The 144,179-nt window shown below is 42.2% G+C and overlaps 1 protein-coding gene and 1 non-coding gene across 2 annotated transcripts; both read left to right on the top strand.

Moving 5' to 3' along the window:
* The first annotated feature begins 70,028 nt into the window (after positions 1-70,028).
* LOC126092773 (odorant receptor Or2-like) lies at positions 70,029-122,766 on the top strand. The gene is made up of 5 exons (XM_049908500.1): positions 70,029-70,504; positions 84,108-84,207; positions 98,782-98,886; positions 107,886-108,047; positions 122,514-122,766. Exons 1-5 carry the CDS (start codon positions 70,029-70,031, stop codon positions 122,568-122,570), a joined length of 900 nt encoding a protein of 299 aa, XP_049764457.1. The 3' UTR covers positions 122,571-122,766.
* Trnat-ugu (transfer RNA threonine (anticodon UGU)) lies at positions 76,861-76,935 on the top strand. Its single transcript has one exon. It is a non-coding gene; the product is annotated as a tRNA-Thr (tRNA).
* Positions 122,767-144,179: the final 21,413 nt, after the last annotated feature.

The raw sequence follows: 144,179 nt of genomic DNA, 5'->3' as shown, positions 1-144,179 counted from the left end.
TCAATGCAACTCTACAGTAATGCTAATTTAGATTAAGAAACCAAATTTACATATGTTCGAAAACCTTTTCAAAAAGCAGTTTACTGATTTCCAGCGTTAAACATTTTCTTACAAGAACAACAAGGTTAACTTATATCAAGGAGCCAAATTCGAGTTCCAAAGCATTTCAAAGACAGTTTACTCACTTCAGGGGATTGAATCTTCCTAAAGCAAGTCTTATGGTCCAGACTGTATACCAATTAGGGTCCTTTCGGAGTATGCTGATGCATTATCTCCATACTTAACAATCATTTACAACCGTTCGCTCGACGAAAGATCCGTACCCAAAGACTGAAAAATTGCACAGGCAACACCAATATTCAAGAAAGGTAGTAGGAATAATCCACTAAATTACTGGCCCATATCGTTAACGTCGATATGCAGCATGATTTTAGAATATATATTGTGTTCATTCAAACATTATGAATTACCTCAAAGGAAACGGTCTATTGACACATGGGTTTAGAAAACATCGTTCCCGTGAAACACAACTAGCATGAAGTGCTGAGTGCTATTGACACGGGATTTCAGATCCACTCCGTATTACTGGACTTCCGGAAGGCTTTTGACACTTTACCACCCAAGCGGCTCGTAGTGAAATTGCGTGCTTATGGAATACCGTCTCAGTTATGTGACTGAATTTGCGATTTCCTGTCATAGATGTCACAGTTCAAAGTAACTGACGGAAAGTAATCGAGCAAAATAAAAGTGATTTCAGGCGTTCCCCAAGGTAGTGGTATAGGCCCTTTGCTGTTCCTTATCTACACTCCTGGAAATTGAAATAAGAACACCGTGAATTCATTGTCCCAGGAAGGGGAAACTTTATTGACACATTCCTGGGGTCAGATACATCACATGATCACACTGACAGAACCACAGGCACATAGACACAGGCAACAGAGCATGCACAATGTCGGCACTAGTACAGTGTATATCCACCTTTCGCAGCAATGCAGGCTGCTATTCTCCCATGGAGACGATCGTAGAGATGCTGGATGTAGTCCTGTGGAACGGCTTGCCATGCCATTTCCACCTGGCGCCTCAGTTGGACCAGCGTTCGTGCTGGACGTGCAGACCGCGTGAGACGACGCTTCATCCAGTCCCAAACATGCTCAATGGGGGACAGATCCGGAGATCTTGCTGGCCAGGATAGTTGACTTACACCTTCTAGAGCACGTTGGGTGGCACGGGATACATGCGGACGTGCATTGTCCTGTTGGAACAGCAAGTTCCCTTGCCGGTCTAGGAATGGTAGAACGATGGGTTCGATGACGGTTTGGATGTACCGTGCACTATTCAGTGTCCCCTCGACGATCACCAGTAGTGTACGGCCAGTGTAGGAGATCGCTCCCCACACCATGATGCCGGGTGTTGGCCCTGTGTGCCTCGGTCGTATGCAGTCCTGATTGTGGCGCTCACCTGCACGGCGCCAAACACGCATACGACCTTCATTGGCAACAAGGCAGAAGCGACTCTCATCGCTGAAGACGACACGTCTCCATTCGTCCCTCCATTCACGCCTGTCGCGACACCACTGGAGGCGGGCTGCACGATGTTGGGGCGTGAGCGGAAGACGGCCTAACGGTGTGCGGGACCGTAGCCCAGCTTCATGGAGACGGTTGCGAATGGTCCTCGCCGATACCCCAGGAGCAACAGTGTCCCTAATTTGCTGGGAAGTGGCGGTGCGGTCCCCTACGGCACTGCGTAGGATCCTACGGTCTTGGCGTGCATCCGTGCGTCGCTGCGGTCCGGTCACAGGTCGACGGGCACGTGCACCTTCCGCCGACCACTGGTGACAACATCGATGTACTGTGGAGACCTCACGCCCCACGTGTTGAGCAATTCGGCGGTACGTCCACCCGGCCTCCCGCATGCCCACTATACGCCCTCGCTCAAAGTCCGTCAACTGCACATACGGTTCACGTCCACGCTGTCGCGGCATGCTACCAGTGTTAAAGACTGCGATGGAGCTCCGTATGCCACGGCAAACTGGCTGACACTGACGGCGGCGGTGCACAAATTCTGCGCAGCTAGCGCCATTCGACGGCCAACACCGCGGTTCCTGGTGTGTCCGCTGTGCCGTGCGTGTGATCATTGCTTGTACAGCCCTCTCGCAGTGTCCGGAGCAAGTATGGTGGGTCTGACACACCGGTGTCAATGTGTTCTTTTTTCCACTTCCAGGAGTGTATATAAACGATTTGGGAAACAATATGAGCAGCCGTCTTCGGTTGCTTCCAGTTGACGCTGTCGTTTATCGGGTAATAAAGTCATCAGAAGATCAAAATAATCTGCAAAACAATTTAGTAAAAATATCGGAATGGTGCGAAAAGTGGCAATTGACCCTAAGTAACGAAAAGTGTGAGGTCATCCACATGAGTGCTAAAAGGAACTCGTTAAACTTCGGTTACATGATAAATCAGTCTAATCTAAAAGGCGTAAATTCTACTAATTGCCTAGGTATTACAGTTACGAACAACTTAAAATGGAAAGAACACACGGAAAATGTTGTGGGGAAGGCTAACCAAAGACTACGTTTTATTGGCAGGACACTTAGAAAATGTAACAGACCTACGAAGGAGACTGCATAGACTACGCTTGTCCGTCCCCTTTTAGAATACTGCTGCGCTGTGTGGGATATTTACCAGGTACGACTGACGGACCACATCGAAAAAGTTCAAAGAAAAGCAGCACGTTTTGTATTATCTCGAAATATGGGAGAGAGTGTCACAGAAATGATACAGGATTTGGGCTGGAAATCATTAAAAGAAAGGCGTTTTTCGTTACGACGGAATCTTCTCATGAAATTCCAGTCACCAACATTCTCCTCCGAATGCGAAAGTATTTAGTTGACACCGACCTACGTAGGGCGGAACGATCACCACGATAAAATAAGGGAAATCAGAGCTCGTATGGAAAGATATGGGTGTTCATTCTTTCCGCGCGCTATACGAGATTGCAATAATAGAGAATTGTGAAGGTGGTTCGATGAATCCTCTGCCAGGCACTTAAATGTGATTTGCAGAGTATCCATGTAGATGTAGATGTAGATGTATGAAATAGTGCAACGTTTGGAAACAAAACACAAAATTATGTACAATGTTTCCAAAATTTCAAGCAAACAAATTTACTCAAAGACTTTCCTCAGACCACAATAAACTTTGAGGAAAGGAAATGTGTGAGATCAGGGTGCAAACACACATTCGGCACATTACCCTCTGAGGTAGACTCCGGGCGCTCAATCTGCAACGCCAAGGCTCAACTACAGATTAGATTAGATTAGATTAGATTGGTACTTGTTCCATAGGTCATGAATACGACACTTGGTAATGATGTGGAACGTGTCAGGGCATACGTAAAACTTCTCTTGAAGAAAGCAGGTATAAAAGAATAGTTTATTGGCCCATGTTAAGTAACAATGCACTCAAGGCTTAAGCAGAAGAGAAATTAAACAGCATGAAGATACAAACGTTAATCTACAAAAAATTTCATATTAAAATTAATCAAGTATGTCAAACAACCAAACAATGCAAGATCTCTTATCAGAATGCAACGCGTGTACTACAGGTTACCTCAACTGTAAACAAATGCTCAGCTAGAGAATTTGAGTTAAACACTCCAGCAAGTACCAAGCACTTCAGTATCTCTGCAGGATTAGTCAGGCAACTATTAACTAAAAATTGATGGGAATTAAAAGTCACTAACTCTTCTGGACAATGGTTGTAGCTACTACCGAGGGAAGGTCCCTTCTTGCTGAACAAAAGTTGAACAGTTAAAATAAATAACACATGCACGTTGCAACATCCTTTAAAGGAATTAAACACTAATAACATTGTAAGACTTAACCTAAAATGGTCTCCCTGCGGTATTTGCCTTTCTTGTTTAGGAGGAAGTAGCCATAATGATTCAGTGGTTTACCTACAACGGAGAGGGTTGAGCATATGTGATGAAAGTTCAGAAACGGGCATTACTAAAGCAGGGATGCTAAACGAGCAACGGAGAGTTGAGCACCAAGCGGGCACTAATCACGAAACTGGTGCCTCAGACGCAAGAATTTTGGAAATTTGTGGCAAGATCCTATAAGACCAAACTGCTGAGGTCATCGGTCCCTAAGCTTACACACTATTTAATCTAACTTACGCTAAGGACAACAAACATACTCATCTCCGAGGGAGGACTCAAACCTCCGACGGGGTTCGTTGTGCGAACCGTGAAAAGGCGCCCCAGACACCTCAGCTACCCCGTGCGGCTCCCACACAAGAGACACCGACCAGAAAAAGCGTCACAGAATTGTCAAAGAAAGCTCGCCATGAAAACAAGTAGTGCAGATCTCAAGTTCCATCTTCGACCAAACATGGCAAGCAAATTCGCGCAAATGACCATTCAGACTACTCATCAAAAGGCTGGCACGCCGTAATCACTGCCGCAGAGCTCTAAGCCAGCAGTGCCCACACACAGGGCCCGCCGCCGTAACATGCGCACAACTGGCAAACTGATCACGCCAGTCTAAAAACAAGTACACCCGGCCTCTGCGTCGTCTCCAAGATGTCCCACCAGGCACCGCTCGACTCTCCCCTCCACCGTCCCTTCGCCGTAGAGCGAAGATTCTTACAAGCTTATAAATAACGCAGTTGTCGTGAAAACTATTAAGAACGTAAAAGACTCCAGAAAATTCACTTTGTTACCTGCAGGAGGGGCGTAATGAAACGGATTGTGAGGCTATATTTTAAATGGCCCACAATCTTTAATGAAGAATTCGTAGCTCTGGATGTGCCTAACGTTAGGTAGATTTCATGAAACCTATTTATGTTGGTATGTATATATTACACCTATCTAAACTCCACATGTACCATATCCACGTGTTCCTAACAGCTTACTCCGCAGTTCCAAAGTACCTTTATGTGGATATGGGAAGCATCACCTACTGAGTGACGGGTTGGGCTCCATCAGAAGTAATACTGTGACACAACAATGCATTCAACACATCTGAACATACTTCTGATAATTCTTATGGCAAAATACCAGGTAACAATAGTGTCAGCCACTTGATGATGGGTGATGCAAAGGGATCACTGACGGCGTAGTTTTTTACGTCTCCAGTCAAAAATAAATGCACTACATAGAGACACAGGTGCTACCCTTAGAAAGGCTAAGGGTGTTAGGCATGCGGCCTCACTGTTCTCAAGGCTGAAGACTACCTGAAGTACTTCCACAGCAGTGTTCGCAGTATTCCATCTCCTCCTCCACATATGGTGTACATAGTCAATATTCAGTGATAAAGACGCAAGATATTTACCACATCACAACTGAGAATTAGTCTGTTATAATGTGATAACAAGCGTGTCAAATGTGCTGTCAGAATCAGAATCATACTGTAAGCACCCTACTGAGTTATACAGTGTATGTGTGGATCTAAGTATCGCATAATTAGCTCAAATGCATGTTTGTATGCAGAAGAGCGTGATACACTTATTGCAGTGTGTATATGTACATATATCGGTGTGTGTATGTGAGAGTGCATGTGCCTCCAATTGCACTGCGTGGATGGGCATCAGTTTTCTAGTGTTCAGTGTGTGTGAGTTATATTGGTTTTGCATACCATGAGCAGCAGTGGGTATTGTGAATGGTGTTAGAGATGTCTCACACGGGAACTGTAAACATTACATATCAACTTTAATTAAAGTGCATTCACTGTAAACTGTATACCAAAAGGAATGTACAACTCAGTTAGCTGTTTCACAGTCTGTAAACTGTGCTACAACAATTTAAGCTGTTAGTAAGTGGTTGAACCTAGAAAACGTAAAAATCTATGAGACATATTATGTATTTACATATTTTATGTTACATTATTTTTGTCAATATTTCACATATAAGTTCTGTACCTCATTTGTTCCATGCATGAACTAGTCCATCTCATGTTGACACAAATTTTATCTTGAATTTTTCCTACACAAGGACACAGATTTTTCTACAGATATATCATCTGAAATGTTAAATTTACTTTGATGAAAATAAAAACAATTGAACAAATAAATGCACTTTCATTTTGCCCTGTTTTTTTATACAGTTGTTTACAGTGTCCATTTGAAAGGGGTATTCAATAAGTAATGCAACAGTCTTTTCTGAACGGAACCCATAATTCATCATCTGTTATGATGTTCGAAAAAAAAAATTGTCACTATCAGCTTCATAACACGCAAGCAATTCCGCGCTGATGGTCGTTCATTGGTTGTTGGTCTTCTGTTAGGCGGCGAGTAGCCTAGCATGCACACACCTCTGGTACACCAGCTGGTGTATGGATACGTCACCGCTACCCACAGACAACTCATGTTCTGCTGTGGTCCGTCGATCACCTAGAATGAGGGCGTCCACATGTTAAACTATTGCAGGATTCTTAGCTCTGTGAAACCGCCGGCAAGTGGCAGGCCAGATGAATTTGAATGACTTTCTGTGATGATGACAGATGCCTCAGCTAGAGACAGACCATGCTTTTGTTCACTGCCAACTTTCTGTAGACATTCTGCAAGTGCCTATGAATATCTGCGATGCTCTGCCAAGGGAAACTCAATGATAGCACACGACTTGGAACCAATCCCCATTACAGACGCCATTTTGAAACTTAAGTATAGCGCCGCCTCCAATCGGAACTTCAGGAAACTATATGGGCTGAAGCATGAATATTTTACGAAGTCGCGCAACAAGTTTCAGACTTTTTTCACGTGAAATTGGCAAAGTGTTGCATTGCTTATTGATTGCCCCTCGTACTTCTGGATTGCACACATCGTTTACTGCAATGAGAGGCACATCTACACTTCATAAAAAGTGTCAAGTATTACATCGAAGAGATGCATTTACATTTATTTAAAAACATTGTTTTGCAGTAGGTAGGTAAATCGGCACTGCACATGTTACTTTTACAAGACAGGGGCATTTGAACCTCTTTACAAGTGTTGTTGGGTTGAAATATGACCACTAAGCTCTGACCACACATAATACCAGATAGTATGATGGAGCAGTGGCTCAGAGGTCCAAGTCGACGTGGTGCTGGGACTGCATAATGGTGATGGGCCAGTGGTGCCACCTTCGCGACCTGTGCAACTGGAGATCGTGGAACAGTGGACTCCCTCCAATGTGGTATCTTTTAAGATAATGATACAAATATTCCTATTAAGTCGCAGCACAGGTGGCAGTTGTTTAAGTATACCGCAAGTGAACTTAAATTTAGGTTGATAGTTGTCTGAACTGAGATGCAGAAGGCCTGTTGTTTAAACCTGAACACAGCACTATTTTCAAATTTAAGGCAAGTGAACTGTAAAGTCAGGTAACAATGATAGTTTTCAACTTTCCCATCATTTAAACATAAGTCTGGATTCTATAATTAGGAAATTGACCCAGCAGTCGTGGAGGCTGCACCAGTACGTGGAAGTTCTCCACCTCAGATTCTGATATCACAGGGATGTGACATTAGCACCAGGCATGCATTCTTAGTTTCTAGCGTCATACAGCTGTCCCAGTATTCCATAGTCCCCCATCTTGAATCACCATTTAGAATTTTTTGAGTTGTACACCCATTGGACTGATCGATGCGGGGCTTGTAATCGATTTCATGTACATTGATTTCAGGCATTATTCACTGACGCTGCTATTGGCAGCGCGAATCGATTGTAACTTGTCACTAATTATCTCTGGCAAAGCGAGTCCTAAGGTAAATCTTGAGCAGCGTTGGTGGGGAGTTAGCAAGAGACAGCGGACTAGTGGGCATCAGTCGGCTGTTAGCTCTGGTTATACCAAGACTTGGTGTAACTGGTGAAGTTGGAGTTACGACACTGAACTGAGTACGGTGTCCTTCTGTCTGTGCCCGCTGTTTTGTTTCGGATTGATATACCATGCTGATTGCGACTGGGTGCTGGGAGCCACACTGGATATTTCCAGGATTATCAAATATCTGTGACATCGGTCGCTTATGGTGAGTATATCTCACATGATGATACGCCAAACTTGCACTTAGTGGCTTGGTGAAATTTTTGTTTGTGCGAAATTATTTGTGCTAATTCTATGTTACTTCAGTTTATTTATATTTATGATCAGCCGAATATTTGGGTGTATTTGTAATTCTGCCTATAGTGGGGATTCCTGTGTACCACTGAGAGCTTCATTGCAGTGTATTTGTGTTGGTTGTATGCAGTGTGATAGACTAAATTCAATGGTTAATCTTAACTTAGATTTTCCCACTGATGTGGCTGTCGGCTTTCTTGTGCCCTAGGATACTGGGAAAGTGTTGAATTGTGATCTTATGTGCTTTAAGCATTTTGCATTTAATCTTTTATTTTACATTTTGTTTGCCTAGCGGAAATTTTCTGTACTTAATATATGTGTTAAAATTGTGTTGTAGGTTTCCATGTCTAAATACAATGGAAGGAAGGTTTGCTTGTGAGATCTGATTATTAAGTACCGACTTGTAGAGGTAAGCTTGTCATTTTCCTTACATGACTATTTGGTTCATGCAAGGTTCCCTGCTATGCGCTTAGGCTAAATTACTGTCAAATATTATTCTAGGGGAATTTGTTAAGTTTACCTGTGTCAAATTTTATTCACCTAATTCGTTTAAGTGACGTTATCTTCGCCACTACTACACATTCTTGATATTTTGTTGACTTGGTTAAAGAGAAATTTAGAAATCTGGTTAAATATTAACAGCCCTTATGCTGACCATTTTTCAAGATGATGGCCATTAATATTTCTTTACCTAGTTTGTCTGACCTACGTTCCCCTTAAATGGTGTTTGTTAACAGCCCCACTTAGCTTTGTAAGCTGCACGTCCGGTTTGCAGTGGCTGACGACCGCGGGGGCTTGTTGCTGTCACGCATCGCGTTGGTGTTCATTGTCCGTCTTTGAAGCATATCCGCAGTTGCGTTGGAATGCTGGTTTGCACTGCCTACTAATAAATGTTAAGTTTAATGGCGGTTAAATTACTCAATGTTCTGATGTATGGAACCTTCTTTAAAGTTTTATGTAAAGTTGTACATCTCCTTTGGAATATGCACGTATTGCCCGTGTTATGAATTTCTAGTAGCTAAGTTGTTTCTATACTTGGTTAAGCACAAGTACTGTCTTGATTATTATGTTACGCAAAATTTCCAAATAATTTAACTATAAATGATTGTGTGAACCGAAATTTGGCCTGTACTTGACCCATTCCTGGACAATCTTAATCTGTTTTGTTGTTTGGTACTTGATAAAATTTTCAGTAGATTTTGTGCTGACTTTAGTAGTGTTTGACCTCCTGTGTATGAAGGGGCCATTTCATTAATGAAAATTGAACTACAAATATTTAAACTATCAAAATTATATAACACATGACGGATGTGTGTACAGGAGTATTATAAAGTGTTTGCTTCGTTAGCGCAAGTACTTCAGTGTGATGCAAAAACAACTTCCTTGTCAAGCACTGAAGGAGAGGCTCTACGCATCACGGACACGCTTGGTATTAACATATCAAGAATGTGTGATTGTCGTTCGCACACCTCATTTATTGAAACGGACGTTGAAAATCCGTTATTTCTTTCACAACCTTTCACCATCAAAAAGCATACAGTGATTACCTGCAATTGACTTGTAGCAGACGAATATCGCTTCACACAGTGGAATGGCCTCTGCCTAATTGCAGTCGAGTGTGGCGGCACATAAAGCCATTCCTTTCTCTAAATCTTCGACTTGCCTTATCCTCGGGAATCTTGATGTGTTTTTACTCGGTACTAAAGAAACCTTAGTAGCATGATGAGACATGAGTTTAGTTTTCTTTATTGATATATGAAGGTAATATTTCCTTTTTCTCAGTTGATATAGTCTGTACATTGCCTTTTGTGGATCATCTTCAGTTTGAACAAAAGTTTTTACTTTTTCTTCATAGAATAGAGTATTAAGATATTTATTTCTATTAATCTATGTATCTAGATTTACTTCCTGTCTGCGATTCTCAATATAATTAATCATATTCACGTTAAACAAGATTGGTGAGGTTATATGAATGCGTGGTGCCTCCTTTTTCAGACCCATCGTGAAGAACAGACATCACGCATTCATATAATCGTCTCAATGGGCAATGGATCCACAACCGTCAGTGTGGGTGTACAGTTACGTTCGACGTTCAGAGGGAATATAAATTTAGCGAGTATGGAGGATATGGACAGAGACGGCAGACTAGGTAAGAGCATGGGTCAGACTTGGTGTGTGCCGAGATAGTCCCCGCGTCTGCGATGAACACTGCGTCTGGTGGCCCAGTGGTTAACGCAACCACCTGATAAGCAGAAGGTCTCAGATTCCAGTTCTAGTCCAGCACGCATTTTCTCCAGTCGCTGCTAATTCCGCGTAAAGTCACGATCCAACTGATATCGTTAGATCCTTCCTTTATCTCTGCTCCAACCTCAATTTACATAATGAGATCGGTGAGATGTACAGCGTTGTTTAAGTCTCTTATGACAGTATTTTTTTCACATTTACTATGTCCGCCACCAGTAACTGAGTGGTCAGTGCGACACAATGTCAATCCTAAGGGCCCGGTTTCGATTCCCGGCTGGGTCGGAGATTTTCTCTTCTCAGGTACTGGGTGTTGTGTTGTCCTCATCATCATCATTTCATCCCCATCGACACGCAAGTCACCGAAGTGGCGTCAAATCGAAAGACTTGCACCAGGCGAACAGTCTACCCGAGGGGAGGCCCTAGTCACATGACATTCACCATTGCTAAACTTTATTATTGTTTTTATGTCCCTGTATCAGTTTTTTATGGTTTCAGTAAGAAGTATGGGATACTCGGCTTTCGTCATTATGTCCCATAACATTTTTCTGTTCAGTGGCAAAAGGAATATCGGAGCACGTAAAAGCTACATGTGTCTCTAAATTGACTTCTCGTCACTTCTCTAAAATTTTTGTATGATAATTATACTATCACTGATAATTCACATTTCTGGAATCCGTTGAGTTTTAGTAAGAGAACCTGCATTTACGAGGGTTGGAACTTAAATAGTGACAACTATTTGATCACAACCGATACAAAAGAGTTACATGTTTGCACCTGTTACTGTCCTTCAAAGTAGTCACTAGCGTTGTGTAGAACCCGTTGCCAGCAATGTAGAAAGCGTAGTATACCGTTAACAGAGCCTCTTCTGTTGATGAAGAGGTCTACTGCCTATCGAATCTCTGGAAGAGTTCTGAAGCGAATCCCACGAAGTAGTTCCTCCATCTTCGGAATCAAATCAAAGTCACAAGGACTTAAGTCCGGGGATTATGATGGATGGTACAGTATGCCCCAGTCCCATCGACCGAACAGAGCAGCCACAGCTTGCGCTCTATGCGCCCGCACGCTGTCGTACAAAATGATGGGTGAGTTGCGCAGAAAGTGTCGCAGCTTCTTTCGCAAAGCTGGTCGCAGGTGATGCTCCAGAGCCCCGGTATGGTGAAAGTTAGGGTGATTCTCGTGTATGACTGTGATGGTGTTATTTTAACGCATTACGTTCCTCCACCGCAGACCGTCAGTGCACAGTATAACCGTTGGCTTTTGGAGCATCACCTGCGACCAACTTTGCGAAAGAAGCGGCGACACTTCCTTCGCAAACCACCCATCATTTTGCACGACAATGCGTGGGCTAATACAGCGCAAGCTATGGCTGCTCAGTTCGGCCGTTGGGACTGGGAAGTACTGTACTATCCTCACTACTATCCGGACTTAAGTCCTTGTGACTTTGATTTGATTCCGAAGATGAAGGAACCACTGCGTGGCATTCGTTTCAGAACTGTTCCAGATATTCGACAGGCAGTAGACCGTTCCATTCGCACCATCAACAGAACAAGCTTTGTTAACGGTATACCAAGCCTTCCACATCGCTACACAACGCTGGTGACTACTTTGGACAGTAACAGGGTCAAACATGTAACACTTTTGTATAGTTTCTGAATAAATAGATGCCTCTATTTCAGTTCCAACCGCCGTAATTATTAATTATTTTTGCAAAAATTTTGTAGTCTGAATTTAAGAGGCTCTATAACTTTCACAGGTGTGTCTTTGACACTAAATAAAATAGGTTTCTCTTCTTAACCGTTCCTAGAGTTTGATAGCTTTCTCAAGTGCCAGTATTCATTACATAAGTAAAATAATCTACTAGTACAGAAGACACTAGCATAGTAAACAAATTCCATATTAATACAGTCTGGTCCACATGCTTTCTTATTTTTCATATTTTTTAACACTATCTGCAGATTTTCTCTTATGATAGAATTCACAGCACTATTGCTTTATGTGATCTCACTTTCCATCAGTTTTCAGTATCCTGTTTGCCGTAGCTATTTATACATTTTTTCCACTGGTCTTCCCTAACTCTATATAGTTCTGCACTATCTCTCACTGGTCTTTTTAAGTGTTTCATTAGTTTATTGGCTAAAGTTTCTCTTTCATGTATATTCAGTTCTGCGTGAGTTATAAAATGATCGCATGCCTCTTGGTGTGACAGCAGTTACTTGTTTGGAATAGCTTCGCTTTTGCTTACCCTACTCTTCAGTTTTTGTTGTTATATTCTGCAGAGTTTTTTGTGTGCTTCATTCTATCTTCAGCGGTCTTTGCGATATTTTCATTCCGAACTGACGCTCGTTTCGTTTTCCTTTTCCCCAGGGGAACTGACAGTAGCTCAGACACTGAAGTTGACGCATCGAGATAATCAGGACAAATGACTGCATTACCATCCGAGATGACGTTATGTCCAGCTTAATTGGAACCATTTCTGAAGCCTCCGGTTTAGCCTGGTCATGCAGTCTGCACTTCTGATTGCGACGTAATGATAGTCTTACAAGATACAGGATAACTTGACTGTCGAACCGTGATGTGTTTTTCTGCTGCAGAGAGAAGACCTCGCTTCTAAAACCCCAGCTAGGAGCTGTACTTGGACTAAGCTGCCCCTGCTTTTTGGTCGCCGCTGTGACTGAAGTCTGGTCCCGGCGGAGGTTCGAGTCCTCCTGCGGGCATGGGTGTGTGTGTTTGTCCTTAAGATAATTTTGGTTAAGTAGTGTGTAAGCTTAGGGACTGATGACCTTAGCAGTTAAGTCCCATAAGATTTCACACACATATCAACATTTTTGTGACTGAAGAAGATACGAGTGAGCCTCAGCCATCCCCTGCTGAAGGGCTATACTGGGCATCATTAAACTACCACCTACAGTCTGTTGGGGGAGACAATCGAGTAACGTTTCCGTGTTTTTACGCAGTACCATCTCCGTGGTCATAGAATGTATTGCTGATTCAGATCCTGGGCTTCTGCCTTCCCGACATCCACCATCTGTGAAATGCTGTCGGCACTCACTTAACTGCTTTTTCCTCTTTGAGAGCGCTGGAGGAGGCCACTCTAGCCGCCAGTGAGCTATGGCAGGCTTGCACCTCCAGGCTTCTTCCCGTCCAACCGCACGAAATAATTGCCGTGTTCGGACCCTCAAAATGGGTACAGGTGACAAGGTTGTCGTTTCTGCATTCTTTGATACACTCGAGAGCGCGTGTCAGCACGTCTACCGTCAAAATGGAGAAGAAAATGTTTACTGAAAAACCACCGATAATATATGTGATTCCAGGCAACACTGTTTCACTGTACTTCATGGTGTACGACAGCCATCCACACCAGCTCCTGAACGCCACCTCCTGCACTCTAGCGTCACACCTCACCTGCTCAGCTTACAGGCCCATTAAAAAATCATGACCCACATGGTGACTGCTACAAATGGTGTGCAGAAATAGGCCTTACGACCAAGCCAACACAGCTACACCTGGCGTCAGAAGTGGCTGCCTATGCTGCAATTGGGGAAGACGTGGTCCCGACAATGTACTTTTACAACTGGCTATCAGGAGCTTCTCTCATGGTGCAGGCAGCATTTTGCACAATGTGGAGCAGTGAGTGAAACGCATTTAGTTTGCTTGTAACTGCATTGTGTAATTCATTGACCATAGTGAATGTGGAACGTTTACTGTAACCTGAAGGAATCTCTTTTACAACATGTGAACCACGTGACTGATCTGCGTTCGGAGACAACTGTCGTGAATCCTATTTAACACCTGTCAGATATGCATTTTACCATCTTTCTGGCTTTGATAGACATATATGTCACTTGTCAACATTGGAGTCATTTGTCATGAGATTGTAATGAGTGTAAGTGAACTATGATACTCTGTGAAAACTAGAGTAACTTATTGTGTATTGTCTACATTTTAGTGTTAACCTAGTGGTATTTATTTTTTATTGTACATTTCTTTATTGTTTCGGCATTAGTGTAATATGCACGATTCCGTTAGAAACATGCACCGCTAGTATGGGTCATTTCAATGCTGGTACGATACAGCAGACTGGTAGCTTACAAGCAACATTTGAACAGGCAGTAATGGAACTAGAACAATACAAGAATGAGGCAGAGGCACTGCTTATCGCGGAACAACAAATACTAGAATAAAGAAGCCCCCTGACTTTTGCTCAGATATCACGATTACCACACATTTGGAAGTGACACATGTAGGGATTAGGAAGTGTGGTGACTGCAAAAGTGTTTGCTTCAGTCATAAATTGTCACAGGTGTAGGCATGAGGGCCACATTCACCACCACTGTTGTCACCTGAGAATGCTGTGAGTTCGGGAGAGTTGTTCACGAAGCACAGATGTGCAGGAGTAAGAAAGGGGAGAATGGATATCAACAAAATCATTCATTAAACATAAATGGGGTTATATGCCATTGGAAAATTTTCCCAATAAAGTGTAGTACTTCCGAAGTGGGTGCAGAGATGGGATGCTATTTTTGGAGTGTCATTGGTTCCAAGGAGCCTAGGATTTTGCTAAATACATGGCCACATATATTGCTTATTGGGCTAGTTTCTCTTCAGCTGTGTAACACTGCCACAAGTGATGCTATGTTGGAAGTTGTACTGATCACAAAGGTGTTGTCTGCAATGGATACACATATGCTAAAGATGAGTTCCCAATGTAATCTACTGTCTCTATGGGTCTCTGTGGTTACAGACTTACCTCAGGAGATGTTTTGGGTGTTTGAGTCACTTGGAGTTAATGAACATTTGTATACAATGCACTGTTTTGTATGCAGAAACCTAGTCTGCATAACTAATGTTGATGCTGAATATATGGTTCCAGTTAGGCTGGGCGATTTTGGTATGGATTATTCGAGTCTATCGAAGTCTTAATGATCACCACATTGCGTATTCTGGATGAGGAAGATATAGATATGTCATGTATTGACCGCAGTCAGAAGCATACTGTCTATTGATTCTACCTTACTAGACAATGTCTGTCATCTGCAGGATGGTCAAGGAAATGCTACTGTTACAATTTAAGATTTTCTTAGTGCGCATTGTTCACTATCCATGATCCCAGTTACTCAGCACTGACTACTGATAAGGAAGAATACTCACATTATAGTAAACTGTATTGTATACCAATGCAGTTGTAACACTCTTTGAAATGTTTACCAACCACCAACTGTTAGAAGGCATCATAAAATCCAGTGATAGTCCCTGGTGGCACCTATGATCCAGGTACCAGAAAAATTTAAAGATGACAACAAGAAATATCGCTTTTGTTAAGACTATAGATACTTCTGTGCTTGAATCACCACTGAAGCCTATGGGTTGCCTGCTATTGTGGACGCGATAACTTAAGGCAGATGAAAATTCTTCTCCACAATCAGTTTGAAGAGTAATTACCAGCAGTTAGACGTAGTGCCAGATGACAGAGCTGAAATAGCTTTTATGGACATATGGTATTTTCAGTATTACAGGATGACATTCGTGCTTAAAAATGCACCAGCTCATTCAAAAAATTGCTAAATGGGGTTTTTGTCACCTTAAAGCTAGAAAATGAATAGTATGTTTCTGTGATATCATAGTTTTTGGAAGGTGTGAATGGATATATAACATGAATGGAGGAATAAATGCATAGACTATGGGCAGCTGAGCATCTTACACTAAGTATTGAAAAGTTTAATTTGGCACAGGCTGAAGTCAACTACTTGGCCCATTTATTAGTAAAGAAGGTGTATGAACTGATATCCATTTGGTGTCTGCAGTTTCTCAATTTTTAACCCCTCACACACTGAAACAGTTACTATATTTTCTTCGCCTAATGTATATTCATCAGAAACTTAGAACAAATTTCTTAACCCTTAAATCATTTTCTGAAAAAGAGTGTTAAATCTGAATAGTCGCTGGAAAGAGAGTGTGTATTTCTTGGCTTTAACAAAGACTTTGTCCTTTCCTTTGAAGCTGGCTATAGAGCTCATGGTTGCATTCTCAGAGCCTAGATGGTAAACAGCATCCTGTAGCGAGCACACCTCAAAAGCTTAGCAGGGCACGATAGTTAACAATACCAAGGAGAAGGAAATATTGGCAGTGATCTATGGGGTCAATTACTAATGATGTTACTTGTCTGGAAAGAAATTCGAAGTTGTAAGAAACCGTGCTTCACTGAAATAGCTATTGAGTTTAGAAGATCCCTCTAGCAAGTTGACATGGTGGGCTCTTAAAGCTGAGTAAGTTTCATTACCAAGTCGTTCATAAATCTCAGAACAAATAAATATGGATACTTTAATCTACAAGCACTTGGGAAAAGCGTAAGTTACAAGCAGAGAGCACAGGCAAATGACAACCTGTCAGGAATTCTGGTCGCAGGTACAGTTCATAAAGCATGAGAGCTTAGTGTAGAAGTCTAAAACATGCGGACCACGTGTAATGGTTCCATTGTTGCTTAGGAATGAAGTGATGCAACTGGTATGTGATAATCCATTGTCAGATCATGATGGCTGAAGAGCGACAGAAGGGCAGCCAAAAAAATTTAGTGACAGACAAGAAAACGTGTTTTGAGCAGTACATAAGAAACTGTGTACTGTGCATGCAATAGGCTGATCTTAGCCACAAAATGTTGCTCTTCAAAAGCTGCTGGTGGCGTCAAAACCTTTTCAAATTACAGAGCTTGATGTCTTGGGTGTGTTTAACAGAACCCTAACTGGTAATAAGTATATATTAATGATATTGATTATATTTCATTGTTTACACCTAAGACAGCAGTTCATGACTAGCAGGCCACTACAGTCGTCTTAATATTAATGAATAGGTGGATTTTTAACACTCAAGTGGGTATGTCTATGTATTAGGTACACCAACCATAAATACCATTGACTATCACTGTTCCATTGGTGTTTTTTAATAGTGTGTTGACACCTATTCCTTAATTATTGCTTCAGCCAATGCAGTCATAGGTTGTGTTGTCATATGTTCAAATGAGCTGCAGTATGTAATACACTCCTGGAAATGGAAAAAAGAACACATTGACACCGGTGTGTTACATCCACCATACTTGCTCCGGACACTGCGAGAGGGCTGTACAAGCAATGATCACATGCACGGCACAGCGGACACACCAGGAACCGCGGTGTTGGCCGTCGAATGGCACTAGCTGCGCAGCATTTGTGCACCGCCGCTGTCAGTGTCAGCCAGTTTGCTGTGGCATACGGAGCTCCATCGCAGTCTTTAACACTGGTAGCATGCCGCGACAGCGTGGACGTGAACCGTATGTGCAGTTGACAGTCTTTGAGCGAGGGCATATAGTGGGCATGGGGGAGGCCGGGTGAACGTACCGCCGAATTGCTCAACACGTGGGGCGTGAGGTCTCCACAGTACATCGATGTTGTCGCCAGTGGTCGGCGGAAGGTGCACGTGCCCGTCGACCTGGGACCGGACAGCAGCGACACACGGATGCACGCCAAGACCGTAGGATCCTACGCAGTGCCGTAGGGGACCGCACCGCCACTTCCCAGCAAATTAGGGACACTGTTGCTCCTGGGGTATCGGCGAGGACCATTCGCAACCGTCACCATGAAGCTGGGCTACGGTCCCGCACACCGTTAGGCCGTCTTCCGCTCACGCCCCAACATCGTGCAGCCCGCCTCCAGTGGTGTCGCGACAGGCGTGAATGGAGGGACGAATGGAGACGTGTCGTCTTCAGCGATGACAGTCGCTTCTGCCTTGGTGCCAATGATGGTCGTATGCGTGTTTGGCGCCGTGCAGGTGAGCGCCACAATCAGGACTGCATACGACCGAGGCACACAGGGCCAACACCCGGCATCATGGTGTGGGGAGCGATCTCCCACACTGGCCGTACACCACTGGTGATCGTCGAGGGGACACTGAGTAGTGCACGGTACATCCAAACTGTCATCGAACCCATCGTTCTACCATTCCTAGACCGGCAAGGGAACTTGCTGTTCCAACAGGACAATGCACGTCCGCATGTATCCCGTGCTACCCAACGTGCTCTAGAAGGTGTAAGTCAACTACCCTGGCCAGCAAGATCTCCGGATGTGTGGATGTGTCCCCCATTGAGCATGTTTGGGACTGGATGAAGCGTCGTCTCACGCGGTCTGCACGTCCAGCACGAACGCTGGTCCAACTGAGGCGCCAGGTGGAAATGGCATGGCAAGCCGTTCCACAGGACTACATCCAGCATCTCTACGATCGTCTCCATGGGAGAATAGCAGCCTGCATTGCTGCGAAAGGTGGATATACACTGTACTAGTGGCGACATTGTGCATGCTCTGTTGGCTGTGTCTATGTGCCTGTGGTTCTGTCAGTGTGATCATGTGATGTATCTGACCCCAGGAATGTGTCAATAAAGTATCCCCTTCCTGGGACAATGAATTCACGGTGTTCTTATTTCAATTTCCAGGAGTGTATAAAACAAACAGCAAGCTAGATGAGAAAAAAAATTATGGTCCTTACCACAAAATTACTCAGTTTGCGAGTTAGCAGCACAATCCCGCAATGCTCCATGCCCCAAATGGGTCATTTACTGTGGGGTAACATGGCAACAGAATGACATAATAAAAACTTATTTTATAATCGTTTAGTTAAACTATGCCTTAGCTCATAGGATTTACGTTGATTTCATCGTTGTTTAAGTAAACTAAGATTAAACTGCGATTATGCTCATACATAATTACCTTGGTAACATAAAGACAGCTGTCCTTTATATATGTACAAAGTACATCATGTATTGGCTCATGGTATGGAGGTTAAGTCTGGTGTACCACAAACTATAGTGACCGATCAAGGTACAAGCTACACTCCTGGAAATGGAAAAAAGAACACATTGACACCGGTGTGTCAGACCCACCATACTTGCTCCGGACACTGCGAGAGGGCTGTACAAGCAATGATCACACGCACGGCACAGCAGACACACCAGGAACCGCGGTGTTGGCCGTCGAATGGCGCTAGCTGCGCAGCATTTGTGCACCGCCGCCGTCAGTGTCAGCCAGTTTGCCGTGGCATACGGAGCTCCATCGCAGTCTTTAACACTGGTAGCATGCCGCGACAGCGTGGACGTGAACCGTATGTGCAGTTGACGGACTTTGAGCGAGGGCGTATAGTGGGCATGCGGGAGGCCGGGTGGACGTACCGCCGAATTGCTCAACACGTGGGGCTTGAGGTCTCCACAGTACATCGATATTGTCGCCAGTGGTCGGCGGAAGGTGCACGTGCCCGTCGACCTGGGACCGGACCGCAGCGACACACGGATGCACGCCAAGACCGTAGGATCCTACGCAGTGCCGTAGGGGACCGCACCGCCACTTCCCAGCAAATTAGGGACACTGTTGCTCCTGGGGTATCGGCGAGGACCATTCGCAACCGTCACCATGAAGCTGGGCTACGGTCCCGCACACCGTTAGGCCGTCTTCCGCTCACGCCCCAACATCGTGCAGCCCGCCTCCAGTGGTGTCGCGACAGGCGTGAATGGAGGGACGAATGGAGACGTGTCGTCTTCAGCGATGAGAGTCGCTTCTGCCTTGGTGCCAATGATGGTCGTATGCGTGTTTGGCGCCGTGCAGGTGAGCGCCACAATCAGGACTGCATACGACCGAGGCACACAGGGCCAACACCCGGCATCATGGTGTGGGGAGCGATCTCCTACACTGGCCGTACACCACTGGTGATCGTCGAGGGGACACTGAGTAGTGCACGGTACATCCAAACTGTCATCGAACCCATCGTTCTACCATTCCTAGACCGGCAAGGGAACTTGCTGTTCCAACAGGACAATGCACGTCCGCATGTATCCCGTGCTACCCAACGTGCTCTAGAAGGTGTAAGTCAACTACCCTGGCCAGCAAGATCTCCGGATGTGTGGATGTGTCCCCCATTGAGCATGTTTGGGACTGGATGAAGCGTCGTCTCACGCGGTCTGCACGTCCAGCACGAACGCTGGTCCAACTGAGGCGCCAGGTGGAAATGGCATGGCAAGCCGTTCCACAGGACTACATCCAGCATCTCTACGATCGTCTCCATGGGAGAATAGCAGCCTGCATTGCTGCGAAAGGTGGATATACACTGTACTAGTGGCGACATTGTGCATGCTCTGTTGGCTGTGTCTATGTGCCTGTGGTTCTGTCAGTGTGATCATGTGATGTATCTGACCCCAGGAATGTGTCAATAAAGTATCCCCTTCCTGGGACAATGAATTCACGGTGTTCTTATTTCAATTTCCAGGAGTGTATAAAACAAACAGCAAGCTAGATGAGAAAAAAAATTATGGTCCTTACCACAAAATTACTCAGTTTGCGAGTTAGCAGCACAATCCCGCAATGCTCCATGCCCCAAATGGGTCATTTACTGTGGGGTAACATGGCAACAGAATGACGTAATAAAAACTTATTTTATAATCGTTTAGTTAAACTATGCCTTAGCTCATAGGATTTACGTTGATTTCATCGTTGTTTAAGTAAACTAAGATTAAACTGCGATTATGCTCATACATAATTACCTTGGTAACATAAAGACAGCTGTCCTTTATATATGTACAAAGTACATCATGTATTGGCTCATGGTATGGAGGTTAAGTCTGGTGTACCACAAACTATAGTGACCGATCAAGGTAGAAGCTACACTCCTGGAAATGGAAAAAAGAACACATTGACACCGGTGTGTCAGACCCACCATACTTGCTCCGGACACTGCGAGAGGGCTGTACAAGCAATGATCACACGCACGGCACAGCGGACACACCAGGAACCGCGGTGTTGGCCGTCGAATGGCGCTAGCTGCGCAGCATTTGTGCACCGCCGCCGTCAGTGTCAGCCAGTTTGCCGTGGCATACGGAGCTCCATCGCAGTCTTTAACACTGGTAGCATGCCGCGACAACGTGGACGTGAACCGTATGTGCAGTTGACGGACATTGAGCGAGGGCGTATAGTGGGCATGCGGGAGGCCGGGTGGACGTACCGCCGAATTGCTCAACACGTGGGGCGTGAGGTCTCCACAGTACATCGATGTTGTCGCCAGTGGTCGGCGGAAGGTGCACTTGCCCGTCGGCCTGGGAACGGACCGCAGCGACGCACGGATGCACGCCAAGACCGTAGGATCCTACGCAGTGCCGTAGGGGACCGCACCGCCACTTCCCAGCAAATTAGGGACACTGTTGCTCCTGGGGTATCGGCGAGGACCATTCGCAACCGTCTCCACGAAGCTAGATCTCGACTGCCTTAGAGGGTAAAACCTAGATTTAAATGGGACCAAGTGACGTAATTAAGTCTAGTGATATATTATCATGGATTGCAAAGTTTAATCAATGTAATCTGCAGTTTTCTTAGGTACACCAAAGTAAAACCCAGAAGGGATGCACATAAGACCGGCATCTGGGGCATGCAAAGACAGCAATGTTGCAGAAAACAGGGCGCTGCTCCTGATACATTTCCACACTGTTCGAACTATAATTAACGAACACAAACAATATGGTACAATAGGACCTAATGTGTCATTCTGGCAACCATACACTATGGAGCCATAACATGTAACCTCCAAGATCAGCCACTCCATGACACCATAGCTAGCATGGACAGAAAATGCGAAGACAGTGGGAACTGATACTAACTGAGACACAGTAGTTGGGACAAGTCTGCTAACACATCCCCAGATGTGAGGGCAAATCAGCATACTGCCAGCACCACTGATGATATGTCCAGACTGAGTAATACCATTTCTAATGCCTTAGTCTCAGTGTCTGGTCATCCCATCTACAACACTGATACTGATGGAATGAAAATCTCGCTAGTTAGAAGCTAATTTGACTAGCCAATCGAGAGGTGCTGCTGCTGCCGGCAGAAGACTTCGCCTCAGAGACCAGATCCAACCTGCTTTAGTGGACTTAGTCACTGCAATCTTCAGTGCTGCCTGGTCGTTGCCTTGACTGAGGAAGATGTGGGCGAGCCGGGTTCTTCCCTGGTGAAAGCCCACACCAAGTGACTGTAGCCTACCACCTGCAAGCTGTTGGGCGAGACACCTGAGTACCGCCTTCCTGGCTAGCTGCCGGTAGTACCATATCCCTGGCAATACACTACGTCGCTAATTGAGTTCCAGGCTTCTACCATATCGGTATGTGCCGTCCGTTATGCGTTGTCTGCACTCGCCTAGGCGCACATCCCTGTCCAAGCCACCTGTACCACATTGCTGCTAGACCCTACCAGCACAGTTGTTGCAGCTGGCAAGGCTGTAGTGTCAACATTTCTTGTCGCATTTGAGTGTGCAAATCAGCACACCTAGTAATAAACTGGAAAAAAATTCTGTGCTGTAAAATCAGGGAAAATAAGTAAGATTCCCGGTAGTAGTGTTTCAAAAAAATGGTTCAAATTGTTCTGAGCACCATGGGACTTACCTTCTGACGTCACCAGCCCCTAGAACTTAGAACTACTTAAACCTAACTAACCTAAGGACATCACACACATCCATGCACGAGGCAGGATTGGAACCTGCGACCGTAGCGGTCTCGCGGTTCCAGACTGCAGCGCCTAGAGCCGCTCGGCCTCTCCGGCCGGCAAAAGTGATTCACTGAAGCCTCTGTGTGTATGACGACCATCCACGTCACCTTCTGAGCTCGGCCTCCTGCATTGTACTGGTAGTGTCCACTGGTAGCATCATCACCATCTCACTTGCTCAGCTTCTACATCCATTAAAAATCCTGACCCTAGAGGTGATTACTACAGTACTGATAGTTTTCCGTCTCTTTAGAGTTCCACACCTCTTCTTCCTCTTGACAATAAGTCGGTCTAAATTGTCTCTGACGTGAAGCTCCTTAGTAAATTAAAACTGTGTGCGGGACCGATACTCTAACAGAAGGCCATTATCTTTCACTGGCAAGTGTTGTTCAACTGAGCTAATCAAGCACGACTCACGCCACATTAATGGCGCTGGTACCTTATCTCCTAACTACCTACCTCCCACCTCCCTAACTTACAGTATTTAACAATCACTTTCTGAGCATTGCTTGTGAATTAAATAAAAACCTAGTTTCTACAGGGAATCAAATAACTCTCTTGAAAAATGCATTTCCAAGGCTGATGTCTGAAATACTTTTCTGTGATATTTAGTCAATAATTAAATCACTGAAAACTAAGGACTCTCGTGGATATGGTGGAGTACCTAGCGGACTATTACAGTTCTGTGTTTCAGATGTTAGCTCTGTACTTAGCCATATAAAAATTTTAGACCTACTTCTATACCATCAATGTTTGCAAAAGTTACTGGAAATGCTGTGTAGGTAGGGATAACTGATCATTTCATTTCACATAATTTTCTGTCAAATGTACAGTTCGGCATTAGAAGCGGTTTTACTACTCAAAATACTATATTCTGTTTTCTCTCTGAGGTACTGGATGGATTAAACAAAATGTGTCGAATGCTAGGTGATTTAACTAAGTCGTCTGATTGTGTTGATCACAAAATGTTGCCCCAGAAGATAGACCACTATGGAATACGGGGAGAGGTTCACAGTTGGTTTACCTCTTACTTTAATAACAGACAGCAAAAGGTCATAGTTCAGTGTTGAGAATGGCTATGATGTGGGTCTGAGTGGGACACAGTTAAATGGATGGTGCCCCAGTGATCAATGCTGGGCCTCTGCTGTCCCTTATTTACATAAATGATATGCCGTCTAGTATTAGAGGTGATTCTAAAATATTTCTTTTTGCGAAAGACGCTAGCTTGGTAGTAAAGGTTGTTGTGTGCAAGGCTGTCACAGTTGCATATAGTGCAGTTGAAGACATAAGTTCACGGCTTGTAGAAAATAAACTAACGCTAAATCACAGTAAGACTCGGTTTTTGCCGTTTCTGTCCGCAGCTCGTGACCTTGCGGTAGCGTTCTCGCGTCCTGCACACGGGGTCCCGGGTTCGATTCCCGCCGGGGTCAGGGATTTACTCTACCTCGTGATGACTGGGTGCTGTGTGTTCTTCATCATCATTTCATCACTGACGCGCAAAGTCGCCGAAGTGGCATCAACTAAAAAGTACTTGCAATACGGCGGCCGAACTTCCCCGCATGGGGCCTCCCAGCCAACAATAGCATAGATCATTTTTTTTTTCTTTTTTTTTTTACAGTTTCTTATACACAATTCAACAAAACTCGATCTTTTAATTTCACAGTATGGGCATATGATTAGTGAAGCTGAACAGTTCAGTTTTCTAGGTGTTCAGATGGATAGTAAACTGTCATGGACAGCCCACCTTCAGGATATTGTTCAAAGACTTAATGCTGCCAGTTTCATTATTCGAACGGTATCTAAAGTAAGTGATAGTTCGACACGAAAAGTAGTATACTTTGCTTATTCTCATTCCCTTATGACGTACCGCATTATATTATGGGGTAATTCTTCCCATTCTCAAAGGATGTTTTTGGCTCAGAAACGGGCAGTTCGGACAATAAGTGGTGTAAGTTCGCAAAACCTCTTGTCGAGCCCCGCTCAGTGGTCTGGGTACTTTGACATTGCCCTCTCAGTAAATATCTTTACTGCCATTTTTGGTTAACATCAGCTTGTTTCATAGAGTTAGCAGCTCTCACTCAGTTAATACCAGTCAGAAATGCAATCTGCATTAGGATCGCACTTCCTTAACTCTTGTGCGGAAAGGCGTGCAGTATACTGCTGCAACCACTGTCAATAGGCTGCCACAAGAATTATAAAATCTTAGCAGTAATCCACGGGCTTTCAAATCGAATCTCAAGAGTTTCCTCATGGGTCACTTCTTTTCTTTCAAGGAGTCCCTTAAAATGTAAGTTGATTCTATGTCACACTGTTGACAGCATTATTACTTTTGTGTTGTAACTTTACATACTGACACATTTCGTGACACTGAAGATTTGCTCCTGTTTGGTCCTATGGAACTAGACGTGTAAAATAAAATAAAAAGTGATTCAGCCGATCTACTGAAGAGACTTCCTACACTACACTTGTCCGTTCTTTACCAGAGTATTCCTGCATGGAATCGGATACTTATGGGGTGAAGATCTGTTAGACGGCGCTCCGTTTGGCCATTAGGGACAGAGCAAGGGGGACATAAAAAGCAGATTACATCTGGGAAAAAGTCAAGAGAAGTATACTAGTATCAAACTGAGCCGTGGCTGGCTCGTGTTACGCTTTGCATTAAGCCTTGGTTGCTATTCTGTGATTAGTGTCCCGTAGTTATCGCGAGTTTGCTGTTATTCTATCTCTCCGCGAGTCGCAGCAGCAGCAGCAGCGTATATCGATATTCGCACCCTTGTACTATCTTTGGCCTCGTGCTTATAGTTTCCGGCTGTGCCGTGTGCGGGCAGTTGGTCGGTTGGCGTGGAGCAGCGAGGAAGTCACGGTGGTGCGTATCTGGCCGGGGCCGCTGGCCACATCCACGCGCGGTCGGAGTGTGAGGCGCTGTTCACATTGCTACGAGGTCCGTGGCTCACCGATCCCAGACACGAAACTTGAGTCTTTACTTCATCTACCAGCCAGCCTCAACTGTTCGCATTGCGTCGTTTGAATTTCGTTGTGGACTGTTGGGAGATTCCCACGAGCAACAACGTGTGTGTTGGCGAATTTCTAGCCGCCCTCCTGTGTAGTTTAACTTAACTTGATTATTTTGAATTGAAATGTACCAGCGGAATATTCTGCCTTGTGGCCGTTAACGTTCCGGTTACCTGTCCTAGCCGTTGAAGTAAATTCAGACAGTTTATTTTCCTCGTCGTGTTGTGGCTGTCCAGCACATCATGTACGTTGACAGCTGAATGTGTAATTTGTTATGGGCGCCGATACCTTCTGCGTTGTTCCATTGACTTCCCTGCTGCGTGCTGGTCAGGTGGAGTGGAAGTTATCCTGTTACTTGGTCCATTGACTGTCTGTCGGTTGGGTTGTCGTTGGATTGAGAATTTGTTGGGCCGACTGCCTGTCTCACCTAAGCAAGCGTTAGAGTTAGAATTCCAAGCCTACCCTTGGAAACTACTGAGCGCCGTTTGTGTGCTGCCTTTTGTTATTTGCCCTTGTTATTTTTTTATGTATGGCTTCCAACTGGTTTGAAATTAAAGTTGTTTGCCCTTAAGACGAGTGACTGTTTGGGCCTTCAGTCTAATTTAGAGAAATGTTTTAAGAGGAGGCCTTCTGCCTTTTAAAATTCAAATTCTTGTGTTTGAGTCTTGAGTGATTGGACTTCAGCCGGTTTTTAATTAAAGTTGTTTTGCTCTTGAGGCGTCAGATTGAATGGCGCATTTAGCCAGGAATTAGGTTCTAAAATTAATGTTTGGCTTGCTCTGTTTGTAATATTTTCATTACTCTTGTAATGTTTCTCAAATGAATAAAGTAGTATGTTCCAGTGCAACTGACAGCCACTCATTTTGGCCCCTTTCCACAAATTAAACTATCTGTCCTCTCCTGTGGGTATAGCAGGGGCTCTCACAAACATATACCTTAATGTCAGGAAGAAATTTATGGGTATGTACCTTTGGGACGTAGTACAGTAGTGAAACATGGGCTGTGGTAAAGTCGAAAGGGAAGAGAATCGAAGCAGTGATTCGCATTAATGATGAAAATGAGGTAGACTGGTAATGTTAGGAATGAGGAGGTTGTGCACAGAATTGGCAAGGTAAGGAATATAGGGAAAACACTGACAAGAAGAAAGGGCAGGAGGACAGATCACCTGTTAAAACATCATGGAGTAACTCCCACGGCGCTAGAGGTAGGGGAAGACAGAGATAGGAATACATCCACCAGACTGTAGAGGATGTAGTGTGGAAGCGTTACTCTGACGTGAAGTACGAGGCACGAGAGACGAATTTGTGGCTGGCCGCACCAAAACAGTTAGCAGACTGACGAGTAAAAGAAAAAAAAGTGAAAAGAATGAATATAAACGTGTTAGGGGTGATATGATCTGGGGCGAAGACCAGTTTTTGTGGAGGCCAGAGAGGCGTGTCGAGGGTGCAGGTTCTTGGCAACTCATGAAAACGACATGAAAAGTTTAAGTATTCTTTTTGTGCTGCTACATTTGTGGCGCGGTGCCTATGCCACATTCAGCGTACAATGTGAATTGTTGGTGGTGCACTGCAGCGTCTAGCGGGTGGCCGGAAAAGCTGGTAGTATCATCTGAGGCCAGGAATTCTGATGACAGGAGCCTGAGCAGCAAGGCTTGCTCCAGTTATCACTAACAAGACGTGGCAGATTCCAGACATGGGACCTGATGCTGTGAATGATGGCGTCCGGCGACAGGACATCCACACCAGCGCAGAAGCGAGAGCTGCAGTACTGACCCAGTCACAATCTGTAGCCCTCCAGGGCTGTGGGGAACCTGGAGGTGGCTCACATGTACAATTGATCCGTGGCTACCTCAGCACTTTCAATGCGTCTCTGAGACTTCCACACGTATTTGAGAATTTTTCAGCTATAGTTGGAGTCTTACTCTGGAAGAGATTTGGCAAATTCCCCAAGAATCTGGATGAGAAGCCTGGAGGTACCACGTAACCAAACGTGGTTCAAAAACGCCACTTGCTGATAACATTGGAAACACTGGAACACCACCTATACACTAAGAGAACAAAAGTCTGAGATAGAGATATACACAGATATAGGTGGCGGTAGTATCGTGTACACAAGGCTCTAAAAGAGCAGTGCATTGACGGAACTGTCATTGAACTCACGTGACGCATGTGAAAAGGTTTCCAACGCGGTTATGGCCGCACTAAGGGAATTAACAGACTCTGAACATAGAATAGTAGGTGGAGATAGAGGCATGGGATATTCCATTTCGAAAATTGTTAGGGAATTCAGTATTCCGCGATCCACAGAGTCATGAATGTGTCGAAAATACAGAGTTCAAAACAGTAACCGGCGGACGCCATTGGTCTCCGTCGTTAAGTGAATTAACGGCAGAGACCAATGGTGTTTGAGAACAGTTGTCACTCCGCAAAGACAAGCCACACTACGTGAAATATCCGCAGAAATCGATGTGGGACGTAGGACAGTGCAGCGAACTTTGGCACTGCACGGTCTCAGTTGCCTTGCCACAGTTCGCGCGGTTCCCCACCTCCCCCCTCCCGTCCCGTCGATGGTTCGGGTATGGGTGGGTGTGTTGTCCTTAGTGCAAGTCAGTTTAAGTTAGATTAAATAGTGTGCAAGCCTAGGGATCGATGACCTCAGCACTTCCGTCCCATAGGAACTTACCACCACCGCCATACTGAAATATGGCGTTAATGGGCTACGTTAGCAGAAGATCGACGCGAGTATCTTTGCTGACATCACGACATCGTGACCGTGTGACTATATGGAGTGGACCCTAGACGATGGGAGAACCGTGACCTGGTCAGATGAGTCAGATTTCAGTTGGTAACAGCTGATGGTTGGGTTCAAGTGTGGTGCAGACCCCATGAAGCCTCGAATCCAGGTTGTCAACTACGCACTGTGCAAGCTTGTGATGGCTCCAAAGTGAAGTAGGCTGTGTTTGCATGGAATGGACTGAGTCCTCTGATCCACCTGAAGCGATCAATGAGTGGAAATGTTTATGTTCGGCTACCTTGGAGACTATTCGCAGCCATTCATGGACTTCATGTTCCCTGACGACGATGGAATTTTTATGGATGATTAGGTATCATGTCAGAACATTCAACACAGTTCAAGTGAAACAACTGGTTACACAGGTCGCCCGAAATGGCTCCCAACGAACATTTATGGGACGTAATTGAGAAGTCAGTTCGTGCACAAAATCCTGCACCGGCGTCACTTTCACAATTATGTAAGGCTATAGAGGTAGCATCGCCAAATATTTCTGCAGTTTACTTCCAAAATAACTTGAGTCCATGCCATGTCAAGATGTAGCACTACGCTGGGCAAAAGGAGGAGCGACAGGATATCAAGACGAATGCCATGACTTTTGTCAACTCTGCGCATTCTACAGATATAGACCTTCACAGTTTTCAGATATAAAACTTCGAGGGGCTGCAGAGAGTGTCTTGAAGAACTAATCGAGGATATGAACCCACGTCAGGAAATGTCATCGAATGACTCGCCAGAGCGACGAAAACATAAGTGCCGTCGCCTGCCACTTGGCCTCCCCTTTGGTAGCAAATGTGACTTCGTATGCTGACGGACCACGGGCTGGAACGTGTCCCAGTGTCGTTTATTATTGAATGATCGCCACTCATTGTCACGATCAATAGTGTTCTCCGTTGAGGATCATAGCATTCAGTAGCGACCACTAAAAAAATTCTACTGGCCACTAATATTTCCAATGTTTTTCGGTAAACAGGAAGAAAATAAACTCAGAAAACAAACCTGTGTCGGAAACCGTCATTCACCAAAGAGTAGAGCTTCCAATTCAGAAAACAGAAGGTTTTTCTAAGCAGCAGCAAACCCCGTTTCTCCACTGCGAACTTGGCAATCAGTCACGATCACTGAATAACAGACAAGTATACTAGTAGGTACTTTTGTTAATACATCCGGACTGAGAACCTGTATTCGATACTTGAAACTATTTAGTTCCATCACCACTACGACTGCGGATGTGTGTGCGTATGACAACAACTGTTACCGTTTTACATCCGAAGGAGTCTGCCACAGTCGGTGACGAAATACTTTGTTGTATTATAGTATATCGACCACAGCGTCTTAGTTCAGAAATTGTAACTGATGTCATGACCGGCAGTATATGCCTCCATTGTATGATGTGAGAATGTATTTCACTTTTCACATACCACCATCATAATTACAATTTCACTACATGAAACGTTTGACAGCACGAACACTCGACCAGTCGAGTTAGGTTTAACCTTATCCAAACGCAACTGATTCTTTGATGGCTTACAGCAATACGTAGTGTTTATTGTCACTTGAATGCGTAACTATTATTAGCTACCTTACCTCTATAGCCATCCTCTACCGATCCACCCTATGTTCAATTTCCCTGCTGATATAGCTTTCTCAAACCGTCCTGTAAGCCGGCCGTGGTGGCCGAGCGGTTCTACGCGCTTCAGTTGGGAACCACGCGGCTGCTGCGGTCGCAGGTTCGAATCGTGCCTCGGGCATGGATGTGTCTGATGTCCTTAGGTTATAGGTTTAAGTAGTTCTAAGTCTATGGGACTGATGACCTCAGGTGTTAAGTCCCATAGTGCTTAGAGCCATTTGAACCGTCCTGTAATTTGTGACTGACTTGAGAGAGATTCGCCGACTCTTCTGTCAACAGCGCTGTACTGCGCCCCGAGCAGCATGGAGCCGCTTGCGTCCGCGGCGTCGGCAGCCGAAGACGCAACTAACCTGGACTACTTGCTGTGGATTCTGCACTGGTCTGCTACGTTGCGGCACCCACGGACCCGCGCTTGGTCCGCTCGCATCTTCTACCTGAGATATGTTGTCTGTGTGATGATCTTAGTTTATTCGTGTTCTGTACACGTGGTGCTGATTTGGCAAATGGGCTTCGAGGACTTCGATTACCTCACCCTCGCACTGTGCATTTTAGACTCATATATAACATGGATCTCCCGTCTGGGACACATCGCCAAGCACGAGCGCGATTTTCACAGGCTTGCTCGACAGGTTAGTTCTGAGAATCAGTTTGCTGGTATATCTTAAATTTATCAACAAAGTTTTCAGTGACTGAGGTTAAGGCTATTTTGAAGACAAAGGAGATATTAAGCTGATCCTCGACATATCAGTGTATGCGAATGATATTCAGCAAGCTAGAAGACCCCTTTAATTCCAGTAAATATCATATAAACATGTTCCAGAGCCATGCATTACTACATATGGTGTGATTTTGTCATCACACTGCATTATTGTTATTGGAAGTTTTATAAAAGCTTTTCTGCATTTCTTATTCTCCAGTTCTGGCTAATACGTGGTACCAAAATTTTCTGTGTAGAGAGCTTGTTAAGCGCTACATCTTTAGTTTGAGTCTCAACGTGATCTTGTTTTAGCCCTTAGTTTAACTGTGCATCTCAGATACGAATGTGTATGCAAAATTCCTATTTGGGCTTCTCTTTCTCTCTCTTTTTTCTTTTTAGCCATCAGCCTTCAGTTTTTATCCATTCCAGCTCTCTCTAGTAGCATCGAGGTTATTCCCTGCCATTCTCTCCCTTCTTCTTCTCAGTATTTTCATATGCTCCTTTCCTCGCCGACCCTGCGGAGAACATGCTCATCCCTTACGTTAGCAGTCCACGTAATTTTCAACAATTGTCTGGAGCAAATACTAGGATTCACTTCTCTTTCGGTCTCACTGCCATAAACTGCTGTGCTCCAAACGTACATTCCCAGGAATTTCTCTTTCAAATTAAGGCCTGTGTTTCATACTAGTAGCCTCTTCACCAGGAAGGCCCTTTTCGCCAGTGCTAGCCTGATTCTTATGTTCTTTTTGCTCTGTCAATCACGGGTTATTTTGTACCTAAGAAGCAGAATTTCTTAACTTCGTCTACTCCGTGATCCCAAATTCTGATGTTAAGTTTCTGTTCTGCTACTTTTCATTAGTCTCATCTTTCTTCGAATTACTGTCTGTCCATGTTGCGTATTCGTTAGACTGTTTATTCCATTCAACACATCTTGTAATTATTCCTCGCTGCCACTGAGGACTGCAATGTTATCAGCGAATCTTATCATTGATATTATTTCAACTTGAATTTTAATAGCACTGTTGAACGTTTCTTTTATTTCCCTCATTGTCCCATTGATGTATAAAATGAAAATTATGTGTGAAAGACGACACCCGTGCCTTACACACTTTCTTCTCTGTTTTCCAGTCCTATTGCTACCTCTCGGTTGTTGTATATCTTATATACTACCCGTCTTTCCCTAAAGCAAAACCCTAATTTTTGAATATCTTGCACCATATTACATTGTCGAACTCTGTCTACAGGTCGACAGGTCCTACTAATGTGCCTTCATTTTTCTTCTGTCTAGCTTCCATCATCAACCACAATGTCATAACTGCCACTCTGTTGCTTTTACCTTTCGTAAAGCCAAATTGACTATCGTCTAACATATCCTCAATTTTCTTCTTCATCCTTCTGTATAATACTCTTGTCGGCCACTCCCCCAATGACTAGAAATTCCAATGGAATGTTTTTTTATCCCTTCTGCCTTATTTGCTCTTAAAACGTTCACAGCTCTTTCAAATTCCGATTCTAATACTGGATCCACTACCTCTTCGACTATTGTCGACTGCTGTTTCTTCTTGTATCATGTTTTCAGACAAGTATTCCCCCTCACAGAGACCTTCAGTATTATTGTTCTACATATCCACTCCCACGTCTAAATTTTACAGTGGAATTCCATTTCACATTTGTCTCTTAATGTTATCACCCTCTCTTTTAATTTCACCGAACTTTGTTTTGACTTTTGTAAATGCTGAGTCAGTCATTCCCACAATCCTTTCTTGTTAGATTTCTTCACATTTTTCAAGCAGCCATTTGCGCTTAGTTTCCATGCACTTCCTGCATATTTCGTTCCTGATGACTGGTAGTTCTGTGTTCCTGACTTTCGCTTAACATTTTTATACTTACTCCTGTTGTCAATCAGCTGAAGTATTTTTTATGTTATCCATAGAGTCTTCACAGTTATCTTTCTTGTACCTATGGTTTTCTTTCCAGCTTCAGTGATTGCCATTCCTCTTCAACTGAATTGCCTCCTGAGCTATCCATTACCGCAGTAGCTACAGCCCCAGAGAACATCACGAGTGTCGCTCCTCAGTACTTCTGTATCCCACTTCTTTACGCATTTATGCTTTCTGACTAGTCTCTTAAACTTCAGCCCAATCTTCACTAAATTGTGATCCGAGTCCATATCTCCTCATGGGTAGGCCATGCAGTTCAGTGTCAGACTTCGGGTTGTCAGCCTTACCATAATGTAATCTAACTGAAAGCTCCTCGCATCTCCCGGCCGTTTCCTAGTATAATTCCACACCTTGTACCTATAGAACAGAGTATTCGATGCCACTAGCTGAAATTAATTTAGTAGCGGAACTCAATCTTTCTCTTTCCTCATTCCTACTACCAAGCCCATTTTCTTCTGTAACCATTTCTTCTTCTCTCTCTCTCCTACAACTGCTTTCCAGTCTCCCAGGGCTATTAGTTTTTCATCTCCCTTTACGTACTGAATTCCCCCTTCAATATCCTTATATACTTTCTCCATCTCTTCATATTTCGGTTGCGACATCGGCATGTATACATGAACTATCGTTGTTGGATTTCGTTTGCTGTGGTTTCTGGTAAGAACAACGTTATCACTGTACTGTTCGCAGAAACTCACTCTCCGTCCTACCTTCCTATTCATAACGAATTCTATCCTGCTGTACAACTTTCTACGATATCTACTACTAGGTTTACTAAGGCATCACCATGAGCATTGCCCTATACTCGTCTGATCTGAAATCCTTTTCTTCTCATCCATTTACTTTAATGACCTCCCCTATAGCTAGATTGTGCCTCTGCACTTCCCTTTGTAGATTTTCTACCTTCCCTAGGATCTTAAACCTTCTTTTCATGGTCACCTCGCTCTTGGAAGCTCCCTCCCGGAGATCCAAATGGGGGCTTGATCGGAAACTTTTGCCAATGTAGAGATCTTGATGATAATTTTTTTTTTGTAGTTACAGGCCACATACCCTATGAATAAAAATTATCTGTTCTTAATGCAGTGGTTTACACTGCCTGCCGCATTGTCGTGACGTTGATCATTAATGATTATTCCGCTTTTTGTAAGTGTTTTCCCACCCCAAGGGCAATAGAGTGTGCCGAATCTGTGTCCACTCCTCCGCCCTCTTTGACAAGGCCCTTGATAGATCTAGGGTGACTTCTTACGTCTTAAGTTACCGGCCACCATGGATGGTGATTATGGTGATTTTTATACAAACTTTAATGAGAGGCACAGCTCGAAACTGAGATCCGGATGTTTTGAGTATTAGTCAGGAACGCTATCCCTACAATACAGGTTGTTGGTATCCGTTTATTATTATAATATTTAGGTTTTATCTAGGGCAACTGGATGCCTTATGCACAGTCGCGTTCTCCGTTGTAAGACGTTTAACCGCCTTCAAAACAGACCCATGTATTATTTTAAAAGCGAAATAGAAATGCTTCATTTCGCCTTTATCAGTGTAGGTCAATCTCACTTCTATCAGCACTCTAGTACATAGCACATCAGTTAAGTGAACGTATACTAGGAGAACTATTTGATTATGTTTGGTGACAAATTGCATTGTTATTAAGGCACTTTGGACACAAAACTGACACAATTGTTTATATCACTAAAGGCTCTTCCATGAGAAAGCCCCATAAGGGGTCATGTCCGTTCTTATCGTTTCACATGATTATGACCAGAGATATTCTGGTAATCTTTGCTGAAGATGTTTCAGATACTGGATTTAATAGTTACTCTGTTACTGGACGGTATGTTTTCCTTAAAAAGTTGTAAATTGAGTTAATACCTTATAGCTACGTATGTTAGCAGGAACTGGATATTCCCAGTATTGTATTTAACCATCTTCAAAACTATTTTATATTATATTGTAAATGTGTTACTCTTTAGTATTTATGATGGCAAAGGACGATCTAATTAGAACTACATTGAATTGAAATAAAAATTGTAAAAGAACTGTGTCACCGGACGATACGTCTGACTACCCCGGCCCCGCCATTTTGGTTGGAAATGTGGTCCACGCGGGGCTTCGAAGACACCAGAAAAATACGTTACTTACAGTGTATACTGTTGTGTTTTATGTAATGTGAAATTTGAATTCACTGTTATTCGATTTTTCTCTTTTGTTACGTACTCTATCGTATTCCAGTGATAATATTTCGTCATGTTTATGTAATAATACGAATTCATGATTTATGTATGCATATATGTAATCAGCTTCTAGGCGCTTCAGTCTGGAACCGCGCGGCTGCTGCGTCGCAGGTTCGAATCCTGCCTCGGGCATGGATGTGTGTGATGTCCTTAGGTTTAAGTAGTTCTAAGTCTAGGGGACTAATGACAACCGCTGTTAAGTCCCATAGTGCCCAGAGCCATTTGAACCATTTGTAATCAGCAAACAGAATGTTTTACACAATATACTTAGTTGTTATTGACAAGTGGTTTGCATATAAATATTACTTTCGGAATATGTCATAGAATATACGTACTGCTGCTTCTAATTCGGATTATCTCTGTTAATAGAACAAGAAACTGTGCCATCAAAAAGCACACAAAGAAGCATATTTTAAAATCTGTATCCCCTGACCAAAGAAAACATAACATCAGAATGAAAGAACTAAATGGAAAAACAAAACGGCAAAATTTATACGAGAGAACAAAAGTAAGAAAGACCTTAAACAGGTCAAATGATAGGAAACGTACAGAATTCACTGTCATAAGATACTGGGAAAGATTTCAGATAAAATCAGACTTGCATTCCAGAAAAGCAGGCTAAAAGTAGGTTTCAGAGTTACAGAACATCTTGCTGTCAGAAATTTGTGGTAACATAGAACAGGCCAGAAAATTTTCAAGTGTTTATATGTTAAAATGTAAAAAGCTTGAAAGAATTTACATACGACGTACTGGACGAAATTTCCGGTAATACTTCAAGAACATCTGAACATAACAAGCGCGAACCTATCTCAGTTTAGTGCACACTGAAAACCACACAGCCAGTAACGTTACACAACGGCTATTAGTTCTACATATTGCCGAAAACAGCAGTTTACTAAATATTATAGAAGAATTAGAGATTTTCAGATATATAACAGATCATCCAGATATTATTTTAAACGAACAGACATAATTAACAAAAGTACAGTGAAAACATCGTTAGTGTGTTTTAAAGACAACACTTTTTTTCTTCTACTAGTAGAGATAATATAAATTAGATGTAGCATTACATAAATTATTTGCTGCAGACCGAAAGTAATTTTTGCATTTATAGCAAATGCCAATGACAACTGCATATACTTCGTAAAAAATTCCTTACACTAATTACATAATACACGTACATGTAAAACCTGTAATGTTATTATTACACGAACATTACCGAAATATTTACTGGGATACACTGGAGATCACCATATATAAGGCAGACGAATAACAAAGAAAGTGGAAAATGACATACGCATAAAATGCTACGAGATCCACTCTCAAAAACTTATTACAAGAACTATGCAAATTTTGTGAAATACATATACCTTTGATGACGTGCAGCACCCGAAAGTAGTACGTTGAAATAAATTACTCTAATAAAGCAACTTTTGTCAAACAGTTTTTAGAAATATTACATATCTACCATTCCAACCTAGTACTTGCAAATATCGAAAACACTGGATACTCTGTTATGGCTCAGAAATAGTTTGAATCACAAATTTCAGGTAACCGACAGTATATACTGAAGGAGACGAAGAACGTGATACCCTCGCCCTTCTATCTCTTTCTTATTTTTACATCTCTTTCAAAGTTTTGTTTTTTAGTTTGTGTAATCTAACTTGGATATGGATATCTGTATGCCCTAGATTCTTACCCTTGAACGCCGCTTGTCAGAGCTTACTCGGTGTATTCACATTCCCTCAGACACATATATGTACTTTCAGCTAAGTGACTGGCCTCTTCTTCCCAGTTACCCCGAAACCCGCTACAAATCCTACCACTGCAGTTAATCTGAAACCCGAAAGTTTGTTGCCCCCTCTACCCTTTGTAACCCTGGCCTATTAGTGCACCTATATCTTATCCATAAGCTTTTCTCAATTTACGTATTTTAGTGAATTTAAATGACTGAGGGACTTACATCAAAATCGAAAGCCGATGGGAGCCCAGTAAAATAAAATGAAAAACGATTAATACACGTAACCTTTACGTGTATTAATATAATCACTGACAGATCAACATTACAAATATAATTCAGGGCCTATTTGACTGGTGATAGGCACGACTTAAGAAAGTCCATCCGACATGAAAAAGGAAATGAGGATGTAGAAAGTGACGGCAAATAAAGAACTGTATGCAGGGGTACGACTAAAAGCCTGAAAAGGTAGTTGAAAATAGGCTCACAAGCATCGAGAAGACAAAGGAAGAACAGTTTGAGTGAAACAGCATGCAAATCATTGGCACGATGCCTGACTAATCCTTCTGACGAAAAGCATGCCACTCGCACCTCACCACTCTCTAACTGATTGCTATCACTGAGATTACACCTCAGCCGCTGAGCATTCGAAGCAGTTCTTGACACCTCCATTCATCCCTCTCTCTCTCTATCTCTCTCCCTCCCTCCCTCCCATAGATCCATCTTCTAGAGGTCCTTGTCATCAGTTTTATTCTGCCGTACTCTTCACTCCAGGGTATTAAATTTACTGAATTCCCCGCCATAAAACTTACGTCACTGGTGGCTCAGCTTGCAATCTCGCCAAATGAACTATCGGATCTGTTTTACCACACCTTCCAGTCTTCCTGCAGTGTCAAAAAATATGTTTGAAAAGTGCCTGGGCAGTGGCTGCCACTGGACACATGAACTCCCTCATCGCTTTCCCAAAGGCTTTTTATTGTGGCACACCTGGCATTGGCTGGCTACTCTGTACTGGAAAGTATGTCGGATTTTCCATTGAAAACCACAAAGAACCACATAAAGCATTCTTTAGTTCTCTATAAGGCTGCTGTGCAAGAGCAAGCCTGTAAGTCTTCGTTCAAGTACACCCAAGTGTTGCGAGTTTGGTGGTGAACCTCTGCTGTCAGTCATTCTTCACGTAGAACAAATCTTTCAAACTGTCTGGATTTCGGAAATGCCTTAGTATTTCCAAGTGTTGCTTAAGTGGATACCTTTTGTCCTGAGAGTTTTCAGTGAATCGGTACAATACGTTCTTTGTCCTACCCAATGCCATATTTAATGGGCTCCACGTTTCAGCCCCAGTCACCAACATCTTCCTGTCGTACTTCCAATCCCTCGATTTTCTAAACGGGAATTCCACACAATCTTTCCTGAAAGCATAGCTCTTTGGCCCGCTTCTTCAGATGTTTGGTATCGAATTCTGTTATCTATTCTCCTTTGGTGTCCTCTGTGTTACTGACCAGAAGATGAGGCCATCTGGTGGCGTTGTAGCACTGTACCCAGACACCTTGCTTGCAGATGTGTCACTGCTGCGAAGTCGTACACTTTTGCAGCAGTCACTGGCTTATCAACTAAACCTCTCCTGGAGATAACGTATTACGGCTATTCCATGACAGTTGAAAAATTGGATGATAGGTGCAAATCGAATTTGAGAGCTCTATTTAGCACCCTCAGTAAGCAGACAATATGAATATTGGCTGCACTTCCCAGACAAGAACTACGTACTCCAAAATTGGGTGCAGGAACAGCTTCTTCAGAACAGCTCCAAGCTACTGAGGCAGTGTGAAAATGGATATAGCTGGCACAATTCTTCTTCTGACACGAAATTATACGACCACCAAGAGTGATGCCCAGTTACTTGTTCGTGCTTGCCTTTTGTCCTAAATGTCTCTTTGACTCATGTCCACAGGAAGAGGGCGTCTAACAAGAGTGAGAGATTAGTTCTTTCTTTCAGTGAGGCCAACTCCTATTTCGCCACTCATGAGCCAGATTCTCGGATGTAGTCCAGGGCCTGTTGTTCACAAGTTGCACACTCTCTTATTAGCGTATAGAATGAGCTTCACGAGTAGAGAAAAAGTACGACCGTTGCAAACAAAGTGTTCAGCTGAAGACCAAGTGCTGAACCTTGCAGGAGTCCCACAACGATCCGGTTCTCTGAGAACAGTCGACCCTGATATTTAACGCTTCGTCTTCCAAACAGGCTTTCAGGAGCTGCGCGGGAATCCTGTGCACAAAGATTTTATTCAAAAGACCCTTATGCCACACTGAGTCAAATGCATGCGATACATCCATGAACTCATCCTGCAATATTTATAAGTATTCGCTCCCACCGTTTCTTTGACTAACCTCTGAACATAATGGATATCAAGACATTTTCTTTGAATCTAAACTACCCCATAATGATCAGTTGATCTCGATTCTATGTGTCGAAATAGGCATCTTTAGTACATGAAAATCTTGACAGCTTACATGGGAGCGAAGATCGTTACCTGGCGTTACCAGTTTCAGCACACTTGCACGCTGTCAGAAAGATTTTAATATTGAAAGCAGCTTTACTTTTTGACATTCTTTGACATGTCTTGTAGCACTAGGTTCATTCTGCAGTACCAGCAATATAGTAACTGCTTAGTAACATGCTGGATGTGGCCACTCCACAGTTTTCCCTGATCTCTGCCAAGCTCAAGGTCAAGGTCACCCGTCGCCCTAAAATTTCCGTGGCTCCACATCGCTACCCTGCTTTCATAGGCCATTTGGATGAGGTGTTAATAGTGAGAGATTCAAAGGGGTGTTGTCCCGTTGTTTGGCGATATGTGACCAGCCTGCTGGGTAGCCTGATTTATAACCATTCTGTTGCCATCACAATGATCTAAAACATCATTGCAACCACCATCAGAAGTTTTGTGACTTTTTCCTTGGACGCAAGACTACTGGAAGTAGAATTTACAAAACCTCTAATATTACATTTACGAAAAAATTTTAAGAAATGAATCTTGTGAAAAATTTCAGAAATCTTGACATTAAATCCAAATCGTAATACATAAGGTTAGTAAGATCAACAATATCACATTTAACAATACTTACCAAATTTAAGCTTTAGGAACCTACAGAGAGAGAAACCACTTTAGGATTATCCATTTCATTTAGTAAAGATCCATTTAGTAAAACTGACCATGTAAACAACGTGCGTGCACAAGCTATCTTGTAACATATAAATTACTAGTTACCGTGTTTAGAAAAAATTACAGCACCAAAGGATAGGTGTAAAAATTTGAAAAAAGCAAACTGTGTGCTGAAATCACTTTAAGTACTGTTTAAGTGAGATAACAGCAGTTACCGCTGTGAAACCCAAGAAAGAATCTTCTACACCGCCAATTTTATAGTAAGAAATACACAGTAAAATGCCTTGAATGAGACGAACAGTTCACCAAAACCGCTTTATAGTTGACCATGGATAAGCAGTATGTCGTGTAACGGAATAGCCTTTTCACATAAAAACTACAAAGATTGGGACTGGAATTGAATGCTCATCATAATTCCCAGGAAGTACGAACATAAGTCAACAACCGTCCGATCAGTGGCTGCAACGGATTTAGTATATCCACCAATCATCTTAGTTTTCAGTCCTTTGGAACTGGCTGAGAGGAAACGCTACGCAGCACCACAGTGAACACAGGCTTCCACATAATGATTCAGATCCAGGATCCATTAGAGGGATAATTTACAATATCTCTACAAGAAAATCAATTGCGCTTCATTTTAACCATTACTGCATGCATTCAGGAAGTAACAGGACAATTAAAAAGTGTCTACAAGACCACCTAAATACATTTACACTGTGGTCCGCTTCACTTACTGTACTTAGCAATTACACTCCAAAACCAAAGACAGAGCAGTAGGGGCATTAATATAACACATCACACCTTTTAAGAGTCCTCAGATGTGCTTCAAATAGTCCCAATTATTTTTAGATATACTTATTGAGGTAAGTAAAAGGAATGTTTGGTGTTGTTGAATGTAGGACATTACTGCATAAAAACATAGAGCATTAGGAAGGTTCATGCAACACACCCATCCTTTTAAAGGCCCCAGAGATATGTTTCAAAGAAATGTATACACCTTATGCTTGGTGTTTTTATTTAGACACTGCTTATTTCAAGAAACCAGTATTCCTACAGTGCACAGAATACTTTGTGTAGTACTGCAGAGGTCACCAGGCCATTTTCAAAACCGCTGCTATGTCCATCTCGTTACGAAGGAAACAGCCGCTCATGCATGCTAATCAGCCTGCGGTTGGCAGGCGAATGCCATCCATACAATGGTGCTCACATCACATCACGCTCCCTGCACACTATATCTCCAGCAGTTCCTCACCCTCTCTGTTGTGTAACTTATGTGGACGCCTCACTGGCTGCCGTCACTACCACCATCAGCCTGAGACAGCTGCCCTTGTTAATGGAGATGAGGTGCATTACCAAAAAGCAGTTCTGTTGTAGCCCACACATCTCCAGCTCAGGACCTACAGGAACCATCACTTAGTGACGTTCCCAAGCACTACAGCTGCATTCCCCATGTAATAAGTGATGTGTGAAATTCTCCTCGGTAGCTGACCTTATTTGTAACAAATACCCCATGTTTCAGAAATATTTCAGTAGCTTACATTACACTGAAATTACAGCAAAGCACATCTCAGTAAGCTAAAATGTTATATAGTATTATGTAAATAAGTCTGAAATCGATTACCAATGTGAATAATTGAAATATGCAACTGAATTTCTGCATTCCATCACTTCTTCCTTGACTGAGAGATCTGAGTTAGCTCCAACATATGGACCCTACAATGGCTGATTTAAACTTGGTAACCCTTCCCACCAATGTATCTGCTGTCGATAATTATTACTGGTAGACAGGAAATGGTATAAAGAGAGATTGTATATGTGTGTAAATCCACCTGTTTGCATAGCTTTCAAAGCAGTGTCTCTGATCAGTAACTGTTATTTGACCAATTGTAAATCAAAATGTGTCTGTGTTAGAACAACTAAAGACTATTCATCACTGAGTAATAAAATATTTATTGCACAAAAGCGTGTAATCAGAATAATAGCTGGAGTCACCCCAAGATCATCCTGCAGATATTTATTTAAGGATCTAGGGATATTCACAGTAGCTTCTCAGTGTATATACTCTCTTATGAAATTTGTTATTAACAACCAAACCCAATTCAAAAGTAATAGCAGTGTGCATAACTACAATACTAGGAGAAAGGATGTTCTTCACTATTCAAGATTAAATCTAACTTTGGCACAGAAAGTTAACTGACTAGTTAACTTAACGCTGTGTGTGGCCTGTTGACATGTGGGAGATCAGGCAGGTATGTGTGACCTTGTTGTGATGATGACAGACGCCTCGCCCAACGACTCACTGTGTTATTGTTCACTGCAAAGTCTGTATAGACTTTCTGAAGAGCCTGTAAACATCTACGATGCCCTGGTTTCCCAACGCTGTCAGTAGTTCTAATGGAATGTTGTCTACTCACGGGGCCTTGTTTCGAATTAGATCTTTCAGTGCTTTGAAAACTCTTCGCGCAGTATCGTATCTCCCATTTCATCTTCATCTACATCCTCTTCCATTTCCATAATATTGCCCTGAAGAACATCGCCCCTGTATAGACCCTCTAAATACTCCTTCCACCTTTCTGCTTTCCCTTCTTTGCTTAGAACTGGGTTTCCATCTGAGCTGTTGATATTCATGCAAGTGGTTCTCTTTTCTCAAAAGGTCTCTTTAATTTTCCTGTAGGCAGTATCTATCTTACCCCTCGTGAGATAAGCCTCTACATCCTTAAATTTGTCCTCTAGCCATCACTGTTTAGCCATTTTAGACTTCCTGTCGATCTCATTTTTGAGATGTTTGTATTCCTTTTTGCGTGCTTCACTTACTGCATTTTTGTATTCTCTCCTTTCATCAATTAAATTCAGTATCTCTTATGTTACCCAAGGATTTCTACTAGCCCTCGTATTTTTACCTACTTGATCCTCTGCTGCCTTCACTATTTCATTCCTCAAAGCTACCCATTCTTCTTGTACTGTATTTCTTTCCCCCATTCCTGTCAACTGTTCCCTTATGCTCTTCCTGAAACTCTGTACAACCTCTGGTTCTTTCAGTTTATCCAGGTCCCATCTCCTTAAATTCCCACCTTTTTGCAGTTTCTTCAGTTTTAATCTACAGTTCATAACCAACAGATTGTGGTCAGAGTACACACCTGCCTCTGGAAATGTCTTACAATTTGAAATTTGGTTCCTAAATCTCTGTCTTACCATTATATAATCTATCTGAAACCTTTTAGTATCTCTAGGGTTATTCCATGTATACAACCTTCTTTCATGATTCTTGAACCAAGTGTTAGCTATGATTAAGTTATGCTCTGTGCAACATTCTGCCAGACGGATTCCCGTTTCATTTCTTAGCCCCTATCCATATCCACCTACTACGTTTCCTTCTCTTCCTTTTCCTACTGTCGAATTCTAGTCAACCATGACTATTACATTTTCGTCTCCCTTCACTACCTGAATAATTTCTTTTATCTCATCATCCATTTCATCAGTTTCATCATCTGCAGAGCTAGTTGGCATATAAACTTGTACTACTGTAGTAGGCGTGGGCGTCGTGTCTATCTCGGCCACAATAATGCGTTCACTATGCTGTTTGTAGTAGCTTACCCGAACTCCTATTTTTTATTCATTATTAACCCTACTCCTGCATTACCTCTATTTGATTTTGTATTTATTACCCTGTATTCACCTGACCAAAAGTCTGATTCCTCCTGCCACCGAACATCACTAATTGCCACTATATCTAACTTTAACCTATCCATTTCCCTTTTTAAATTTTCTAATCTACTTGTGCGATTAAGGGATCTGACATTTCACGCTCCCATCCGTAGAACGCCAGTTTTCTTTCTCTTGATAACTACGTCCTTTTGAGTAGTGCCCACCCAGAGATCCGAATGGGGGACTATTTTACCTCCGGAATATTATACCCAAGAGGATGTCATCATTATTTAACCATGCAGTAAAGCTGCATGCCCTCAGGAAAAATTATGGCTGTAGTTTCCCCTTGCTTTCAGTCGTTTGCAGTACCACAACAGCAAGGCCATTTTGGTTAGTGTTACAGGGCCAGATCAGTCAACCATCCAGACTGTTGTCCCTGCAACTTCTAACATTCCGCATGGTGTCTGTTTGTTCTATATCGTGTCTCCCTACCACTTTCGCGCAACGATGCTTGGAGCGTGTTTTTTAGGGAATTGACTAGTTTGAACCTGGGAACTGTTGGTGGTAAGGAGACGCCAGACCACACACGACATGTAGAGTTCAGAAGAGTTCAGTGAGACTAGCGATGATATAACCAAATACTTAATGATTTCAGCGTCAGCTCCACTGCACTCCCTGTAAAAGAATCTTAATACTAACTAAATTTAGAGGAAGGGGTTCAAGGCTTTCCTATTTTTAGTTAGCTGGTAAAATAACGTAGAAACAGCAGTTAAGTTTTCCATTGGAAATTTTATTCTACTCACAAAACATTGTTTATAAATTGCACTATTGATAAAAGGAAATGTTTTAATACAGGATGATAAAAACCAACTGTGTTCATCAAAAATGTGAACGAATATTCCCTGAGTGGGTTTCCAAGTTCTACAATAGATCGAAGGATGACCTATGCCATATCACATCTACAATCTAGGTTTAAATTAAGTTTCACAAGAGAGAAAACTATCAAAAAGGTCTACAGTGACCCTCAATTATCTTTAATTACTTATCTAACTTGTCGTAAATTACAGTGGCTGATGTGGCTTCTCAATAACTATATAACAGAAAAATCATCACGTTTTAGATTTTTACTTCAAGTGTCAAATGTGAACACCATGAGCTTTAATTGACGATCGACACTAGTATTACGCAAAAAGCGGGTGTAACAGATGAGAGTTCTGCAGTTCTGAGTGAAGCTTTATGCGCTGTTATGCGGCATCGCGTGCGTTCATTACCTTGTCGGTAATGACATGGGCTGGGGGTGGTCCTGACGTAACAGAGATGCAAAAAAGTGTCACGCTAAAACTTGCAGCTGGGGTGGCCCTTTTAGTGTCATCGTAAGATCTGTACTGTTCTTCTGGAGGGCTCTAGCTTTTAACATGGGCTGGGGGTGGTCCTAGCGGTTAGCTGGCGACGTTCCTTGACGTAGGGCCTTCTAGCTTAACACGTTTCTGCACTCGGTTTCTGTTCTTGTTTCTCCCCTCAGAACTGCGACCGTCTCACGGTGGGAAGGTATGACATGCATTTAGGCATTCTTGTGTTAGTCTGTGGTATTCCATTTGCTCACTCATTACTCATATTACTTTGGTTGATTAATGTCATGATTTATTCAGAGCTATGTGACATACTACTAGATTTGCTTATCATGTCAGGGTTTTCAGGGAAGGTGTTGGATTTTCCTGACACCTTACATATAACCACGCTTCGAATTAAATATTTGTACTGAAGTTAGGCCATGATTGAATCGTTGTCTAAGCCAGTCAAAAATTATTCTGCTATCTAAATTTTGTTGCCTACTGTTCAGCCACATCATTCTGTTCTATGCTAGTTTGTATTACTAATTTATAATAATAAATGAAAAGCACCAGTTTGCTTTTGTTCTACAATATTATTTTTATTGCTAACCGGTTTTCGGCTTACAAGGCCATCTTCAGGCATTTACTAAATGCCGAAAACTGGTTAGCAATAAAAATAATATTGTAGAACAAAAGGAAACTGGTGCTTTTCATTTATTATTATAATGTTGTTCTACCAAGAACCGACGGAATATACTGTTAATATTACTAATTTATATTTTTATATTCTTCCACATTATTATCAAAAATATGTTTATATTGACAAGGGAAGAATATTTTTATTCTATTATAATTATTATTTTTTAATTATTTTCTTTCTTTATTTAATGGTGAATTTTTTTTAAGAAGCTTGTTATCGAAAGGGAGGAGTCTTTGACATCGATTTGCTTAGAAATATTGTTTTTATAAACGTAGTAATTAAGTAAAATCTATTCCTAACACATTTTCTAAATATCATGTACAGGTAAAATGATTTTGTTTCTAGACACTCATTTCAACATTGTTACACTAACAAATAAGAATTATTTCCAAGAATTGCTTTGACAAAGAAATATACATACACAAGTATTGAGATATTATCCTAACAAATGGTACAAATGTTAAAAAAAGGGAAAACATTCAACAAGATAATTTTTTATTCTTTGTTTTTATAAGGAGAAAATAAGTAAAATATAATTATTCTTTTATTTTTATGAGGAGAAAATAAGTGGCATATAGTTTTAGTGTTGATTATGCCTTACTTTTGTTCTTTATATACTGTCCATTTCAGAACTAATGACTTATTTTTATCGATAGTCTATTTTTTACTTAAGTCTATAGTCAATGACTGTTATTTTGTAGTTTATTAGCTTTCTGGTGTGCTTAACTTATTCAGTTTTTTACACATTTCTTTTGCACAAATCCTACATCACATAATTTGATTTCACACATTCACACAATCCTATGAATGTTTAAGGATGAGGTTGGCGAATATTTTTTGCATGAAGGTGATGGACTTGAGCGAGATGGATGTGGGCAAGTATTTGATGTACAGCTTCGTTCGTCGTTCCTTGTTGGCTTTGCAAGTGTGTGTTGCTGTTGTGGAGGTCCCATAATGGAATGGAACTGTGAGTGCAGAATCTCGTGGTTTACTGGCTTTGTATGCGTGAAAGTCATCGTTATGTGTCGCTGAAAGCGGTCGTTTCTCGTTGTAATACTTTGCAGACAACTAGTTTACAATAGGATAGGGATTTGGGAAGGTATGTCGTCTATTCTTCACCCATCTTCTTTCTTGGTCTCAATCTTGCGAATCTTCAAATTCTGTTCTTCCTGCTTTTTCTCTGCTTCTTACTTGCTTCTTGGTTCTACTCTGGGCAGGATATGGAAATGTTTATTGATAACTAGTCGCTTTGAAGTCCCCTCTTAGTAACAGTTTGATAAATTTTTTGGGCATGTCATTTTTACTTTGTGGAAGTTTTCTTCACTTTCGTGCATCAGCATGCTGTTTAATAGCAGTAGTGTGACTTTTACACATTTTTTTTTGCCAGTGGTGGCTTGCCCAAGCGATCTTCCCGTCAGGCCGTTTTTTGCTCCCTCTGCTGAGTCTGGGCGTTAGGAGATCCTTCTGGCGTTCAGTGTCCTGTCATGTCCCTGCAGGGTTCCGCCACTGTGTGGTTCCGTGTTCTGTCCCAGCAGGGTTCCACCATCCTGTGGTTCAGCTTGGCAGCAGATTTATTTACTGCCCACTTTGGCTACAAGGGCCTTCTATTGGTCTCATTGTCCTTTCCCTTCTCTCAACACTTCTGCCTTGTAGGAACCGTGTCTTGCTAATTACGTCCTTTCCTTTCTTGATACTTCTCGCATTGCAACTTGTGGGTCGTTGCATCTCGTCCTTGCTGGAGATTTTACAATGGTTCTTACAAAAAGTTTTACTTATAATCATCTAACATATGTCTAGTACCTACATTGTTTTATGCCTTCTTGAAAGCTTTACAAATTTCCGCGCCCTTTCCGTGTTACGATTCTAAGATATTTTGAGTCTTAACGTTTACAAGAATCCTCAAATTCGTTTTTTATATTTGTGTAGTGTCATGGTGTATAGCATTTTAGTATTTCATGCTGTTAGACTATCTACACTGTATCCCTTCACCTTCATCTATCGTACTATTATTGTTATTTTTGTTTTTTTTTATTGAAATGACTTCCTTTTTTCCACCTTCCTCTCTCTTCATTCTTCTTTCGCCTGAAGATCTTATCTGCAACATAATCTTGTAATATTGTGCTGATTATTTACCAGTAATAAAATTAATCTTCAAACGTTTTGATATGGCTCACATGGTGAAGTCCTAAGGTTTTGCCTGTTTTTGGGTTCATTAGTTCCACAGCATTATCATGAGCAATTCGGCTAATTATGACAGGTTCTTTGTATGCAGCGTAAAACTTATGTATTTTGTGTTTCTGTTTGCTGGAGAGGTGGTGTGTTTTTACAAATACTTTCTGGCCTACTGAGAATGTTCTTTTAATTGCTGTTCTATCTCCTCTTTCTTTTCTTTTAATGGCTGCCTTTCTGATGTTGGAGAGTGCTGTTGCTATGACTTGTTTGTGCTGTCTACGTGGTACAATAGGAAATCTAACTTTTTCTCTGGTTATGTTTGGGGGTTCAATATTTTTAAGTACAGTAACTGGAGGTAGTAGTGTAATGCTATGTGGCATTTCATTTATTACTTCTTCGAAATCTTTAAGGTATTTATCCCAAGTGTTGTGTCTTTTGCCTGCATACAATCGGCATAAAGTGCCTATGTCCTTCATAGATCGTTCTGCTGGATTTACGCTAGGTTTGTACTTAGATATGTAGATGGGTTTTATTTTGTGTTGTTTTAACGTGTTCTGTCATTGCACTGATTTATATTGTGGGCCATTATCCGAAATTATTCGTTCCACTCGACCTACTTGTCTGAGAAAATCTTGTCTAAATGCTTTACTTATAGTAAGACCTGTTGCCCATTTTAATGGTGTCAAGGTAACATATTTAGAAGTAAGTTACAAAACGACAAATATGAAAATATATCCATTTTTTGTGCGTGGGAGGGGCCCCAACAAATCTGTTGCAGCTATTTGTTTTAATCTTTAGAGATTATTGGAAACATAGGTGGTTTGGTTTGGAAAGTGACGTGTTTAGCCCTCATACATTTTTTGCATTTGACTAATACTGTTCTAATTCGTCTTTCCATATTAGGAAAATGGCTTGTTTGTTTTATGTTTAAAAAGCATTTCTTTGGTCCAAAGTGGCCATTACTTAAATGTGTATACCATATGTACTTATTAATTAGTTCATCTGGGATATAAATTAACCATTCATTCGTTGCAACATTTCGTCTAAAAAATAAAACATTGTTTTTTACGAGATAGTGCTGTCAAATGTCTGGAAAATCCTTACTTCTCCACTTGTGTTTGATTCCTAGTATTTTGGGATCCTTGTCCTGTTCATAGCCTATGTTTTTCAATGCTGTCGTAATGTAGTTTTCGAAAGGTACTTGTTTCATATAGTACATTGTAAACTGGTCTTCTGCTGCTTCCAAACCTATGTTATTGGATGCACCCTGTGGACATCGTGATAAAGCATCTGCTAATACATTCGCTGGTCCTGGTATGGGTGTAATAGTGAAGTCAAATTCTTGTAGTATTAACATCCATCTGGCTAACCTCCCATGAGTTAGTTTGGCAGATAACAGAAATTCTAATGCTTTGTGGTCAGTGTACACTTTTGTTTTTCTTCCGAACAGGAAGTATCGAAAACGTTGGAAGCCCCATACATATACATCTACATTTATACTCCGCAAGCCACCCAACGGTGTGTGGCGGAGGGCATTTTACGTGCCACTGTCATTACCTCCCTTTACTGTTCCAATCGCGTATGGTTCGCGGGAAGAACGACTGTCTGAAAGCCTCCGTGCGCGCTCGAATCTCTCTAATTTTACATTCGTGATCTCCTCGGGAGGTATAAGTAGGGGGAAGCAATACATTCGATACCTCATCCAGAAACTCACCCTCTCGAAACCTGGCGAGCAAGCTACACCGCGATGCAGAGCACCTCTCTTGCAGAGTCTGCCACTTGAGTATGCTAAACATCTCCGTAACGCTATCACGGTTACCAAATAAACCTGTGACGAAACGCGCCGCTCTTCTTTGGATCTTCTCTATCTCCTCCGTCAACCCGATCTGGTACAGATCCCACACTGATAAGCAATACTCAAGTATAGGTCGAACGAGTGTTTTGTAAGCCACCTCCTTTGTTGATGGACTACATTTTCTAAGGACTCACCCAATGAATCTCAACCTGGTACCCGCCTTACCAACAATTAATTTTATGTGATCATTCCACTTCAAATCGTTCCGCACGCATACTCCCAGATATTTTACAGAAGTAACTGCTACCAGTGTTTGTTCCACTATCATATAATCATACATTAAGGATCATTCTTTCTATGTATTCGCAATACATTACATTTATTTATGTTAAGGGGAGCCGGAGGTGCCTATGCTGCCCATGTTAAAATCACTAAGTTTGAGGAACATTTATGAATAAACTACCAAATAGAAAAATTTGAATTTTTCTTTACATATAGAATGGTTTAGTATTGCAGTTATGACAGAGGGATTTTGGAGTATCTTTTCTAGTTTCCTTCCAATTATTTTTTTATCAATGACCCAAATTTTTTTTTACAAATAATTGCTTTATAATTAAACTGAAATGAAACTACTGAACATATTGCCAAATGGCTGTGTTACAATGTAAGTTTGACCACTAGGAGTGCTGTATAAAAATTTCATCTCTCAAGCTTGAGTGGATTTTGAGAAAATGTTCCTTATATTCGAAAAATTCTAATTTACAGGAAATGGCTATCAAAGTTTCTCAATACATTCCTGCACTATAGGATGGATTATCAGGGTCTTCTTCTTCATCCTCCAAAAGCTTCCTCTTCTGTCTTCTTTTCTGGCCTGTTGTTCCATCATACTTCATATGCCTTTCTCTTCTTTCTGCTCCTCTTATCCTTTCTCTGTCAATATTTCTTAGTGCTCGTACAGTGTTCACCCCAGCTGTAAATCCTAATGCCTTCAGAACTTCACACTTCACACTGTTCCCTTGGTTGTAGGTTGCTATTGCATCATAAATGCCAAAGTGCAGTGTTTTTATGCTTACAAACACCCTTTTAGGAATCACTTTCCAAATCAAATTGTTTACGCTCTCATTAGGATTCTGCGTCTTTCCTTGTAGACATTTGTGTAACAATTCTGACTTTGCTAAGTCATGAAAAATTGGTTTTGTTGCATTTATCACAGGTGCTGGCAAACCATGTTTGTGATCATAGTCCTTTTTTGCATTATATTTGCACCAGGAATCTTTTGAGCACAGGCTGTGTTGAGGGTATTCATTGGAAGAGGCAGTACGAAGGAACAATGCCCACACTGCTTTTCGCATGTCACTAACATTACTAGTATTTTGCCTTATAGCATACCCATAGTATCTCTGTAGACGTTCAATCACCTCATCAGTAAGCCTGCCTCTCCCTCCTATTGTCTTTCCATCACTGAGCTTACTTAAACCCAAAGTTTGTTTGAGCCTTCGAAACCGTGCACCCATACGCTTTTGCACATGCCCAATGCATTCCAACTTTTCAACTACAAATTCATTTCCATATTGTTTCAGTTCCTCTATAGTCTTGAAACCTTTGGAGTCACTATCCCCAAGGTAGTATTTGCTAGAATATGTCACAGGGCCGGCCATGTGTTGCTTAGCAGAAGAACGCACTGTTTCAGTAATTGTAGTATCGCAACTTGGTATTAGTGTTAATTTTCTTTTCCCTACGTTCTTCCTCTTCTTATATACACGGTTACTAAAACGTGGCATCGTAACCAGAACAACGCTTTACACAAGAAGTATAATACTACCAACAGCAGGCGCAACACTGAACTAATTCGAAACGGCAAACAGCAAAGAGACAATGTTCCGCGCTCTTAGCAGCTTCATTTGTCACAGAAAACAATGTATCCAACCTTTGCCCACTCGCTGTATGCGTAACATAAGGCGCTGTATGCGTAACTGGCCGAGAAAATCCCAAGCAGTTCGCCAGGAAGTCACGAGAGGGTGTTAGATGCATTCAGCGGCCGCCCATTTCCTCTGCAGGTGTGGGGGAAAATGGGAATAACTCCACTTCTAAGGCGAGTAGAACAGTAATTCAAAGTTTACATTAAAGAGGAATGTTCCAATTAACTTTCGGTAGCAAAAACAAAATCGTAATTTTTTGGATTTGACCACCTCTGGCTCCCCTTAAGGGTCAGTTGCCACTCCCTGCACCAAGTGCCTATCCGCTGAAGATCTTCCTGCATTGCGCTACAATTTTCTAATGCTGCAACTTCTCTGTATACTACAGCATCATCCGCGAAAAGCCGCATGGAACTTCCGACACTATCTACTAGGTCATTTATATATATTGTTAAAAGCAATGGTCCCATAACACTACCCTGTGGCACGCCAGAGGTTACCTTAACGTCTGTAGACGTCTCTCCATTGATAACAACATGCTGTGTTCTGTTTGCTAAAAACTCTTCAATCCAGCCACACAGCTGGTCTGATATTCCGTAGGCTCTTACTTTGTTTATCAGGCGACAGTGCGGAACTGTATCGAATGCCTTCCGGAAGTCAAGGAAAATAGCATCTACCTGGGAGCCTGTATCTAATATTTTCTGGGTCTCATGAACAAATAAAGCGAGTTGGGTCTCACACAATCGCTGTTTCCGGAATACATGTTGATTTCTACACAGTAGATTCTGGGTTTCCAAAAACGACATGACACGCGAGCAAAAAACATGTAATAAAATTCTACAACAGATCGACGTCAGAGATACAGGTCTATAGTTTTGCGCATCTGCTCGACGACCCTTCTTGAAGACTGGGACTACCTGTGCTCTTTTCCAATCATTTGGAACCTTCCGTTCCTCTAGAGACTTGCGGTACACGGCTGTTAGAAGGGGGGCAAGTTCTTTTGCGTACTGTGTGTAGAATCGAATTGGTATCCCATTAGGTCCAGTGGACTTTCCTCTGTTGACTGATTCCAGTTGCTTTTCTATTCCGTGGACATTTATTTCGATGTCAGCCATTTTTTCGTTTGTGCGAGGATTTAGAGAAGGAACTGCCGTGCGGTCTTCCTCTGTGAAAGAGCTTTGGAAAAAGGTGTTTAGTATTTCAGCTTTACGCGTGTCATCCTCTTTTTCAATGCCATCATCATCCCGGAGTGTCTGGATATGCTGTTTCGAGCCACTTACTGATCTAACGTAAGACCAGAACTTCCTAGGATTTTCTGTCAAGTCGGTACATAGAATTTTACTTTCGAAATCACTGAACGCTTCACGCATAGCCCCCCTTACGCTAACTTTGACATCGTTTAGCTTCTGTTTGTCTGAGAGGTTTTGGCTGCGTTTAAACTTGGAGTGAAGCTCTCTTTGCTTTCGCAGTAGTTTCCTAAATTTGTTGTTGAACCACGGTGGGTTTTTGGCGTCCCTTACAGTTTTACTCGGCACGTACCTGTCTAAAACGCATTTTACGATGGCCTTGAACTTTTTCCATAAACACTCAACATTATCAGTGTCGGAACAGAAATTTTCGTTTTGACCTGTTAGGTAGTCTGAAATCTGCCTTCTATTACTCTTGCTAAACAGATAAACCTTCCTCCCTTTTTTTATATTCCTGTTAACTTCCATATTCAGGGATGCTGCAACGGCCTTATGATCACTGATTCCCTGTTCTACACTTACAGAGTCGAAAAGGTCGGGTCTGTTTGTTATCAGTAGGTCCAAGATGTTATCTCCACGAGTCGGTTCTCTGTTTAATTGCTCGAGGTAATTTTCGGATGGTGCACTCAGCATAATGTCACTCGATGCTCTGTCCCTACCACCCGTACTAAACATTTGAGTATCCCAGTCTATATCTGGTAAATTGAAATCCTCACCTAAGACTATAACATACTGAGAAAATTTATGTGAAATGTATTCCAAATTATCTCTGTTGTTCTGCCACTAATGCTGCTGAGTCGGGAGGTCGGTAAAAGGAGCCAACTATTAACCTAGCTCGGTTGTTGAGTGTAACCTCCACCCATAATAATTCACAGGAACTATCCACTTCTACCTCACTACAGGATAAACTACTACTAACAGCGACAAACACGCCACCACCGGTTGCATGCAATCTATCTTTCTAAACACCGTCTGTGCCTTTGTAAAAATTTGAGCAGATTTTATCTCTGGCTTCAGCCAGCTTTCTGTACCTATAACGATTTCAGATTCGGTGCTTTCTATCAGCGCTTGAAGTTCCGGTACTTTACCAACGCAGCTTCGACAGTTTACAATTACAATACCGATTGCTGCTTGGTCCCCGCATGTCCTGACTTTGCCCCGCACCTGTTGAGGCTGTTGCCCTTTCTGTACTTGCCCGAGGCCATCTAACCTAAAAAACCGCCCAGTCCACGCCACACAACCGCTGCTACCCGCGTAGCCGCTTGCTGCGTGTAGCCAATGCTTCCAGCTCTGTGACTGAATAGTTTTTCTCGCTTTTTGGGAGTACCCGACTGGCAAATGCAATTGTTGTTCTATATGATCTTAGCCCTGCCTGTTCGTATTCTTGGAATAAAACAACTCCTAAACCTGTTTTCGCGCTATCAGTGGCCATACAAAATTTTGTGTTAGATCAGGATGTGCTAAAATCGGTGCTGTTGTTAGTGCGTTTTTCACTTTTAAAAATTCTTCATTGGCTTGTTGATCGCATACCCATGGCGTGTTTTTTCCAGTCAATGCACATAGGCGTGGTGTTGCGAGAGAGTCGATCCAAATAAATTTTTTATAGAATCCGGTGAGACCTAGAACTCCTTTGAGAGTTTTCTTATTATATGGAGTACAGAATTCTTTGATTGTCGTTAGTTTTTCTGGGTCGGGCATTACCCCTTTCTCGGAAATTATGTGTCCTAGAAATTTGACCTCTCGCCTTCCAAATTTGGATTTTGTTATCTTTACTGTGACCCCATGCTCTTTCACGATATGTAAAAACTTATTTAATGTGTCGTTGTGATGTTCCCAAGAGGGTTCTGCTATAATCACATCATCAACATAACAAGTAATTTTTTCTAAAATTTAAGGACTGAGTGTAGTATTAAATCCCCTAATAAACGCTACTGATGATATGTTTAAACCAAATGGCAATCGTTTAAACTGGTAACATCTACCGAATACGATAAATGCTGTAAATTTTCTACATTCTGGGGCCAATTCTATTTGCCAGAAACTACTCCGTAAATCAATTGATGAAAATATCTTAGCACCGTGGAAGTTTTGTATCAATTCCTCTAATTTTTCTGGGCGATCTGTCTCAGTGATTATGATTGTGTTGATCTGTCTGGAATCAAGCCCATCTCGTTTTTGTACAATATGGAGCGGGCTGTTATATGTGGAGGTAGCTGGTTCAATAATATCGTCATCTAACATTTTAGATATCTCCTGGAATACTTTATTCCTGTAGCTTAATGGGATTGTATAGGGTGGCACTCTAAATAGTTTGTGCTGTTTTACTTCACACTTCTACTGAAAGTGTTTAATACTGCCAGTCTTAGGTAAAAATACTTCTGCTTTATCTCGTAAAATACCCTCTAATTCTCTTTTACTGTGTTCCGAAATACCTTGAACTTATTGCAATTTTTCGTCGATTTCTTTATGGACTTCTAACATGAGTTGAGGCGATTCCCCCTTTTGTGCATACCATTCTAATTCTTCATCCTCTTTATCTCGCGTCATTCTGAATTGTTTGTTTATAACTGGTATTTCTTCTAATTTTAGCTTTTGCTCAAAGAGAAGTGTGACATTCCCGAATGTTACGCTACCTTTCCCCGTATCTATTATCGCTCGTCTCTCATTTAAAAAATCTGCACTTATAATCAAATACATAGTTAGTTTAGGTTTAATCACGAAGTTGGCTTCGATCTTTTGACCTTGACACGAAAGAGTTAACCTTGTTTGTCTCGTAACTTCCGCAGCATTGTTTCTAATAGGACATCTTACTTTAATCTTACATGTTTTCAGAACTGGCAATGCCTCATTGGCATTACACTGCATGAATAAATTTTCTGAGATCGCAGTCAGTTCACTTCCGCTATCAATTACAATATTGACTGGGATATGCTTTACCATGGCCTTCACAATTGGTTGAATTTGAAAGGGTTGGTTCTGTTCTTCTTTTTCTTGCATCAAAAAATCCTCCACTGAATCATACATGAGTCTTTTTAGGAATTTCCTGTGTGAATTCGAACTGTTTGTGGGATAAGCTTCGACTGCTACTTCTCACTGTTTTATTTCCTCTTCTCTATTTCTTCCTTCATTTACGCTTTCTTCAACATCCTCTACTTTTTCCTCATCCTCGTCTATCTTCTCCTTCTTCGTCGCTACTTCCACATAATCGCATCAAAATGCTGTAATTATCGCTTCATAACTTCCTTCATTATATACGTTGGGTTGTGTGCCCACTCGTAACTTATTTTCAACTATTGTCGACTGCGCATTATCCTCATTGAATTTGCTTTCCCTGGTTTCCATCTCAAATAGCTCTGCAATACTCATTACTTCGTCCTTTCCTCCTACATTCGTTGTGCATGCCTCTGATAATTCATCTTCCTCGTCAGTATTCTCCCAATTAATTTCGTCCCAACACGATATTGTTATTTTCTTGTCTTCGTTTTCATCTGGTCCCTGCGGATTTGTATCTTCCTTCTTCTCTTCTCGTGATAAGATTTTTACTTCTCTGTTCAAGGTGCTGCAATTATCCTGGGTCGGTGCGTCATTCCCTTTGACATGGGCGCTTAGCTGTCAATTCGAACGTTTTTCGGGGCTTGGTGGTCTTACCTCCACCTCTTCTATCTGTATTCTCTTTTCTTGCTCCGCTTGTTGATATTGGTTTCTTTGTTGATAATTTGTCGGTCTATTGGTTCTCCAGTACTCGTTCCGGTTGTCGTTATTCCTTGTGTAATAGTTGTTGCCGTTCTTGGGTGAATTATAGTTATTGCCATATTCTCTTCTAAATCCATAACCGGTTCTTTATTGAAATCTATTGTCGTTTCTTGGTGCGAATTTATCACGTAGTTCGTAATTATTGTTTCTCCGTACTGTCTTTTGTGGATTCCACTGCTTTTTGCTTTCGTTTTCACGTGCGCCTCGTCTTTTTCTTGCGTCATCTTCTGAAAATATGAACTCTAGTTCCCTTAGAATACCTTTAAATGCTTCGACGTCATTGCCTCCGCGACCTACTACTGATTGCTGGTATTTCAATGGTAACTTCATCGCGCATAATTTAATCAACTCTCCGTCACTGTATGGTACATCTAAGCATTGATATTTCTTTGCCATTAATTCGAAAAATTTCACGGGACTCTTTTCTCCTGAATTTTCAAAATATGGGTTCCGTAATAATTCATACTTCACTCTGTTCTGTGCTTCGCTGGACCAATATCGTGAGAGAAACTTCTCTCTGAAATCTTCGTACGATCGGCATGTCGCTGCAACATTCTGCATGGTTTCTGCGACTGTTCCTGACATGTGTGCACATATAAAGTCTAATTTGTGTGCTGGCGTCCAGTGTTCTGGTAATCCTATTCGGAATTGATCAATAAAAGTTCGTGGATGTAATGAGTTTCCTTCTCGAAAGTGCTGAAATTTTCTGACTGTGAGGAAATGATCGTTGCCGTACTTCGTCATAGTTCCATATTAAATTCTCGATTCTTCGCCACTTTTGTTTCTGATCATTTCTCCCGTCGTTCTTTCTGGTTGCGGTAGATCCATTGGATATTGTCCACTGTAACTTTTGCCTATCCTTGCGTAGTATCGTTGGAGTGGTACGCAATAATTTTCTTCCATCGGTCGTGAACGTGTAGCTGAATGCATTGCACTGTACTCTTCGCGACCTGGCTTTCCATTGTCAGGTATTGGTTCTGTATCTAGTCTGGCTAACCTTGCTGCTTCATTGCACGATCCAAACTGTCTTGAAACATACATTTGTGGTTCCGCATGTGTTTGTGATGACGTTTGTTCATCAAGAATTTCGAAACGTGTTTGTTGCTGTGCAGGCTGTCTGATTTCACGTATGTTACTTCCCGCCTGTGATTGGAATCGCAAATGCGTAATATCTTCGTTAATTGCTTGTTTTTCCGGTGCTGTTACAGATACGGATGTGGTTGCAGACTCTGTGCTTGTTCGATCCTGTTCACTACGCTCTTCAATGGTTTGCAACAACTCTGTTCGCAATTTCTGAAATTGTCGCTTCGTTTGCGCTTCTATTTTGACTATGCGGTTATCATATCTTTTCAGCGCTGCTTTTGTGATACGTTTGTGTAACACACTGTTTTCAACAACTTCACGCACTGTACCTGCTGCTTGTGTAGTAATTTCGTTTATCTGTTTCTCTAGTTTCTTGACTTCTCCCTGGGTGTTGTTACGTAATGTTTTGATCTCGTCCTGAATGTCATTACGCAATGTTTGTACGTCCGCTTGTACATTGTCAATGTCTGTTCTCAATTGATTGTGACCTGTTATTAAGTTTGAGGAGAAATCTTAATTCTAACAATTTTTAAAATTCATAACTTAATTATGCTATTGTCTCTGCTATAATGTCTCACTATCTATCGCTGCAGCTACTGTTTTCAGCTATTTATGCCTTTCAAAAAAAAAAATTTTATTACGAAATTTTTTTAACAGGATATTTTTCTGACCTAGTTAGGCATGTGGTCGACCTTCAATCATGGTATTTTACCATCCTGGCAGGGTCGCCATTTTCTAACATTCTGTCTGGTGTCTGTTTGTTCTATATCGTGTCTTCCTACCACTTTCGCACAACGACGCTCGGAGCGTGTTTTTTATGGATTTGACTAGTTTGAACCTGGGACCTGTTGGTGGTAAGGAGACGCCAGACCACACATGACATGTAGAGTTCAGAAGAGTTCAGTGAGACTAGCGATGATATAACCAAATACTTAATGATTTCAGCGTCAGCTCCACTGCACTCCCTGTAAAAGAATCATAATACTAACTAAATTTAGTGGAAGGGGTTCAAGGCTTTCCTATTTTTAGTTAGCTGGTAAAATAACGCAGTTTAGTTTACCATTGGAAATTTTGTTCTACTCACAAAGCATTGTTTATAAATTGCACTATTAATAATGTTTTAATACAGGATGATAAAAACCAACTGAGTTCAACAAAAATGTGAACGAATATTCCCTGAGTGGGTTTACAAGTTCTACAATGGATCGAAGGATGACCTATGCCATATCACATCTATAATCTAGGTTTAAATTAAGTTTCACAAGAGAGAAAACTATCAAAATGGTCTACAGTGACCCTCAATTATCTTTAATTACTTATGTAACTTGTCGTAAATTACAGTGGCTGATGTGGCTTCTCAATAAGTATATAACAGAAAAATCATCACGTTTCAGATTTTTACTTCAAGTGGCAAATGTGAACACCATGAGCTTTAATTGACGATCGACACTAGTATTACGCAAAAAGCGGGTGTAACAGATGAGAGTTCTGCAGTTCTGAGTGAAGCTTTATGCGCTGTTATGCGGCATCGCGTGTGTTCATTACCTTGTCAGTGTTCGTCAGGGGGCGGCGGGCAGCACAGCTCCGCTCACCTTACCGTCTCGGAAGCAACTCTCTCCTAACTTCTCCTTACTACAATTTACCGAAGTTGGTTTAAATAAACTATCTGGCTGTGTTTTCATCTGACCAAGCAGGGTCTCAATGTTAACCTTAAGCTCTGCCTACAAAAATTCTGTCTATCCAATGAGAAACGTTATACTTTTCGTGATGGGGCAATGTTTTTGAAGTTTGCAACGTAACAGAGACGCGAGAAAGTCTCACGCTAAAACTTGCAGCTAGTGTGGTCCTTTTAGTGTTATCATAGGATCTATACTGTTCTTCTGGAGGGCTCCAGCTTTTAACATGGGTTGGGGGTTGGTCCTAGCGGTTAGCTGGCGACGTGGGTGTCCGTCCCTTATCGTAGGGCCTTCTAGCTTAACACAGTTCTGCTCTCGGCTTCTGTTCTCGTTTCTCCCCTCGGAACTGCGTCTGTCGCACCGTGGGAAGGTATGACATGCATTTAGGCATTCTTGTGTTAGTCTGTGGTATTCCATTTGCTCACTCGTTACTCGTATTATTTTGCTTAATTTAATGTCACGATTTATTCGGAGCTATGTGACATACTACTGGATTTGCTTATCATGTCAGGGTTTTCATGAAAGGTGTTGGATTTGCCTGACACCTTACAAACTACTGAAAAGGCTGCTGCCCCTCTTCAGGAACCACATGTTTGTCTGGCCTCTCAACAGATACCCCTACGTTGTGGTTGCACCTACGGTATGGCATATCTGTACCATTGAGGCACGCAAGTCTCCCCACCAACAGGAAGGTCCATGGTACATGGGGGGGTTCAACAACATAATTCTATTATTATCTATTACACTGATGGGTTAAACAGCATATTCCCTCTATGGCAAAATACACAGCATTACATAAACTTTGTATATTTTTTTCAGAACAAACTATGTGTATTCTTATAATCCTGTGGTTGCATTGCTGCGCCACCTATCATTCCTACTACTGAGGCTATAACATGAGCAGTGCTGCTGCTGGAATTGTCATCTCTGCTGGATGATAAGTGGTTATCAACCTCATGTGGTCTGTAGTCTCTAATGAGTTGACCGTCGATGTATGAGAAATTATTGGAGAAGTGGCTCCATTCTGTGTGAACAAACAGCACATTTCTAGAATGTTGTGCAGTCTCAGGTTCAACAATGACTGCAAATTCGTGGTTTGGCACTATCCCAATATTGAGTTTCAATCTGAAATTGGTCATATGAAGTGTACTTGTGAACAAGAACACCGGTTAGATGTCAAAGTTCATAGTTCATAACGATAAAAATCCCTATTCAGGTAAAAAGGAAACTAGGCATATTTCGCAATCGTCGTTCAGGAGATAGATGAGCAGATAAAACTGCATTGCATAATATGCTACAGTAGGCTGTGGCAATTTGGAAGCTCATATTATGTCGTATAGTTACAGATTAACTATAGACTGCGCCTTTCAGTACTCCCCATACAAAGGAATAAGGTGGAGTCAAATCAGAGGACCTGGCTGGCCATTCCATTAAGTAACACACCAAACTACTGTCATAAATCTGGTACCGCGCGCCGCGGAATTTGAATCCCCCCAGATGACTTGGACGCCTTCCACAGTCGAAGGCGAAACATCAGGAGAGAGGTAAATGTATGGACCACGGCATCTCAGCCCGGAAGTGTTATGTGATGACAACACCTGCCGTGAAAGCCTTCATTCTGTGCATTCAGTGTTTACGTTGCTACGAGAGACCAATGTGATTGGCAGCAATCATATTGGAACCATATATACCATCGGTTCCAGTGGTATCTCGTCTAGAAGAAGAGGTAGAATATTCAGAAGAGAGTGTGTATGTGTATTTCCACTGAATACTCCGGGGATGAAATGAGGTCCTTGTGGAATTTCCCATGGTGCCATACCATATGCTTATGCTGCGCGGCCGTTGGGGCTGTATCTGACGAAACCGGGGTGATTTTACGCTGCCTGGTAGTGCCTATTACATAAATTTGCTTACTGTGGTTTTTAAACATTCCTTTGTTGATATAGAGCACACACTGAGGAATTGTAGCGTTGTCTCCCACGCACGACATATCAAACTGAAAGAATTCCAGACGACATTCAAAATCATGTCCATCGAGTAGCTGATGTCACGATGATACAAGTGCAATTCATGCTGATGCAAGATGCAAATGACACTCATCAGCCCTATTCCACATTCCTTGGAAATACGTCTCGCGCCACCAATCCGATTGAGTAGTATCATAGCTAGAACAGCTCTTTCATATCTTCTGTCAGTTGGAATCTTCCATTTCACGCCCATTTTCATGTTGAAACTACCTGTTAATCCTAGTTAACTAGCAACTCACACAAGTGTCTGGCATGACCAACAACGACGGTCGGAGTAGACATTTCTCTACTGCTGCACCATTTCGAAAACATTTTTTGAGATTCACCACCCAAATGCAGCCTGCCAACTATCTCCTCATGGGTGTACATGTCTAATGTCTAATGTCCTGTTGAGCAGGATGGGGCCCACGAATATATGGCACTGTTCCTGCTAACTATGCAGTGCAGACAAGTCAACAGTCAAAAAGACTGATACCACTATGTGGCCTCGCAAGACTGTATTTGCGATGCAATAGCCAACTAGCCAGCTTGCTTTTCAGTTTTAGATTACTTCTCTGAGTATTTTACAAGCAGATTTGACCGCAAAATTAATAAGCATTACATCACTTTATCTTTTCAGGTGCTTTCAGATGCCATTAAAGACAGTAAAACATTCCATTTAAAAAATCATACTCATGTCAGTATCTCGGTCAATTCAATAGTTAAGACTCATTATCATATACCAAAGTTAATGCCTCTTAGTGTCCTACCGCCTGGCGAAAATCTCGATTTCGTATCTACAACTGTTCACAAAATAAAAGGGTTGTTGCGTCTTACGTAACTCTCCGTGTGTAACATTTATGTATAGTGAGATACACTATGCAAGAATTTCCCTGTGGCATAAAATATATTGCAATAAAGTTTTGCTGAAACATGGAGTACATTGTTGCAGTTTGGGGGAGATTTGTTACTGTTTTTACGGTTTCGAGACGTTTACGGAATCGGCCTCTTTGTTACAGTTTTGATGCATTCTGTTACAGTTTGAGGCAATTTGTTATCATTTTAGGAAAAGATGTTACGATTTCATTGTAGCGTGGTAATCTGTAAAATATTTTACGTAACATGTAGCTGTATGGGCTGAAGTGTAATGTAGCTTGCATTCCCCATCATATTATCACTTCATGTAAAATATTCAATGTTCACTCTAGATTGAAATTCTTAGAATCTAATTTTAGTAGAACATAAACCTTTGTCCGATAACTTAGAAACGAACTTTCGCTGTGGAATGATGTAATAAGCAGTCACAATGAAGATTTTACTTAGGGCTGACGTGTAATACACGTGTAAGAATATGTGTGTATCCTTCAGACCAATGCAAGTAACAGGGGCATTTACCAAAATGATTTAGGAATCCTGCGGAAATATTTGATGTGTATGTCTCTTCTTTATGTATATTGAGATATAGGACACTCACCGCCCAGTATAAAGAAATGTGTTCTGTCTTTCATCAGGATGGGTGTCTGTGGTACAAGGACCACATCATGCTACGTTGGTTTTTGGTGTATATTGCTCACTGAAATGGCTGGCCGATACATATAATTCACATACTCTAGTTACCTATTACTGTGTGCTATTGGATATTGGATATTGCCGTTATCTATAGACGAATTGAAGGAAATACCCTGCAGTGAGTGGTTGTACCAAACTCTTAAGAGAATCTCCATTATCACATCTGGAATACAAGTTGCAAAAATGTGTGTTTCATTCATTTACTTATAGCGGTACTGAGTTAGTGACATGAAATGGTGAGATTCTGCCAGGAGTAGGCAACATTTATTTTTACCACGTGCCTGCCATTTATTGCTGGAGAGAGAGATCAGGGTGAGAGAGTATTCTGTTGTGTTCGCAATGTTAGTGAAACATCAGCAGTATACTGCTGAGTTTTAAACCTACTTACAATGATAACTTGTGTACTGATAATAACAGCGTCTTTTTGAGAGTTCTCTACATAAAGTTATACAGTATCACAGCTGTTACATAGGAGAAACAATAAAATTCCCTGTATGCCTGCACTATACTTCTGGTAGGATGGATGTCTGTGAACCCCTAAAACATTCTACGCTGTTCGGACCTCAGATGCTGATTATTCCATTTGTCTATTTCCGCCAAAACGCTGGCTTCCATCATGTTTTCGAGTAACTTGTACACTCCTGGAAATTGAAATAAGAACACCGTGAATTCATTGTCCCAGGAAGGGGAAACTTTATTGACACATTCCTGGGGTCAGATACATCACATGATCACACTGACAGAACCACAGGCACATAGACACAGGCAACAGAGCATGCACAATGTCGGCACTAGTACAGTGTATATCCACCTTTCGCAGCAATGCAGGCTGCTATTCTCCCATGGAGACGATCGTAGAGATGCTGGATGTAGTCCTGTGGAACGGCTTGCCATGCCATTTCCACCTGGCGCCTCAGTTGGACCAGCGTTCGTGCTGGACGTGCAGACCGCGTCAGACGACGCTTCATCCAGTCCCAAACATGCTCAATGGGGGACAGATCCGGAGATTTTGCTGGCCAGGGTAGTTGACTTACACCTTCTAGAGCACGTTGGGTGGCACGGGATACATGCGGACGTGCATTGTCCTGTTGGAACAGCAAGTTCCCTTGCCGGTCTGGGAATGGTAGAACGATGGGTTCGATGACGGTTTGGATGTACCGTGCACTATTCAGTGTCCCCTCGACGATCACCAGTGGTGTACGGCCAGTGTAGGAGATCGCTCCCCACACCATGATGCCGGGTGTTGGCCCTGTGTGCCTCGGTCGTATGCAGTCCTGATTGTGGCGCTCACCTGCACGGCGCCAAACACGCATACGACCATCATTGGCACCAAGGCCGAAGCGACTCTCATCGCTGAAGACGACACGTCTCCATTTGTCCTTCCATTCACGCCTGTCGCGACACCACTGGAGGCGGGCTGCACGATGTTGGGGCGTGAGCGGAAGGCGGCCTAACGGTGTGCAGGACCGTAGCCCAGCTTCATGGAGACGGTTGCGAATGGTCCTCGCCGATACCCCAGGAGCAACAGTGTCCCTAATTTGCTGGGAAGTGGCGGTGCGGTCCCCTACGGCACTGCGTAGGATCCTACAGTCTTGGCGTGCATCCGTGCGTCGCTGCGGTCCGGTCCCAGGGCGACGGGCACGTGCACCTTCCGCCGACCACTGGCGACAACATCGATGTACTGTGGAGACCTCACGCCCCACGTGTTGAGCAATTCGGCGGTACGTCCACCCGGCCTCCCGCATGCCCACTATACGCCCTCGCTCAAAGTCCGTCAACTGCACATACGGTTCACGTCCACGCTGTCGCGGCATGCTACCAGTGTTAAAGACTGCGATGGAGCTCCGTATGCCACGGCAAACTGGCTGACACTGACGGTGGCGGTGCACAAATGCTGCGCAGCTAGCGGCATTCGACGGCCAACACCGCGGTTCCTGGTGTGTCCGCTGTGCCGTGCGTGTGATCATTGCTTGTACAGCCCTCTCGCAGTGTCCGGAGCAAGTATGGTGGGTCTGACACACCGGTGTCAATGTGTTCTTTTTTCCATTTCCAGGAGTGTATATTGATAATAGTCGGTTTTCTGTTAGTATAACGGCTAACGAACTTTGAAGAGCCAACAGTTTACCACCAAACCAAAAGCAGATTTGAAATACGTAAAACCTGCATACGGTACCATTATCGGGACTTTCAAGGATTTGAAAGATGTAACATCAACTAAAATCGTAAATGTAGTTGTTTGAGACGATGTACCGCTAAAATGTGAAATAATAGTATTCACTCGAGCTACTCACATAATTATTTACTTCTTTCATACTTTCTCATACCTTACTACATCTAACATAGTTTTCTGATGTTCTGTATCATTTGATTTTACTCAAAACACGCGACGCCATATTGTTCTTAAAATCTGGAAGAAACCATTCCAACTCTACTTTCCTCCCACGCTCAATCTGCTGACGAGCTTCACCTATGGAGTGTCATGGTAAATTGTTATAGTAAACCTTTATATTCTGGCCATCTGCAAACTTGATCAGTAAAAGACTTTCAACGTAATAGTCTGTTGAACAGAGATGTCTTAGAAATCTTGTGAAAACATGAGACGTTTTAATCAGACTTTATGATCCCTGTCGAACAGATTAAAGCAAGTAAGATACAAGAAGTTAGGTTTTGGACATCTGTCATTCACTTCTAATACTAAACAAAGAACTCCATGGATTTAGTAATAAACTTAATTACATGACATGACGTAGGATTGCTTCACTCAAACCTGACCTTTCGCCAGTAGTTTTTCATGTCCAGCAATGTGAAGTCACAGTGGAGGCAAGTAGTATCAGGCATTCCCCAGGGTTCGGTATTAGGTCCTACACTCTTTTCATTGTTTGTCATCAGTTTTGCCCTACTACAGATACCCTATGTACAGTCATGACCTCCAGCTGTATCTACATGCAGAACAAATACACTTGAAGAAAGCTATCGACAGTCTCAATACCGAAAGGCTTGGGTGAAAGCTCAACCTATCCAAAACCCAAGCGGTACTGGTTCTTCATTCTAGGCACATTAGCCGTAAACACGGGGAATCTCTATATCTTTAACCCTAAACTGGACAAATACCAACTTCTCTCCTTCAGGAAAGAGTATTGGAGCAGTAAAAGAAGAAAATCTAAACTAGACTGAGCGTGCATCAGCATCTCCATGCCCTAAAAAATATAAGACGCCCTTCCCGTTTATTTAGAGCAAAGTTATCGTTCAAGGTCCTCCCGAGGAAGGTCACGCTGCCTAGAATTGGTTACGAATGCCTGTGTGCGCTATACCTCTGATGCTCGACTCTTAAATCATATTTCATCACAATGTGCCCAGCTATCCTGACTACAAACAGACAAGCGAGAAATTACGGGTGCTTAACGGTGACGTTACCATCCCCTTCACTGCCATCTTATCAACGTACACTGTCCCCCATATGTCTCATCGACCTGAACGCTCTTGCCATCACAACATGGCTTAAACACCCGTCCCCATCAGAGCAAAATCCCTACTATCCGATTCAGTCATTCGGCCACATCCTTGAGGTCCTTCTTAGTAGCAGCATTGGATGATTTCTGTTGTATATTCGCCCATTTCGCCACAGAACTGACCAATTTTGGCGTAAATTTGCATGATTTCAACTCTAAATTAGTTGATTTCGACTCTGAATAGCTTCGATATTTCCTTTAATCCGATTTTAGCTAGACAGCTGCAGCGAATCAGTCAGTGAGAGGATATGCTACACTCTCCCACGTCATGTCCAAATAGAGGGACAAAATTAAGATCTAATCTACACATCAAACAGTCCTGAATGCTTTAGATATACCTTTCCTTCAAACAGAAGTCACACATCCTATAAAATGAATATTAACTCCAAAATCTTTCGCAGTAAGAGAAGAATGTTTCACCGATTTAGAAAAGTGCAACTCCTTTGGGACATACTATATACTACGCGGTGGGTTCTACGTTCTGTGTGTCAAAATCTGTGTCATCATCAAGAGTCACGTCTTGTGCAACACTGAATTAGCGCTGTAACTATAGTCGCACATTAAGACATTCCAATTTTTAAGAACTGAGGTAAAATCTCATATCTTTGCCTTTCAGAATAAGCGAAAAAGTACTCTGACCAGTGGTCTTAGCCATCAAATAAAGATATTTTAGGTGGGGTAGAACGAGTGTATACAACCCTAGGTACAGAATATAACGCTGCACTAACCGGAAACGAAACACTTAAAACACGCAGAATACCATTTTATGCATTGGATGTAGGTCAGTGCGTGTGTTAATAATACGTCAAGAGTGTCGGTTGATGGGTCAGTGGTAATGAATTTGTTTATAAAATATTTTTTTTTCTTTCTCGCATGGAATCACATTTCAGTTCGCCCAGTGCTACTAATGATGTGACACACATCTTAAAACGTACTTGATGCTATAGTAATCCATGTGGATCTTTCGGCAGCGATATTAAAGAAACAGATAAAACTGGGTAGAGGGCTGGTATTGAAACTTAGTAGTTTAGGCGCTGTATGTCCGGTTTCTTAGTCACCGGATTCATATGATCCGAATACATACTCTATTGGACGTTAGGTTGACCTCCAGAATTTTCAGGAATTTCGTCAGCACCTGAATCGACATATTTCCTGAAACCTACTAGTAGAGTGTGTCACACTGAATGACTATTGTAATACGTGGATAATGTGATTCAACATCTGGGGTATCTATTCTGTTTTCTTATAGATTTAGGACATCACGACCCATTTCACATAGTTAAGCACATTTTCTAGGTTCACAAGTCCTAAGAAAGCATCTTGTGTTTTTCTTAGGTCGTCCCTCCACTCGCAAACATACCTTCAGGACTGTCTCTCCGGTACCTTTCACCTTTCCTAAAATCAAACCGATCGTTATTTAATCGTCCCTCACCTCTATCTGCATATTACGGTAGATTATTATATGAGACAGCTTTCATTTACAAGCGAAACCTTTCTTTTGTCCTGCAGCTGACAACTGTAGAGCCTTCAACAGCCAGCATTCGGGAGGATAAAGGTTCAAACCCGTGCCCGGCCATTCAGATTTAGGTTTTGTATGATTTCTCTAAAGCACTCCTGGCAAATGCCAGGAATTTCCTTTCAAAGAGAGCGGCCGATTTCCCTCCCCATCCCTGACACAATCCGAGCATGTGCTCCGTCTCTAATGACCTCGATGTTGACGGGACGTTAAACTCACTCTTCCTCCCTTCAATATCCAGCTGAAGACCTTTAGATGAGGCGGGGCTACATAATGTATATTGGCGAATAACACGACCTGTTTTAACGTTGTAGATGACTGGGTGTTGTGTGATGTCCTTAGGTTAGTTAGGTTTAAGTAGTTCTAAGTTCTAGGGGACTGCTGACCATAGCTGTTAAGTCCCATAGTGCTCAGAGCCATTTGAACCAATTTTTTAACGTTGTAGACGAAAGTTTAGTCTCTGTGATTCTTGAGTTTCTCCAGGCGTATTTGATAATCAAAATATCCACGGGTGTACTGCCGGTCTACAGTGTCCAACGGGCACAATATTTCGGCGATCATAGACATTGCCATCATCAGGTGAACTGACAGACTGAGCTCCTGTGAACGTGCCGGTACGGAGATCCGTACGCTACGGCTGCTCAGGGGGAACTGGGTTCGGTCGCGGCGGCGGCCGATTTAAATACCCTCCGCCCGCGGCGCGCTCCCCCCGCCGTCCGCACCCCGCGCCACAGTCACGCGGTGGAACAGATTGCGACGGCGTCTGAGATGACGTCGGTGTGATGGCTCTGTCTGACCCCATTCCTCTGTGAAGGGTGGTGGCAGCTGTCTGCGTGCAAATACAGATCAGTGTGCGTTGTCTTCCGATACACCCCATGACCTAGGAAGGGGGTACTTAAAACTCTAGTACATAGGGTGCACACTATCTCTGACGCAGAGAGTCTACCCCAGGAATTGGAACATCTGAGAACTGTATTTCGAAAAAATGGGTACTCAGAGTGGCAGTTCAACGTGGTCTCCGCCCAATCACTACAGCACAGCCCGTGGAGATTGATGAAATCACGAGAGATGAGATAGGCACTGCGTTTATTCCATATACAGGGGCACTCTCGGGGAAAATCACCCGCATTTTGAAGAAACACCGGGTCGGAACTGTGTTTTGTACTCCGAATAAAACTCGTGCACTGGTGGGGAGTTTGAGGAAGGCCGGCGTGTACCAGATTCCGTGTCACTGTGGCAAGTCGTATATTGGTCAGACGATGCGTACCGTCGAGGAACGATGCCGTGAACACCAGAGGCACACTCGACTGATGTATCCGAGCAAGTCGGCGGTCGCTGAACATTGCTTGTCGGAAAATCACGCTATGGAGTATGAACGCATGAGGATTCAGGTACAGACGTCGAGATACTGGGACAGCGTTGTTAGAGAGGCCATCAAAATTCGCACCAATGACGACCTCATAAACCGTGACTGTGGCTATAATCTTAGAAAGGGTTGGGAACCAGCGATTGGGTTAATCAAGAATAAACCGAGCAAACGTATAGTTGTGACGACCACGGCGCACAGACCCATCACACCTACATCGTCTCAGACGCCGTCGCAATCTGTCCCACCGCGCGACCGTGACGCTGGACGCGGACGGCGGGGGGAGCGCGCCGCGGGCGGAGAATATTTAAATCGGCCGCCGCCGCGACCGAACCCAGTTCCCTCTGAGCAGCCGTAGCGTACGGATCTCCGTGCCGGCACGTTCACAGGAGCTCAGTCCGTCACTTCACCTGATGATGGCGACATGTATGACTGCCGAGATATTGTGCCCATTGGGCACTGTAGACCGGCAGTACACCCGTGGATATTTTGATTTTAAAGTCTCTGTTCACCATGCTGAGTCACAACAGTGCCTTGCAGAACACAAATGCTGCCCACAGGTGCGTGACGACTTTGGGGAATTCATGGCTCCACGAGATGTACCCTTGCTGCTCTGTCGCAGCCGCATACTGCGGCGCTTTGTGCTGGCCTACTTGTCGCTAGGCGTGTGTGACGTCACCATGTGGCTGACGTTTCCCATGAGGGGCGCGGGCCTGCCGCTGGACGTGGTGCTGCCCTTTGACACGGCGCACTCCTTCGGTTGGGCCGCCGGCTGGCTGTACTGCGCCTTTATCACGGTTCACGTTATTGTGATGAACATGATGGTTGATGCCTTCAACGTTAGCCTCATGGCACAGCTAACCATGCAACTCGCCATTCTAGGAAGGAAGATTAATGACTTGGCCAACGATGGCGAAAGCATGGCATCATCACCGCCACAGACAGCATTCGAGGGAGATGAACAACCACGGACGCTTTGTTCTCGCATATACAGTCACTACTCGTCGAAGAAGATCAACAATCATAATCAGAGAATGAATTCCCTAGCATTAGATGTAGAAACTAAAGAAATTCGGCAGTCTGAAGAACTTTCCAGCGGTGGTGATGTTCACTGTCGATTGAAAAAGATTATCTTGCACCATCAAACTATTATCAGGTAAGCACCCAAGTAGTTTATGGGGTAGATTATCAATCTTTAATAATTCTGACCCAAATATAAACTTATATGTTTTTTAATATTCACTGATGACCTGTTCATGTAGATTCTTGAAACAATTCATGGAATTGCTGAAGAAATGGTTGGTAGAACATTCTTTACATAACGTAAGACCCACGGTGTGTAATAAGGACTAGCTGATTCTGCGATGAGAGAACTGGTGAGTGCAAACTTACTGGAGTGCGCCTCAACTGGTAGATGTACAGCACCAAAGAGTGTATCTACATTCGTGACAAGGTCACCAGACAAAATACTAATACCCATCCTTTATAAAACGGGAATGACGGCAAATGGGGTTGAGCTTTTACTAGGCCGTCATGTTACCCTGCACTGCTGATGTAAACCATGGTAGTGAAGTAGTTTGCTTGTCTTAGTCGGTTGTATGGAACCAGCCCAGAAAGATGGGTCGACGTGAAGAGACATGGACGAATGGTAGAAGGAAGCGTTTTCGTGTTTGGATGTGCCCATGACCACACCGTTAATGATGATTTCTGTTGTGTTGCTGTATCAATGCGGACTGTGTAAGGTGTCTAGAAGGAACAGTGTACCACACAAAACCATGTAATATTGGCGTATGAAACCTGGCCGTAAAAAGATCCTAACTCACAGGAAACGGAGAAGAGTTTCAGCCACCTTCTTACGCAAGAAGTTGTGTGAGCTGCCGTTTTACAAACATTTTGACCACGGTCATTTTACTGATGGTTAATTTAGGAAATTGGGCTAAATATTCGGGATGACGACGGTTCAAATCCCCATCCAACCATCCACATTTGGATTTCCTGTCGTTTCCTTAAATTCCTCCAGCCAATTCCCAGGACCATTCCTTTGAAGATGGCAAAGCGAATTTCTTCCCCCATCGTTTCGTAATCCTACCTTGCGCTCCGTCTCTAATAACATTGCAGCGACAGGACGTTAAACTCCAACCTCCCTTATTTCTATATTTTGGACTAAAAGATAATTATTCTTCTCCGAAACATAAAATAATCAGTGCAGAAATCAGTGCAGATTGCAAATCGTTTCTGTTAACACACGAAAATCTGTAACTGTGTGTTATAGAAAGGTAAAATTATGATTGGCAGTCTTTCTCGGACATTCTTATTTTTAACAACTAAACAAATCGAAATAAACAAATCGAAATGATTCAAAGCTAAATTTCTATTACAGTTAACTATTTCATGAGATCTTTTAAACCAACTTTTGTTTGTAACACTGAGTGTGTACTTTACCATGAGATAGTAATTAACGAGCAGATCACTCCCTCACATTAACGGTTACAAAAATATTCCGTATGCTTCTTAACTAAGAAACATCTGCAGTAATCGAGGAAATTAATATGCAGCCCTACATTCTTTACGTAGTCCCATAAACACATGTACACATAACTGAACATACATATGCCACACTTTGCAAACATTGAAATGACAAACAAAAAATTAAACCGATATTGAGTTCATATGTCGTTAAGAACAACGATGTGTTGTTCTTCTTAACCACACAGACACTTTAATATCGGATTTATCCGCCCATACCAGGAAGCGACTTTCAATGAAAATGTCCTTTCATGTAAGGAAATTACGTAACGTGTGTACGATTGCAGTTTGTGACGCAGGAATGACGATTGATGTAAGTTTGGGACAAGCCGTCGGTAGTCTGCGGATAGCCCAAAAGATTAAGGCACGTAAAGCGGGAAATTCGGTTTCGAACCCGTGTGCGGAACACATTTTCACTGTCATCATTCGCTTTACAGCCGACGGCTGTTACTATTCGCAACTGCGAACACATTTCGGCTAGAAGTAAACTGTTTACCAAGAATGTTTGCTGGATAATATCGTCTATTAAAATCTGATTCTACCATAATGTCACACAACAGGCAGATATGGAACCTATTTTAACTAGACTAAATCGTTTTTAAGACAAAATAAATTACTCAGAAACTAAGTTAAGGAAATACACTCCTGGAAATTGAAATAAGAACACCGTGAATTCATTGTCCCAGGAAGGGGAAACTTTATTGACACATTCCTGGGGTCAGATACATCACATGATCACACTGACAGAACCACAGGCACATAGACACAGGCAACAGAGCATGCACAATGTCGGCACTAGTACAGTGTATATCCACCTTTCGCAGCAATGCAGGCTGCTATTCTCCCATGGAGACGATCGTAGAGATGCTGGATGTAGTCCTGTGGAACGGCTTGCCATGCCATTTCCACCTGGCGCCTCAGTTGGACCAGCGTTCGTGCTGGACGTGCAGACCGCGTGAGACGACGCTTCATCCAGTCCCAAACAGGCTCAATGGGGGACAGATCCGGAGATCTTGCTGGCCAGGGTAGTTGACTTACACCTTCTAGAGCACGTTGGGTGGCACGGGAAACATGCGGACGAGCATTGTCCTGTTGGAGCAGCAAGTTCCCTTGCCGGTCTAGGAATGGTAGAACGATGGGTTCGATGACGGTTTGGATGTACCGTGCACTATTCAGTGTCCCCTCGACGATCACCGGTGGTGTACGGCCAGTGTAGGAGATCGCTCCCCACATCATGTGCCGGGTGTTGGCCCTGTGTGCCTCGGTCGTATGCAGTCCTGATTGTGGCGCTCACCCGCACGGCGCCAAACACGCATACGACCATCATTGGCACCAAGGCAGAAGCGACTCTCATCGCTGAAGACGACACGTCTCCATTCGTCCCTCCATTCACGGCTGTCGCGACACCACTGGAGGCGGGCTGCACGATGTTGGGGCGTGAGCGGAAGACGGCCTAACGGTGTGCGGGACCGTAGCCGAGCTTCATGGAGACGGTTGCGAATGGTCCTCGCCGATACCCCAGGAGCAACAGTGTCCCTAATGTGCTGGGAAGTGGCGGTTTGGTCCCCTACGGCACTGCGTAGGATCCTACGGTCTTGTCGTGCATCCGTGCGTCGCTGCGGTCCGGTCCCAGGTCGACGGGCACGTGCACCTTCCGCCGACCACTGGCGACAACATCGATGTACTGTGGAGACCTCACGCCCCACGTGTTGAGCAATTCGGCGGTACGTCCACCCGGCCTCCCGCATGCCCACTATACGTCCTCGCTCAAAGTCCGTCAACTGCACATACGGTTCACGTCCACGCTGTCGCGGCATGCTACCAGTGTTAAAGACTGCGATGGAGCTCCGTATGCCACGGCAAACTGGCTGACACTGACGGCGGCGGTGCACAAATGCTGCGCAGCTAGCGCCATTCGACGGCCAACACCGCGGTTCCTGGTGTGTCCGCTGTGCCGTGCGTGTGATTATTGCTTGTACAGCCCTCTCGCAGTGTCCGGAGCAAGTATGGTGGGTCTGACACACCGGTGTCAATGTGTTCTTTTTTCCATTTCCAGGAGTGTATAACACATTTCTTTTTATAAATCAAGCAATGAAAATTGATGGAATTCTGCCAGGCAGCGTGAATCGGGTTAGTCTCAGACTGCATGGACACGTACATTAAATTATGTTGATAAAAGAACACGTCATAAATTATGGCCCAAAGGATTTACTATGCTGAACTTAAAGAGTACGCTGCCTGGAAGCAACGACAAAAACATTGTGTCAGCGTCGTTGAATATTGTGTGCCAACAGCTTCATAAACTCAAAGAGACTTCCCTCCAGCTTCTCATGTTCTTCATTACAATTCCGTCGATCCTACTTTAACAAGGTTGTCAGAGATTACATTTCATGTGTAGAAATGGTTTATATGTGGTTCAAAACCATAAATATACATAAATAATGACAGAAACACCTAACAAACAGGCAGAAAATTGTGAAAGATTGCAAGCTATGAAAGACGTGAAGCGTTGGTGTTGGAGAATGTCACCGCTAGTCATCGACAAACGCTTTCGAACCCGATTCGAACTGCTGTTGTCAGCGTATGCAGGTCCACCTCAAACAGTTTTCAAGAGAACATTCCGAGGGGAACTACCTGCAGTTCACATTTGGTGTACTTCGCAAATGGATGTTGCTTAAAGCAGCAAATAATGTTGCAGGACTGAATGGGTTTGGTATAGACCAGATATTCGCAGGTGATCTTTACAAATGATGCAAAGCACCAGGTGCAACAACTGCCCAATGAGAATCGATAATACAGAATATTGTGTCTGATTTAACGAAGCAAATTCCCCAAAACCTTCTCCATATACCTAGAGAAAATAACCGACAACATGTCAACACACGGTTTGGCAGACATGCTAAATAAAATTACAGCCCATACCAGATTGTCCTGTGACAGGCAACTGAATTTGTTACAAGATGTTCCGGCATTCAGGATCTCGGTAATAAGTAAACAGATCAATTTGGCGTGATCCTTTCAGCGATTGTTTTCATAACATAAAATCCATCGAACAGTATTCTGGTTTATGTAATTCTGCAGGCTTTCGTGGCCGTTGTCACTGAAGTTAAAATCTTCTGGGTTATTAGGCCGCGTCATATTTCTACTAATATGAACGACGTTTCAACCCCTCGGCTGGGATCTTCCTCAGGATCTTATGGTGTGCACTACTGCTAGCAGTATGCTGGTTTGTCACGAGGGGAAACCATTTTTAATGTCCTTTAGGTAACCATAACACGGCTACAAGTGTCTAGACTTCACAGACGTAGGGACAAAATGCAAATCTTTTCTAATCAGCGTCATGCGTATGGGAAATGGGAATCATAGCAGCATATTGTTAAAACTCTAGTCAGGAAATGGGAGTTAATAAAGATGGAGCCACCAGGCGAAAACCAAGAGCCTTAGTAACTGTTAGGCCATATTATCTAGAGTTCAGAACGCACGAGGAATATCACAGTCCACAGCACATCTTCATAAGCTAACTGATGTATGACTTATTAACTAAGAACTTCGAACTGATTCACCTAGAAGAAATCGACTCTCAAGTAATTGGATATCGTCTGGAGTTATCTACATAGTAACGTACTAGCTTACAAGTTGGATACGCGAGGTAAGGGTCCTATAACGAGGCATCTGCTCCTACAAAATTGTCGTATGCTAGGCAGGCGCACGGCCAAAGGTAGCGGGGTTTGACTTCTCTCTCACCTAGCTCACTATCTAGGAGGGTTACGGAACACACACTCCTCTGTCGAAGGAAACAGGGAATTCTTTGCAGAAGCCCTTTAGCCAAACAGGATATCTATAGACAGGTGTGCTTTCGAGGAACGTTCGGTTTAACCTTTTTGAAAACAGGGTTCTGATTCGGCCACGTTGTGATTTTAGGGAGAGCCCTTTAATTAATTATTATTATTGGTTGATTAACTAAAATTATTCTCTATTTATTATTATAAATAAGTATCCTGTATGTCTGCTTTTATTTTAATTATTGGTTTAGTTAAGGGTCGTAGTTGGTTTAGTTTTGTTCCTTATTTCCTTTTATCTTTACTCTCCTGGAAACCTCGAAAATATATTTAGTTTTAATTACCACAGGAGAGCAAGAAATGTTCCTCGAGCTTATCTGCTCCACCTGAAATCTCTGAACCTTAACTCACTACGCAGCTCGTTCGGCACAACTGTTTGCTAACTTCACCTTCGAGCGATTTATGTCTCGTAATATCTGTACTGCGATACTTAACTAATTTCGGTATGGAGATATATTCACACCTTGAATACTTGATGTTAGTTATTGGTTTTTATTTTGTGCCAATAAATATTTGAATAGATAATTAAATGGACACCCTAGCTGCAAACAGGCGTTGATGTACTTCATTGTGGACATGTTGAAAATGTGTGCCCCGCCAGGGACTCGAACCCGGGATCTCCTGCTTACATGGCAGGTGCTTTATCCATATGAGCCACCGCGGGCACAAAGGATAGTGCGTCTGCAGGGACTTATCCCTTGCACGCTCCCCCTGAGATCCACATTCCCAACATGTCCACACCACTACATTCGTAGTGCGCCTGATAGATGTTTGCCCATCATACTCATTACTCGTGGCAGATTAATCTACCAAGTCCCCTACAAGTTCGGGCATAGCGGGTGCGTTCGCACAAGAAGGTCAATGGCCGGGAAGCCATAATTTAACTATATATGACGGTAGTATCTGTTCCCGAAAGAACAGTTACCGTGGATGACCATGCAGCTTTGCTAGAAATGAAATGATAATTAAATGGACACCCTAGCTGCAAACAGGCGTTGATGTACTTCATTGGGGACATGTTGAAAATGTGTGCCCCGACCGGGACTCGAACCCAGGATCACCTGCTTGAATGGCTGACACTCTATCCATCTCGGATCTCACGGGGAGCGTGCAAGGCATAAGTCCCTGCAGACGCGCTATCCTCTGTGCCCGCGGTGGCTCAGATGGATAGAGCGTCTGCCATGTGAGCAGGAGATCCCGGGTTCGAGTCCCGGTCGGGACACACGTTTTCAACATGACCCCAATGAAGTAAATCAACGCGTGTTTGCAGCTAGGGTGTCCATTTAATTATCATTTCATTTCTAGCAAAGCTGCATGGTCATCCACGGTAACTGTTCTTCCGGGCACAGATACTACCGTCATATATATTTGAATATTTACAATATATTGTAGTGGCGTCTCACAACAATACAATTTCTCTCCTCTTCTCACTCGTCCGATCCTTCCATTTCCTTCACAAAGAGTCCATGAAACAAAATCTTTGGTTCGGTAAGACAAAGAGATGCGTTCGTAGCACGGAACGTTCAATACTCGCAATCGGTATATACCGTTCACCACAATATCAATTCGTCGCACTGAAATTGGAGTTTTGCATACATTGTTACACCTTAGCCCACAGTTTCATGGTGTATGTATGTGCAGTGTTTTTAATTCATAATTTCGGAGTCATGTCACGAAGTGGGAGAGGTCTCCTAGCTCTGGCTGCCCGCCTCTGAGCGATTGGCTGGAGTATAGTGAGACAGCTAAGAGCAGAGATTGTTTAATGCTGTTACGCATTTTTCATTTGCCAGAACTCGGAAACACCTAATGTCAAAGCAATGTGGTACACGATCGTCACCAAATGAATAGGAACTGTGGTGGTTTGGAGTGCTTTACCGAGCGAGGTGGCGTAGTGGTTAGCACAACAGACTCGCATTCGAGAGAACGACGGTTCAAACTCGCGTCCAGCCATCAAGATTTTGCTTATGCGTGATTTCCTCAAATCGCTCCAACCAAATGCCGGGATGGTGTGTTTGCAGTGGCATGGCTTATTTCCTTCCTCATCCTTCAGACAGTCCGAGCTTCTGCTACATCTATAATGACCTCGATGTCGACGGGACGTCAGACCCAGTCATCCTCCCTTCCTTCTTTGGAGTGCTTTACAATAATGAAAGAAGTTTTCAGATCTGCTTGTGACTTTCTATAATACAAAAATAATCGATAACGGCCACATACAAACAAAGAGTCTTTACGCAACTGAATTTGTGGCGTTTTGTTCGAGCTGCGAGACAGATGGTAACGCTCTCACTTTGATCCCTAATAATGTTGTTACCACACTTCAACATATAGGACAGCAGACAGTGTTCTTGCTGCAGATTTGCTGACGTACCTGCTAATAGCGTGTGCGAAGGCTGCCTAATGTGTTATAAGAATGCAAATGTAAAGGTGGCATAGTGATTGCAGACAAGGTTACAGTACACAGGAAAAACGTCCACTGAGAATTTATACAAGTACTGTAGAAGAATAAGTTAAGCAGTTTCTTTTATAAAGAACAGGCACACTAATACATGAAATGATGTGAATCGTGATATGTAAAGTGATTTCAGTAAGGCAGTGTTGAAATTGGTGTTATATAGTGACAGAACGAGATTTTGATGCTGATGTAACTGGTTGAGTGTTGAGAAAGGCAGCAATGGTGTTCGTCCCAAAGCAACAATGTCGCATAGACTAGTAATGGGTAAACACAGAATAAAGGGAAGCATAATGCTTCAGTATGTAAAGATTGTGAAGGTAGTAGATGTGGTCCTGCTGAAGTCAGTTAGACAGAAAATATAAAACAACATCGATGGTGCAGTAGTCGAGAAAGAAAATGAAGGGGGTGGTGACAAAAAGTAGCTGCTCAGTGCCACACTGCAGTTGCGAAACCATTGCAGAGCACACAGCAGTAGAATGAGTAACTGCACATCTCTCTGAGCGCAGCAGCATAAGCAACCACACTCAATGAATAAATTGTTTCCCACTAGTCTCGGACCCATTTTTGGACTGAAGGAAAACCCGAAATCAGAATCGAGGCATCAGTGAGGCTATTAAGTCTCTTAACATATTAAGCACTTTTACAGGAGCAGGAAGGATATGACATTCATTTTTTGGGTTTTTCCAAAATCCAGACATTTGCGTTAGTGGTTTCGGAGAAAAAACTGACGACTGCGACACTGAGAGGGCGTTGGGGGAGGGAGAGCAATAGTTCAGCTGTGGCAGCAGTTGCTAATCTGCACAGTATTATTGCGTCCTGGGTGGTAAACGCACTGTACTAGAATGACAGATATAAGGAATTTACGTGACTAGGGTCATCATCTCTAGGCCTATTGTGAAACTTCCGTCTTTCCTGTACTGACGTCATCGAAGGCACATCGTTTACTAGGTCTAGCTTATGGGAGATAAACGAGAATCAAAGCTACTGGCAGTGTTAACTGACCACACTACGGTTGTATCCTGTCGAAATATTCAACCACATTGTTGTCAGACAGTAGAAATTCATCAATCACGAATGGTGAAAGCAGCTAAATATGATATGGTTCCTTATACGATGGTGAGAGTTTCTCGTATATTCCCTTTTTAATTGAAGGATTTCTCAATAGAACCCTACAGCCCGTCGAACGGATGGTAGAATTGTAACTTTAATTGTTGATTTTCAATCTTATGGTTTTAAGTCTCCATACTAATGCTTTGACTTTACCTGAGTCAATATCTGCTGCCAGTTTATCAAATTAGAATGGAAACCTCATTTCCAATCCCTAGACAACCTCACAGTGGGTTAAGCAGACGCGATCCATGGATTACTCTGCTTTGAACAGGAATAATATGCGGAAAATACTTATCCCAATTATTATGGTTTTTATAGATATAATAGGAAATAGCTTAGTTATGGTGTCGTTTACCTATTCTATCCTTCTACTTGCCTTAGGATGAAAAAAATGTCCTCCGTTACTTCATTCCTAAGAGTCTCGAAAATTCAACAAATAATGAAGGTATGAAATTTGTCCCTTGATCTGTAAGTATCATGTATATGACAGCCAAAAGCAAGAACTAAATGTGTAACGAATGCTTGTGCCACAGGTTCTACCGTCATTCAGCAATTGGGACCAAGACTAGGAGATGTGAGAAGTGATCAGTTATAGAAAATATGTAATCATTTTCTTGTTGTGTCTGTATAAATTGTACTACAGTGCCCAAACTTGTTATTTTAGAATGTCTGAAAACTTTGGTAATGTCTGCAACTGAAATTTAGGCCTCGCCTGTTGTGAATGCTATGCCCAGCAATACATATGCGGATGTAATGTTCAGTGTAATGCTGTCATTCTTTCCACCAATACTCAGCGCTAAGGTAAATTTGAATTTTGTAAAGAAACGATACAATTATGTTTCACTCAAGTGCTTTGGGTATTAGCAGGCATTTTCCTTGCTGGGTTTTATGGTGTAAAATACTGTGTTCAGTTATATATTCCGGAAGGGTGGCACGTTGGTGACATTCCTCATAATTTTTCTTGTACCTCCTCCGATTCAGCTATGACAACGTCGTCCCCTTGTAACAAATATACTTTCTTACTGAATGCATCAGCATTTTGGTGAAGTTGTCAGGTGTACGTACGACTTCGTATCTATAATCGCTAAGTTTTAGGGCCCATTGTGTCAGTCGCCTACTCTGGTCTTTTAACTTTAGAAGCCGTAGAGTGAAGTATGGTCACTGACTATTTGTGTAAAAAGTTTGTGATAAAGGTAGCTCATGAAATAATTTAAACCAAATACCAGAGCTGACTGAGTAGTACTGAAGTTCATTTCTGCTTTGTCATGCTGATGGGACACATATTTTTTCTTGGCTTAGAACATAGAAAACATTACAATCATTGCCACCACAGAACAGAATGGACTGTTTTTCTAAGTCTGGCTAAGCTAATAGCAAGGTTTTGTCAAATCAATAATTGTCTGCTGTAACATGCCACATTAAAAGTGAAGAAGTACACCTTATCTTAACAATTAATCAAAGGCTTCAAGCCCATGGCATAATCTAACAGGAATTTGTAAGAATATACTGCGCAAGAGAACTAAAGGATCACTTTTCCGACGCTCAATAACTACCACCTGTTGCGACACCTGAAACATTTGAAACTGGGCTCAAAGGTGTATAGACCTACGTGTTTAGTGACGCAAAAGCGTGGCTCCATGCGACGTCATCCTCCGGCTGGTCGTTGCTTCTAACGGCAAGATGTTGACACTTGCGGAATGAAAACCATAGCTTGGGAACTCGCGTGGCGTGTCAGATTGATAAATAACGTTGCAATGGCGTAAACTTTCACCACAATTCTGCCCAGTGCCACCGGGATCATGTCACATGATACCCCTCTTACCCACATTCCATTGCTTCTTTTGACACCTCTGTGGTGGGTGTCAGAGCCGCGACCCCCAACGTTAAAATCAGGCGGTTTTCAAATGGGTGGCCGAGGAAAACATTCCAGACACACCGACGTTCAGATTCGGAACGAAATTGCCTCAAAGATGGCATAAAGGGCGTCAATGAAAGCTCTCCTTTCCCACATTTTGTGGTCGACGACGTCAGGTTGTAGTGCAATGAGCAACAGGAAGAAGTTATTCACAATTCTTTGGCATTGCTGGCCTCCTCAGGAGTCTCAACCCTTCTGTAAGGATACTGTGGTGCTGCATCCCCACTGGTTGGTAAAACCATTGGTGGCAAACACGCACCTTTATTGCACATTTTAAATATTTACGCATATACGAAGGTTGTCTAGAAAGTAAGTTCCGATCGGTCGCTAAATGGAAACCACAGTGAAAACCAGAAACGTTTTATTTGCAACAGTTAGTTGTAAATACATAGTCGCCGCTCCAGCTTCGAGTTTTGTCACAGTGTTGTATCAACTTTCCAATATCCTCGTCGTGGAAAGCAGCTGCCTATGCATTCGGCCAATTATCTGCACTAGTCTGCAGCTCGTTGTCTGTGGCAAAATTTAGTTTTCATAGCCAGCGTTTCTTGTGAGCATAGATGGGACTCAGGGGGAGCCATTTACGGACTGTATTGTGGGTGACCAAACACTTATCATCAGAAACGCTGCAGGAGCGTCTTTATTGCCCCTGCAGTGTGCGGCTGACAATTGGCATGAAGAATGAACTGCTCGACAGTTGTGTTATGTGGGCTGCATGGTACAGGTGAAATCTCTAACCAGGCCCTCATACTTGGCGGGAGACGCTATTTCCTACGCGTCTTTATATGCTCACTGTTCACTCAAAACTGAAACGAGCAACGCGAGACGATCGACGGGCATACTCTAGACACTGCTCAACATTTCTGTACAAAGCTTTAGCGGATTTTACCAGTGGTTTCCATATCGTGACTGATCGGAACTTACTTTCTGGACAACCCTCGTAGATAGAAACTGTGACGATATCCCACGCGCTTGCAAGCTGGCAACCCCTTCTACACTCTGACTCCGGACGGCCTACTATCAGGCGGAAGACCAGTTGTGTAGCACCGGAAGAGTAGATGCGTAGTGGTAACGCATGCACAATTAAAGTTAATCATTAAGATGACAATATACTGTGAGTGTTCCCTTCGACTTAGGACCTCATAAAGTAACCACCGTTCTCTGACAGCTGTTGGGGTGACAGTGGAGCAGCGAGACATTAGCAGCTCGTGTTTTGAGGCAGGAAGTCTAGGCTACAGCAAACTGGAATTGTGTTTCGCGATGTACAGCAGGTGACTACCTGTGGGTTTGGTGGCGTGGAATGCGGCAATGGCATAGTGCCCAGCTCTGGGTGGTGGCGGTGAGGCGGCTCATATTGGCTCTATCTCTCGCCAGTCCAAAACAACTTCTCATGCTTCATTCACTGCAGATGCTGCCATATTATTGCGGCCTCTAAAAATGGTTTAAATGGCTGTGAGCACTATGGGACTTAGCATCTTAGATCATCAGTCCCCTAGACTTAGAACTACGTAAATTTAACTACCCTAAGGACATCACACACACCCATGCCCAAGGCAGGATTCGAACCTGTGACCTTAACAGCCGCATGGTTCCGGACTGAAGCACCTAGAACCGCTCGGCCACAACGGCCAGCATTACGGCCTCTGTTATAGACAAAAGGGTGTGGAATCCCATGCTGAAATCAGTTTGTACAGGCGCAGAAAGTAGCATGGCCGTGATAGATGAGAATTTGAGCACCTGGAGGGAGATTTTTCAATGAAAGCGTTGGCTAAAACTCATTTTATTGAAAAGATATCATCCGTGAGGTCACTCCCAGGTCGGCCTGTGATAGTGTCGTGCAGTCAAGGTGATCATGAGAAAAAGTTAACTTAGTCGTCGGAACAAAGTACAAGGGATAACTAGAGAAGGACAGGCATCATATAATTGATAAATGAAAGCTGGCGCCAGAGAGAGATTCCAGGGTCGATCTGATGCTTCAGATGGTTGGCAGCAGCTAACACGCGATTTCTCTCCCATAAATCCTACTGGTTACTCGCAACTATGCATTCTGGGTCGTTTGTTAACGTGTTCCACAGAGACAAGCAGCCTTTGCTGAAGCAATGATCCTAGTTAGCATCCAAGTAACGCTGAACTGTACTTGAATATTGGAGGAGAATATGAAAGTGACAAATCAGAAAAAAACTAAAAATTTTAGATACCGATTGGGCATTAGCACTCTATGTGCCATTCACAATAGAATTTTACACTTGCACACAATTATCGGTGTATTTCTGGCATTGTGAGCGAGCCCATTTTGCTCTTCCCCGATCTGAGTCACTCTGTGCTCTTCTTGCTAGTTTTTTAATTGTTTTTACGCCCAATTTGTGCAACATGCGGCTGATCTTGTCCATCACCAAGGGTATGTATGATAGAAAAACCGTATCAGACACTTCTTCTGATGACGAGTGACTTAATGTTTGCTAAATATCATTACACTTTTAATGAAACTAGTTAAGTACCCATAACGATCGTGTTAATCATTCCACTGTTGTGACTTTGGTGATGATTAGAAAGTCTGTGAAGTCTGTCCAGGTATCGTCCATTTGCGCAGGCTTAGGTTTTACGCTGTGTCCCCATTTCTCACCATTGCTTGTACTTCACTTCACCCGTAACAATGAAACATTGACGGTGTCACTTTTACTACAGAAACAGAAAGCTCATGAAACAAACATCGGTCGAAGACCACGAGAGCTAACAGACAGCCGGCAATTAGTCTTTTCACTTTCTGTAATGATCGTCTCTTTTTGTTTCAAGGTTGCCTCATCAGTTTCTGGTATTGGACTTCAGATTTTCAGTGACACATTCTCCTACTACCCTGTTCATTTTTAGTTATGTAGAGTGATACTTTTCAAGTACCAAAGTATTTTCTCTTTGTTGGCAGGAACGTCCAGTTCCTGCAGCAGTGCCTGGGAGACATGTTACTGGGACAGAGCCTCGGACTTGGTATCGCCATCTGCATTCTGCTGTTACAGGTCGGTCTGGTGAGTAATGTTTGCTTCATGTCATGTGTAACTGTAATTAAGCTCACATTGCTATAGTTCCATATTGTATTCACTGAGCACACACAAATGTTAGAAACATTCCAAAACTACTCGTGCCTTGTTTCATGTTCTAAGTACTTTATTCCAAGAATCGTTTTTTAAAGTGAAATGTAAATTTTCCGGATTTTTTTCAAATACTTGGAGCTTCTTTTACATATCTAAACCTCACACTGATTTATTTGCTATGTCACTTTTTTATTTGTCACTATACGTCTGGGTATGATAATTGGGAGAAATACTTTTCTCAAATCACAAATTAATTTTTTTTAAACTTTCGTTACTATGAAGCAAGTGATAACTTTTTAGCTAATCTAGACCCCACGATGGTGAAAATTATATCACTCTTGTCAGTTTCTCACACTTTTTTCTGTTGTGAATACTCAAGTCGGTAATTAAGATTTTCTTACTTAAACTCATTAACATCAAACAAATTAAATACTTTTTTAAAAAACTGTTTGACACGCTTTTCAATTTGATACACAGTTTATACGTTTGCAACTCTTCTTAGGCCATGAAAAGTGGGTCTGACGTTTTCTTCAAATCACTAATTAAATTTTTCTTAATACCAGGACTACTTTCAAGTACTTCAAGTCTCTCTCGCTGATTAATATAATAACCGATTTGTCGACTTCCTTCTATTTGTTTGGGTTGACAATTCTGACAAAATCTATAGCGAGTTATACCTTTGGCACACTTAACATGTGACTGATGAATTACATTTCGTGAAAGCTGTGTTAACATGAATATTCTGTTGTTAACGTAAGACGTAAGTAATTGTTCATTTTCAGTATTAAGTAAAAATGCATGAGTTCAGAAATAAAATAAATTAGCTTTGCCTACTGTTTTATCTGCATTATAAGTTTGTAAGTGTGGTTTTGGGAAAGGGCGCGTAATCTACAGTATAATCTTCGGACAGTCAAAGCAGGAAAGCAACGCTAGAATTCTGTAACAAAGTACCTGATAGAAGAACATGAGTAGTGTACGAACATAATATTTATTTTCATGTGGTGACCAATGTCAAAGGATAATGCAGGTCATTAGAATGGGGTAGTTTTTGCAGTAAATCCGCAAGAAGAAGTATCTCTGTAGGCGTTTGTGTATCCTCATTGTATCACGAGCACTGATGGGATTCTCAAAGCATCAAATATTTGTTGTAAGAAGATTCTTGTATTGAAATACTGATCCAATAACATCATAAAAAACAGCCATCTTACACAGTATAGCAATGCAAGAATCTACTTACAAGTACAAACTTGTTGTAAGAAGATTCTTCTATTGAAATACTGTGTACGTTGGCAATTTTTATGATGTTATTGGATCAGTTAATATTTTTAAAGGAAAGTGATATATTTGAAAAATTGTGGTCAGAGAAACAATGGTTAGACAACGGTATATACGATGGCAGCACTGTATAGTCCCAGAATCTTTGGCAGCCAATAATGGATAGTTGTGGTGTGCAGCAGCAGAGATTCGTTGAGTGTACAGTGTAATGCACATGGACGCACGTTTGGAACTACGTGAGTTGCAGATTTATTACGAGGAGGGATTATGACTGAGAACAGCGGTTGGATGGCATAAAGACATAAAAAAGGTTTCGATATGAAGAGGAAAGTCTTATTTGATGAGGTTAAAAGTTTATTTTTATTGTTGTAGACTTGTATCGTTGGTCCACTTCACCCTCGTCACAGTCGGGGTTTTAATAATTATTCTATTGATTGATTTTCTGAGTTAATTTACTGCACCGCGGAAGAAGATGAAGTTAGTTTTGTTGCAGTAGAAATTCTCTATGCTGTGTGGATGACTATTGTTACCTGAGGAAGAATTGTTGCAGACTTAAAACTGCTTGACATTATGGCAATGGCAACTGGAAAGATGGAGAAAATGCTCAAAGCTATATCCAACCTAATAACTACATTGGTACGTTTAGTACATAGCAATGCTGAGTTAAAAATCGAACTAGGTATAGTTTGAGACACAAAACTTTAGCGCCTGCCGGCCACCACAGATGAACTACGAGTTGTTGACTTAGGGAAGCCAATACAAGCAACCACTTTTCGGAATTGTAAGTACAGTCACATGCATGTGGCAACATCGTAGAGTGCCAAAGTATCTGGCGGAAGTGTTGTCTTCTTTTCGAGTTATTACAACGTGGTATCAGCTCCTGGTGAAGGGGACAGCCCGCCAGTGGCAGGCCAGATGTGCCGACCTATGCAGTCTACAGCCTCACCTCTGTGGGCTGAGAGCCAAGGCGAGTGGCAACTGAACTTGGTGGGAAGAGCAGTTGTTAGAATTGGCGTGTTGGTGGCACCCCATGAAAGTAAGGACACACTCAAATTTACTTTTGACAATCAATATCACTAAGCACGTAAAGCCTTCTAAAATAAAGATTTTTTTTGCCATATGTGGTAAAAGTAAGCTGTCGCAAAACGATCGGGATGCATCTGTCGATAGTTATCTGTTTCATCTATGTGAAGATGATAAACACAGAATGCTGTGAAGGAGTGACACCGTCCACGGGAGAATAACTTAAATCCAACCATTGGAATGGGAGCGTGGGATGGCAGGATTTGGCGTTAGGACCAAAAGAATCTTTGAGGTTCCATTAGAAGTGACTCCAACGCAAATCAGTTCAGTTCTAAAGGCGTAGGGCATGTTTCTGAGTAACACTGCGGGAAAGTTAACAAGTTTCCAAACCTTCCCTGTGCTAAACGTTATTAAATAGTTTCATATTTTTCACCAGCAACAACTCCTCTCATTCAGCAATATCTGTGGATGTAGAACGATCGTTGTGTATGAAGGGCATACCATAGCGTATTCAGATTGTGGCAAGAACGGATTTCTCTGGAGATGGGAGGCCTACTTACCAGTGGACGAAACAGATGGCCACATGATAATGTTGACACGATCTGTGACTTACATTGCAGCAGTAAGGGAGACAGGAATAGAACCATTACAAGCCAACGAGGAGGTTCTAGGAGTGACAGCTACTGGCGAAGGTGTAAAACCAATGGACACGGAACAGACAGAGGCAACAGAATACCTGTAGTTAAACATATTCACGATTGTCGGGCTAAATTGAATCAGAAATGGGAGATATCCGATTTAATGAAAAGAACTGATCAGACACTGTACAGTGCTTTATACTCTGAAATTTTTAGATTGTTTCAATTGTATACTTATTTTTGATTGCTCTTTACCGACCCCCATTCAAATAAAGGTGTTTTCACTGTGCATTTTAGCGTCATTGATTTCTCTGGCCGCAATTGTATTTAATTTATTTGTATTTTATCGACCACCTGACATGGTGTCAACCATCGTACTATTGAAGAACCTTACAACAGTTAGAAATTTCACTTCACAGATGTGAACACTCAATACCGATATTTTACCATCCTGTCCATACTTGATTTCGAACTTTGTGTTGTTCACAGCTTACGAAGTCCTGTCTGGATGTCCACATTCTGATGGCAGTGCTATGTTGATGTCTATTCATTAGTGTGCCTCTGTTTTGGGGGTAGGGCCAATGATAATATTCTTAAGAAAAAAACGTTTTGAAACCTTATAATGATCAAAAGACATTTTACCTATTGGTAATGGATCCAGTATAACCTTTCTATTGCAGAAAGATTCGACTTCCATCTGGCTGAAGGTGGGCATTCTTGTTTTCAGTAGGCTTAAGACAAAAAGGAAATACAACTGTTACAGTTATTGATTTCTTGTATTCAGTTTGCATTCTACGCAGCTCAGCATTATTAGTACGATAACTATGTTCCAGCTCCTAAACCTTATTGCACAAATGGTATTAGGACTCCGTGACATATAATTTAGGTATTCCGACCCACTGCTGCTTGAATTACTGTATTAATAATTATAAAAGGTGGCAATTTTATTTACACGATGTCTTTTAAATAGATGTGATGGTATCTGATACTCAAGTATTAATGCAAAGAAACGTAATGATGCTAAAATGCTTTTCATTCTTGCTATGATTTCATCCTTAAAATTTAATAATTCTCTTCTTGTTAATATTTAATTAATTAACTTACGTCGTTCAGATTTCGTAACGCTGACGGCGTTAAAATTTAAAGTTGTTCAGTCCCTGTTTAGTTTTCTTTCAGTTGTTGCGAGCCAGCGATGGTGCAATGCTGTTCGCTTTTAAGTCCGCACATTTATAAAAATCAGGTCCAGGAAACACTTTTGTGATCACGGTTGCGATTTAGACGGTATTTGCATAATTGTACTGATTAAGTGTTTTCGTTTCCGAAAGATGCAGGTTCGATTAAAGCTGTGTGCACTTTTGGGCGTATAATGAAAATATTCCTAACACGTCGCGTAACAAAAAGTAACATGCGAATCACAACCGTGGTCAAACGAAGAAAATATATGATGACATAAATGTTCTTCGCTGTTATTCAGGACAGGTTTAGATTAAACAGCGCAATTATGACTCTTTAGAAATCACAGGACGATACACTTTAGAGATATTAGTTTTGAATAACTTGTATTTGCCTTTTCTTATACAACATGGTGATAGTCCGCAAGGATTATATCTCTCTCTCCTTTTTATAGCATTTATACATTCACATTACATACATCGATTAAGAAACTTTTCTTTCTCTACCGACCAGTACGAGAACAAAATCCGTCCAGACAAAATGTCTTACATGGAATGAGTTCTCACTTAACAGACATATATAGTTTCGTAGTACAAACAATGCTAGTTTATTCCGTGCACTAGAAAGTCTTTGATTCACTGAGCACAAAAATTAAAATAATAAAATTATAATTACATTTTTAGTATCGTCAATTCTTCTTTATATCATTAAAATAAGGTTTGACATCGACGTAATATTATTTTTCATCGTTGTAGCACTATATGCTGCGTGTTAGGGGCTCAAACTAGTCATTTTCGAGCCCACTCACCTACATCTACATGAACATGATTGCTCATCCAGTTCACAGTTAAGTTCCTGGCGGAGGGTTCATCGAACCACGTACAAGCTATATCTCTACTGCTCCACACTCAAACAGCGAATGGGAAAAGTGAACGCTTAAATCTCTCCGTGCGGGCTCTGATTTCTCTTATTTTATAATGATCAGAAACCAGAGAGAATGTCATCTGATCTAAAGCGACACACATCGTTAGTGCCGACAAGAGCCACCACCTTAAGTTAGCTGGAAACTGAGCTATTGATGCAATCCGGAAGCACATCTGGAATGACTCCTCTACACACAGAGTGAACACTGAAATCCTTTCACCCCATAAAGGTCTCCATTACGCGCCTAACATTGCAGGTCATAACTACCTGCAATCTGACACTCTGTGAATGGCCAGATCCTGCGGGCCGAAAGGCTTCCTCTGGAACAGGGAGAGCGCCTGCATCCGGTTCAGGGACTTCAATTTTCTCAAGGACTTCGTCAGTCACAGATTATCCCCGAAACCTCAAAGAACTTCAAGCAAATCCTCGGGTGCTACTTTTCCTGCTGGTAGTATAAATTAATGTTCCCACAACTCAGAGTAAGGTTGGCAACGCTGTGACTAATGAATTACTTCCTGGATGGCAAAGAATTATCCTACTAAATTCACTTGATTTTGGGAGTCATTTCCATTGAATAATCTTTGATACTACCGCTTCAGATGTTACGTGAAGTTGTCAGTTTAGGACCTACAGTCCAGAATGTCGTTCGACGAGGGAAACGCAAGTGCCACGTCCTTTACGTTGCGATTTATCTTTCTAGACACAATTGAGCCATAAGTGAGAGTCGAATATCATAGCTCTTCGCTAACTCTGATATGATGTGGTCATCTGTAAAGAGAAGGCTGATTTGGCTCGCGGTTTCATTCTCACTGAAGATTAATCTCTTTGCCATTCTGTTACAGTGCTGCAAGGAGGCATATCGAAAATCAATAAGAAACATTCCGAAAATTTCTCCATCAAAAGTCGTCCTGCTACTTCCAGTATTCCATAGGTTAAGGGCGAAAGCTTTATGATACTGCAAAATGGCCACTGTATCTTTCCACTTCGGCTGACATAAACTTTTGTTTCTCAGATGCACAATTTTATTTATAAAATGTCACATTTCTGTAGTAGTTGAGTGCGACACTAAATAGCAAGTATCCATACACCGTTTGAAAGTCCATAGTGCGTATTATGTTACTAAACCGTGCTGATTAGGCCCGCTTGTTAAAGGTACATTATGAGTGTTAACTGCCTGCCCTAATCGAAAACGACGCAGTGAGCTGATGGCCACGGCGAGCAGTAATGCAGTGAGATCCGTGATTCCATCGGCGAGGTCCCTACAACCAGATAGTGTGGTCCATTTATCAACTTGATTTTGACGCATGTGCGGAATACTCACAGTGCGCCATATATTGCGGAATGGAGGACGTCTTTATCAGTCTTCGATGGTTCACCTGAGGATGACCAGCAAGTGCCCAGTTGAAACATTGTGGAAGTATTGATCGATGATCGGCTGCAAATGAGAAATTTGTTAGAACATTCAGAAGACCGAGAAAATTTTAAAATTCACAAATTGGCGGCTGTCAACATTTTGGACAATTTCATGTCTGTGATTCAAAAGTTATCTGTCTCAACGACCTCGACTTTCTTAACGACTTGCATACTGTCTAATTCTTGTGCCCAAACAACACTCCTAAGTATGAAACTCTGTGCTTAATCTGACTCGTCATTTTCTTTCAGTGGCTCTGCTATACACAATATCTGTACCCATTAATTAGTTCTTACGCTCATCCATAGTAGTTTCTTTGTATCTTGAAAATTTTATCCCAAAAATTGATTGAGGGACTCTGAACGCTGTTTAGAAGAACTATAACAAGTTTGTATCGTACATTGATGTTGTTCAGTACTCATAGCCGTCGCACCTAAACGGAATGATGTCGATCCCTACCGCGCACTATTCTTAATCGAGTTAAGTGTGATGTTTTAGCAAGAAATCTAATTACTTGATGGCTCGTTAACCATTACCTATTTAAGGCAAAACTTCCATACAAAGCCCGAAATTTTTCTCCCTAAACTGGAAATTCAGTACAACTGAATCCGGCAAATGCACGTCTTTTCCACCTACTCCACGTAACCTACATTGTCGTGGGGCGAATATCCTTTTCCCATGAAGTGCAATGTTGTCATGGGCACTTGTGAACAAACGCCAAATAAATATTTATTTTTCTTTCTATCTAAGCTATCTAAGAAGGACTATCTAAGCTACTGCACATGTTTCGTAGTTACTCGTATTCAGTAGGAGCAACGCATTCAGGGCCATCCATAATTTTTCATCGATGAGTTACTATTCCCAGCACACTTCCATAAATTGCGTCCTTTGTTTAAATTTTGCCTGCAGGGATAATATGGCTGCACTTTTCGTCCACGGTTCTTATTTATGATGAATCACAATCGCGAATAATAGAACAAATTTCTTCATACGATATCGTAACTACTGAGCCAATTTATTATTTATTTTTATGTGGTAAGTCACGTCGAAAAACGAAATTTGTCCTCAAGAAGGTGTGACGAATGCAGATACTTTGCAAGATTTGGAAGTTTTATAACACTGTGTACGGAACGTAGATTGAGAGTGTACTGAAGGAAGGCGAAAATAAACTTATCAAAATTCGGGACCATGAAGTGCACGAAGTTAGAGAGTTCTGCTACCTTGGACGCAAAATAATATACGACCGACGAAGCAAGGAGGACATAAGAAGCAGAATAATACAGGCAAAGAGGGCATTTCTGGCCAAGAGTAGTCTGCTGCCATTAAACATAGGCCTTAATATCAGGAAGGAATTTTTGAGAATGTTAATTAGAAGCACAACATGGCACAGTAGTGAATACTGGATCTTGGAAAACGGAAATAAAGAGAGTCGGAGTGTATGATATATTGAGTTATAGATGGATGCTGAAACTTAGAGGTATTTGCAAAATAAAAAAAACGAAGAGTTTCTCCGCATAATCAGCGAAGAACGGAACTTATGGAAATCACTGATACGACGAAAGGACATCATTATAGCAAATGTGGTAACATACGAGGAAATAATTTCCATTGCGCTAAGGATAGATGACTCAATGGTGAAAAAAAAAGTTTGAAATTCATTGTCAGTCGTTCGTCGCTCAGTTGCATCTGTACACTAATGATGAGAAGTCGTTTTGTTCGCTCTCGCCGTAACATAGCGCGTTTCTTACGATAACACCCTTTCAACTTTGCATAAGCTACTGAGATACCTCAGTTCCATTTAGACATATAAGCGTCTTTTGCTGCAATATTTATGAAAGGATCACCCCACAAAGGGTTTCTAAACAGGGCTACGAGCTCGTGGCTTAAATATGTTCTTCTAAGTGCTTTTAATCCGATGATCCTCACCAGAAACCTTTAAAACATTGCAACACCGCTCACGACTTTCATCGTGATCGTCTACATGGCTGGAACCGCCTGTACAAGCTACTCAGAACACAGTTCTCCTCTTCGAAATTACTCTTTCAAATTTTCAGATCCACTGAAACGAACGCATGTGTTCACACTGTTACCTATCACTATGAACCGACGATGACCAGTGACGGTCTTCATACTGTATTGTGATTCAGGAAAACAACATAATGTCCATTGCCCTTTGGAAGGCAACACCAGTTGTGTGGTCTGCTTTTAGGTCACATTGTGAACAGCTTATACTACCGTTGAAGGTGTAATGCGACGAGTGATCTGAAAAGGAATTAATATTATATCATCGAGGAAATCAGTGAAAATCGCCGAATATTCAACATTAAGCATTCAGACTGAATTAATATTTGAACTTTTGAGTAGCATGGACATGTTTGTGCTGTACTGCATGCTCGAGCTCCTGTGCTGCCGAAACCGGTACATCAAGTGCATTCTGTGTGCAGGAAAATCCTTGCTAAAACCAGTTAAAACTAAAAGTAGTCTGATTCCGGCTTGAACGCTTGTCAAAGTTCAGAGAAATATTTAAGCCATTGCAATATTTGTAAGCATAATTACATGAACTAAGACAACAATGTTTACTTTATATAAGACTTCTGTTATGCATTTGGTTTCGTACCATGCATGAATCGATATCTGAAACTTAAGGTGACGCATTATGAAAATTGCGAAAGTCCAATGGTTCTTCTCAGATTTATTACTTTCAAAAATGACTATTCAGGAATACGGAGGCACAACGACAGAAAGTCAGTCACACACTGTGTAACTGGATCAGATAGACGGCACCGTTAAGAGCTGATGGTAGCTAGTGAAGGAAATTTCCATAAGGAAAACAAGAATGTTGAAACTACATTCAGAATTGAGTGACATCAAACAGGAACAGTTGCTAGGTACTCTAGTACCTCTTTGAGGATCTCCGTTCAACTGGTAGGAGGAAAAAAAATTAACTGGTGTCCATTCAGTTTCACTCAAGGAGCCCCTTGCCGTTGTAGGTGAATCGACAGATTTAAACGGTCACTACAGCAACTCGATTTATACAGTGTGTTAATCAACATGAAGATAACCTCAGGGGATTCGACAGAAGACTTAAAAAGGAGCAAGAAGATTTAGATATACATTTCCTTAATTCTTTTTATTTTCTTGGCACCAGAGTATTTTCTGTCGTTCTGTACTAGAATTGGCAACTTGGTTAGATAGATATTTTTCATTTAAAATTTTGTCTTCTGATGGGTAAATGAAATGCTCAGAAAGCCCATCACTAGCTCTTTCACAAGCTTCTAAACTCTGCATCATGGCTTGTGTTAGTCATTTCCGTATGCCAGGTATCTGTTATATCTACTGAAATCCTTCTTGAAAATGCTGGCGAAGATCTCATCATTCGTATTAAGTCTTGTATACACTATGTCCATTAAATGCTCCCAAAATAAATATCTAATTGATTTAGATCTGGAGATCCAGCAGGTGAAGACGTCCCACCCGCACGACCAATGGGAAACCCAGATCTGAAATTATTCTGGCTTGTAGAGCAAAATGAAGTTGTGCAGCACCTGTCATGAAGCACATGTTCTTACCTTAGTGCACAGGAAGCCCCTCCAGCAAAACATTAAAATATTCCACTAGAAATGCAGTCACTGTTCCACGGAAAATGCGAAGTCCAGTCTATCTGCAATTATGCCGGCCCACACATTATGTTAAACTGTTGTTGATATCTTCTTTCCAAAAATATAGAAGGATCTTCATTCGCCCTAACATTAATGCTGTGAAAATTATGCGTTCAATTCCTGGGAAACTTTGCTATGCTAACCCACACATCATTGTTAACGTGTTGTTGATGTCTTGTTTCCGAAACTGTAGAAGGAACCTCACACAACCTAACACAACTGTTGTGAAAATTCTGCATTCGATTCCTTCTAAACTTTGCTTCATCATTGGATAGTATGACAGGCAGAAAATATTGGTCTTGAGCACACATCCCTAGTATCTAAAAAAAAAGCTTTTGTGGAATGAAAATCTGTTTCAATAAGACCTAGTACTCTCTGGGGACTATAGGCATGAAGGAGATGCTGTATTAACATTTTCCACTGTATCACATGACACATATTCTGCTTCTCTTATTTCTTGTAACTGCTTGCGTAACTGTCCTCAGTATGATGATGTGTTCGACCTTCTAAATCAAGTGTTCTGACACTATTTGGTGTTCTACAATGATGCGACCTTTTCCCCGAAAGAGCCTGTCTCCACAAGATGTTCATGTGCTCTTTGAAAGATGTTATTCTTCGCTAAATGTCTGTTAGGAACTCTTTCAGGATATAAACGTCTGTCTTCAGAGGCGGTAAAATTTGCGAGTCAGTACATCAGGTGCATGTCCGCCTCGTGCTGATTACAATACATTTTAACCAGAAATATACATCACTCATTAGTCCAATAAGAATATGGCAGAGTAAGGGTCATTCCCGTGACTGGGATCTTCTTGCACCTGAGGCCGCTAACGCACGCTTTTTCGGTGGCGCCCCTCGCAGAAGTAGCTGATTTGACTTATCGTAGAAGTAGATTGTTCAACATACACTAACTAATAGTTCAATATGAATCGTAGAGAAACCGTCCACTACTGATTCTTTTCTCAAAACTAAAACAATTTGTTTATTTACCACGTTTACTAAGATAAACATAAAAAGGCTTTCACTTAACTAATCCGAAAATAAATAACGTTTGAAAAGAGAAAGATACCCGTAGAGAAAAGCTGGAAATCTGAAAAAAAAAACCGAGAGGAACGAATGAAACATGTACCAACAAAAAGTGTATGTAACTAAGAAAAAATAAAAGACTACTTCTTGCATCGTTTTGAGTTCTCCAACCATTGGCCAGAGATTTCTCACGTTTAACTTAACACCCTGTACAACGTAAAAGCGGCAAATGGGAACTTATAATACAAGGTAACTAAGTGGAAGACAAAATTAAGTAGACTTCGCTGATTATCCAGAGATGCGAAGAGTGATTTAGTAATCTCATACCACGAATTTTGATTTGAAAGCTTTTGCAATGTATTAAGCGTCGCAAAAAATCTCTTCTGTAGAAAAAAAAACAGCTGATTTGTAGTAAACGAAACAAAATTCTTGCCAAAGGAATTTATCGTAACATCCAGACGTGTAAGTCAAATATAATATTTTTTGTGGTGGATGCAATGAATGAAACCGTAGCACATTCATAGTGCAAACACATGGGAGATAAGTACCTGTCTGCAATATTTCCTAAAAGTGATACGCTGCCGAAATGCAGTCGTTGTGGGAGAAGTAATTGATGATGATAAAAACAAAGAAATCACAACTACGGCGTAACGTGCAACAATAACCTCTCCCGGATTCAAGGCAAAACTACAACAAGGTAAGTGAACATCAAATGTTTGACCTCTTTTACCAGTCAGTGGGAACATGAAGCAGAAAGGCAGTCGAATAATGAACCGCTAGGAGACAAGGAATACACAGTAGCGGTTTGTATCTTGTTGTGTTGCTACTCGAGAAATTTAAAATTTGTTTAAGTCAGGTAAAAGAAGGTTTGGTGAAGAGAAATGCTATTTACGCACAAAGTGTAATTATTCGCTCTGCGTCCTGTTATTTAATGAAGATAACTTATTGGAGGTGTTCTGTGATGTGAAAATACACTCCTGGAAATTGAAATAAGAACACCGTGAATTCATTGTCCCAGAAAGGGGAAACTTTATTGACACATTCCTGGGGTCAGATACATCACATGATCACACTGACAGAACCACAGGCAAATAGACACAGGCAACAGAGCATGCACAATGTCGGCACTAGTACAGTGTATATCCACCTTTCGCAGCAATGCAGGCTGCTATTCTCCCATGGAGAAGATCGTAGAGATGCTGGATGTAGTCCTGTGGAACGGCTTGCCATGCCATTTCCACCTGGCGCCTCAGTTGGACCAGCGTTCGTGCTGGACGTGCAGACCGCGTGAGACGACGCTTCATCCAGTCCCAAACATGCTCAAGGGGGGACAGATCCGGAGATCTTGCAGGCCAGGGTAGTTGACTTACACCTTCTAGAGCACGTTGGGTGGCACAGGATACATGCGGACGTGCATTGTCCTGTTGGAACAGCAAGTTCCCTTGCCGGTCTAGGAATGGTAGAACGATGGGTTCGATGACGGTTTGGATGTACCGTGCACTATTCAGTGTCCCCTCGACGATCACCAGTGGTGTACGGCCAATGTAGGAGATCGCTCCCCACACCATGATGCCGGGTGTTGACCCTGTGTGCCTCGGTCGTATGCAGTCCTGATTGTGGCGCTCACCTGCACGGCGCCAAACACGCATACGACCATCATTGGCACCAAGGCAGAAGCGACTCTCATCGCTGAAGACGACACGTCTCCATTCGTCCCTCCATTCACGCCTGTCGCGACACCACTGGAGGCGGGCTGCAGGATGTTGGGGCGTGAGCGGAAGACGGCCTAACGGTGTGCGGGACCGTAGCCCAGCTTCGTGGAGACGGTTGCGAATGGTCCTCGCCGATACCCCAGGAGAAACAGTGTCCCTAATTTGCTGGGAAGTGGCGGTGCGGTCCCCTACGGCACTGCGTAGGATCCTACGGTCTTGGCGTGCATCCGTGCGTCGCTGCGGTCCGGTCCCAGGTCGACGGGCACGTGCACCTTCCGCCGACCACTGGCGACAACATCGATGTACTGTGGAGACCTCACGCCCCACGTGTTGAGCAATTCGGCGGTACGTCCACCCGGCCTCCCGCATGCCCACTATACGCCCTCGCTCAAAGTCCGTCAACTGCACATACGGTTCACGTCCACGCTGTCGCGGCATGCTACCAGTGTTAAAGACTGCGATGGAGCTCCGTATGCCACGGCAAACTGGCTGACACTGACGGCGGCGGTGCACAAATGCTGCGCAGCTAGCGGCATTCGACGGCCAACACCGCGGTTCCTGGTGTGTCCGCTGTGCCGTGCGTGTGATCATTGCTTGTACAGCCCTCTCGCAGTGTCCGGAGCAAGTTTGGTGGGTCTGACACACCGGTGTCAATGTGTTCTTTTTTCCATTTCCAGAAGTGTAGCTCACAAGCCATACTATCACTGAACTTTCTTCGGTCTTTGTACCACACCTGGAGAGAGGTAAAATTAAATATTTCCACATCTACTACATCTGTTTCAATCAGAAGAAAAATGTGTGTGTGTGTGTGTGTGTGTGTGTGTGTGTGTGTGTGTGTGTGTATGTGCATGTGTGTGTGTCTGTGTGCAAATTTGATGTTTTTGGTAAATAATGTTAAGATCATAGACTTGGAAGTATTTAATTTTGTCTTGCACCGAATGTGGAACAGAGGTATAGCTATACTTGTTCATAAGTAAAGCGTAACCTGTAAGTTATATTAGCGGTAACTGAATAACATAAAAAATAAGTTTACATGTTACTACAGACATTTGCGCTTTTTTAAATTTTTCTTTACATATGTATTTTGGGTAGCCGGTAGAGATCTTTCTTGAAATTTTCTCTGCGTAAGGACTGTTCCGTGGAGGTTCGGGACTGCAGCCATATGAAGTCTTCTTTCTAACACGATATTTCGGCTCACAACCATTCAGATTTGGCACTGAAACATGCAAAACGTTCAGCTAGAGATGGCTGAATGCTTTTCAGCAGATGTATCGTGGAATGAAGTCGACATTATGCGGCTGGAATCCCGAAACTTCATGGAATGGTAGTAGAGATGCAGAAATACTGCAAGATACGCCCTTTCGTATTTTTCGTAATTAATCGAATACTTTTTTAAAATCGCACAATGGTTATATCATTCCAGTAATTTTGAACATGGGCACGATTTTGACTACATCTTGATTGGCTTTTTTGTTTTAATGGCCGGTAACACAAGGTTCAGTTTACTACTTATGTTTCTACTACTTTCAGCTAGGTGTCAATGTTATGAAGACATTAGGATTTGTTTCGAGACCTGTTAAGAGCTTCAGTACATAGATGCAATTACAAAATGTCTCTGTGATCATTAAAGAGTGTCCCGTATGACCAAATTTTTCGATTTAATGTTTCAGAGCGCGCAGAATGTGCGGGAGACGGCAAAATTTGGCGCCTACTTGTGCGCAATGTTCACCGAGCTGTCTGTCTACTGCTGGTTTGCAGACCAACTCATGTCAGAAGTGAGTTACATTACGACCACTTACAATTCCATAGCGGAACAATTCTTTCGCGCAAGCTAGACATTTGTAAATCATCCCTTGCGTTCACATTTAAGTGCACCAGACAAAATGTTAGTCAGCCACATAAAGGAGAACGCTGGTCACTTTGGAGTGCTTTAAGTGGTAAAGAACTAGGCAGGTGGTCATGTGATCCTCTGCTGCTGACTTCAGTCATGGCAATGATGCACTGTGTGTGTACCATACGGCCGAAAAGAGTCAACCCCATGAGGTAGACTGATGTGTAGACTTGACAACGTGGCAGGAAAGAACTATCGTGTCTGAAAGTGTCATCCCATACACCGAATACAGTCGCGCCCATATTTTGATGTATCAACGCGAACCGTCCACCGAGGCTACGAAAAATGTTTTACCATTCGAAGTCATGTATTACGGCCTAAGCACAATGCTCACAAAAACATCACAATCGACATCGACAACGACGAGCGTCACGCCTGGTCACTGGCAGTTAGTGTCAGACAAGACAGAAACTGCTGCTGTCATTGAAAACAGGTCCATCTCCAAATTTCCGTGTGAATAACGAGATGTAACTGCAGGCAATGGACATTTGATGGCAGGAACTCTGCTCAAAGCTGAATCTTCAGTGGGCGGAACAACACAGGAATTCGAGAGGAGCTGGCTGGAGTGTGTTGTTTGGTCAGACAAGACACGAATTGCCTTCTTCAGAATGGTGCGAGTGCACGTAGGCACAATTAGAGACGGGTGATCTGCTCCTGAACTGAATAAAATATCCAGATTGGTCAACTGGAAGAAAGGAGATGTAGGTCCTCTGATCCGAAATATCTCTCTGGTGACAACAGTAAGCTGAATGAAGATTCTGCCACGGCCTGTTGCAACAGCGCCTCACGTCACACGATAAAGGAAACGTTTCCCCAGCTGCAAAAAACATGCTGTAGGCCATGTGCATGTACGGATTTGCATATCTGGAGTGTGCAGCTTTTCTTAGCCTTGGAAAAAAAAACAGTTCCTCAGCACACTGCTTATTGGCATAAAACACTTTGCGACTTAAATTGGTTGCTAATACTAACTGTTAACAAAGTACCACAGAACTCTAGAGGAAGTCGAAAAGAAACAGTTTGATGCACGGCACCGTTGGTCTGCCAGTTCAGGAAAATACCACAAATTGACCAAAAAACTACCTTCTCTACGGTGCAGGCAAGTTGCAAGAGGTTTCCAGTATTCTCTCTCTCCCTTTGAGTAGACTATGAATCCTAGAGAAAAATGAATGGGAACTTTTTTGTTGGAAATTTCATGTATGTTAATTTAGTGCTAAGATACGTTTTCAGTACAGGCTGCTTTTTTCGAGTTATTCACGAAAAACATACAAAAATGCCCTTCAAACCCACCTCCACACTCGTATCCATCAGTCAGGAACTTTGTTTCTAGCACGTAGTTCATAAAGCATTATTTTCCATATTTGACCGTTTTTGATCTTCACTGACTGGGCTACTATGCCACCAGCTTGATCACGCACTTTCAAACTGTAAAACTGACGTTTGAGTAAATTTTACCTCATAGTGTTGTGGACATTGGAGGCATAAAGTTAGCAACGAAATCGTTTTGTTTGTTTGGTCTTCGTACTATGTAAGTACTTTGCTTGTAAGGGCTAGGTTTCGAGTGAGCCATAAACGTAATTAGTTTCTGCATTAGGTTCACAAAAGTCTTTTTTATTTCATTACTCTCAAGGGAAAGTTTAAAATAAAAAAAATAGCCGACTAAACCTGTAGCATAATATCCCAGTAATTTGAGGTCAAAAAGGGTCAAATACGGACATATTATTCTTGTAGTCGCAAGTTTTTGTACAGTGGTAGGTGGAAGGTGTGTGGAAGTGTCAGAAGTTATGACTAGAGGTAGACAAGAGTAGGGGTGGGTTTGAAGGTCACTTTCGAGCGTTTTTCTTGAATAACTTGAAAAACTCAGACTGTAACGAAAACGTATCTCAGTTCAAAATTAAAGTTTCCTGCAAAAAAGATTCAGTTAATTTTTTTCTCTAGGGTTAATAATCTGCTTTAAGAAAGCGAGAGAACGCTAAAAATCCTGCGGATTGTGAATGACCTTAGCTTAGGTAGCTTCTTGCCCAATTTAAGTTACTTTCCCGACCTGATGGACCACAAGTGTCCGATATCAAATTGTGCATGTGGCACATAGTTAACAGTTTCCTTTTCACCCTGTATGAAAAGAAAATCCCAATTTTCAGAAGCCTGATAAACATTTACGTACTACTCAATGCGTTGTTCGTTGTTGATGATCATTTGAGGCACATGGGTAGCGGTCTTCAGGCACAACCTACACACAGCGGATCACAAAGCGATCCCTACCTATGAGTCGGCTGCTGCTCTTAATTTCCAGCTGATCCCATGCACCAGCCGATCGTGATCGCTAGCCAGTCCTCATTGCCAGCTTATTTTGATCACTGGCTGATCCAGTTGTGGACCAATCCTGATCACTGGTCAATCTCAATTGCTGGTCAATCCTGATCGCCGGCTGACTGCATTTAATGAATTACAAAGCCCCTCTGGATTCATACTGCTCTGTACGCACTTGGCTCATCCACTGATATAGCTTGCTGCATGCTTCCTTGCCACAGTGGCGCTCCATCAGTGTTTGACTTAGCGGATGCTGTTCTTAATCATAATAACAGTATTTATTTACATATTAATTTTACATACATGATAGCAATTATTTATGCTGTTTTCATTTATTTTTTTATTTTTTAACGCAGTCAGATCAATGCCTTCAGGACACCTCTTACATAGGACCATGGTTTTATATGGAATTTCAGAATTTACTATATTACAGTTACTTAAAAAAACATAATATTTTTAATATGAGATGTCTTCCTTTATCTCCATGTATCAGGTGTTTGTCTGTTACACCCTATTGCATGAAATTATTGATCTTTCCACACATTTCTCTACCTTCCTTATGCCTTACACCCTGTGAATAGTAATTCACCATTAATTTGGAATTTCTGTCATCTTCCATTCTTGTGATATAGTCTATTCAGTTGTTACTGCTTAATTTACTCATTTTATGTTTTCAGTCACTACTATTCTCTGATGTCAGAATTCATGCTCCTGTCAGATAAAGTGTACCATGCAACTCTTCTTAGGTATCACATCTCCAAAACTTTGTATTCTTTGTAAATACCTTTTTATTGTAGTTCACGATCCATTTCAAATTGTGATAAGTGGTTCTGACATCATTTGTAGAACGTAGATAGTGCTTCCTTTTTTACTTTATTTCTCAAGTTCTTTATATTGTTGTATTAGTGTAATTACATCTTTCTACTTTTTTGTGCATCCATTTCTCACATGAATGAGACAGTATTGCAGAAGACATACAATGAGCATACTCTTCACATTTTCCGATCATTTATTTTTTTCTGCACCTAAAAAGACATAAATTCTGCTTTCTTTGAAGATACAAACAAATTGCATCCCTTAGTGGTTGTGGATAAATTATTGACAGCTGTGTAGGGGGTGTTCAGAGATAAATTATTTACAATAGTGCTTTATTTCTTATATTGTATATTGTCTTCAATAAATGTATGAAAACATAACAAGAAGCAGTCTTAGCTTTAATATTTTCCCAAGTGTCATAATATATTTAGGATTTTGCTGTAATTTCTTCTAATTTTTATAGCAGATGAAATACACAACGCTTAAATCCCAAAGAAACTAAGGGCACGACAAATTACTTCCCCTTCTATGACGTTCCAAAATAAAATTACATGAGATAAAAATACAATTGTAAAGACCTGAATTAAGAAGGCAAGATGACTTCCTTTTATTTATTTCTGTGACTCAATGGTCAGTGGTGAGTTATGAAGAATAGTCAGTTCATTCCAGTGAATGATCAGTTTTGATTTGATCTCTGAAAAGAATGGTTTTGGTCATCTCTAGGCACAATGAGTTCAATCTGTAGTGTGTGTCGAGGATATAGTTCAGGCCGCTGGTGGTGGTATAATGTTTTGCATGCCCTGACTGTGACCCATTCATGTTACAATGAAATGAAAAAATGTAGGACGGCTGTGGCCATTCACCTGCTCTCCTCAGCAGTGGATTCACATCTAGAGTCCCTCGCTTCAGGCCTCAGCAAGGGTATTTTTACCGTCTGCAGGTTGCCTAGGGGCAGGGGCAATGATTAACAATCCTAGAAGGTAGAATCCAAAATGTTGCGGCTGAAAAATTTTGAAAATGGCGCTGGCACAAACGAAGAAGAGAATCAGTTTTAGTCCAGTACTCCACCACCCATTAAAGTGAAACGAGCGATCACTGCCAAGTATCTTACCAACCATTAAAATGAAACAGCCAATTACAGCTCCAAATCTTACTATCCATTAAAAAAAATACCCAACCAAAACATAGCCACCATGTTCATAAGTTTTCGATCCATCTGAAGTTTTAGGGCCATCTTCAAAATTAGGCATACGACGTGAACTATTCACCAAAATATATAAAGATATTCACAATAATATAGTATTGCCATTTCAAAAAATAAGTAAGCATAAGTTCAAATATTTTAGCCAAAGCATGTAAGCGCATAAGCCCCCCCCCCTCTCTCTCACACACACACACACACACACACACACACACACACACACACACACACAATCTACACTTTTCAGGCAAGAGTGCTGCAGAAGAGGAGATGACCAAAAGAGAGAAGATGATATTGGAAAGCCTTGCTGTAGATATCATGCACATCTACGAAGGCCTTGTTGAGTCAGTAATAGTGACAGTGAAGTTAGGTACGACCTGCAGAGACTCCTACCCACAAACGAGTCAATAAGCCTTCGGCTTATTGTACTGAAATTGCCTTCTATCATCTCTGATTGCAGATTTATGTTTGAGATGCATAAATACCCATCTCACAGTAAAAAAATTTTGTGCTCCGTAAGCAACAGCTCGAAGAATTATTAGCATTTTAGCATTTCATTTAAAATTGAGACTAGAACCATACCCACTTTCAAGTACCTTTCAAAGACAGAGCAACGTATAGCGACTCCTTGCTAGGGAAACAAAAATCTGTCTCAGTAAAAAATGTTTCTCATCGTCTGCCGATAATGGGAACCTATGCTGGTAGACAGTGGAGACTACATGACCCTGCAGTGAAACGGTAGATAGTGACTGCCATTATCCCATTATTATCTGATACATTAGCTTGTCACATATTAATTATTCACTGAATTGTATGACTGCGCTGACTTACTAGACATTGCACCATATCAGTCAGTTCTAAAGGACCTTGAAGAATGGAACTTTTAAACATAAGGAACTATAACACTCCCATCAAATCACTCCACAGCTCAGGCTTTCAAAGTATAAAAATAACTGGTAGTGACTTTGCCTTAGGTACTGGAAATGATTCTTACTTAAGTCCGTTTATTAATGATTCAGGATCCTACATTTTTTGGAAGTGGCTCATGTATATTTGCAGTACACAACGATTACTGTTCAATTATTAACTTACACATTGACTGCAACAAGAGCAAGATCTCGCCAGAATAAGTTGACGACTATAGATTATATTAGAGCAGGAGATGAGAAATACTAAGCAAACAAAACTCCTCTAGACCTAAAATTATTATAAATGCATTACAGTTCATTGTTTGGTTGCCATAAAATTAAACACAGTTATGTGTCTTCTATACTTTTCAGAGCATCATATATTTCAAAATGTAGATAGTTAGAATTCAAGTTAATATGTGAAATCTCTCCAGCAGCTGTTACATTTCTTTGTTTGGTCGTTACAAAATTTACCTTCCATAGTTTTTTGAAATCATCTATTTCTAAATGTAGATTCTTACAATTCAAGTAAATATGAGAAATATCTTCAGCAGCTAAACAACTGTTATTAGCTGTAAGTAAAGCCATCGTTAGTCTGAGGATAATTCTGAACACCACAGCGCTTTATTAGGCTCGGTCCCGTTGGAGGTGGTACGGTGTTAACTTCCTCTAATCTTCAAAATGGCTCTGAGCACTATGGGACTTTCATCTGAGGTCATCAGTCCCCTAAAACTTAGAACTACTTAAACCTAACTAACCTAAGGACATCACACACATCAGAGCCCGAAGCAGGATTAGAACCTGCGACCATAGCGGTCGCGCGGTTCCAGACTGAAGCGCGTAGAACTTCTCGGTCACAACGGCTCTGACCTTCGAGATGACTCTCCCAGACAGACACTCTACCACCAAGCCACTGAACCACCGAGTCTTGTTTACCTTTTTAGAATCTAAATGACCATTAATTGCACTTTGTGACAAACACAATATAATACAGAGCCAAGCTTTCAACTTCTGTGATGACCAGTGACCGCAACCACTATAATTCTGCCTGTACGTTCAGTCCTCTTTAGGAATTGAATAAAATCTCTCGCTATCTGTTCTCAAGACCAAATGCGCTGTTCGATGTACGAACTCTCACGCAACGATTATGTGGACTGTTGAGAACTTTTTCCAAATCCCTCGAATTTGGAAAACACATCTTGTATCACCGTCGTTCAACTGACAGAATGTTCACATACGCAACTTCCATTTCTGCAATTGAGTTTTTCATTTTATATTTGGCAACCGTCGTAAACTTGAAACAATATTTAATACTTCCTGATATCCTTTTCAATCATTGGCATGTCACTTACTTCTTTCACCTTTCAAAGCTAGTAAGAAAACTAAACGCTCTACAGATTCATTTACGTTTCAGCAGCTGTTTCAGCAGCTGATATAGTCCATATCTGATGATGACTCGTTTGAGGTCTTCTTCCAATATTTAACGTCAAGTTAATATTCGTTCTTAACATTGCACGTTGCCATGCCAATTTTTATGTCATCATCTCTTATTATGGATGTATCACTTTTACACAGACTTATTCAAAATAATTACGACGCGTTCACTGATTTGTACATGTAAAAATATTTTTGTTGAGTTAAGGTAATATCTAATTATATGCGTGGGAACAACTCCAGAACTTACTTTTTGTTACATTGATCTGCAGTACCATGGCAAATAGACGATCAGAGAAGCACGATGGAGTTGTACAAGACCAAGTTCGCAACCAGAGCGCGTTTGAAATTCTGGACCACATTTAAGAATACTTCACGTACCAGACAATCCACTTACGATAAAAATGGTTCAAATGGCTCTGAGCACTATGGGACTTAACATCTGTGGTCAACAGTCTCCTAGAACGTAGAACTACTGAAACCTAACCAATCCAAGGACATCACACACATCCACGACCGAGGCAGGAGTCGAACCTGCGACTGTAGCGGTCACGCGGTTCCAGACGGAAGCGCCCAGAACCGCACGGCCACACCGGCCGGTCACTTACGAGACGGTAGAGACGTTTAAGGAAACAAGATATTTTTGTAAATGTAAAAGGATTGGGTGGCCGTTGACATTTGAATGCTGAACGGATTAGGGAAACATTCCTCAGAGGTCCACAAAAATCAATGCCTCGTGCGAGTACCGCAATTCCTTGCAGAATCTAAGAAAACCGTATCGGGTTAAGTTACTTCAAATTACTACATGTGGCGACAAACCTTTCTGGAAACTGTTTTCAACTGATATGCGGCACTTAACGATCCCGGGCGACGTCACCTGCAAGTTGATTTTCAACGATGAGACCAATTTTCAACTGAACGGTGCAGTGTCGGCACAATTGTGGAATATGGGGAACAGAGAATTCCCATTTTATGAGAGATGTCCTTTGATCCGCAAAGGTTGTGAAGGCAAAAGTGTATGGAACCTTCTTTGCAGAGATGGCGATTAATGGACATTCTTACATGGAGACGTATCAGCTGTGTTACGTGCTGCACGTTCAAGAGGGCAGTGTTAATTTCATTTTAACAAAATGGTACTACACCAAACTTACACAGTGACGTTCATGAGTTCTTCGACACACATAGGTAGCACAGCACTGGATCGGTCGTGCATCAACAGCCTGTCTGGAGTTGCTGGTCAGGTCCCTAGTTCACCGGTCCTGACACTGTGTGATTTTTACCTATGAGGTAAATAATTCGAGCCGTATTGATGGTAATTATTGGTTTTTATTTTTTCTTGAAACGTGTACAAAAGTATTTCAGTACGTCATATGCCTTCTTTTATACCATTATAATTAACATCTATTATATCCACTTAATTCAGTATATTACTATCGTGGCAACATTGACGCTCGTTTTTCTCCAATGGCGATACAGGACTCTCATTACTTGCACTCTCTGGAGACTGCAAACGAATATAGTATTCCAATATTGAAGAGGAAACATGAGAAAGTTGGCAGAGAAGTACATTCCATAACACATAATATGTAACAGTTTCTCCGACCAAGGCTGCTCAAATGGTGCAAATGGCTCTGAGCACTATGGGACTCAACTGCTGTGGTCATAAGTCCCCTAGAACTTAGAACTACTTAAACCTAATTAACCTAAGGACATCACATACATCCATGCCCGAGGCAGAATTCGAACCTGCGACCATAGCGGTCGTGCTGTTCCAGACTGTAGCGCCTTTAACCGCTCGGCCAATCCGGCCGGCCAAGGCTGCTCACTAACTTACTATTTTGACATTTCGTTAAAAAAATTGCGAACGTAATTACTATCCATGATGGAACGCGTAAACCAGAAGTGAAGTTACAGTCCGTCAAATCTCACAATTCAGGGTTTTGTCAAGTGGAACATAAATGTAAACAATGGAAAAACAACCACTGTTGCTTTCTGCAGCTGTTTATTGTTTTGGCTTATTTGAAATACCACAAACTATTTCCATCGTGTCGCAACGTGCGATGACAGAAATGGTACCAACATAGAGTCATCAAAGATATCATCTAGGTTCTGAATGCACATTTCATCTTCGTTATAACAAAGAGTAATTACGCGATAACTTTGCTTATATTGATTAGTGAAAGACGGATGACGTAAAGAGCTGACTGGGTGTTGCAGAGCGAGAATGTGGCGTTCTGTGCGTACGACACAGTGACGTCAATGCAGGAATGGCCCACACCCATCAAACGGTCGCTGCTTCTGGTTATGCTCAGAGCCCAAAGGCCACTGTGCATCACTGCTGCCGGGCTCTTCCCTTTCTCCAGGGAGTCCTTCGTATCGGTGAGTAACTTTCTGCTTTTCTTTTTTTGCTTTATTGAATTTCAATTCTGGCAGCAGCTTATTACGCTGCTCTGCAGCGTATAGACATTTTAAAACGTAAGAAGTATATATGGGACAACCAAAGCAGGTGATAAAACGGTGACTTACATCGTAAAACGGCCGAAAATTGGAGAAAGTTAAAACATAAAGCAAAGGGTAGGCAAAGCTAATAAAATACACAGGAAGCAGACAGGTAACATAGTAGACAGACAATTAAAAAAAAAAACATGGCGACAGTCTGGTTTCTGTTTGCAAGAGATACAAAAATCACACCCAGCGACAGTATGATGTCCGTTCGCAACACTTCGGACAAGACACACAACACTGAACATTCACTGTAAACACTGCACTAAAATTTCGGCACAAAGATGACACACCATAGCCAAGGGCAGATAGGGGAGGGGGACCTGGACAGGTGGAGGGGGGAACAAGGAAGGAGGAGAGGAAAAACGAAAGGGGGGGGAAACCAAAGGATGGAGAGGACTCATAAGGGGGGGGAGGGGCAGGGCAGACGCGAGAGGGAATGGGAAAAGGCAGAGGAGGGGAAATGCAAAAGGACTTGAGGGAGAGAAGGGGGGCAGAGAGACGGTAGGTGGGGAAAAAATACAATGGAAGGGGGGGAGAGAGATCCCAGGAAAAGGACGGCGTGAGGATCAGAGTTGATAGGAGGGATACATGGAGGGAGAGAGGGCATCATCGGGGAGGGGGAGTTGATGGAAGCCACCTTGGGAAAGGAGATGAAAGGTGTAGAGATGGAGGGTAGGGGGGACACAGCAGTGAAGACGTGGCGGGGGGGGGGAGCGGGAGAGGAGAGGGGTAACCAGGGGGTGAGTGGGTTAACTTTCTGCTGTGTTTTCCCATAAAATCTAGTCTTTAGTTTAATCTGTCACAGTGCAAATACTTTTGTTGTAATGATTGTGGTAGCCCTCGTATTATCAGTAATATTTTAGATGAGAAGGCGAAGCATATCTGTTTACTTGATTAGTATAGGCTGAACAACGACAAACTGCAGCGGCGGATCACTGACTGGAAATGGCGGATGAAAGGTCCTATGAAAGTGTGTCGGTAAATTGCCACGGTAGATGGCGCTGACGAATGACAGTTCCTCTGGCTGCCTGCCGTGCGTTCATTTTGTGTTGCGGGTGACAGGAATAGCAGCGGTTGTCATGCAGGCAACATGTAATCATAATTTGGCTTGGACCATGTTGGAGGACCACTTGCCTTGAGCTTGCACCACGAATCGTCTCAATATCTTATAGATCCCGATCTTCTTAATTTGGCGTACACACAGTCCGCCGCTTCCATGTCGTTCGTCTTTCTGAAAGTACTATGATCACACAAATGATCAATGGCTTGAAACGTTGTGTGATGTGATTGGTGTCTGCCCGTCACAAACATTATCTTGGATTGTTCCCGACATGAAGCATTATAATGCTTACAGTACGCTGCGTCAATCACACAGCCTGCAACACACTAGAAACACGCGGCACGTGGTCAGAGAAACTTGTCATTCGTCAACGCCATCTACTGTGGTAACTATGCATTTCCGGACACATGTTCATAGCACCTTTGTTCCTCTACCCCAGACCGAAATTCGTCCCTGCAGTTTGGCGGATTTATTAATGTACACAATTGATTACCAGCTGCACTGTCTGTGAGGGTGAAACTGTTTTCCGGTACACATGGGGCTTAGCTACTGTCAGAGACTCCAGATTCTGGCAGGAAGAAAACAGAATATGAGGGGACGAGTGTTCTACAGTGTCCCGTCCGTCCAATGTCCAGTCCCTCCGTCTGGTGGATCAGTATGAATCACTCGCTCTTCAGCCTATAGTAATAACAGCGTGGAATGCGGATTTCACCATACTTCCAGGCAAATTGACTTCCTAACGAGACATTCACCATGCAACCCGATCCTATAAATCTCCAGCACTGATGTTTAGAAGACGGACTGCAACTGCTTAGCCAACAGTTAGTACTAATCATGTATCTCATATGATTTGTCAGTGGTTATCAACAGGCTTGTTGTTGTTTCTGTTGCTGTTCAGTTCAAAGACTGGTTTGATGTAGCTCTCGATATCCAAGTAACTAATGCATCCTACATCGTTCTGAATCTGCTTAGTGTATTCATCTCTTGGCCTCCATCTACGATTTTTACCCTCTACGCTTCCCTCCAGTACCAAACTGGTGGTCCTTTGATGCGTCAGAACGTGTCCTACCAATCGATCCCTTCTCCGAGTCAAGTTGTGCAACAAATTCCTCTTCTCCCCAATTCTATTCAGTACCTCCTCATTAGTTGCGTGATCTACCTAACTATTCTTCAGAATTCTTCTGGGGCACCACATCTTCTTGTCTAAATTGTTTGTCGTCCATGTTTCACTTCCATACATGGCTACACACCATACAAATACTTTCAGAAAAGTCTATACTGTTAACAAATTTCTCTTCTTCAGAGACCCTTTCCTTGCCATCGCCAGTCTCCATTTTGTATCCTCTCTACTTCGACCATCATCAGTTATTTTGCTGCCCAAGTAGTAAAAATCATCTACTACTTTAAGTGTCTCATTTGCTAAGCATATTCCCTCAGCATCACCTGATTTAATTCGACTACATTCCTTTATCCTCGTTTTGCTATTGTTTACGTTTATCTTATATCCTCCTTTCAAGACAGCTATTCTTCCAAGTCCTTTGCTGTCTGTGACAGAATTACAATGTTATGGGCAAACCTCACGGTTTTTATTTCTTCTCCCTGGATTTTAATCAAAAAATTGTTCAAATGGCTCTGAGCACTATGGCACTTAACATCAGTCCCCTATAACTTAGAACTACTTAAACCTAACTAACCTAAGGACATCACACACATCCATGCCCTAGGCATGACTCGAACCTGCGACCTTAGCAGTCCCACGGTTTCGGACTGAGCGCCTAGAACCGCTAGACCACCGCGGCCGGCGGATTTTAATCCCTACACACAATTTTACTTTTGTCTTCTTTACTGCTTGCTCAATACACAAATTGAATAACATCCTGTCTCACTCTCTTCTTAACCACTGCTTCCTTTTCATGCCCTTCGACTCTTATGACTGCCATCTGGTTTCTATACAAATTGTAATTAGCCTTTCGCTCCCTGTATTTTACCCTGAAACTTCAGAATTTGAAAGAGAGTATTCCAGTTAACATTGTCAAAACTTTAATTCTACAAATGCTATAAACGTAGGTTTGTCTTTCCCTAACCTATCTTCTAACAATAGTAGTAGGATCAGTAATACCTCGTGTGTTCCTACATTACTGAGAAATCCAAACGGATCTTCCCCGAGGTTGGCTTCTAGCAGTTTCTCCATTCGTCTGCAAAGAATTCTATTACTTTGCAACCTTGACATAATAAACTCATAGTTCGGTAATTTTTACGCCTGTCAGCACCTGCTTTCTTTGGAATCGGAATTATGGTATTATTCTTGAAGTCTGAGAGTATTTCGCCTGTCTCATACATCTAGCTTACCAGATGGAAGAGTTTTGTCGCAGCTGGCTCTACCAAGACTATCAGTATTTCTTTTTCAATATTGTCTCCTCCCGGGACTTAGGCCTTTCAGTGCTCGGTAGAATTCTTCACGCAGTATCATATTTCCCATCTCATCCTCAGACACGTCCTATTCCATTCCCATAAAACTTACCTCAAGTACATCACTCTTGTATAGACCCTCTACATACTCCTTCCATCTTTCTGCTTTCCCTTCTTTGCTTAGGACTAGTTTTCCATCTGAGCTCTTCATGTTCATACATCATACCTTTTCTGCAAAGGTCTCATAAACTGTATTCCTGTAGGCGGCGTCTATTTTACCCCAAGTGATATATGCTTCTACATCCTTACGTCTGCGTTCTAGCCATTCCCGCTTAGTCATTTTGCACTTCCTGTTGATCTCATTTTTGAGACGTTTGTATTCCTCCTAGCCTGCTTCATTTTCTGATTTTTATACTTTCTCCTTTCATCAGCGTTGTGTTACCCAAGTATTTCTACTAGCCCTCGTCTTTTTACCTACTTGATTCTCTGCTGCCTTCACTATTTCATCTCTCAAAGCTACCCATTCTACTTCTACTGTATACCTTTCACCTGTTCTTGTCAATCGTTCCCTAATGCTCCCTCTGAAACTCTCAGCAACCTCTGGTTTTTTCTGTTTATCCAGGTCCCATCCCCTTAAATTCCTATCTTTTTGCAGTTTCTTCAGTTTTAATCTACAGTTCATAAATTGTGGTCGGAGTCCACATCTGCCCCTGGAAATGACTCTCAATTTAAAACTGATTCGTAAATCTCTATCTTATCATTATATAATCAATCTGAAGCCTTCCAGTGTCTCTGGGCATCTTCCACGTGTACAACGTCCTTTCATGATTCTTAAACCACGTGTTAGCGATGATTAAGTTATGCTCTGTACAAAATTCCACTAGGCGGCTACCTCTTTCATCCCTTACCCCCAATCCATATTCACCTACTACTTTTCCTCCTCTTCCTTTTCCTACTGCCGAATTCCAGTTCTCAAGACTATTAAATGGTGTCTCCCTTAACTATCCGATTAACTTCTTTTCTCTCATCACACATTTCCTAACTCTTTTCATCATTTGCAGAGCTAGTTGGCATATAAACTTGGACTACTGTGGTAGGCGTGGGTTTCGTGTTTACCTTGGCTACAATAATGCGTTCTCTATGCTGTTCATAGTAGCTTTTCCACTTATAATTTTTTCATTCATCATTAAACCTACTCCTGCTTACCCCTACCTGATTTTGTATTTATAAACTTGTATTGACCTGAGCAGAAGTCCTGTTCCTCCTGCTTCGCTAATTCCCACTATATCTCACTTTAACCTGTCCATTTCCATTTCTAGATTTTCTAACCTACCCGCCAGATTAAGGGATTTGACATTCCAATGCTCCGATCCGTATAATGCCAATTTTGTTTTTCCTTATAATGACGTCCTCCTCAGTAGTCTCCTCCCAGAGATCCGAATGGGGGACTATTTTACGTCTGGAATATTTTACCCAAGAGGACGCCATCGTCACTTAACGTTACAGTAAAGGCTGATGCCCTCGAGAAAGTTACGACTCTGGTTTCCCCTTGCTTTCAGCCGTTCACAGTACCAGGACGGCGATGCTGTTTTGGTCGATGTTAAAAGGCCAGTTCAGTCGATCCTCCAGACTGTTGCTCCTGTAACTATTGAAAAGGCTGCTGCTGCTCTTCACGAACCACACGTTTGTCTGGCCTCTCTACGGACACCCTTCCATTGTGGTTGCACCTAAGGTTCGGCTATTGTATCGCTGAGGTATGCAAGCCTCCCCACCAACGGCAAGGTCCCTGGCTTTTTGGAGTGGGGGGGGGGGGGGGGTATCAGCAGGCCTACTGAACAAATTTTAATCGAATTTGGGTGAACTGAATGTTGCTAAATTGTTAAAATTACATTGCAAAATGTAAGATAGGAAACATATATCGGATACAGTCTGTTACATTCTCACTCCCACACTTTCGCACAGATATCTTTTTATGATGCTTTGTTAAAATAAATAGATAATAAATACACAATACCTGAAATAATGTAACAGGGAATTACGGATCGCTGAATGCTGAACTGAAGCAGTGTGACCCAGCGACCCCGAAAGCACATTACAGTTTTCCACCCAGCCACCTATTGAGACGATCAGACATCACACAGAATTTAAAAACACAAACCAAAATCATTTCATCATCACCTTAAAAAGAGGGCAGATCAGCTGATAACCCAGTTCAGCAATCATACCTTAATGCAAAAGACGTTATGTTGATACGTGACGCACAGAGAAGTTTACATCATAAGGACTTCACACTGGTGACTCCTCTAACTGGAAGAGAAATCCTTGGATCATAGGACACTTACATGAATGCGTCGTGTCTGCTTTTTCGAACATGTCTGAAAGAATAGGCACATTTATGTAACCCTTGCCTCGGCGGGCAATGAATCCACATCCTTCAGTGCGAATACGAATTTCGTTCGACCTACAGCGGGAATCTAAAATCTGCGAGCGTGGAGGACGGCAGGGACTGAGATTTGTTGCTGTGTCTCAGTAAAGAGGTAACTGAACGAACGGCGGGAAAATTATATTTTAACAAAAAGAGTCAGTTTAGATCGCAACTAACATTTATTTCTTTCGGTAACCTGTTTCAATAAAATATGACTAATTTCACATTGCTATCTTCATGGTGACGTATGGAGACGATGAACCGAGATGATGGACGTACGGGTAGGCACCATTCAACATCTACTCTCGCAGAATACAACAGAAGCATTGTGAAGTGCATGTCAGAGGGTACATCCATTTGCACAAGTATTAGATTATTTTCCTGTTCCATTCATGTATGGAGCGCACGCGGAGAATGATTGCTTAAACAAATCTGTACACTGTATAATTGATAGAATCTTGTCTGAGAGATCCCTACGGGAGCAATATTTCGGGTGTCGTGGTATATTCCTAGATTCACAACTTAAAGTTGGTTCAAGGTGCTTTCTAAGTAAGTTTTTACAAGATATCTTGCTTTTATCTTCAAGCATCGCGAGCTAAGTAATTTCAGCACCTTCGGGACACACTTCCGTAGGTCAAGCCAACTTGTGAACGTTCGTGTTGCCCTTCTTTGCATAGATTGAATATGCCCTGTTACTCCTGTTTGGTATGGGTCCTACACAACTTAATTAATATTCTAGGGTGAGTCGTACGCTTCAAGAATATCATTACCGAGATTTTATTTAAATTTTTTGGATAGATGGAGGTTAGGTGAAGGTTGAGTTCAAAGACTGGTCGTGCTATTCTTGCCCTTGTCCTTTTCTACAAAACATGTGCTTAGAATAATGTAGTGGTATACTAAATAATACAACTGCTATCGCAGTTTTCACACAGGTGCCATAAATTCTAAATTCGAGGGGCTACTATTTTAAATGGACGCTGTGTTACAAGATATGAAATGAGAGATGAGTGGATGTAGAAAACACAGGTAAAGCGTAAAGGCAAATGTAGCTGCAGTTACGACCTGTATTTCACCACAGAGGAACAAAATAAGTAAGAAATTAATTGGTATGTTCTATGTTTAAGAAGACCATCAAGCAGCTGTTTTCGACGGAATCTCAGGCTGAATAGGTAACCCAAGTTGTAAAATGGGTAGCAAACATTCCTAACAGAAGATATATCTTTTGAAGGGAATGCCGTTAATAATACTGGTGAATGACTTATCGAAACAGACCGAGAGCATGAGCTGGTGAACAGCTACTTTCATCATAAAGAATTCCACAAATTAACATTATCAACCTACATGGAAAATTACGGTCATATTATGTTGAGTTAATGAGCCCAACTTCAGACTATGCATGTAAGACTGTATAGAGAATCTGAAGTGAAACTGACGATCTGCTGCGAAATGCAGTACTTCTTTTAACATAAAAAAGAAAGAAACAGAGAATACTCAAAGAATAAACAATGTCCTTGGAGAAGTAAAACGTAACCTAGAACTGCTCAGCAATTAGTCTTTACAAATCCTATACATTTACTTTGGCAGAGAAAATAAGAAAATGAGTTGAAGATCAGCAGACGTTATGCACGAACAGCTAATAATATATTATATAAAGCTCGAGATCATTCAAAACCGTACATAAGAGTCAGAAGAGAGATAAAAAACAATAGTAAAAGTGAAGAATGAATTTTGGGAAAAGAAACACGACGCAGGAGTGAGATACATACACTAAGTGATCAAAAGTATATGGAAACCTGGCTGAAAATGACTTACAAGTTCGTGGTGCCCTCCATCGGTAATGCTGGAATTCAGTATGGTGTTGGCCCACCCTTAACCTTGATGACAGCTTACACTTTAGCAAGTGTACGTTCAGTCACGTGCTAGAAGGTCTATTCGGAATGGCAGAGCAATCTTCACGGAGTGCTGCACTGTGGAGAGGTATCGATGTCGGTCGGTGAGACGTGGCACGAAGTTTTCGTTCCAAAATATCCCAAAAGTGTTCAGTAGGATTCAGGTCAGTACTCTGTGCAGGCCAGTTCATTACAGGGATTAACATCCCTGTGTAACCATTTCGCCTCAGGCCGTGAATTATGAACAGGTGTTGAAAGATGCAATCGCCATCCCCGAATTGTTCTTCAACAGTGGGAAGCAAGAAGGTGCTTAAAACATTAATGTAGGCCTATGCTGTCCTAGTGCTACGCAAAACAAGTCGTTGAAAGCCCCCTCCATGAAAAATACCACCACCTACAAATTTTACGGTTGGCAGTACACACGCTGGCAGATGCCGTTCACCGAGCATTTGCCTTACGCACACCCTGCCATTTGATCACCCCATTGGGTACCGTGATTCGTCACTCCACACAACGTTTTTCCACTACTCAGTTGTCCAATGTATACGCTCCTTACGCGTCGTTTGGCATTTACCGGCGTGATGTGTGGCATATGAGCAGTCGCTCGACCATGAAATCCAAGTTTTCTCATCTCCTGCCTAACTGTCATAGGTGATGCAGTGGATCCTGATGCAGTTTGAAACTCCTGTGTGATGGTCTGAATAGATGTTTGCCTATTACACATTACGACCCAATTCAACTGTTGGCGGTCTCTGTTAGTCAACAGACGAGGTCGACCTGTACGCTTTTGTGCTGTACGTGTCCCGTCACGTTTCCACTTCACTATCACATCGGAAATAGTGGACTTAGGGAAGTTTAGGAGTGTGGAAACCTCGCGTACAGACACAAGTGACACCCAATCACCCGACGACGTTCGAAGTTCGTGAGTTCCGCGAGGCGTTCCATTCTGCTCTCTCACGGTTTCCAATGACTACTGAGGTCGGTGATATGGAGTATCTAGCAATAGGTGGCAGCAACTTGCAGCTAATATGAAAAACGTATGTTTTTGGAAGTGTCCGGATACATTTGATCACATAGTGTGGGAGGGAAAACATCAAAATTGGCCTACTAAGTAGTGAGGAACCTACGAAAAGAGAAGAATAACATGAACAACAACATAAATATACCACAGACGAAGATGGAAGAATGGGTGAAAATAACAAGAGTTCCTACAGTTAGAGTCATGTACGATTTAGGAGAGGATACTGCCAGGATTGTCCCTGAAAGAATTATAAAAATTCCAGGAGGAATCCCAATGAGTTGATAAAAATGCAACAGCAAAAATTCTAAAAATAATTCGACCTTAACAATGGTTCGATTAACAAGAAAAGTCCTAAAATAATGGAAAAAAACATTCTCGACACCATTTCATAAGAAACGGTAAAAAAACGGGGCATAAGTGTTTTCACATCAGGGGGAATGCTGCGTGGTGAACGCTGTGTGGTCGCACTATAAGAGAATATCTGAAGCTATAATAGGAGCAGAACAGAGAGTCTATACTGTAAACAGATCGTGTATAGATAAAATACTACTATAAAAGAGGCAATTCAGCAAAGAAGAACCAGGCCAGGATATGCCCACATGATTTTCATCGGTTTACAAGATGCATGTAAAGCCGTACCACTAAAACAATCTACGACGATATCTTGACGAAACCACAGTACATTGGACATATGCCGCTGCAGTTTAAAAAGTTATGAGATATCCGAGACAAGATTTAAATGTAGCCCATTAACAAAGGAAGTATCTTGAATCAGTAATGGAACCAGAGAAAATCGAAAGAAGAGCAGCACGTTTCGTTACAGGACCATTTAGTTAGTGCGAAAGCGTCACGGAAATGCTGCAGCAGAGGCGTTTACGTCATGGTATGGTCTGCTGTTTACTTTCTGAGAGCACACTTACCTAGAAGTGCCAACCAATATAATGCTACCTCCCACGAATATCTCGCGAAAAGTTCTTTAAAGTAAATTAGAGGGGTTCTAGCCCACAAGGAGACTTACCAGCAATCATTATTCCCGCGAACTGTACACGACTGGAAAAGGAAAATGAGGAAATGGCAGTGGTATACAATGTACCCTCCATCACACACCGTAAGGGATCTTTATGAATATAGATGTAAACGTAAATGTGGGACACTAGGAAAAAAAATATCCCAAGTAGTATGAAGAGTCAGTGTCCTAAGACAAGGGTGCTGTATAACATCTGCTCTGTTTAATTTCTACCTGGACAAAGTTCTTATAGAATGGATGAAAAAGTGTAGCGGAACACGCCGAGACATGGAATGGGATTACCTACCAGATTTACTAGTCGTCGATGTTAAATTAAATAGATTGCAGGTGGCTATGATGAAAATCGTAGAAACATAGAATAAAGCCAAAATATTTTTTTCCTAATCAAACTACACTCCTGGAAATTGAAATAAGAACACCGTGAATTCATTGTCCCAGGAAGGGGAAACTTTATTGACACATTCCTGGGGTCAGATACATCACATGATCACACTGACAGAACCACAGGCACATAGACACAGGCAACAGAGCATGCACAATATCGGCACTAGTACAGTGTATATCCACCTTTCGCAGCAATGCAGGCTGCTATTCTCCCATGGAGACGATCGTAGAGATGCTGGATGTAGTCCTGTGGAACGGCTTGCCATGCCATTTCCACCTGGCGCCTCAGTTAGACCAGCGTTCGTGCTGGACGTGCAGACCGCGTGAGACGACGCTTCATCCAGTCCCAAACATGCTCAATGGGGGACAGATTCGGAGATCTTGCTGGCCAGGGTAGTTGACTTACACCTTCTAGAGCACATTGGGTGGCACGGGATACATGCGGACGTGCATTGTCCTGTTGGAACATCAAGTTCCCTTGCCGGTCTAGGAATGGTAGAACGATGGGTTCGATGATGGTTTGGATGTACCATGCACTATTCAGTGTCCCCTCGACGATCACCAGTGGTGTACGGCCAGTGTAGGAGATCGCTCCCCACACCATGATGCCGGGTGTTGGCCCTGTGTGCCTCGGTCGTATGCAGTCCTGATTGTGGCGCTCACCTGCACGGCGCCAAACACGCATACGACCATCATTGGCACCAAGGCAGAAGCGACTCTCATCGCTGAAGGACGACACGTCTCCATTCGTCCCTCCATTCACGCCTGTCGCGACACCACTGGAGGCGGGCTGCACGATGTTGGGGCGTGAGCGGAAGACGGCCTAACGGTGTGCGGGACCGTAGCCCAGCTTCATGAGGACGGTTGCGAATGGTCCTCGCCGATACCCCAGGAGCAACAGTGTCCCTAATTTGCTGGGAAGTGGCGGTGCGGTCCCCTACGGCACTGCGTAGGATCCTACGGTCTTGGCGTGCATCCGTGCGTCGCTGCGGTCCGGTCCCAGGTCGACGGGCACGTGCACCTTCCGCCGACCACTGGCGACAACATCGATGTACTGTGGAGACCTCACGCCCCACGTGTTGAGCAATTCGGCGGTACGTCCACCCGGCCTCCCGCATGCCCACTATACGCCCTCGCTCAAAGTCCGTCAACTGCACATACGGTTCACGTCCACGCTGTCGCGGCATGCTACCAGTGTTAAAGACTGCGATGGAGCTCCGTATGCCACGGCAAACTGGCTGACACTGAGGGCGGCGGTGCACAAATGCTGCGCAGCTAGCGCCATTCGACGGCCAACACCGCGGTTCCTGGTGTGTCCGCTGTGCCGTGCGTGTGATCATTGCTTGTACAGCCCTCTCGCAGTGTCCGGAGCAAGTATGGTGGGTCTGACACACCGGTGTCAATGTGTTCTTTTTTCCATTTCCAGGAGTGTATATCTCTATAGGAAGTAAACAGCTTGAAATTACGGAGGTGCTACTGAGGTAAGTTAACAGTGTAATTACCTAGAAGTTATAATCTCAGATCAGAGTATCAGTAAACAAGAAATGCCCCAGGAGACAACACGAGAAGCTTAATTTTGTCCTTTGGTCAGATAAAATTTAGAAAAAATAAGAAAATTAGGTGAGTCAATAATACACCACTGGTCATTAAAATTGCTACATCACGAAGATGACGTGCTACAGACGTGAAATTTAACCGACAGGAAGAAGATGCTGTGATATGCAAATGATTAATTTTTCAGAGCATTCACATAAGGTTGGCGCTGGTGGCGACACCTACAACGTGCTGACACGAGGAAAGTTTCCAACCGATTTCTCATACATAAACAGCAGTTGACCGGCGATGCCTGGTGAAACGTTGTTGTGGTGCCTCGTGTAAGGAGGAGAAATGCGTACCATCACGTTTCCGACTTTGATAAAGGTCGGATTGTAGCCTATCGCGATTACGGTTTATCGTATCGCGACATTGCTGCTCGCATTGGTCGAGATCCAATGACTGTTAGCAGAATATGGAATCATTGGCTTCAGGAGGGAGCAACTGGCTCGTCACAATACTCCAGTCACCACTCTTGATGAACTGTGGTATCATGTTGAAGCTGCATGTGCAGCTGTACCTGTACACGCCATCCAAGCTCTGTCATTACGACCAGAGGTGGTTGTTCTGGGTACTGATTTCTCAGGATGTATGCACCCAAACTGCGTGAAAATGTAATCACATGTCAGTTCTTGTATAATATATTTGTCCAATGAATACCCGTTTACCATCTGCATTTCGTCTTAGTGTGGCAATTTTAATGGTCAGTAGAGTACAAATCGTCTGTTCATATGGAATCCTTGTTAATTCTAAAACAAAACATAAGAAGACTGGAAGCCGTGCAAATAGATGTCTTGAGAAGGAGTTGTAGAGTTTCAAGGCAAGAGAAGACCACACAGTAATCAGATCCAATGACTGTTAGCAGAATATGGAATCATTGGGTTCAGGAGGGAGCAACTGGCTCGTCACAATACTCCAGTCACCATAATGGAAACGCCCCCGTCCGTTACCGTTGAGGTGTAAAACAGGCGTACAAAACGGTATGGGCGTTTGATGAGGTCAGAAAATGAACGGTGACCGGAAAAGTATCTTGTTGGCAACCTCCATACAAAAGAGAAATAGGAAGAATCCTTACAGAATGGTAAAAACATCTAGAGGAGCATTTGCAACGAAGAAATTTGAAGGTAGATTTATACAACGATCGAGCGATTCTTTGATATGTAGTTGCGAGATGCAACCTTAAGAGCTGCAAACAACTCGGAAGTATATATACGAATACATAAGATTTTTATGCCATAACAGTCGAATATCCAGATGAGCATCTTGATGACCTTATTAGAGAACTTACAAAAGCTCCTAAACAGAAATCGTAATTTACAAATGTTGTTTCTATGCCATAAGCAATTGTGTGCCCTTGTCATCAGTGTGGTGATCCATTACAAAATGTTAGCGTAATTAAAGTTATAATACACCGAATGAGTCTTGCATGTCGTTAAGTTGCTAACAGTCGAGGTCGCAGATGATAAATAACACAAGGTAACACTTAGGACCTACGCCACAATGCATGTCCCAAATTGATTCATAGATTGTTGGACTCCCTGGTCAACAAAGGATTTTTCTGCTAGATAATTCTCTTTCGTAGATCATTAAAAGCACCAATGTGAAAGCAGTTTCTGCCGCTCAAAGTCCTATGGAGTTTGAGTGCTGTGGAGATACATCTGTGCTGCCATGGCGAAGACACATTATTAAGAACCAGAATACAAGCAGTAGGTCGTTCCTATGATCCGTATGTTCAGGAAGAAGGTGGATTGCAAAACCGCAGTAAGGTGCATATGAGGCATCAGTCAGCGTTTTCCAGAGACGCTGATCAGGACCCGATAAATGGCCTAAAGGATTCGACCGAGTTGTCAAATACAGCAGGTGGGATAACATAATGTGTTTGTGTAACGTGTACATTTACTTCGACTGTACATCCCATAGTATGTTCGAGAACTTGGAATAGTTGCCCAATAACTGAGCAAATTCCAGTCTGCAATGGCTATAATGACCTGTTCTGCCATCACTTAAATTGCGCCGACAGCTGAAGCAGTGAAAGTTGCTGTAGTAGAAATCGTTTTGATGCACAGTGTAATCCATGTGATGATCTTTGATTTTGATCGTGGAAAAGTTTTCCATTCGAGACTTTTGTCAGAGTGACAATGGCCTTACACAGCATGTTAATAATACGCTGTCAGATAAAGCCTCTATGTACATTGGTGATGAACGGGGAGACTGGGATGTAATGCTCCCCATGGTGGTATTATACAAAACATACAGGGAAAAAGTGGTGGGTAGCTTTAGATGGAGTGCAAAGCACAACTTTAACAGTTTAGTCGTCTTCTATTATTTAAATTTCCCAACATTGACAAACTGCCTTTTTTAAAAAATGTTCCATCAACACATCTTGCGTTTCTGAATTTCCTGCCAACGTCATTAGGAATTTTTGCTCACTGTAGTGCTGAATACTGACGGAAACCCATAAATGTTCTACTGTCCTTTATTTTTTATTTGTTATATTTTAAAGAAGTTACTAATATCCTTTTTCTGTTTCAGATCTTAAATGTGTCTTACTCATTCTTCGCCATTCTTCGAAATTTCAGAGAAGAGTAGGCGTGCTTAAACCTTGCTTTTATGTTCAAGTCTACTGTACAACATAGGACTAGGGAATAAATATTTTTCCAGCTGCAGAGTCAACACGCTTCACTACATATCTGTAGTAGTGTCTAAAAGTAGCAGTTCTGCGGGAAGTGTTGTTACTTTGTACTCTGTCACTCATTTATTGAACTCCGCCGTACGAGATTTCAGTTACAGGGCGCAATATTTAGGCGCATTTTTCAGTATGGTCTGTTCATCCTAAGATTCCAATATTTACGCAGCTTGGTTACACAATATGCTCCTGTGTAGTATGTAGCCAGCAGCAAATTCTGCAGGTTCGTTAGAACATTATTTACAAGCTATCTTCTGAAACAGATGTCGGTTACTGTTACTGGTATCAAAATTTTGGTTGTGTAAATACTGAATTGTATGTTCACATAGAGACTATAATATTATTATAAAACTCTGTGAAATGTTAGGTAACTTATGCACAAATAATAATGTTATCATTCTGCCAGCTTCTATGTTCGTTTTGCTTGTAGAAAGAAATTATTTTAACACAAGCATTTTCTGCGTATTCCACTGAGCGATTCAGATTTGTTAATATCCGGTCTCCAGACTGAGCTATTGTTCCTTGTAGTCCTAATAAGTTAGAAGAAAAGAATGAAAGATAACATAAAAGAAGCACTACCAAGGGAACTAGAACGTCATACCTATTGCGCAACCTTTAGCTTTTTAATTTTTGTCGTTGCGTTCAAAGCCTCTAGCCATTTGTACATCTACATACAATTTCTAATCCTTAGCACTTAAAATTTCTTAAGATGTTTTTAGGTATTTTAGGTAGATCAGGTACAACAGTTTTGCTAAAAGACATGGAGAGATATAAGTAACCGCATCTAAGGTGCACAATTAGTATGTAGTATTGCATTAGGTTGGGTTAAAATGAAGAGGGACGAAAATTGACTCTAAATGTAAGATACATATAACATAATGAGATAATACTGATACATATCAGTGATACATATTACTGATATTGGTATTACAAGCATACATGCTGCGTAAGTCCTAGACCACTCAGTTGTAGTTGCTGTATTATATAATGTGTAATATTTTGATCTGTGGCCAAGAGGTAGCGTCTTTGACTAGTAACCAAAACTACCTCGGTCCCATGTTCGAATCTCACCGCTGGTTAAATTTGTAATGAAAATAATCAGCAGTGGCGGCGGAAGACTTGCGGAAAAAGACGTCACCCATTTTGTGCCAACGTTCTCGTCAAAGAGGGCGCCGGAGCGGACAGGTACTTGCCCTTAGGTAGGAAACTGCCCCTTTGCGGCTGGAAGACTCAGCAGTGATCAACGGCATGTGGATGCAAAAGACGATGGATAGCACTAGGTTAAAGACACATAATGTGTATTCACAGGGCATGTGGCCTGTAATTGAAATCGTGCCGCGTATATCCCTCCAGTCGCAAAAGATATCGGACCAGCTCCCATGTGAGAAGACTGAACGTGGAAGGGAAGCTGGACAATCTGAAAACTGAAATGCAACGGCTCGGTCTAGAAACAGTTGGGGCCAGCGAAGTGGAACGGAAAAAATACAAGGATTTATGGTCGGACGAGTATGGGGTACCATCCACCTCAAAAAAAAAAATGGAATATCGGGAGTGGGATACGTTACGAATAGGAAGGAAGGCAGAGAATGTGTTACTAAGAACAGTTCAATGATAGATTCGTTCTCATCAGAATCGACAGCAAACCAACACTGACAACAGTAGTTCAGGTATACACATCGACGTCACATGTAAAAGATGAGGAGGCAGAGAAACTATATACAGGTACTGAACGGGTATTTCAGCACGTAAGGGGGGACGAAAATATAGTAGTCTTGATGAATTTGCGTGCGGTTGTAGGGGAAGGTGTAGAAGAAAGGGTTACGGGAGAATATTGGGTTGGTAGTAGAGATGAGAGAGGAGGAAGACTGAGCTCTGCAGTAGATTTCAACTACAAATAGTAGATGCTCTGTTCAAGAACCACAAGTGGAGGAAGAATACTTGTACAAGGTCGGGAGATACGGGATAGATCGAGTTAGATTACATCATGGTCGGACAGAGATTCCAAAATCGGATGTTGGACTGTAAGGCTAACCAGGAGTAGATATAGACTCAGACCACAGTTTAGTAATGATGAACAGTAAGCTGAAGCTTAAGAGCCTAGTCAGGAAGAATCAATGCGAAAGGAAGTACTAAGAAATGAAAGGACACACTTGAAGTTCTCCGAGGTTACAGATACTGCTACCAGGAATAGCTCAACAGGGAGTTGAGTTGAATAGGGCACGACATCTTTAAGAAGGGCCATCACAGAAGCTGGAAAGAAAGATTTGGCTACTTAGTAGGTAACTGCGAAGAAAGCATGGGTAACAGGTGAAATACTTCAGTTGACAGATAAAAGAAGGAAGCTCAAGAATGTTCAGGGAAATTCAGGAGTACAGTAATATAAGACTCTTACGAAAGGTTGATACAGGAAGTGCAGGGAAGCCAAGGTGAAAACGCAGCATGAAATATCTGAAGATATCGAAACAGAAACTATAGTCGGAAGGACTGGCTCAGCATATCGAAAAGTCCAAGCTATTTTCCTTGAAATTAAAAGCACGTATGGTAACACTAAGTATACAATGGGATTTCCCCTGTTAAGTGGCGAGAAGAGAGCGCATAGGTGAAAAAAGTATACCGAAGGGCTGTAGGAAGGGGAAGATATGTTTGATGACGCAATAAAAGAAAAAATGAGGATGAGAGGGGGGATCCAGATTTAGAATCGGAATTCAAGAGAGCTTTGGACCATTTAAGAATAAGTAAGGCAGTATGGATTACATCCCAAAATAATTTCTAAAATCAATGTTGGAAGTGGCAAAAAAGCGACTATTCACGTAGCTGTGTAGAATGTATGAAACTGCCAAAATACCTCCACTCAACTTCGAAGACAGCAACAGCCGACAACTGTGTGAATTTGTGAATTATAGTGAAATCGCCTTAACAACTCGTGTATCCATGTTGATGTCAAGAATAATAGACAAAGGAATGGAAAAGGAAACTGAAGATGCGTCAGATAACGATCAGTTTTGCGTTACGATAGGTTGAGTCACGGAAGAGGCAGTTCTCACATTGTGGTTGATAATGGAAATAAAACCGAAGATATATCAAGAAACGGTCATACGATATTTGAACCTACATAAAGAGTTCGCCAGTGTAAAATGGTGCAATATGTTGAAAATTCTGAGACAAATAGAGGCCAGCTATAGCGAAAGAGTAAGCACAAGAAACATGAGGGAATAATAAGAGGGGAACACATACGAGGGAGTGATAGAATAAAAATGGGTGCGATACAGGGATGTAGTCTTTCCCCCTTACTCTGCAGTCTATACATGAAGATTTAATGACGAGAATACAACAAAGCTGAAAGACTAAGATTAAAATTTTGGATGAAAGGATAGCACCAGTGATGATTTATTGATGACATTTCTATCCTCAGTGAAAGTGAACTACAATTGCACGCTGTGTTAAATACAATGAACAGTGTGATGAGTGCACAATATGGATTAAAAGTAAATCAAAGAAAGACCAAAGTAATGATAAGTAGCTGAAATCATAACAGCGAGAAACTTAACGTCAGGACTGAGGTTCACGAAATAGACGAAGTTAAGGAATTCTGCTACCTAGGCAACAAAATAATCTATGACCGATGGAGAAAAAAGGACATAAAAATCAGACTAGCGCTGCGAAAAAGGGCATTTCTGGTCATGAGAAGTTTACTAGTATTAAATATAGGACTTAATTTGAGGAAGAAATTCCTGAGAAAGTACGTTGGCAGCACAACACTGTATGGTAGTGAAACATGGACTGTGGGGAAACCTTACCAGAATTGAATAATCTAAGATGTGGTACAACAGGAGAACGTTGAGCATTAGATGTGCTGATAAAGGTACGAAATGAGATGGTTCTCTGCATAATAGGCGAGAAAAAAGAACATTTGGGGAACACTGACAAGAAGAAGGGATTCGATGATAAGACATCGTTGAAGGCATCAGGTAATAGGGCCACATCAAACTAGTCAGAAAAATGTGACTATACTTCAGATTGCGCTTGTACTACACTCATGCTCATAAATTAAGCATAATGCTGATACATGGTTAAACCACTCTTTGGTGGTCGGTTTGAGGGTTTAAATCACCTCGCGGTATGGCCATGCGGTGAATTTGACCTGTGGTCGTCGCAAAGTGGCGCTGGCAGCAGTCCACATACACAGAGGTGTGTTTGTGCATGTCAGAGTACGTTGCAGCGAGTAAGTGTGCAGACGTTTTTAGATGTGCTAATGGTGACTGTGTGTTGAAAATGGCTCCAAGAACACATATTGATGACGTTATGAGGGGTATAATAATAGGGCGACTGGAGGCTGGTGAAACATAGCAGGACGTAGCACGGGTCCTCCATGTGCTACAAAGTGTGATCTCAAGATTATGACAACGATTCCAGTAGACAGGAAACGCGTCCAGGCGCTGCACTACGGGACGTCCACATTGTACAACACCACAAGAAGACCGATATCTCACTATCAGTGCCCGCAGACGGTCACGGATTACTGCAGGTAATCTTACTCGGGACCTTACCGAAACCACTGGAACAGTTGTCTCTAGACACACAGTCTACAGACGACTGAAAAGACATGGTTTATTCGCCCGTAGATCTGCAACGTGCATTCCACTGACCCTTGGTCACAGGAGAACCCGTAAAGCCTGGTGTCAAGAACACAGTACATGGTCATTGGAACAGTGGTCCCACGTTATATTCACGGACGAGTCCAAGTATAGTCTGAACAGCGATTCTCGCTTGGTTTTCATCTGGCGTGAAACAGGAACCAGACATCAACCCCTTAATGTCCTTGAAATGAACCTGTATGGAAGCCGTGGTTTGATGGTGTGGGGTGGGATTATGATTGGTTCACATACACCCCTGCAAGTCCTTGACAGAGGTACTGTAACAGTTCAGGTGTATCGGGACATCATTTTCCACCAGTATGTGCGCCTTTTCAGGGGTACAGTGGGTCCCACGTTCCTCCTGATGGATGATAAGGCACGGCCCCACCGAGCTGCTATCGTGGAGGAGTACATTGAAACACAAGATATCAGGCGAATGGAGTGGTCCACCTGTTCTCCAGACCTAAACCCCATCGACCACGTCTGGGATGCTCTCAGTCGACGTATCGCTGCACGTCTTCAAACTCCTACGACACTTCAGGAGCTCCGACAGGCACTAGTGCAAGAATGGGAGGCTATACCCCAGCATCTGCTCGACCACCTGATCAAGAGTATGCCAACCCGTTGTGCGGCCTGTGTACGTGTGCATGGTGATCATATCCCATATTGATGTCGGGGTACATGCGCAGGAAACAGTGGCGTTTTGTAGCACATTTGTTTCGGGACGGTTTTCTCAACTTATCACCAACACTGTGGACTTACAGATCTGTGTCATGTGTGTTCCCTGTGTGCCTATGCTATTAGCGCCAGTTTTGTGTAGTGCCAGGTTGTGTTGCACCACATTCTGCAGTTATCCTTATTTTATGAGCATGAGTTTATATAACAATGAGGCCTATCAATTTAATTGTTAGCCACAATAATACTATGTTCACCTTCGAAAGAAATCATGAAGATTAATGCCAAAATCCTCCAAAAGAAAATAATGCACATTGAATATCTCAGTTAACTGCAGCATCAGACATACAAATACGTAGCGTACTATAACAGTTTTACTTACTCTATTTCTCATGAAGAAAGGTATATCTGATTAATACCTGTGGTTGGGAAACAATAAAATGTTACCTACCTCAGAATACTTTTTAAATAACATATTTTAATAAATAATGACCAAGTGGCATGAACAAAGGAAGGTAAGTTTACATACTATCTTCGGTAGGTTTAGTACATTAATAAAATAGATTATATATTGTTTTGCTTATACATACACATCTGTTGCATTCACAGTGTGTCTTTGTCTAAATGCGATGTCGTGTTATACATGGTGTTCATTTCAACTTAATATACTGAAACATCTCGAAAGCTACACATTGGATCAGAATAATTTATATTTCCAATTTGTTTACGTTGGAGGGGGTCATTCAACGACACCACCCTCGAAAGACTACAACACCCTATGCGTCAGTGGCAGAGGTCATCTTTGAAACTTTGACTTGGAAACCCGTTTTTTATTGTAGACTACGATTCCAGCGCAAATATCTACTTACATCCCATGCTTCAGTTACATAATGCGCTGGGCAACCGTCGTCCTGAAACCACATAATATGTTGTCGAACTTCAAGGGCAATATCCTGCAGTAGTACTAGTGGTTCCTGTTCCAAAAACGTTCGATATTGTCGTCCATTTAATGGGTCATCGATAAATTATGGACCAATGAATTTGTTCCCCATGGTACAACACCACATGTTAACCGACCAAGGACCCTTATGGCCAGCTTTCCACAAACAGTCGAGATTGTCTACACTCCGTTAATGAATATTATGTTGGTTATTGCTACCATGATCTGTGAGTGGAGACTCATCTAAAAATAGTACCTCTTCAAAGAATGTGGGGTCGTTTACATTTTTTGAAATACCTATTCACAAAACATCACTCACTTAAGGAAATTGGCGCCATGAAGGTCTTCACAAAGTGACATGTGAGTAGTGGGACAAACGGGCTATGAGCACAGTTTTTTAGAGTGGGCTGCATAAATTCCTATTAACATATTGTTTGGCTAAGAGTTTTATGATCTCTGGCCATTGAATTATGACCCCTGGATATGGGGGTGACCTTCTGATAAACCACCAACCACACTTCTCCTCCTCCTTCCTCGCCTCTCTGGGAAACTCCATCGCTGAGACAGGCATACTCCTACTATAAAATTAATTGACTAATTAATTAAATCGATCAATTAACTAACCCCTCCAGTTCTGAGAAATACCCAGACCACCGCCTGCCCTCCCTCATTGGGAAATTGGCGGGAAAAGGACTGAGTGTGTGCTGTAGACAAACTATATCAAGACAGGAAATTCCTATCAATGACAATTACATATCATGGTTTATACAGTTTAATTATAAAATTCAGTTCATTGTGGTTTAATCTCTTTTTTTTTATTTGGTAAGAAAAGCTCATCAATCACTACTCTATTGGAAGATGCAGCCGGCCGGAGTGGCCGAGTGGTTCTAGGCGCTTGAGTCTGGAACTGCGCGACCGCTGCGGTCTCAGATTCGAATCCTGCCTCGGGTATGGATGTGTGTGTTGTCCTTAGGTTAGTTAGGTTTAAGTAGTTCTAAGTTCTAGGTGACTGATGACCTCAGAATTTGTCCCATAGTGCTCAGAGCCATTTGAACCATTTTTTTTGGAAGATGCCGGTCTTGTAAAATATATCACACAGAAGCAAATAAGTCGATCGTTTTTTTTTCCAGTCCTGCAGGGAATACTGTCACGAAATCCTCGTTGTCTGCATGGAAATGAATGTGTTTTCTTCACAGAGTTTGTGCAGCATGGCATGTAATTTCACATCTCAAACGCTTCTGCTAAGTGTTTGCGTTTATACGCAAAGTTCATTTCTCTTTTCCCATTACCCTTTCGATATGGAATCCAGTCACTACAACAGTTTCACTGAATTGATAGTACAAGTGATAAATCTAAAATGTTACAAACTCCTTCCATCTGGAGCTCCATCATGCATATTTCAAATGTTTATTCATTATCATCATCATCATATTCATCACCATCATCATCATCATCATCATCATCATCTTCTTCTTCTTCTTCTTAATCGTCTGTTATATCACCACAACACTCTAAATTGTATCAAGCTTCTATCTACTATACACCAATAAGGAGTGCTGAACTCAGGATGCAAGCATCTAGAGAGACAGTGTGTAATTGGACAAGTGACATGAGTGAGATTGGTACAGTACAGTCTTTGCAGAACGGAAGTTACATTACTGGAATCAGAAAACTTTTTTATATCACTAGCGCCAATCACTACAAATTTTGGAAGGGTGTTATATTCTTTGTGAAAGCAAAATATTGAAGTTTATTGATCATATAAAACTCAGTTCGTTTTGTTCCGTCACAGGACGTCGAATTTAGTGGGTATGGTACCCTCCGCGTTTCAAATTAAATCAGAGACAGTGGTTCAGGGAGGGTTGGTTACAAACGACACAGAAAGAGTTATGAGATGCATGGAGAGGTATCACATAGACTTTTTCTCAGGTTCCTAGCCTACTCGTTTAACAGAGGAGTAGCTCATTTCGAAATAGAGGGATGAGTGCTGGAGCTTTTAATCTCTGACTTAACCCACAAATGAAGAATACTTTGTGACTCCATCACATATAGGTGGAGATGGCAAATCGTAATAAAATCTTACAGAATTTATGAAGTGTTTCGGTTAAGGAATGTAGTTCTTACACCTTCTATCTGCTGACAGCTATTTCTAGCCAGACCTTGTGACCGAGCGGTTCTAGGCGCTTCAGTCCAGAGCCACACTGCTGCTCCGATCGCAGGCTCGAATCCTGCCTCAGGCATGGATGTATATGATATCCTTGGGTTAGTTAGGTTCAAGTAGTTCTAAGGGACTGATGACCTCAGATGTTAGGTCCCATAGTTGCTACAGCCATTTGAACCGTTTTGAGCTATTTCTACACCAAGAAACAGTATTTGTGCCTTGTAATGTAGGCTATGTAACAGGATTTGCGATATGTCCACATGTATATGACATTCGCAAAGTACTCGACGGAGTGGTTTAGCGATGATGCACAAATTCAGAACCATGCTGCAAAATCATTGGGTGATAGCATCATGAGATCGATGCGTGATGCGGTAAGACATTTTGTTGACATGACAACTCGTCGAGAGTGATGGTTTGTACCTCAAGTAATTGAGCAAAATGCTTTCAAATTACAGAAAACCTGGTAAAATTACTAAAATTGGTGGAAAATTTGTGAAATTGATGAAAATACGACAAAAATGTGGAGGGATGAGAGTATTTACATGATTGTCTAAATGTATGGAAATTATTCCATTTATCCACAGGTGGGACTGATAACTGTTGATACATACCATTCGTCCTCGTCTATAGCCCAACATACATATCACAGAACCTCTGTTACACTGTTTACATGGTATCAAGATAGAATGCATTAAAGGCACAGATTTTTAGCATTGGATATATCTAGCAGCAGCATGAGGGACTTTCAAATATCTCCTTAATACCACATTCCTTAGCCAAATCACTTTCTACATTCGGTTACAAGCTTACATTGCTGGTGATGTGCACCCACACTTTCAGTCTATTAATACACACCTATACGATCACAGTCTATATTCAAAGTCATGTTGTTTGTGTGGAAGACCACACAAGCATTTGGAAGCAATACCAAACCTCAGATTATTAAGCATTCGTAGTTTTTAACATGGACTTTGTTTGTGGTACTTGTGAGTGCCAGTAGAACCAAGGCCTCTTTTCATGCAGGGTGAAAGTAATGTCATCGCTGTGGTAGTTGGTCGCTTATAAAAGGATTAAGCCTGGAACTACTCACAAGAGAAAACAAATGAGGCAGGTGCACTTTATAAAGTGTTTCGGTTTATTGCTCAATATTGTTTGGTGCCACCAACATTCATTCGCTAGCAACGTATTATACTTAGTAGAGAATGCATGATAGATTTGCTGTAATCAGCAGGCTTATAAAGTATGTGTTCAGGTGTAATGCTATTGTGGTCAGTGTTCTGACACGTGCAAAGGAAATAACCATGTCTGGTCATGTGGGAGATGTTGATTTGTTGTGGAACACTGCGATTTCAGCACACTGATAGCCATAAGATTTTATATGGCAAATCATACCCTGTCATAAGAAGGATATAGATGTTGATATTTCCAGAGCCACAGCCATCAAGAGGGCGTATTTCCATTCCTTCACTCGTTGTCAAATGTCACCAGACTGGGACTGCAACCGTAATATTTAATTTCAATGACAGGAATACATATGTGGCTGGTTTCCTAGGACGACACCGTTTGGTGTACTGGATATGTGGTTGAGCTAGCTGGTGTTCATAAGTAATTGACATTTCCAAAGTATGTGGGTCAAGAGTGGCAGGTACAAACAAAAGGTCTGGTCAACCAGCTAATTGGTACTTGCCTGTAGCCATTGTGACAAGTCATGGTGGCGGTGTTCTCGGGATAGCTGAATGGTGAACTAATACCCAGTAAGCAATGCGCTGTCTCTGCCATTTCATGTATTCTTTGTGGATAATTGAGAGATTCATTATTGATCATTATCAAGCGTTGGCGGTGAATGTACTGATAATGGCTGAACTCATACCACTCCAATCATATCCTGGTGTCCTCCACAGCTGGGAAAGTGCACTCTGGCTGGCACATGCATTCATGGCTGCAGCTGCAGTTACAGCGGCTGTTTCCTCTGGGATATGATCGTTAGCACAGTTGTAAGTAGGGATAGGCACGGAACGTGTGGACATCTGAGAGGTGAATGCATGGTATGCGTGAGTGTTTCAGTGATCACAGACATCTAGCCAAGACAACTACGACTATAGATTGGATCATGGTTGAAGTGTGTTATGTTTAGTGCTTCTCAATACATCACAGTGGACTCTGTGTTGCAGTGGCGTTGTTGTCTCTATCCTATCTCACAGTAGACCCTTCCCAATCCTTCAGAATGTAACTGAAAGAACAAATTTAGGGATCATATAGTGCTTTAAAAACTGCTGATGGAACAATTTATTGTATCCAGGAGTGTTACTGCACACGAGTCCAACCCCTCTCCAGATTGCTTAAGGACACATGATGCAATTGAGCTGAAATTCAGAATTCTCAGCTACCTCCAACGTAATGGACTTCCTACCAAATGGCCTAACTGAGCCAGTATCCACCAAATGGGTGCAACAGGAAAAATATCCAGAAGGGTTTGGAAACCGGGCGGTTCGCACATTCGCCGGTATCCCTGTTGTGAAAGTTTTAGGGTTTCCCAAGTAAATTCTAGTCTGCAGTTCATTTTGATTGCGACCCTTCGGCACAGGGAGTGTCCATTTGAGAGGGGGAGAGAATGTGTTTCACAGGAATTCCTCAGGTATCGATATCAAAGAGTTCCCTCCAACTGATTCTTTGTTCAGGGAATAGGGCGACTTCTGGTCTGCGTGGCCCTCTCCGAACCTGCTTGCACCGTAATACACATGGCGGCTGGCGATGTGGCAGCCGACAGCGGTGAAGGGCCTGAGCGGGTGCAGCACGGCCTTCCTCCCAACCTGCACATGCGGTAATGAAGAAAGTGCTGCCACGTCTTCTATCATGTTGGTGCGAAGAGAGGATAATTATGTGTATTGAGCTATACTGCCGTCAATTTCATTACAGCATTCCATGTGCAATCAGAAGAAATGCGATCGACTGAATTACTTCTTTTTGATGTATTTTAAAAGACTCGCATCTTCCAATACAGCAAAGTATGATGAACTTTCCACACCTAGTAAAAGAGAGAGCAAACCCCTGAAAATTGCATCACTTCTCCTACATTCTCCATATATCAGAATCATTTCAGTTTTTTCTTCTGTGGTTTCAACCATCACCGTCCTTCTGTGCGTTTATTTTCCAAGTAATAGGTAGGTGTGCAGGCAATAAACACTGCGCAAGTACCGTAAAGCTTACAGCCGCTAACTGTTCTATGTCTGCACGATATATGAGCTCCAGCCGCAGTGTACAGGCTTTTATGATACATCATAGTCTGCTACCTGGTCACGGTGCCGAGTCGAGCTGTCACCTATTCGACATGTCGGAGGTATACAAAGTTGCAAGTGGGGTTTAAACTTAGAACTTATGAAATACTGGCCTATCTTACCGTCGCAGCGTGGAGGTGGGGTCCCATGAGCCGTGAAATAATCAAGGGCCACTAAGTGGAGTGTCGTAAATTACGATTGTGTGCCCATTTCTATTCCTCCGATTATAGCGCCATCTGTGGCGAAACGACGAAAATGCTTCGGACATAACGTATGTAGATTTTACCCTAGAATTGTAATCTGCAGTAAGGAATGGGGAAACTGGTGTTCCCTTTGAAGGGAGGTTTTAAAGCTGCCCCTCGCCATCCACACACGGGATTGTGAGGGGGGTCGAGTGTGGTATCGTTGGATATTACCCTTCGAGACAAGTAATAGGAATTATAATTTTTTTATCCGATTTATAGTTTTCGAGATATTTCAATGTCCTCAATGAAAGTAAAAAGCTTGTATATTAACGAGATCTTGTCTGAATTATTTCCGTCGAAACTAGATCATTTCTTCGTTATTTCTACATGATTAAGTACGCACTGGCGCACTGCCATATTGCTATAGCATGTTGATCCCAAAAGAGGCATGTGAATTTTCTGATGTATCAGTGGCAACTCACTGAATTAGGTCTACAGTTACAACATACAGGAAATAATTATTCTCCCCTTCCTGAAATCAAGTTCCAGAAGTAAAAAGGTAAGTCGACTGCAGCTGTTATGGACGAGCTCTAGTTTCTCAATATACAAGGCATCTAGCAAAATAACCTACTTTAAGTTTGCTCCCAACACATAATTAAATGAAATAAATTATTTATTTCTCAGATTAAAGTTACCTGTGAAGTTAAACTCAAATAGAAAAAAAGTTACTGCTTCCACGCGTGCCCAGAGCTGAGGCGAAGGATGTATAGCTTGTATTCAGTCCCCTGCAACATATACGAAGGATGGTACAGATGAGTTTCACAACCCGAGTGCGGAGGTCGCGCACTGCAGTGACGAACACAATGTCCTACACGCAGTCCTAGAGGGAAACATTTAAGCGTGGGATGTGGGGAGAATGTGGAGGCCAATTCAAGGGTCCAGTGCGTCCAGTCCAGCTTCCTGGATTTGTTTGATTCAGAGCGTTCCGAGCATCCATCGATTACAAAGGTGGAGTACCACATTGTGAAACCAAAGGTTTGGTTGCAGGACTTCAACCTGGCGGTAGGCAAACATGTCCAACAAGTCTACTTACGCGTTCCGTGTGACACTATCTTAATCAAAGAACGGGACAGTCATATCTCACATGAGGCGGCACCAAACGTTCACTTGCACGCTATCTCGCATGTTTCCCATTACACTGCGTTGATTGTGTGACCCTCAAATGCTAACGTTATGCTATTCTCACAGATCCATAGACCTGTAATGTGGTCTCAACGGAAGGCATCACACTTCTTTAAGTAAGAATTCCGGTAGATTCGGTTAAACATTTTACTTGCAAATCGATATCGCCGTTGTTTATCATCTAGCTTTTTGCCCTGCAGAATCTGCAACTTGTATGAACACAGGCGCACCCCCTTTTTGAGGACCTTAAGAGCAGTAGCAGCTGGCAAGTGAAGTTCCTGTGAAGTCTGCCGAATAGATTTGGGTGGACATTGTTGGAAAGCTTGGAGGACATACTCAACATGTTCTTCAGAAGAACGCCGACATATACGTGTCGTTTCTGAATGCTGCCAGAGTCCAGAAACCATTTGTACGATGCTTTCATCCTCTCGGAGTCTGGTGCTACTTTCTTCTAAGCGGAACGAAACCGTCTTTACACCATAAGAATGATTTTACATTGGGTACAAAGCACAGTTTTTGCCTCCTCCAGAACTGACGAAGTTTTCGCTTCAACTGAGAACAATAAAACAATGAAAACGCACCAAATGTTGATAAAAATTAGGTAGCAACTTCAGGTCCATCTTAATGCAACTGGAAAGCTACAGCCACGTCTGAAACAAAGGAAAATTTACAGTTTTCAAACCGCCTGAAAAAATAAGGCGTTTGAGTGTAGACATCGTGCACTAGAAGTGTTCTGGCAGTTTATTGAGACATTAAGTGAAAATGGTATTCGTAAATGGTGTACTGATCTTAGTGTTCCAAATAGTTGTTCATGTTTAGAATCAACGATTACATTTATGAGATGGCAATATCACTGAACTACTGGAAGACACAAGTGTAAGCCGAAAGGAAACATATTAAAATTTTGGTCAGTTCTGGGTGAATCCTTCATCATTTACTGATTCAGTAGTTCTGTGCATGTTCGTTGCGCTTAGATTATGTAAGCGTGTTTATGTCTGTGTTTACTTTGCTGAATATGCGAGCTCAGACTGTGTTTTCAAATTAATTTCTAGTGAATAAATTTCATACTTATTGCCTACAATAAAAGTTCAGGGCTTTACAAAAACACACACACACACACACACACACACACACACACACACACACACACATCCCCTTGGGATTGGAAGAATCTCCAGAAAATATTATTTATCTAAAAAAAAAAAAAAAGTTGCGTACGAAACACTTGTCTGCTCGGTTGCTGAGGATTATTCATCTGTCTGAGATCCACACCAGATCCGATTGGTAGGAGAGAGAAAAGATGCAAAGAATAACGGTGCGTTTCGTCACAGAATTGTTTAGTAATCGTGAGGCCGTTACAGATGTGCTCAGCAGATTCCAATGGCAGACGCTACAACAGAGGCGGTGTGGGTCACGGAGACGTGCACTGCTGAAATTCTAAAGGCATAGTTTCGCTAAGAGTCGGACAGATGTTAGTTACGTATAGCCAAACGACCGCGATGAAGAAGTCATAAAAAATAGTTTTTCCAGAACTTTGGGTTTATCTACGTTCATCCTTCCCACGCACAGTTTGAGAATGGAAGAGAGGAAAGGGGGGAGGTTCTGAGCGAATGATAGTGGTATCAGATTTACGCTCCACCTATCAACGTAAAGTCACTACGGAAATAGTGAAGACGTTGGTGCAGATATTATATTTGAATCGCTATAATATCTGAAAACATAAATTTATTATCTGAACAGACTTTTTCCGGAAATTCAACAGAGTAGCTCAACAAGATACTAAGAAAAATATTCAGTGTAGTGTATTTGACAGTCAAAAATACTTTGTACTAACCTCAGTATTTATTTTTCAGTCGATACATTGTTCTAGAATGATGCCGCTAAAATATGTATTGGATAAGGTAGCAATTACGGAGGACAGTCAGTTGCTCATAGCTACAGATAATAACGGGTCATTGTTCCATTGGCACTTTAATCGCCAAGAAAGCAGTTGAAGATGTTAAAACATTTGTGGGAATTTTAATTGCAGCTTAAGCATCAGCCATGAGCAACGATCAGTTGTAGGGTGCGTCTGACTAAGAGGAAGATAACTAAGAAACGTCCGATTGAGAAGTAATTATTGCTGATGGCAGGAATCCGTTAAGAATTAAACACTGTTCTATGGGGCAATGAAATTAAAACATTCTCATTTAGGAGTTGTTCCAAATAGCTCTAAGCAACAAAGAGGCGTGCTTTCAATCAGGAGTAATCTTCCAGACCGGTAGCACTCCAGTGTGAGAAATCGTGCAAGGTCCTGGCACAATCTCCGTATGCGCCAGGCACTTTGGACAAGGCTTCACGCCAGATATCTTTAGGAGAATTAAGTGCGAAATGTTTTATATCTTCCATTCATATCTGACGCCTTTAAGCAAACTTCGTGAGAAGGTGTATTTCTTTATAAACTCTGAAATTATCTTTGAGTATCTGTAGACAAAAATAATTTTTGCGAAACGTTTTGCGTGTGTGATCTGTGGTAACACTTTATTTTATACAAACCAGTGACATTACACCGTAATAAATGCACCAGTGTGGAAAGCTACTATTGTAAAATCTTCCAAAAGTGCTCTCTAGAGTGCAATGTGCTACGATTTGTAAGTTCATGACTGATCAAAACGGCGTGCCACACTGGGACCTGAACACGCATATTGCTTTTACCGTCTGAGCCACATCTTTTATGTTCAGAAAATATAATTATTGATGAAAAACATAATTACAGATTGTAATAAAGAATAAGCTACAAACCACAAGAAACATGTTTGTATTCGTTACGCATTTATCGTAACGAAAGTATTTACTCCGTTACCAAAAATAACTGTTGTACTTTGATTTATCAGTGTCCTCGAGAACATGATGCAATTACGCAACTATTTCACCTTTTTCTCAAGAAGACATCAAAAGTAACTGCCATCTCCTCATTTTTAGTCGTCATGCTTCACACCTGGAAAAAACTTTACATTACTTACACTTTAACTGAAAAAGTTTTGAAGTTTCAGCTGCTGCTGCAGTGGTGGCACCGAGTCCCTTCACCCTCCTCGGGTTACGGATGTTCCCCTGTAAGAACATAAACGAAACTATGTGGGCGATGCAGTCACGAATCATCACTCACACTCACTGTTTTATTTACGCCAGTTAGTTTCTCCATCCTTCTAAATTTACAGAAGTTCTTCTTTGGGAGCAAAACACTCGCAGCACTGTCATTCCTGGAATAAATGATATAGCGTCGTAATGGCTCAACGTAGGTGATTGCTGAGAAAGTGAAAATTTCGCTCTGCAATGGAGTATGTACTATTTCTTAACTTCCTGATACAATAAGACTACATATCGTACAATCATTGCAATCAGGTTATCAAGAATTTAATTAGTTTTGTGACACAGAATTATGAAATGAAACGAGTTTTCGTCGCAGAGAAGTTTCAAGGTATTGGTAGACAAAAAATTGGAGAAAATACAAAAGAAAAACAACTATGGGCCGAAAGTGGAAGATAAGCGGTGCTACTCGGCCAGCCTGAAATGTCATTATATGACCTGCCCTCCTCAATGACATTATGCAATGTTGTCAGATGTTCTCCCTTACTTTCCCGCGCATTAATCTACTACTCATCTTAAGTCACATTCAACGGTTCCAGAACTGGGTCACTTGTCCTAAGTTTAAAATGTCAGGAAATTACAAAAGAGCAAGATGGGCCACTTGACCGAAGTTCAAAATGTTCATAGAAACAGGTGCAGCATGCTAATATTATAAGAGAAACTGAAAAGAGGTGAAACCCCATCTGTGTCCACTAATATAATGCTTGCTGTGTAGTGGTGTGACAAAATAGAAGTGTAGATGTTGACCACCTGTAATACTGTAGAAATTTTTCAGAGGGAGAAGACTGACAAAAAGATTGGTGAAAGACTTCAGAAATCTATATATGAGGCAGAATATGGCTCAAGTACTGTGGCTTCTGAGTTCAGTCTAATCAGTGTGGAAGACTGTGATGTAGTGTAAAAGTTCTTTTTTTATACACTTGACCTATAAGTTTTAAATCTTCATGTTCCATAGATATCAAAAGTGGTGGAGACCCTTGAAGTGGTCGGAGTGAGGCTAATGTCGTTGCTGTGACTAATTCTGTTGCTGTGAGTCCGGGAAAATCATATCGCTTTCGCCCTCAAGAAATGCGCAACAACAATGAACAGAATCTTAATAAAATACCTGCCCTTACGCCTGAACAGAGTCTACTTAACCAAGGAACTTAAACCAATCGACCATGAAAAACGAGGGCATTTAGGCAATGGATACTGGACAAGAAACTAGAGACCACTGAATTTACAAAGATCATCATTTTCTCGTATGCAACTCATTCCCATTTAAAAGGCTTTGTGAACAAGTATAACTGCTGAACACGGGGATCAGAGAACCCAAGAGCAATTCACGAAGAAGTCATGCATCTGCTGTCAGTTACAGTTTGGCGTGGGATTTGGTTGGTTGCTTGGTTTGGGGGAGGGAACCAAACCGCAAGGTCATCTGTCCCATTGGATTAGGGAAGGATGGGGAAGGAAGGTGGCTGTGCCCTTTCAAAGGAATGGGATTTGGAGTGGGGGCTTCATCGGTCCTTACTTTTTGGAAGATGAACAAAGAATGGCTGTCACGCAGGGTTGGGTTCGTTGTTGTGTGACTCTCACTGCTTTCCTTTCGCCCTGTTTGTGTCAAATGAGCATCGAGAATTTGTTGTTCCAACAAAAAAGCGCAACTTGGCACCTTCATGAGACATAATCGCTCTGTTGCGTGAGAAGTTGTCGGACAGACTAATCTCGTTATGAGGGAACCAGACCAATCCATCTTGATCTTTTCACCTGAAACGTTGTGACTTTTTTGTATGAGGGTATGTTAAATCATGTTTCTACCAGAACAAACCCCCAAAAGTTGGAACTCAAACAAGAAATTCGACATGTCCTCGACGAAGGTGATGGGGAAATCTGTGAGCGGTGATGGTTAGTGTTCCGGCGTAACGATAACCGATGGCACGAAGAATGCAAGAGCAGAGAAGGCTGCGAGACGATAGCAGCTGACTAGGACCGCACCATGACAGGAGCGGCCTCTAGCCGAAGAGAATATAAGCGCCGCTCCTGCCGGCCTCCGCTGGACAGTAGAAGACGCGCACTAGCAGAGGCACTAGCAGACCCGTACTAGAAAAAACTAAACAGAGGAGAGGCACAAGAACAGCCGTTATTAGTGATCATAACTGGCAAGGACACTGTTTATTGCGAAGGACACTGATTGTTTGCATGTCACCTATCGCTTGCGACACATTCCTGTAAATCAAAGTTTTGTCACTCTACTTTATTGTAATAAAAACCATTAATGTGATTTGATTCAATAGTTGTACAGATATCCGAGAAATGAGCATACTTTTGGCACCCGATACGAGACGAGTTGGTGGGACACCAGAGTTAGTTTCATGGACCGAGCGATCGCGTGTATGGCTAGTGGGATGTGTCATAAGACCGGTATTGTGTTTCACGCCTATCCTTACAATCTCCCAAAGAGAATGGTGTGTTTTGTTTGCTTCTTTCACATAAATAAATTAATCTGATAACTGTAGCTTCAAATCTAGCGTTCTTTTTGAGACACTCTTTAAAATGTAATCTGTTGATAACATGGAAATTAAATAGATATCTATATGGCTGAAAACAAACCATAGTTCTAGAACGAGATAAAACACTTCGATAAAAGCATAATGTGGTACAAGCTATGTGACTATCTTATTATAGGCTGCAATTGATGAAAATATCTCAAAATCCAACTTTATTAGAAAAGAACGTGTTTCACTTGACTATCATTACTTATTGTGTGAAGGAGAGTGTTCAGTGATGAAGTGGCGAGTAAGGCCTTGAAAGAATAGATGTATTAATGAGCTGTTCTGGGCTCACGACACTCCTACAACACAATTTAAGAATAAAGTTACATCTCCATTCATTAACAAAATGGTTTTCCTCAACTTAAAACAAATGATCTTCTTTGACCAACACTGAAGCTCAACATAGACAAAGAACAAAAATGTCAGTAACCTGGAACAAAATCTTAAACAGAAAGTTCACTGAATGGTTGATAACAAAGTTGGTACCGGAAGATCCAAATATATTATCTATGATATGATACAGTCATCACAATTGACCAAACACTCGGAAATCTCTAAATCCACGCTCTCATTGGAAGTCATAAGTCTGAACAGAATGAATTTAAAGTTCTGATAAGACTCCTATAATTTCAGAGACCCTTCAATGTCGCCGGATGACAATATCGAATGATATCAACAATGTTACTAGCACGTCGCTGTACTAAGCGCTGTCAACTGGAGGCTAAGGCGGTTTGCTGTTGGAAACGGGGCTGGGTCCGTAGCAGAAGAAATCTCAAGACTTGTTGCGATGGAACTATTAGGATGGGCGCCGGCCTGATGCTAAATACACGCATGGCGGAGGTATAGTTGCATTACTATGGCCACACACGACACGGTGGATGCGACAAAAGGTCCATAGCAGGAGCGACTCGTGTCTGGTGTACGCGAAGGCGCTCTGCAGACTGCGCTGCTAATTTCTTGATTCACTGGACCGTGGAATCGTTGTTTCACAGGGGCTGTGCTTACTTCAGCCCACCTGCAAAGGTGTGATGCAGAGTGGCATCGGCGGCTGATGACAAACCCCGTCCTTGCACAGTACTCTTGTTCAGACCTGTGCTACACTGTTCCATCTGATTCGGTAAAAGTTTTAATTAAATAGCATCACTGTACTCAAATTGCACTGACAGACATCTGTAAATTATCTTACACACATCTGCGTTCCGAATCAGCCGAGCGCGAGACGGCGTACTTGCATTTTTTTTTTTTTTTTCGGGCACGCGACATTAATAACAGATTGCCACTGTCCATGACTGCAGTCGCCGAGCACATCATGGTGTGCCGCCCAGCAGAAAGGTAAAGTATTCGCTGCTATGGCGTAGGTCTCAAATATATGCTTTTCAGCACCCTGTTGTTTGGAACCATATTTTTCTTCATGGAATAGTAGAGTGTAGATGCTTGATACTAGTGTAGTTTTTGGGCCATACCACGGATTCACGTGTATGTAGTCAAATAAAGCGATTAGTTCCGGATAGTGTAGTGTGTCAATCCACAGCTGATCACTTTGTTCAGCATAGACCGCATATTAGAGAAAGTTTTTGGGAACTAAAAATGTTTGTGTGACGTTTCTTTAACCATCTATTGTCATGTCATGTTAAGAAATGAATAAATCTCTTGTTATCTAGACCACAAATCCTCCCAGTGTTCTGATTAATATTACCTTTGCCATTTCTATTAAAGTTGATGGCAATAGAAAGTAGGAAGCTTGCAATTCCCCATTCCTAATGCGACAGCATTTCACAAGTAATTTTTTATTGCATGTTTTGATTTCCGTGTGTATTGCATCCAAAACCTGTTTGAGTACGAATACTATCTTGCTCGGAAGTTCCGTTGTGCTTAGAATGACTGAGTGACGGAAATCACAAAGAGCACACCTGCACGTCAGTACTTCCAATACCTTAAGCAATAAAAGCGCACAGATCTTCCCTCGCTCTGCTGCAGAAGATACCATGTCCTGCAAACCAAGTATCTGTGCAACACTTTCAAGATCTACAAATATGCTCTCTGATGAATTCTGAGCCGTTTTTTTCAATGTAGCAACACCAAACTCAACAATTACCGATTAACTGGCTCCTCTGTTTCGAAGACAGCAATGTCGATACAGAAAGAGCTGTACTTAGCCCTCAACTAACCCTTTACGTATGTCAGTTTACCACACTATTTGAAGGAGCCCCACCTTCGTACTTCACCATACTTTCTTAATTTCCACAATAACTTAGAGGTCACTGTCAGGTGCTTTCTTAACATTAACACATGTACACTCATTGGTGGTTACATGGTATGTACTGGTGAACACTAACGTCGACAGCTGAACATGCGTTATCTACCAACCACGTCCACCAGTGATTTTCAGAACACTATTACTGACAAAAAGAATCGCCTTACCTGACTGGTTATGGTTGACCTGGTAAACAGTTTCTTCAGTGTAAATGCTCTGTTGGCTACCTCTATATCACCGTGGGGAACGTATAAGTCGGCAGAGAAAAAAGTCTGCACGGGAGTCCCATGTATGAATGTTCGACCTGTGGGTGTACCAGATAAATGCCATCCTCATGCTACTAAATAACAATTCGATTCCATCTTCGGAAAGAAATATTTCTAAAATAACCACTACAACGCAAATAGGGGAGAAGACACTGCCATAACGTGAATCCACTGTCGAACCTAGGGAGCTATTTGCAAATGAACTTTCATGACACACATGGCGATTCTTCACCACCGTAGAAATCTAGCAGTTTCTTAAATGTGAAATATGTTTACCATT

This window comes from Schistocerca cancellata, chromosome 7 (assembly GCF_023864275.1).
Source record: "Schistocerca cancellata isolate TAMUIC-IGC-003103 chromosome 7, iqSchCanc2.1, whole genome shotgun sequence".
In the NCBI taxonomy this organism is placed as follows: Eukaryota; Metazoa; Arthropoda; class Insecta; order Orthoptera; family Acrididae; genus Schistocerca; species Schistocerca cancellata.
The sequence above is the reverse complement of the archived record's forward strand: the minus strand, read 5'-3'. Positions and strand labels throughout refer to the sequence as shown.

Excerpts from the sequence above, each read along its gene's own strand:
- LOC126092773 (XM_049908500.1), top strand. The coding sequence starts at position 70,029 with ATGTGGCTGACGTTTCCCATGAGGGGCGCGGGCCTGCCGCTGGACGTG. Across the intron at positions 70,505-84,107 it reads CACCATCAAACTATTATCAG|GAACGTCCAGTTCCTGCAGC; the intron begins GTAAGCACCCAA and ends CTTTGTTGGCAG. Across the intron at positions 84,208-98,781 it reads TGCTGTTACAGGTCGGTCTG|AGCGCGCAGAATGTGCGGGA; the intron begins GTGAGTAATGTT and ends TTAATGTTTCAG.